Consider the following 134,545-nt stretch of genomic DNA (forward strand, 5'->3'; position numbering starts at 1 on the left):
ACAGGATAAATCATATCATCATCCCCAGTGGTTACCTTTTGTGTTATTTGTGACTAGCAGGAATACAAATGAATGTTGTCTCTTGGCTAGCACAGAGATGGGTTTTTTTCAAATAATACTTCAGCAGCTGGATGATTTTTTCCCCACAAGTATGGGCTGCCTTCTTTTTTCTTCTTCTTCTTTTTTTATTTTTTGCATATTGTGTAATTGAAACTTTGCTTCACTAACAAAAGATGTATCAATAACAAGTATCAAAGCTGCTCTTGCTCATTGTTTGAAGAAAAAACTTACCTATTCAAAAGATGAGTTAAAGTTAAGAAAACAACTTACTTATTTGTCACAGAACTACAAAAATAACCAAGGGCCAACCTTACCCATGAAAAAATAATCTTCAAGGATTCCAGCAGAATCTTCAAACTGAAACATGTTACATGTTAAAAGAATGGTTAAGACACTAAGCTTTTTCAAAGCTCTTGTTCAGTGTGAGGAAAGACAACTTGATATTTGTATACCCACACAAATTAAATACTTAAGATTCTAATTAGTACTGTTGAGATAGAGGTTAAAAAACCTAGCCTACCGTAAAAAGTTTCACATAGCTTTTGGCCACCATGTTGCAAGTTTAGCATGATCAGAGCTGATCAGAAAGTGGATGCTCTTTGTCCAAAGTCATGGCTGAAGTTTGTTTCTGAAGAAATGCTTGACATGATACCTTTTCTATTGAAAATGTGCTCAAGAAAAATAAAGTAACAGTAATAATTGCCAAGCGCAACCAACCCCTAATGATTACATATTCTTTTTACAAAATAACGAGAAACTTATTTTTTCCATAGCAAAGGCCTGGTTTTTAAGTTTTAGCCTTCTGTAGTCATCGAGTCATCTTGATTTATGAATGCCACTGAGACCTAAACCAAAGTTCGTTTAAGAAACCGCTTCAGCGGTTTTAACGGTATGAGCATTTAAGTACAGCACGTGAAACCTCTGGAGTTCAGATCAGTTTAGTGCAAGAGCACTGCGTGGACACATGTTCTTCTCACATCAAGCTCCTCTCACTCATTTAAGCGCCACACGCTTGAAGCGCCCGCTCTGAAGTGAGCTGATGGAGCATCCAGCTTGGGGAACACACACCCCCCTCTGAACCCCAGCTACAGCTACACTGCTATAGGAACGCTAAGGAGCTCTACCTTGAATTGCCAACACGGGCAAATCCTATTTCTCCAGCCCTGCAGCTCAGGGCTGACACTTCCATCAACAGAATTACAGTTTTTGTTGTTCTAAGACAAGATGGGAGTGGAAGGGTGCAATGTACGGCCCAGGCGATGACGGGAAGGAGCACGGCTGAGCTGAAGGAACAATTGTTTCATGGCCGTTTCCTCGTGTACCCTGAACTCTGTAGGGGAAAATAAGTTTTGGGATTTGACTATTGGTTATCAAGTGACTTTACTGTCACACCACAGCCCGGGGGGGGGCGGGGGGGGAAGAAAAGGAAAAAAAAAAAAAAAAAAAAGAGAAATTCCTTCCTCCTCCACAGAGTCCCAGCATAAAACAAGCCAGGAGAATATGGACGGAGGAATCTGGAAGCAGTTAGCAGCTGGCTCATTACACTGGCAAAGTTTAGGTCCTTAAGTAAGGTAGAGAGATCCAAGGGATGATAAACAAATAGCTATTGATCACATATCCTGCAGTCTGGGTAAATCCAATTGAAGAACCTCTTCAGACCTCCCCAGCAGGATTTTAACTTTTAGAGACAAAACAGAGACAAAAGATTTAGAGCTAGGTAATAAAAGATCAGCCTAATCTTACTTCCCTCATACCTGCATTAGACATATTCTTACTACTATTTTAAAACCCGATAATTGTTTTTACTCCCTCCTTCCTATCACTATGCAGGCATCAAGGTATTTATTTCAGATATATCTGTTTCACCAGTTCCTCATATTCTTGAACACTCCTGAAGACAAGACCTTTTAAAGCTACTTTAAAATTCTAAAAAGACAACTTTGCCACAGTCCCAGTCATCCTACCTGAACTCAAAAGAAAGTTAAAAGGAAAGGTTGTTTTCAAAGATAGAACCAGACACGTGTGTTAATTCCCAGCTCAGCTACAAACCAGTTTTAATGCTTTTGTGTCTCAGCTTCCATCCATAAAACAGTGGTAGCTCTGCCCTGTTTCCCTCTTCTGCACTCTGTATTTCGGCTACAAACCCTCTCAGGCAGGAGCTTCTCCACTTAAAGCATAGGTACGGTGCCGGGGTCCGTATGTCCCAACACAACGCATTAGAAACATTCTGGTGAGGGACTTAATTTTTAAATATTTTAGATACTATGAAGGCAGTGACTTGATTTAAACACTGCCTATGTGTCACTCCACAGTTATATAGCGTCGTTTTTTGAGGCACACAGCTGGGACTCTGTGGCCTAGCAAGCTCTCAAAGCTGACCTGCACTAAGCAGTAAGTGATTCTAATCCTATGGGTGTAGTAGAAAAGCCCTTCAAAAATGTAAGTAGCATAAAGACAGCCTCATCATAGCTAAGAGGTATGGGCAGTCCAATTTGATAGTTAACATTGAATTAAAGAGAGGTGAATTAAAAACAAGGGGGCAATCTAAGCAAACCAGATTCCACATCAATAAACCTTGTGACGGTTACCGTATTAAATGTACTATTCATTTATATTTAATTGATTTTTTAAACATTCATGCACACACTGTATAATCATGGCAAGAGTGAGTAAAATTCCAGCCTTATGCAAGTATTACAGTGCCTGCCTTTTTTTAAATCAAGTAGACGCAAGCATTTTAATGCAAACTACTAGAATTACATAGTCAAGCATCCAAGTTTCAAAAACATTAAAGGTAAAGTCACTCTTTATGCCTACAGCGAAAGGGGAGGAAAGAAAATACAGTGGTAAGGGGAGGAGTGGACGAGTCAGCTCTGAAGGAAGAGGGAAAGTACTGCTTCAAGAAAAGGAGAGAGAAGACTGACAGAGAAGCCATTGCAACAAATGTGTCTCATCAGCAACAAAGTTTTCTTCTAGAAGAGTCTACTGAAAGGTCAGTGTCCTTCGTAGCTGAGAAGACAAAATCGTCTGACTGAAGGTAAAATACAAATCTATTTAAAAGCCGTTTGTGATTGATGAGAACTGGAAGACAAAGATGGCATCATGATCCCTTGGCAAGAAAATTCCTCCAGATGGCATCTATTTCTCATTAATGCTCTGGGGGAGGATCCTAGACATCCCAGCAGGTCCCGTCGTGACTTTGGATTCAAAGCTGTCCACAAACTCAGCTGCTCTTTGGCTCAACTCCACTTTCACTGCACATGCATATGGCACACAGCAGCGCTACAGGACAGCGCCTGATGAATGGCTTTAACTGGTAATTTCCATCTCTTTAGATCACACCTCCTATACTACCTTTTAAAAGGCAGAAACCTCTCTGTAACCATGCCACCCAAGACATGGCTCAGAAAACCTTCTCAGGCTCTTCACGTTTTCTGCTCCTAGTATAGAAACTTTGAGGATTGCTAGAAAACACTAAGAATTGTAACACAAAAAACGAAAGGAAATCTTAACAAGTGACTATCAGCTCATTTTTGGTTTTTCATGCCTCCCAAAAAGAGCACCAAGGTGACCAAAACGTCAGCCCTGAGTTAAGACCATATAAAATATCGGCATCTTAATTTCATTTGGCAAAACCAGAGTAGAGCTTTAAGAGAGTCTCTAAACAGAAAAATCTTTACTCCCTGTCCATCACCAGCCTCTTTCACTCTACTTGTTGTGATGCCACCATACCCATCACCCCATACCTGCACACAGAGAATTTGTAGTTGGTTTTCGGTTTTTGCAGTCCGTTTTTGGATGAATTGAGGGACACATTTTCCACCCTTCCCACTGGAAGCTATTCTCTGAACCTCCTGGAGCTCACTGCCAGTTCCTTCTTTCTTCACCATGGCTTAAGTATGTGACCTCTTCCTCCTCTACCCCGTTTAGCATCAGCTATGGATTTGTCACTTTGCGACAGCTTCATTGTGGAATAGTGTGTGGCAGTCACCTCATAGTATTTCTGCCCACACCACTTGGGATAAAAGCAGCCTATTTGGGGATCCCAGCTGAGTTCTGGAGAGCCCAGGATGCCTACAGCGCTAAGCACCTACCCAAATCTCTGCCCAGCTCCGCCACTACTGCTTGCGAAAGAGACAAGTAGAGTTTAATATGGCAGTCTCGTAGTTAACTACATGAGTACCTCAGTTTCAACAGCTGAAAGGAGGTTATTTATCAAAAGAAAATTACTTTGGGTAATAAAAAGTCATTGACTTCTCACTAGGATTTGTCTGGGTGAACAGAGACGGGTGGAGAACACTACAGACCCGAAACAAGCAAAGACTCCAAAGAATAGAATTTATTTGAATTCTTGTGGATTAAGCTGCTAAATAAACCACGCTATTTTCTGTGAGCATAACAGATATGAATCTATAGGAGCAGTCAGTCCACCGCAGCATGCTGGGAACCTAAACAAATGTTATAACGCATGAAAGACCTTGCGCGTATAACATCTGCATCACAGCTGGGGTGGAGAAGCGCCACACTGGCTCCGCGCTCCTTCCGAGGCTGACCGTGCCCTGCTGGTCCCCGTGACATTGCTGGTCCCCGGGCAACGCTGGAGAGCGCACAAGCCAGTAAGCGGGCTGGCTATCTGCCGGCAGATGATAAACTGCCCATTCCCATGCAGTAACAGCACGGACTTCTATTTTAACTAGCAAAACGCTGCAGCAGAATCACTGATCTGCAATTAGGATTTTATTTAATTCAGTACATTGTTTACTTTATGTCCACATCTCACTGTTTCCAAGTCAAATTAACACATCATTTCAGGTTAAGATAAGCAATACATCCCCAATACTGTTACAGGACAGGATGTGATTATACTAAAATCAGTTTATAAATCCTCTTCATTGGACCTTTGTCAGGAAACTTCAGTATACACAAGAGGAGGTAAAGGAATAAAACAAAATCAAACATAGTATGCTTAAGGAACAATTAAAATGGGTATTTTAATTCACCTTTGTAACCTTCAAAGAGCTTTCAAATTTATATGGCTTTAAATGATAATGATTTTGACAAACAGCATTTTTTCCTCTGTGAAAGGTATTAGCAGGAAATTGAAAAGCTGAAGAAGAATGAAATTGCATTTCTCACATTTGTTATGAGCCCACTCTAACTGTGCAGCAGGAGAGGTATTTATCATGCGTAGCCTGTCCTTCTCTTTGGATGCTCTCTTCCAATTCGGACTGGCAGCGTGGTGCGTTAAAGGATCATTAACCAAAGTCACGTACATCATCTCTCCCTCACAAATGAGCACTGCAAACACTGCAACAGCCACGGAGACACTATAATCAGGGCACGGTGTAGAGCTTGTGGCTCACACGAGACAAACCAGACAGACTGAACTACCCAAAAGAAATCTTTTTGCCCTAAAACATAGCCATCCCAAAGAAAGGGCAAGGCAGCGGCCTGGCGGCTGCTGCTGCAGGGGTCCTGGGAGCTGGTCTGTCTCACCCGCGCAGTACAGAACCTCCACAGCCACCTTTGGCCCCGAGGGACTCTGCCACCGCCAGCTTTAGCACAACCAACGCTATCACCTGCCTTCTAGATGGATCGTGTTCTTATCCCTTGTATTTACTCAAAGTTTCAAGCACGTAACAGGTTCCTTGCACTGCGAGCACACTATGAAAGAAGATGGGAGACAGACACTACCTTACACTGGCTTGTACAAATCATGATGTTGGAAGTGAGTATTGTGTCCCAGAACAAAGGGCTGGGTCACAGAGTCGTATCATGTTTTCACATCAGCACACTCCAAAAAATTTTGAAAGAGAGTCGTAACCCCGGCTGCGTAGATGCGTAAAGCAATCGGATCCCATGGTGAGAGGTATACTGAGGTATAGGGAAGAACCACTTCTGTCATAGTTATATTCCTGTCTCTGGGCACTAAATGCAGTATCGCTGACTACCAAATGCAGTCAGACGCAATGCACTTCCAAAATTACAGAAAACTAGTTTTTGAAACCGAGTTCATTCCTGTCTAGTTTCTACCACATAAACCTGTTTTTTATATCGCACTCTTGGCCCCTAACACAGAGGGGCTGATATACGCCCCAGCATTTTGGAAATCATTTTAGGCTGATCTTTTTGCCATAAGAGAGGCATGCAATGCCTGGGGTAGTGAAGAAAACTGAACAAGTTTTTCATCTCCTTCCAGGAGTCTCATGATCTACTTTTAAATCTTTTTCCATTACTATTTAATGGCATCATAATTACTGTAAGTCTCTAGCGTTCAGAACAACCACAAAACAAATACAACCCTGATTATGCTCTTATTATTATTTGTATTACAGCGGCAACAAGAGACTTGGAGTTCTACCAAAAGAGCAGAGGAGTGTGCATCTCCAAGAACCCGCATCTAATCTAGAAAGAGAATTTGTAGGTTATTACAAACAGTAAAGACTGGGGGGAACAGACAAAACACAGAAGTTGCTATACCTCATTTTCATGCTCTTATTTTCTTACTTTAGAAGTCTGATATTCTTCTTTGCAAAAAATTCTGTCCTTCATGAAACTGGACACAAAGATAATCAGCAGTCCTAGTCTCTAGAATGGGCTCAAACCTTACTGCTTAGGACAAATTCTTCTCTAAAATCCTTAAATACAGCTATCTCCCCTGCTGCCAATCCAATGTTCACAACGGTCTTGATAGCTTATTCTTTGCTGCCAAACCTGCCTCCAGTCACACTTTTTGGTTGCAACTAAGAAGTCACAGATTTATTTATCCTCTAAAACTGTGGGCTGTATTTATCCTCTAAAACTGAACAGACATGTAGCAGTAGACCAAAGGCTCCTTTGTGAAGAAAGCACATCATTTCGGAAGAAACAAAGACGGGTGTCTCTGCTGCTCAATGCGGTTCACAGACACTAAAGTGAAAGAAAACAAGTCTTTGATTTACCCTCTCACATATGGCACTGTTGAATGAGTCCGTTAATCAGAAGACCTGATTTCAACATTCCCAAGTGATTTCACTTAAACCATGTCGTCCCCTTTTGCTATTTGTACTTTTTCAACAGTGGAAATTAATACAGCGGAGGGGATAGGGCTAAAAGTCAGAGATGAAAGGTGGCAACGATGGCTATGAATTTCTCCAAGTTCAAATTTCTCTTCTAATTAGAGTCTTAACTCTTTTCTCACACAGAAATAGAAGAGAGCGTCTCATATTTTCAAACAAGTTTTAATACAATCCACAGTTATCTCCCCCTGCAGAGCCAACTCCCACCGTATCCGCTAACCTGAATGAGCATTTCTGGCAGCAGGTCCTCCCTCCGCCCGAGGCTGGAGGCTGAGCTCCCAGGGCTGCCAACTCAGCCTAATGGAAACCCGTGGGAGACTTCGCAGCCCTTTGGACCAAGCTTTGCAGATAAGGCAAGACCCCGGGAGGTGCAGTTGGCTGACTCTGGTGTCGAGGGGATGTGCCAGCCTCTCACAGCAATTACAAAGTGTTAGTCTTGACTTGCTGTGAAGGATAATAGTTCAGTCACCAAAACAAAAAAATACTGGCAAACCCTAGCTGCATTTGTAGAATCAATTTACTTAAATGAGATGGGAAGGCAGAACAGATGAACTACTTATGAGGAGCTCACCAGCTTTTCCATCTGAATTTGTATTTTAACCCACACAGCTCTAAATAACAGCATCAGTAGATGCTCTTTCTATATTACACACCAATGGCCCTTATACGAATCTGTCATTTCAGAAGATTAATCCTTCCTTCCTGAAAAATTTCAGATTGGCATTTAAGGGCTCAGAATTCACACTAACAGGGACATAGATAATATCCTTTTTCCCACCCAGATTCATAGATTGCAAGTAAAAAAATAGCTGTGAAAGTTACATTGTAAATTATTAGATTTACAGTTTTTGAAAACATGGCAGGTCTTTTCCCATTAAGACTTGTGTGCTAAACAGCAGAGCAAGTGCTATAAGTATCTCGAGTCTATCACACCCTCTATTCTGTGCAGGTTCCTCCCCAGAAGAGCTTAGAAGAACATGCAGCAAATACTTCCAACAAGCCAAGCAAAATAGCTCCTAGCCCAATAAATGACCTTTGATTAATGTAAACGATTCCCCTTATTTTTCCTCCCTCCCCATTGCATTTTATTTTCTTTATTTTTGGATTGCAGAAGTTCACGTAGTACACAAACCCAGGAATCAAACAAGTTCTGTTTCTTCAGAGAATCCAATCAAGGTACCTCCCACTGGTAATCGCAGGACAAAGCCTAAAGCCCAGTCTGGAAATAGTTAAGATCTGCAAATGAACTAACAGAAATTGCTTATTTAAGTTTATAAGCCCAAGTGTGCAAAACCTGGAGCACTTCACTAAATTCTTCCCCAGGTAAAAAGACCAAGTTGGCCCACTGAAGCCAGCAGGAATCACATGCAGCAGCTGAGAAACCAAAGGTTTTCTATAGAAAAGGTTGTCAAACACCGTTTTCCATAAAACATGCTTTAGTGGAACTTCTCTTCACAGCCTTATGACATGAACCCTGGTGCAGAAAGTTTTGTGTTTCTTGTGGAGGTCTATCTTACAGCAAGATCAAACAAAAAAATACTTTCAAATTCTGATTTGCAATGGCAACCCCATAAAGCTGGCAGAACGGCTTATGGCAAACTCTAGTATTACATGCTCTTTTTGTTTTCATTTCTTTAAGTGCATAACATGTATACCAACACCACTGGCAGGCTCACTTTAATTATTTTTGCAGTTTTAGGATTTATATACTTTTCAGACTACTGGAAGTCATGGTTAATTAGGTCTTACACCTTCTCAACTTCTACACACGCAGGCATTTGGCTACCGAAGGACCGGCCTTGCCACACAACCCCAATTTAATGACAGCTATAGTGAAATTAGTGTTTTCAGATGCTCTAATTTCACATTTATCTTCTGCCAGAAATGTTGCCTGGCACTGTATTAAATAAAGAAAAAAATTTATTCTAGCCGATACGTGACAGCAATCACAGCAAACAGAAGTCATACAGTTTGAGAACATCATTATAAGATGATCATTTTTAAAAAATATTTAACAAAATGCTCCTGGGTCTCCTTTAGTAGCTGAACCTGAACTCAGCGAGGAAGTGACTGAGCAGAATCAGACATTCTCATTAAGTAAAATTAGCCAAGTGCAATTTGGCTGGCTGGTCTCATCTATGTATTAGCATTTATATTCAGCCAGTGATGAGCTTAATCAGGTTTTTCAAGCAAAAAGTAAAAAATCCCCCCGAAAAACATAAACTTATCAGGCTTATTAGTAACAGATTGCATTTCCATTGTAAAAAGGCAGCTAAGAAACCGAAGAAAATGGTTTGTTCAGAAGTGCATCCTAGTAGCTAATAGCAATCTTTCCTCGGAGCAGGAACATGACCTCCCATGCGTGCTAGCTGATTGCTGTCAGATTTAGTGAAGACAAAAGGAGACATTTTATTAAAGGGCAAATGCCAGGAGGCTGCAGAGAGCTGCTACAAGGCCTCACAGGGAGGGACAGGTTTACCCTCTGGTCGCAAAGATTATATCCCAAGGTCTTTTCCCCCACTTCCACAATGAAGGCATCTCAGAGAGCTGTCGGGCTCAAGAAACAGAAAAAGAAACGCAGTAGCATCTAAGGAGCATCAGCCGCAATGCTGATGTGACAAGGTCCTGCTGGAGGGCGCTTGCCTGAAACAGCAGCAGCAAAAGTGGCCGTGAGAGGCAGCAATGGGGCACAGGAACCCGGGCCCAGAGATGGCAGGAAGGTGGTGAGCATGCGTGGTGATATCGCTGTCAAATTGAACCCCACAGACCCTCTGAACATCAGAAAAGAAGCAGAAAACTATGTAGGTTTGTAGACAAACTACTGAAAGTAGCACTGGTAAAAAAAAGGTTCCATAGAAATAGCTTTTTTCAACTTGCTGGTGCCTCTTTCAGACAGATGGGCACCAAGTGCGTCCTAACGTGTATTGAGAACTTGGAATTTTTTTATAAATGATGCCTCAATGCATCCTGGTTTGCAAAACACTACGGCAATGAAAGCTGGCCAAAGCAACACCATGCTGCAGCCCTTCCCCTCTGCACTGCACAGACACCAGGTAATATCAAAAAGGCATCACCCCAGAATTACACTTTGTAACCCCAGTTACTCTCTTAAGGCAGACAACTGCTTTATCTGAGCAGCACAGAATGAGGCTTTGACCCTCTGTTGTTCATTCCAACATTCTTTTCTCCTTAAGTCCACGGTTAACTGCTCTCTTTACAGCATGTTTCTATAGTGACCAACTGCTAAATTGATATGCAATATATTTCCCTTTCTGCTTGCCTTACTTCAGACTTGGAAACTCAAAATGTTATTTAAACAACATTCTAAAAACTGAGCCTCAAGCCGTAGTAAGATGGTATGGTAGACTACTACATCATTCTAACTTCCCCAGCTCCTGAAACAATGCAAAACAAATAAATGCAGCATTTATAGATGAAAGCAAAATTCTTCATGGGTCACTAACAATTACTTGAAAAGCTAATACATAAAGCACTAGGAAGAAATGAATTCCCAGTACCTTAGAGAAGTACCAGACGACTCCTTTCAGGCAAGTATTTCATTTCTTCAGCAGCTTTTCGACTGTTTATTGTGCCTTGGTTACATTAGCAGCACTTTGCCCCAAGTGCAGCAGTGTTCCTGGAGAATAATAACCAAGATACGCTTTACATGCGGGCAAAGCACTGTGTTCCCAGAAGGAGACAGGGGAGCACATTTTTATAACAGCTAATACGGCAATGAATCATCCTCCCAAGATAAAGACTAAAAACATTAAGAGGGGAATATAGTAGGTTGAAATAAAAAAAAAAAAAAGAGAAAGATTTTAAAAAGGGACTCAGCTGGTTCAAGCTTTACATATGCAAATAAACAGTATGAGAGTGGAAACACAGAGTGAGAAATGTGAAGTAATGAGCAGAAAGATCAGGTGTATCTATCTTCCTGGAGGCTGAAAGAAGGAAGATATTAAACTGTACTTTCTGGTAAATTGCCACTGCCAGTTATTGACAAAGTTGTCAATTATACAGGATTATTTAGACTGATGATACCTGAAGAAATGGGGATTTAGAAACACTTGGGACTAAAAGGAGAGATAGGAATGTGCTACAGATGATAAATGGAGTGGATTGAAAGTAAAAGAGCAAAGAGGCCAGCTTCAGGGAGTATAATTAAATATCCTTAATCAGAAGACTTCAATGAAACCATAAACGTACTTTCAAAGTTGGATTTTAGAAAATAAATGTAACTGAGAGGATGAAAGACCAAGAATGTTCTATGCCATAATACAGCTTGGTATAGAATTTATTCAGATAACTTCTATTTTGCTAATGTTTAAATAAATTAATTATATAAAAAATGCCCTGACTGCTCAGGTCTGTAGGCAGTAAGATACTAAATCACCATTAGACAGATTTTGCTGAAATTGGTCAGACAATGCATTAGGAAAAGAGGACAGTGCTTGAGTCAAACGTAGGATTTCAAACAGCTGAGTAAGCATGCAGCTTAATGCACACAGATAAAGCAGGGACCAGCAAGTAGAAGAATGGAAGTAACTGGCACCACAATGTTTTAAATTGGCCTAGAAGTAAGACTTAAGTTTTATTTTGAGACAGGGGATGTGAAAAGTGTTTTGAAATTCTTGGAAGAAGCTTCCTACAATATCCAAATACTCCATTCTATTAAAACCATACTCTGCTAAAGAGTTAGGGATATTTGCTTCCACAATTTTTTCAATAGAATGAAAGATATTACACTGTGTTCATGAAGAGACAGTTGACAGGTTAGGGTTTCAATACAAGATTTGAAAGAGCTAGGCCTAAATCACAGTTTTGGCATTGACTCGTTTGGTCACACAAGCTGCTTAACTCTTCTGTACCTCGCTTTTGATATGCAACAGATCAGCAATTCCTGCCTCCCAGGCATTTCACCAGGTCACATGTATCCACAACCAAGATGTTATGGATATAATCGGAAGACTGCACGAAAAGCGTTGATATAAGAGGCTCTCAGATACTAGACATGGCAACACCCCAGTGTTATTTATACTACCCTTCTAAAACAATTTTGATTACTCGTATTTAATAAATTCCCTGTTCCCAGCACATAGAGGCTTTACTTGCCACCCTGCTAGCTAGTCCACTCTTTCAGTCTTAAGTGAGACAGGGCACTACTACCAGAACTTTTCCATCCCTCTGCTTTGATTGCTACCGTGGCTTCCATCTGCTGTGGCTTTTTTTTTTTTTTTTTTTTTTACACAATCACCGAGGCCTCAACTAAGTAATGCCTTGAGTGACAGAAGGCAGGGCTTCCATCCACGCTACCAATAGTATTTCTCTTTCCTAAGCAGCAATGCTAAAAACCAGCCAACTGTGACAAGTTTTGAAGAAGTGCTGTATGATGACCAAACTGGACAGATTAAAGCGAGTCTTAAATGTCGTATTACAATCCAGACTAAAGAAAAAATACTTGGCTTGGCCAAACACAACGTCAGTATTATATAGATGGCTCCCCCCTCCCCACACACGCACACTCACAAATGCAATAGAAAACAAAAGTGCAATAGGGAGGAGACCACAGTGGTTGTTTTCTCAAGGACTAATAAACTTCCCAGCTGAACAGTACTTGTCTTCCCATTGACAAGTGATGAATACGACAATATGCCTGGCTCACATTACATAAAACCGACAGCATCATGCACTGAAGGCGCCCTATTTTGATTTACTTTCACTGATTAGGAAGAAAAGATGCAGAATTACAGTTGAGGGTGTTTAGGAAAGGTGAAACCTCTGAAGCAGAAGCTAGCAAAGCCTAGCAGAACATGTTGACAAGACAGAGAGGGAACTGGAAGGTTAAATTGGCTCTTGTAGATAATCATCACTGAAGACTAATGTACTTCAGAGACTGTACCTGCCTACCCAGCTCCTCCCTCAGTCTGGGTCTGAAGTCATGGGAAAGCGTAATACGTTATTTCAATATAGTATATAATACATATAATGTAACACATGGTACTATTTTCCGAAGGAATCTTTATACTGGCTGTTGCAGCATCCAACTCAGAATATAACTTATAAATGCAGGATTATTCAGTCTTTGGATTGCTGTTTTCTACTAAAAAAAAAAAAAAAAGTAGCTTAGGAAATCAGAAAAAAAAAAAACAAAAAACCAAACCCATGAACACTTAGTTTTGGCTTGCTTTGCTTTTTCTGCAAGACATGGTACCCCTCTGCTGGGCAAGAAGGGATGAAACAGCAAGAAGCCATGAACTAAAACTGATCGAACAGTAAAACAAAACCAGCCTGTCCAGACTGAAAAGATAAGTAAGGAAAGGCAATGGAGGCAACATAAGGCTGACCAAAAGCCTGAGAAAATAAGGAGTCCAGATGCAAACTATTAAGCAAACAGCATTCACAATTTAGACTTAGTTCTCCAAACACTGTCCAAACAAGAAAGTAACATTTTTCATAACATCTTTAAAATGAGTCCCCTTGAAGGAGCTGTCATCTTGACAAGCACCAGTTCTCTCACTCTAAAAACAGTTGTTGCAGTATTTAAGATAACAGGAAGCAAAAAGAATTTCCCAAAGCAAAAGATTTTTAGCCATGAAAAACTAAATTATGAGCTATGAAGCCTGCACTGCATGAAGCTGGGAAATAAATTTAACTGTAATTTTAAAGAAATTTAACTGTAATTTATGCATTCATAACATTGTTTTCCAGAAGAAGGTGTGACACAACTTAAGCAAACCTTCAGAACAGTTTTTCTTTTTTACTTTAGGCATTACATTTGTGTATACATACATTTAAATACAACAACCATAGTAAAGATAGGACAATTTCAGCCATCAGCTGTGACACAGATGAAAAAGCAAACTCTTATCAGAGACACATGCGGTATCACATACATTTTTGGGAAACGCTATTTAAATCTTACTCTGACCCCTCAATCACGATAAAGAGAGAAGTTAAGCCACTTTCTCGTTAGCCCTGAGACTGGATGTAGCTGCTCATTTTGTTTCAGACTTTTTGTTCTGTTCTACACATGACTCTGCTCGGTTCTCTATGGGTTGGACTACTACTCATTTTTAAACCAAGGAAAGATTGCAAAAAAAGCCCCATTTAAAAATAACATTCTAATAAGTGACTTCTAGGAAACAGGGTTTTTTTTGTTGTTAAAAATATAAACACAAAACAAAGTTTGATAATACTTTTTGTCCCTTTTATTAAAAACAGTCATTACATGTGACATACATTTGGCAAAGATACATAATTGTATCTCTACTTTTCAGGAAACTAATTACAGACAAAGTGACACCGTATATGCAATTACTAGCTTCTGGGTCAGTTTTTTGTAAAGCAAAGTTCTGGTTTTGTTTCATTTGTTCAGGTGATTCTGCTTTTAGCTTGCCTGCGTGATCAACAACAGTATATTGGCTTCAAATACATTTATTTTAGATGTACATATATATGTGCACATAGTGCAAAACTGCACCCAGTACCTGCTGCTAGATATTGAAGAGAACATTCTTCTAGGGTGTTTACCCTCCCGATAGACTCATCCTTCTGTACAACTTTTCATGTTGAAGCCTGTCACTCCTTTCACCTTGTTAACCAAAGGTTTTTTTCACTATGAAACAAGTTTTTTAAACCATTTGTTTAGGGACCAGGAAAGAGGACATACCTTACCAACAGGAAACTCTCCAGAGGGGAAAAAAAGTCTTTAGTGACGGAAGCAGACACAGAGCCTCAGTAAAGACAGGCTTTTCTAACCAAACCTAGACAAAAACTTCAACTATACAGCAGCTCTATTACCAAAAGGGGCCGGGGGGGGGGGGTGGGGGGAAGAAGTATCTTTCCCTAGTCATTACCCACATTCTCAACAGGACTAGATTTACATAAGAAAGAATATCAGTCCATTTACCAAGATGCATTGTCCCATTTCCCGCTCTTGTTTTAGGTCAACTGGAAGCTTCTTTTTTCAGTTTTTCTAAAATCTCATCTGGTGTCATCGATACCAAAATCTTCACCACTTTTTCACGTGATTTAGCACCCTGGTTTAGACACACACACAAAAAAAACACCTTTCAGAGAATCACCACCAAATACACATTCCAAAAAAATCTCACTGTAATGCCAACATATCAGGTACTTTAAAAATAATTCTTAAAGTGAGGTTATGCAGAGTTAACAGCAGTTAGAGATAGTTCATCAACATCCTTTCTAGTTATTTGAAAGGTGGAAACCACTGTCTTATCTACCCTCCTTCTACAAATGGAAACAGCTCCTATAGCATGACCTGAATTGATGCCCTTTTTATAGGCTAGGACAAAAAGCAAGCAGCGATAAGTTTCCATAATTCACTTGTATCATCTAGAAGCAAGACTGCCAACTAATTTCCATTTGTTTTTAAAAATGGGTGGGTATCTACATGTGTGTGCATATTTGATAACTGTATTTTCAAATCTTTCTTCAGAGCTGTCTCCCAGAGTATTAGTTACTCTGAAGCTGAGTTCTTAGGTTGATAATATCGACTAAATGAAAAGAAATTACATCATACGTAACCTGTAAGACAGATCCATACAGCAGTTATTTGAAATATTACTGACCTGGTTTGTATTACTGAAAAAAAAAAAAAAAAGCTATTTTACATAGGAACTGGCAAGCCTGCAACCTCATTTCATACTGCCTGGAGACACAACTTTGCTAGTATTCAATAAATCATGAGAAACAAGTTGCTCGTTAACCTGCAGCCTGGCAGAAAGTTTAAAAAGCCCACAAGGGACATCCTGAAGGAGGAAAAAAGTCCTTAACTCTACTATACAAAAATATAGCATCAAATTTAAAATTAAAAGTAGATTTTTGAAGCAGTTTAGCCAGCTGATGATGAAAATCAAGGCCCTTGCATAGAAATCTGGTAGCCTCAGTTTTATACTGGGTCATTTCCTGATTTGGATTGGTTTTGTTAATGTTAGCCACTTATTATAAAACAAGTAGCTCATAAGAGAACAACCAGTACCAAAAATCACTTGCTGTTCACACCTAGCAGATCAGGATGGAAAAATTTAAGCCACGGGTGAAATACAGACTTTACCACAATGCTGCACTGAGAACCAACAGTGTCTTGTGAAAAACAAACACTAACATGTAATTATTCGAACACTGTAGGTCAGAACAACTGAGTCAAGAAGGTCAGACAACACTGGCCCCTTTTGCGTTCAACTCTGCTTAGCACGTAGGAGAATAATCCAGTTAAACTTGAACATCCCTTTAAGGTAGAAACACAGTTTTATCTGTAAAATGTCAATAAACAAATGAAGCAGTTTGCCCATCATTCAGGAAAAACAAGACTCAACTCTTCACATGTTGCCATTTACCACTATTCTTTAACAGACTTTTACAACTACTACATTAAACCAACAGACAAAAATAAAAAGCACAATTTTTCGTTGTGCTCTTGTGTTCATAAACTATAAATTAACATGGCTGGAAAGACTGACTTTAAGTACAATGAATTAATAAAACAGATTATTTATTCAGTGCAATGAATAAAACAAAGAGTTTCCGCTCACCAAAGTCAAGATATGTAAATTCTAATACAAAGAAACTCTTGAAGCCCAGCTATAATCCAAGGACTTATATACGCTCTTGCTTATGCGTGACAGTTAATGGTCAGAAAATTTTAACTCAAATACAGAAGTCACTTAAAAAAAAAAAGAACGGTAAGTTATTAATAAAGTGCACATTCTCCACAAAGCACAAGTTTTGTGAACTTCATTTGCCATGAAAACAAGAGAATCTTTGAAGAAACAGAAAACAAACCACATACATTTGGAAAATATACCATGATGATACTATTCTGATTAAAGATTTCAGGGTTAGCCTGTGGTTCTTCCTCTACTTTTTTCTCAACTAATCACTTCATTAACTCAACTAAACAGTTTTAAACTAAACACCTTTAAAGTTTCAAAATCTTCAACTTAGATTGCAGTAAGGCAAGACTGAAAGAAAAAAGGAAAAATGGAGTACCTTCTCTAAAATAACTTCACTCTTCTTCACTTCTAGCACCTTCGAGAGGTAGCGACACAGCTCCGCATTTGCCTCCCCGTCTGATGGAGGTGCAGCAACAGCTACACCCACTGCCTCAGCTGTCACGTCTAGAACAAACATTTTAAGGATTTTATGCTCAGAATATTCAAAACATTTAAAGATTGTCTCCTAAAAAAGAACGTTTATGCTTTCAAAAGCGTTTAATTTAAAACAAAATAGACTCACAGATTAGCAGGCAACGAAATTTTTTACACTTCACAAATTCCCTTTGGTTGAAACTGTTGGTCAGTACAAAGATAACCTCCTGAACGAGAGAGCGCAGCGCATCCCTCAGACCCGCACCGGCGCGGCGGCGGACCGGCCGTTCCCACGGCCCCGGGGCTCTGCTCCCCGCCCCCGGCCACGCCGCCCGCCCTGACGCGGGCGCGCTCCAGCCCGGCCTCACGGAGCACCGCACAAATCCGGTCACCCCGCCAAAACCCGGCAGGGCAGCTAAGCGTGCCATTACCATCAACCCCCCGTGCCGCCCCGCAGCCCCTGCCAGCCCCGTACGCGCCGCGGTGCAAGGGGCCGCTCCAACGTGCGCACAAGCAATTAGAGGTTTGTAGAGAGAGAACACGTTTCATAACGTCAAACTCTGCCCGTTCCAACGGCGCCGCAGAGCCGCTCCGGACGGCAGGAGCGCGCGCCGGGGCGGGGGGTCCCCGTCTCCCCCCCCCCCCCCCCAAACCCGGCGGGACACACGCCGGCCCGCTGCGCCGCCTGCCGCCACGTGAACGGCTTCTTTTGAGAAAAGTGTGGAATTACTACTTTCTGTAGTATTCTAACGTGTTTTTTTCCCCTACCGGGATGAGCTGTCGAGCCAGTCAGAACGGCCGGTCCCAAGGAACAGCGTTCCCGCTCCGCCCCCAGCTCCCGGCCGCTATTCCCGGAGCCGCTCATTCGGGAGAAGCGACCCGAGCACCCAAAACCCCGACAGCCCCCGCCGGAGAGTGGGAAGGGAGGGGCGGCAGACCCACCTGTAACGGCGCTGCAGCGGGAGCCGGGCTTGGCGCGAACCGCCACCCTCACGCAGCCGTCGCCCGCCGCCACCACCGGTCCCGCGGGCCCCTTCCCGGCTCCTTTTCCCTGAAACAGAGAAACGGGCGCGGTCAGAGGGGACCGCCGAGTGCCCCCGGCCCCGCCGCGGCCTCCCCGCCCGCACCTTTGGGGACATGGCCCCGCCGCCGCCCCGCACCGGCGCCGCCAGCCACCGACGGAGGCCGGCGAGGGACAGCATAACGCCGCGCCGCGCTTCCGGCAACACCGGCTAGCCCCGCCCCCGCCGCGCCAGGCCCCGCCCCGCCCCCCGCGGCTCGCGGCGGGTCCGGCCGCTCGGCCCGCGGGCACCGGCACTCCCGGGGCCGCGGTGGCCTCTCACGGCACCCCCGGGTGGCGGCAGGCTGCCGGCGCACACACAGCCGTGCGAGAGCGGCGCTGCCCGGGGGCTCACCCACACAGGGCGGGGTAAAGGCCTTCCCTGCAGCAGGCGGTTAAAGAGAAATTAGGAAAGAGAAATGAGGAGGTAGTTGTCAGTTGTGGGTTTTTTTTTTTTGGTTTTTTTTTTTTTTCTTCTCTCCCGTGTTCTCAAATTATTACTTTAGTATACAGGGTTTTGTACATGAAGACATTCTGCTACTACTCAGTACACATTGCAAGACACTGAATGCTATATACATACATCAATTGCGTCAAATTATTGTACGCAATCTGTAAAACTAGCATGAACTAAGGATTATTTGTCTGCAACTATTTTTTTTAGTATTAGAATGTCCGGTGACAAAATAACATCATTACAAGGCTTGTATTTTTACTTTCACATTATACATTTTCTTATAGGCACATATGTATATACAGTGGCTATGTTCCAAAACAGCCCTTCTCATTTAAGAGAGATTCTGGAAAGACCTGTTTATTGCTGAATTAGACTTAGTATCTTCTCAGTGCAGCTGCAGATGCTAAGTTCATTAATTCTCCACGGCTCATCGAAAAGTCAAGACGACAGCAATATGAATCCAGCTGTGCTGATGTACTTCAAAAAAATACAGTAGCAAGGGCCTGTTGGAAAGAAGAGTAAACTGGGACTACAGCAGTAGCTTTACTGTCTTTTTAGGACAGGCTGGGGAAAACATACACAAGAAGTTCATAATGAGTAAGGATTTTCCAGTTCAAAAAATGAATTTTACTACATGAGAAATGAAGGGGTGAAAATACAAAGCAATTAATCACAAGTTACAATTTAAAGCAATCTTTTCAATATACAGAGTACTTATTCCACCTGCCGTTTTGTTAAAAGGAAAAGCTATATTACATTCTGCCAATAATGACGCAGAGAAAATAGCTTTTCTGGTACCTCCTAAACAAGTTAGTTTTGTTTTCACACATTCATGTAATTTCACAGAACTTTTTAACTGCCGCCAATAGTGAGCTGAAGTCCACCGATACACCAACACATTCGAGATGATCATGTGAAATTATGTATAAAATATTATTTCTGGTATCTGTCCATCTTCTATTGATGTACCATTGTTGTTACCTGGCGAACTATAAAAGACAAAGCATGTTTTGCTAGCAGTAGGAGATTCATGAATCACTTTCTTCAAACCTTTTGTTCCATAGTGGGAATCGGGACCCTGAAAAACATCCGAAGAGATTAGCACCTGAATGGATGTGGGCAGCAAGACCCATAAAATGTTGAAGTTCACACACTACTGACCTTAGGTTTTTTTAATAGTATAAAATTTCTGTATCCACATCATATAAGTTATATACAAAATCACAGACAACAGAAGCAAGTGTCCTATGTCTAAATAACAAAAAAGAGTTTCTCTGACAGAAGACTTAAATCACTTGATTTTATCCAACTAGAAATGAATAAATATTTTCCAGTATTTCTCCTTGTCATACAGGTTGTCTATATTTGCACATAGTTCCCTGCCTCAACTTCTTTTAATGTGCAACATTTTTTTCCAACCCAATCAACTTTGATTTCTGTATAGAGAATTATATTTAAAAGAATATCAAGAGATTTTTGAGAAAACATTGAATAAATTTGTCCATAACATTGGTTCCTAGAATACTTCTTTCCTATATCTCAGCATTAGTATATAAAAAGTGATAAAAAAAGCTTTCAGTTTTCTTGACTCTAGCTCTAGCTAGTGATTTCTTTTATCAAGGATATTCTAATCAAATTTAAATTTTGACAGAGAGCTGCCAGATTGAATATTCTAGATAGTGCTTTTGCCCACACAGAACCTAACTTCCATTAGGACTCATTCTAACCCTTACATCAAGCCAGGAAGTGGGAAGGCACTAAGGGTCCGGTTATGAATTCTCTGCTGTGGCACAGAAGAGAGGTAGCAGTCTTACAAGTTACTCTGGAGTTTAGCTACGTCCTTCTTTAGCACTAAACTGAAAATAAATTCAAGATCTAGAAGACACTTTCCCATCAGAAGACATAAAAAAACAACGCTTGCATCAAAATAACATTTTTTTCTGCACCATTAGGCATTCTTACTTTCAATGTTGCACAAGCTGTGTAGCAAACCGTTGGCAAAATCTCTATAGGTTCTTTGAACATAACTCTGAATGTACTGGCTGTTCCATCACAACTAAATCCAGTATCATTTTGTCCTAGTGTTTGATTCTTCTCGTAATCAATTATCTGTACAAAAACATGAAAATAGTAGTTTCAGGTTTACAAGCTTGAGAAAGATGTTTATTGTATGCATAGTAGAAGATTACAAGCAAACACTTGCCTACTCCACCCAGTTTAATTGCAAGGATAGTGCAATCTCAGAACTAGAAAGTAGGTGTAGTTTCCCGATACCATTAGGGTTGACCCAGCAGCGTGCCAAATGATGGCTTGCAAGTTTTACACAGGCTGTCTCCAATCTGCGGGCTAGGTTCAACACTGCTCCAACCAGGTTATAGTCTTTGCTTGGCAGATAAAGAACAGCTCTTAGATCTTCAGCTTCTGACCTTCATATACTACTTACAATCCTGTACTTAGATTTGCTGATCTTTGTACACCTACACAGCCCACATGAGGGAGCACACTTGCTGGCTGTGGCTAACTTGGAAAACAAGTTTTTACAGATAATGTAATTAGTCAATGATACATTCTTAAAAAGAAAACAAGAACTTGCGCCACTGTGTTTTATATGATTTATTTCTATTCTAAATTCAGGACAAAAATTACACTCAGACTACATATTATTTCTTTTGCCTTCAATTTTAGTGGCAAATAGGGATCACTAGCTAAGATGTAGTAATAGCAGATACCTCACTTCTCATTTTGGATCGCAATCTTTATCCATGCTGCCAAACACCTCTTGCAGAAGTTGGATATCTGAGCTTTAGAGTAACATGAACACTCCTCATCATTATTGCACTAACAATCCTATACATTTTAATATTTTATTACTAAATTGCCATATAATTTTTAATATCATGCAAATGAGATGGAGCCCTATTCTAGGCAAAATGTGCTCAATTTTTTCCCCTAGTCACATCGATAGAAACATTAACAATTATAATGCTGAAGTCCTAAGCCCCCTTCACATAAAAGATGTATTTGCAATAGTATTATCACTACTTTAAGACAAGTATTAAATGTTTAACTCTCTGAAGCTCTGCTAGTAGTGATGCAGGTCCAAGAAGAAAGGTAGAGACACAGAACTTAAATACCTGTCTGAAAAGATTGTGACAAGTTTCAGATTCATCAGGAACTGGGGATACTTACAGAATAAAAAGAACCTGTCTAAGATGGATGGCCTCCATCTGAACCATAAAGGTGCATTACCCTTTCAGTTTGGATCAGGAGCATGTTTTTCAAGTGAATCTCTTGATCATTCCTGCTTAATAGGCTTTGGTTTGCCTTGCAAGAACTAAATTCTTTTCAAATGAAATAAATCCAGCAAAAATGCTGAGGGAGCACACCAAATGCTCTCATCTGCTAACGGGAATTTAGCCGAGAGGATCAAACAAGAGTTAATGAAAAGTAAAAATCCCCAAATATGTATAGTATAGCTGCTAGGTCCTCAGTACCAACTTTTTTGTTCTGAAGATCTAATCTAGTGCACTATGCTACTCATTTACATTCATGTATAGAGTTTGAGAAAACCTAAGTGATGGTACTTCAAATCAAGGAATTTGCAAGTGAGCTTTTAAACTGGGCAATGTGGAAAAGCCAACAAATTCCTTCAAAACCTCATTCCAGATACATTCTGTTTGGAACATCACAAGAGGAAAGGCACAACATTTTTATCTTAAGAGACAGACACAAAATTCCTATCCTTAAGTACAGAATGGTCAGAGTAATCCAATAATAGGAAACAGAAGACAAATAAATTGTAATTTAAATAGGATACCCACAAATGAACCGAAACAGCAGTTCCAGCACATGCTAGAAATCTACGAAATACGATAGGGACAATGGGATTTCTGTCCCTAAATGAAATCACTAATATTTTCTTTCACAAAATTTCCCACACACTTAATATATCAATGTGAAGGGATAGAACCAGGTTACGAAATACGCAGCACAGAGTAAAACTATGCCAGTCATGGAATGCTAATACCTTGTTAGAAAGCTTAGAATCTAATAAAAACTAATCTCAATAAGAAAGAGAATTCAAATTGACTGAAATTCCATACTCAAAAAGGAAAAAAGTGCTGGATCAATATTACTAGAAGGCAATCCTGACCACAACATGCTAAGAGAAATCAAACAGGCTACGAGAGCAGGAAATACAATTTTAGTGGTGTCTTCAATTACCCGCTCAGACTGGTCAAGTGTCATATCAGGACATGAAGCAGGCTTGACATTTTTAGATGCTATCACTGACCATTTCGTGAGCTTGCTAACCAATTGCTCAGTAGGAAGAAACACAACCCTTGATTTGGTACTGAGTGATGAGCAGGATCGGATTCAAAATTTCATAATGGAAACACTATGTAACAGAGTCTATAATATACTTAGAGTCAATGCTCCCACATGAACAACAAAAGCAAATCCACAGCTGTGCTAAATTTCAAAAAGAGAAAAATGAGGAAACTTGTTCAAAAAAAGCTAATAGGAGCAGTTAAGAAAATCAAATCATTATAAGAAGCATGCAGACTACTGAAGGACACCACATGCCCAAGTACAGTGTCGGTACATATCACCTATTAGGAAAGGCTTGAGAAAAGGGAAAAAAAGCTGGCATGGCAGATCAGCAAAAGGGTATTACTGGAAATAAACAAACAAAAAAGGACATCCTATAGAAACATGAACTTGTATCCAGAGTAAAACAGAAAGGTTCAAACTGACAGATTAAAATGTAAAAAATACAATTAAGCAGGCCAAAAGAAGGTTTAGGAATAGCTATCTGAAAGCATCAAAACCAATGTGAAATCATTCTTTCAACACAGCAGTAACAAAAAGCCCTACAGACTCTCTGATGGGCTAAACAGCATGAAGACATTAAACAAGTAGCAGCAGGATAAGGTCTTCACATAGGACCCCGGAGAACAGCAATACAAATAAATCATTTACCAGTAGAAGAAACCAGGGAGATTCCCATGCTGGGACAATGTTTTCAGCAAATCTAAAATTGAAGTAACTTTACAGAATAAGTTACAGGTAACAACCTTCTGCCTAAGAGTGAATCAGTAGCAAATAAGATGGCAATCTTTCCAAAAAGCTCTGGGCAAGGACAAGCCTCTAAGCCCCAACATATGCACCAGATGAGCCAAGCATGCAATAAATACCCAATCGGGTCAGGAAAATAGTCCAATATGCTCTGACAGCAGCAAGAGAAGATGTTGCTGAGGGTTAGAACAAGTCCCAGCTCTGCTGTCCATTCCCCCAGCATCCACAACTGTTTTACTAGGGGTGCTACAGTGCACACACTCCTTCTGTTCCTTCTGGAACAGTCTAATGAATCTGCTATTGATGAATGAACATGTTCAAATACCACCAAATTCAAAACAGGATATCTGCTTCTTGTGGCAGTACTTTTAGTATCATCTGCATTGAAAAAAGACTCCCATCTGCTTCGATCGTCTGCTAGTATCAGTAAGAGTCTCCTAGTTCTAATATCCCAGGGTTTGATGAGTTGTTACAGTCCAGCATTTACCTTATCCATTGCCCTCATGATTTTTGAAGCACTGTTCACCCTCCCCACAGCCTTCTCCCCTACAAACGGAAGTCCTAGCCTTTTTGGTCTCCCTTCATAAAGCAGCACCTCTATCCCCTTAATCATTTTAATTACCCTTTTCTCTACCTTCCAATACTACTGTGTGAGATCAGGAATTGCACACAATACTCAAGATGTGGGCATACCTGGCTTTCATATGGCATCACAATGTCACCTTTTATCTTGTTTTCAGTAACTTCCTGATGACACAGTGGCTTTTTTTATCAGTGACTACATGTTGTGTCACTGATTTCAGATTGCTGTTTATCTCTTTCCTGAATTACTAGAAACTTTACAAGGACATACTTTGTGCACAACTGAACAGATTACAAAGCTATGAAATTCCTCTGCAGAAAGCTTACAGGAATTCAAGGTTAGACCAGACAAGTATCCTGAAGAAAGACTCACCAGGAGCTACTAAATAAAGAAACCAAATCGGTCTTGGGAAACACATATACTGAAAATGATTGAAGGACAGGAGAACACAGGAGAAAGAGAGAAGAGTTTCATATTGTTCTTATTTTTCCCTAGTCATCTGCTTATGACTACTGTTGGGGACAAAACACAGGTTAGATACTTGCCCTATCAATTGCTTGTACCCAAATATACATCAAGTACTAGAAGCAAGTATTAGAAGCATAGTTTAGAAGCAAGTACTAGAAGCATAGTTTCTGCATAAGCCTGTTTAAACGGAATCTACTGTACCTGTATATTAACTTGATAGTCTGTGGGTCCATGAATAGATCCATATAATCCAAATCCCACTATGGAAATTCTCCTATTAACTGTGAACCTAGTAAAACACAAGCCAAGAAAGTAATTTAAACAACTGTGTCAAGTAGGAAAGACTCCCACTGAAGAGCAGGCAAGTAAAGTGAAAGTTACATTAGCTTTTTTTTTTCCCCAATAACATTTTCTGTTTAGATTTCAGTAGTAAGAAAAATGCTTTGTAAGGTATCAGCTTTATAGGTTAAAGCTTTCCTAATCCCCCAAGATATTCAGTATCACTGAACAAAAAATAACCGGATTCTTCTGAATATATCCAAAATAAAAACAGATGAAGACTTGGTATTTTAAAAAGGAATATGTAGCTAACACCCAATCACTCTAGAATGCACCCAATCCTCCTGAACTTTTATCTTTGCTACTTTATATTTTATGCGTGCAACAGCCTAAGGTATTTTAAAAAGAGGAAACGATCAAACGTGCCCAAACAGAACCAGCATGTTTGTTACTGTATCTTATGCCAAAAAGTCGAAGTTGAGTAATATGTTCCCTGTCTTCCCACACTTCTCTGTCTCTCCTACAAAGAGTTTCAAAACCCATACCTAATCCGATCACTTGTTCCACTGTAGCCCCAGCGACTCTCCACTTGCTGGAACCTGTTAATGCTGCATTCTTTTCCTCTAAGGCAACATCTTGGTCGGTCAATATAATCTACTTTAGGCTTAGGATTGACAGTAAAATGCAGAAAGAGATTTACTACTTCCCGATCTGACAAGATTCCAGACTGAGCAGGACCTGTGGAAAGAAAAAACTTCTAAGATGGTTCAAAGAATTACTCCAACTGTTATATTTAAACCACATATATTCGCAGATGGAAGATGACAATAATATTTTCCAATGGCCAGAGTGTATTCTGCAGATTGTTTTGCTTTCATTTGTGCATCTCAGCTTTTACAAGTACGATATTAATAACAGAATAGAGTGTTAAGCATCTAAACACTGCAGAGATATGGTCTAACATTAAGACAAAGAACCCTGTAACTCACCTGCTGCAAACTCTTCAATAGTCATTAATGGAAAACGGATTAAGGAAAGAGCTCTTCCAAGGACTTTTTGCTTGTTTCCAAATGTCACAGGCAGTTGTTGTCTTTGACATTCTGCTTCTGCCCAGCGAACAACAGCTCCAAAGAGTCTACTTTCTCGAATACTAAGGGTGTCTCTTTCTAGAACTGCACATAATGTGTCTAAAGAAAAAAAAGTTAACAGATTTAGATCAGTTTTCATCCAAACCAGTAACAGTACTACACATCAAGTAAGCTTAAAATGTTAAGTAAACACTAAGAACATTCATAATAAGACATAAAAGATAAGACAACTTATCTTATGTATAAGGAAATCTCACAATAGTGTATAGACTCCAAACTAAAAAATAATTTTCCTGCTCTGAAGACAGCATATGAACTTTCTTCTTGACTCCTAAGAGTGTGACTATATATAATCTATGTAGTGACAACCAATATCCTAAAGAATTTCCATGGCTAGGGCAAGACCAAAACTGGAAGTGACGAAGCAGTAAATGCACACTACTAAAAAATCAAGTTATTCATGATGACATTGTCATATTCTCATCCACCCGCCAATCTGGATCGACTATAGACACAAGCAGCAGTGGTGCATATAAAACTAGTTTAAAGATACATGAAAGCGATCTTAAACATTGATGTATTTGCCACCCATAAAGCTTGAAGGTGGAAGGTGCCTCACAGGAGGTGAGGCAATGTACTCTCATGTTTTACAAAAGCAAGTTTTCCTGTATTTCTTATTGTTTTGGCATTTTATGAATAATAGGTATGAAAGATTCTCAGTTTATCATAGAATACAAGCCTTAAAAAAAAAAAAGTGTTTTCATAATCTGAATCTTCTGTCTTCTTTGGGAATTATATGCCCTGAATTTAAACAAGGCATGTTTGCAGTCATAGAAAATATCATATTGGAAAATCAAAACAGATTGGGACTGATCAAGAGTAAAGATGAACACGCACAGTCTGCGTACAAATCCCACTGAACACGCATTAAAAATTACTACAATTTCCTTAAGCAGCTGGAACACCTTCCTTCAGTCCGAGTTTTTCACCCAGACTAGCTGAATTGGAGTAAAATCTTACACACATATAGTAACAATTAAATTAAATAAGCAAATTTACAACTGCTAGCTTTTCATAAAAGATGAAACAAACCAGCAGTTTAGATATTTTTTTAAACCTATTTCATAAATTGTACCTGATCTGTGCAACTCTGAATAAAGTAGTACCATGCAGCAAAAAAACAGCATGCTTCCTGTTACACATGAAAAGCAGGTGTGGAACCCTCAGGGATGAGGCACAACGCTCAGCAACTGAAAGCTTTGGCTTTAATGAAAGTGTAGTGTTACCACAGTGGGAGTTCTGGGACACTGACAGTAATCAAATAGGGACCCAATGCAGTGAAACCCTGCTCAGGAGTGAAGCTCAAAGGAAAGCACTACAGCAGTGGATAATAAAACTTGCACTGATTAACATATCATACATATGCAATGTCCTGTTTTGCTCATTAGCAAACTCGCTAATGTAATGCAGGTACTGTTGTCCAAGAACCACAGCTGGCTGTCCGCTGGTGCCCGTACAAAGGTGGGTGCAGATGAGGGGGAAAGTGAACAACCCCAGGTTACCATGACAAGGAGATAAGATGTACTAGGATGCAAGAGGCAAACTATCCTGGGTTACCATAACACTGTCTTCTTTTGCCCTACAATTCCCTTCAGAAGTTTAATGCTTAGGACACCCGAAGTAACTTACCTATGTCAATATCAGTAAAGCCTTCTGCACTTATTGCATCCATAGTACTTTTGTCTATTGTGTCAAGACAAAGACTAGCAAGCTGAGGCTCATCAAACAAACGAGCCTAAAAAGGTAAAGAGATACATCTTCAGCATAAAGTTGACAAACAACTAATCTTCAAAATCAGGTATTTTTACTCTAGTACAGATCTAAATTAAAATAGGTCGATTTGTCTAAGCACTCTTTGTGTTTATACCTTAAAAAGCACTTAAATTCTCAAAGGAGTTCCCTCCAAATACTGACTTTCCTAGTAAATCAAAACTAAGCTTAAATTTACCTACTTGAGTAAGCAGCATAAAGGCATTATCTGCTCGGAGGTGCTTCGTTAGAAAATCCACACAATGAGCTTCCAGGGCTGGGACTGCATATTTTTTAGCAGTGTATAAAGTAGTCATGACTGTTTCTGGACCAATTTGAACTTCATCTGAATAAAGAAACCTAGAAATCAATACACAAATACAGATCATAAAAACATATCTTGAGGGGGGCAGTCGAGCAGAACGTAACAGTCTCTTTGCATTTAGAAAACAGGTCAAAGATCCGCACTGTGAACATGCAACAGTTGGCCATGTAGCATTTTTACAAATTAATACACTAGTTAAAGGGTTGAAGAAAGAATATTACGTTAACCTAATGGCATACATTTGTTTTTAAATATGTATTACTCCCTAAGACTGCTCTGGCTGTACTAGTTATACATAGCTACCAAACTGTAAACAACAGCTGAGCCACAGAATTACTTAACATACAAATGCATGCTCCTTTGATTCACTAGGAAGAGCTGTATTTCAAAATACCAATACACAACCCTCTGTGGCTATATTACTGAACTTAATTTACTGACAGTGCACGCTACCTTCCCTGCCACGAGGAGAACAGTGTCAAGGACTTATACCATGACAACATCTTATGTCAAAGTTACTGTTCTGTACTGTTCAGAGGAGAGGAAAGGGAGCAATATTCTAGCAGATGACCTTGACTCTTCTATTCCTGCTATAGCAAAACACTCTGGCTTGTCTCCACTGTTTGAGGCTAGATGATTGGTTGAGATTTTAGCATAAGCTGCGAACCAAAAGATAGAAGCCTCCACCAAAACCAGGAAAAAAAAAACCTGCTTCCTGAGCAGCTGTTATTCGAGACGAGATCAGATAAGATTTATTTTAAGGTTCTGTGTGGAAAAGATGACTTTTTAAAATTAACTTTTCTTACAGGTGACATTGAAGATAATCTTAGCAACATTTCATCAGTTTTTCAGATAATAATCAAGAATAGCCTGTGATTTACAAAAATACATCTGTCCCCAACACATAGGTGATTAAACCTAATAAACCAGGGCACATTAGCAAATGCAGAAATTCCACAGTGAAGACCATGCCTTTTCTTTATATTTCTTACTATTTTTTGTTCAAAACCTCCTGGAAACGAATGGCAAGCAACACAAAGAGGCGGAAGGTGGGTTTAGAAGGGTTTTTAAATGTAACAATAAGCAGTTTGTATTTAACAGAAGAAACTTGTGAAAGTAATGGACTCAAACTTGTTTGCAACATGGGGAGATCTAAGTAATACAAACCCAGAATTAAAGTTTCAGCTGAAGTTCTTCACTGTTTATATTTCTTATGTTCCAAGAAAACTCTCAGTAATTGCTAACACACAACTAAATATGGTGTTCAAGATTAAATTTTCTGCCATTTACTAACAGGTACATATTTACCGTTACAATACTCCAGTCTATTCAAATGGCCAGCTTTCACATCACTCAGGAAATGGGAATGATGCTCTAGATTAATTCTTTAAACTGGATTTACATCAAACAGCTTTTAGAAAGAATGAGTCCAATTAAACACTAACTTTTTTTTTAGTAAAAGTTTCACACAGTTCATTTAGAACTCATTTAAGAAAGCTATAAACTATTATCTGTTGATGAAAATTATGGGCTGACTTGCCAGTCACCATCACTGACAAATTTACTTTTAAGAAACTAAGATCTCATAGGTACAGTTTTATATAGCAAATTGACAAGTAGTTCATTAAAGCACTAGAATAGTGCATTTAGATTTTGGGTTTAAGATTTTAAAAAATCTGTTTAAAAAAATGCCCTAACCTTCCGTGTATGACTTTATAGGACCTTGGAATCCAAATCACATAAGAGTTGCACATTAACAGGCTGTAAAAAAGCAGCATTACCACGCAAACTACACTATAAATTTTACCTAATCCTAAAGAAAAAAAAAAAAAATCACCAAGTTTTTCTTGGAACATGATTTTGACATTATTCCTTAAGTGTGTCCAATCTGAAGCCAATGAACTGACACACCAGAGGAGCTTATCTGGTTTGTGGTTCACTTTCTATTACACCTTCTGAAGAATCAGGGCGCAGTTCCAAACTGCACTTTTCTGACCCTTGCTTTCCCAGGAATTTTGCAGGCTTTTTCCTCCTATGATCAAAACCCAACTACACGACCAAACGACAGGAATTAAAACGTGGCAACAGTGCATATACATGCAGGTTTTTCATTCATGAGAGATCCATGAGCTACAGAATGCTTTTTCATCCCATGAAGGACACACTTGAGGCTTTATGCTCCAATCCCTCCCCTGCTGTATAGCTGGATATACATTAAGAGATACTCCCCAACTGAAATTGTGTCAATGACAAATTAACTGGACTTAAGTGATAAAAGTTCTGACAACTAAAATTTGCACAGCATCTCAAGTGATAACTAAAACATTAGCGTGTTATCAACACTATTTTCAGCACAAATCCAAAACATAGACCCATACAAGCTACTATGAAGAATATAACCCTATCCCAGCCAAACCCAGTACATTCTCCACCCCTTATTACATATCATTTACGTCATGCTCAGGTCCCACGCTATCACAACACATCCTCATTCACCATCCCTTTCCCCATAAAACGTCTATACAATGTATATAAACATCCAGAAAATGCTCACTGAGGTCATTTGGTCTATGACTTTGGGCTCCATCTGTTATGGTATTCACTCAATATAGGAGAAGTGGTGTGCTGCATGGAGTTACTGGGTGCTATTGATCTCCTTATCTGTTTCTAGACATCGATCACCACAGGGCATAACAACTCATAGTTACAGAATGTGTGATATAGTTACATACTTTGAAACTGAGAAAACTCACGATAAGAAGCGTCAAAATACATTAAGAAAGTCACGTTGTCAATTTTTTGTGTTTAATACTTCAAGTTTTTGAAAATGCCAATACTTTTCTGGGATTTTCAAAGCCAAACAGTAGTCTTTTGCAAATACTAAAAACTGTGAATTTGCAAGGGTAGCTGTAAAAACTATGAAAAATGGTAATAAAGTACATTGCTCTAGGATGTTGTATAATCCTATTTCCCTTAAAGTATACAGATGGATGATCATGATGCATTCATCTACTCATAAAAGAGGAACTCTAGGTGTGTCTTCTCTTGAAAAATCCCTCTGCTCATGTGCCAAGAGCTCTGTCTGTGCTAACTCTCCCATTTGTGGCACGCCTCAACTAGCACACCTTTATGTTTATACCACTGTTCCTCCTCCACTTAATTCAGTGGGGCTGAAAATCGGTTATCCTTCCCCCCCTTGCCTTCTTCCCTCCTCTCCTGCCCTTCAAGAGACTTATTGAAACAACCTGCTCTTTAGATACTAATTTTATTGTTGTCATCCAGGATGGTGGGTGTGTGCATAGTGGAAGAACACTTCTAGTGACCAGAACAAGCAATTTTTCCAAGTAACCACTCCATCATTCACTTTATGTAATACATTTTATGCCACTTTACTTTCACGTTAGCACTTCTTTCTCCCCTAATCTTAACATCTTCCCAACAGCTGAAATACTTTCACCATTATAAAAACACACAGGAATCTTTTTCCAGTTAGTCATGACTACCCCTTTATTTACTGCTTGCGAAATTCCTCTGCAGAGACATTTGGAAGATGGACTGCTAAATTTGTGCCATGTCGTCACTTTCCTTTAAACTATGATCAAAGGACAAGTTAAATTACTGTAAAATGTGAATGAAATTAAAAAAAAAATCTTATTAAAAACAACAAAATGAGGCCCTAAAGCAGAATCCTACTGGGACAACTTTAATTTTCTTGATCACTGCTATTCAATTTATACAGTTAGAAACATACAACAAAAAAAAAAAGCTGTTTAATTGGGAAGCAGATTCAAATTTTGTGACCTTGGTATTGCTTCAGCTCTTAAGGATTTATCTGTCAAACTACTGAACTAGTCAACTGCTTTTAAAAAACTCTGTCATGTTTGAAAACTCTTCAGGCAAGAGGAATACTGGATGATAAGCCAAAACACACACCAACCACAGTCATTTCTAAAACTCTGAGCACAGCCAACTGTTTTCTAAGAAAGTTCTCTCCCCTTCCCCAGCCAATTTTAAAAGGCTCCCCTTTTCCCATCTTTACAGTTAAGATTTTAACCTACAGACAAGTAGGACTACCCAACTTTCTCTTGGGGGAAAAAAGAAACCCCCAAACCTATTACTGGAATTACAGTGGTACTACCAATTAAAGTTTCAGTTCATTATTTTTAAATACTTTAACTCTACAAATTTATTATTTTAGAGTCCCCTGTCAGAAGAAGGTAGCAACTGTAGTCAATTTTAAATTGTGTACAAATATATCAAAAAAAAAAAATCAAAAGCCAGGTACCACATTAACTTGGTGACTGAGATGTTTAAATTGTTCAATGTCTAACCCCATAAACATAATTCTTGAACTACCACCTATTTTGTGACAAAACACTAGCACTGATGAAAGTTTACATCATAGGAAAGAGAATCATAGAATGGTTTGGATTGGAAAGGACCTTGAAGATCATCAAGTTCCAACCCCCCTGCCATAGGCAGGGACACCTCTCACTAGACCAGGTTGCCCAAGGCCACATCCAGCCTGGCCATGAACACCTTCAGGGATGGGGCCTCAACAACCTCTCTGGGCGACCTGTTCCAGTGCCTTACCACCCTCAAAGTCAAAAACTTCTTCCTAATGTTCAATCTGAACCTGTCCTCTTCCAGTTTAAAGCCATTCCCCCTTGTCCTATCGCTGCATGCCCTAGTAAAAAGTCCTTCCCCAGCTCTCCTGTAGACCCCCTTAAGGTACTGGAAGGCCACAATAAGATCTACCCAGAGCCTTCTTTTCTCCAGGCTGAACAGCCCCAACTCTTTCAGCCTCTCCTCATAGGAGAGATGGTCTAGCCCTCAGATTATCCTCGTGGCTCTCCTCTGGACACATTCCAGCAGGTCCATGTCCTTCTTATGTTGGGTACTCCAGAGCTGGATGCAGTACTCCAGGTGGGGTCTCACAAGAGTGGAGTAGAGGGGCAGAATCACCTCCCTTGACCTGTTGGCCACACTTCTGATGCAGCCCAGGATACGGTTGGCCTTCTGGGCTGCGATTGCATATTGCTGGCTCATGTTGAGCTTGTCGTCAATCAGCAATGACAATGACACCCAATCTCACCGGACAGATATAGACGGAATTATTTTTTTAAGAGAATCAGAAAAAAATGTAATCAAAAAATCTTTTATTTTGGATTTAATTTACAAGTAGCATTTGTCAGTACATCTTTATGAAACCCATCAACTACAGATAGGACCTAACAAACCACATGAGTAAATAAAATGGAAGTGAGCTGTGGAACATTAAATAATTAGTAAGTTATGCCTAAAAGTTTTTGCACCACTTAATCGTTTCCTTTACCTTGATGTTCATTTGCTATGTGTAAGATCCCAACCTAATTTGTAGCCAATACACCTCAAATTGGTCTTTGCAAAGATTAAAGAAAGGTCCTATAAAAGGCAACCATCATTATTTGACCAATTTACTAATGACAGATAAGAGGCCAACAGTGCAAAGTATAATTCTTTTCTCTTCTGGCCAACACCAGGAAAAAATAAAACCCAGGTTGTCTTATAGTTGGTATACCTTAAACACAGTATACATGAGCACGGAAGAAGTCCATTACTGGTCTGTATTAAAGAAGTTCTCCTTCAATGTTTTTAACAAGGTTTTGCAATGTATATTTATTCCATTATAAGCTCAAAATATAGATATAATATGGAAGAATGTCCTAAAGAGCTGACATGTATTTCATACCAAAGACGACATCAAACCTGAGATGCTTCAACTGTTCATCAGTCTGGTGATATTTAGACAAGATGCAAGTATAATCAGTTTACTTACGTAAGTCCCCTGGCCATTATGTACTAGCAGCTCTACCAACACAAGATGGCTTTTGTTTGCTTCTAACAACATCTCCTCATTCACTTCCACAGTTTTCAAATACCATCCTTCTTATCTCTACGTAGAACTCTCCTGTTTCCATGTTGATATTTTTATCCAAACTTCTCTCATTATATTAACTTTTCACTTAGTGTTTTTTCCACATATATACAGACAACCACATGTAAGTGGACAGACATTTACTTTTAACCTTTGAAACCATTTTGCTTGAAAGACACTTCCCACTATCTCCCACTCTGCTACACAAAATCCTCACCTTGCCACTACCGCTTTGCTAAGAATCCACAAAATACAGTTCATTTGCTAACAGCAACAGAGGGACATTGCTGCTGCACAGTAGTTTCTTGTGTTTTTTTAAAATCAGTTGCTGCAACTCCAGTGTCCATGATTACTAAAAGGACTAGGTGACGATTCTTCTCACTGTTCTCATCTGTTAGGCCTCAAAACAAAGGGAAAGTTGCTAAGACTTTGGAGGTTTTCCTATCACAGAAAGTTTTGAGCTATTACATATTTATTGCTAGGCAATAATATTACTTGTTTCACAAATGTTTGTTACAGAAATCTGTTTCATATATTTTATAGAGGTTTTGCCTAGCCGAGGAATTTCTTTGAGAAAAACCTTAAGGTTAAGCAGGTTAGTCATATTACCACAACACAGCCTGATGCCCAAAGAAACTCAGTAATTGTTTCTATGAACACCATAAATTTTATTTACCACTACACTGAGTAAAAAGAAATGGTAGATAAACTCAGCAGTTTTGTGAACATGAGAAGTAGCAGATTCTATTCTGCCCAAATTAGAAATCACTAACCCATTTTACGTACTTTTTGCCATCACTGCACTCATGGTCTCACTTGGGTGGTTTGTATGTAAAAATCAGTTACTGCCTTCTGCTACATGTTCACTCTCCACTCAAAAGTATCTGAAATAAGTGTGATTACAACGAGTATTACTCTGGTAAAAAGATACAACAATTTATTACCACCACTGAAAAAGAAAAGTGAACAGCAAGATGAGTGAAATTTCAAAGAAAGCATCAAATGAAATGAAAAGCTTCATGAAACAGCCTCTGCCCCTTCTTAGCCATTATTAGAAGGTGGACGGATAGTTGTAACACTCAGAGGAACCACTAATTCTCATCATCTTACTTAAAAAAAACCCACAAATTGAATCAAAAGGCCAAACCAGACACCCACCACTATCAAAGTACTTTTCTGAATGGACAATTAGCTGCTCGAAAATTAGGGCACTTCTCTTGGGGGGCGGCTTGACCTTGCGTGCCACAAGGCGGTTGGGCGTCTTTTCTGCATCTGCCCCCGCCGACACGCAGACAGGGAAAGGAAGGGCTCTTTGGGGACAGGAGCCTGGAGGGGCCGCGGAGCGAGGAAATATCACCGGCGGCCGACCGGGGCACCCCCCGGTCCGGCCCGGCCCGGCGAGAGACACCCCCCCCACCACCGCCCCGCTGCGCGGTGCCCCCAGCCCGCGACCCCCCATCCTGCCCGCGGCCGCCCGCCCCCGCCTGACCTCAGGAGCGCCAGGAAGGCGGCGGGCTCCACGTCGGGCAGCTCGATCTCGGCCGAGGTGGTGGCCATGCCGCCGTTAAACATCGCGTCAAATACGGCGCTGCCGGCCGCCAGGACGAAGCGGTGGGCGGGGATGCGCTGCTGGCCAGGCCCGGGGGGCGCCCCCCCGCCCCCGCCGCGGGGGCTGCCCTTGCCCACCACGAAGTGGACGTCGCTGAGGAGCTCGTTGGAAAAGAGGAAGGCGAAGCGCTCCCGCAGCGAGCCCTTGGTGGCCTGCCAGTTGTACAGCGGCTCCCGCTGCAGCACCGCGCCGGCCTCCGCGGCGGCGGCAGCAGCAGTGGCGGCGGGCGTCTCCACCGGCGCACCCGAGCCGCCGCCGGCGGCCGCCATCGCCGCCCTGAGGGGCCGGGCCGGGCCGCTCCGTCCGCCGGTAGCACGCGACCCGCCGCCGCGCGACCCGACGTCAGCCGTTCGCCGCCCCAGTGCCGCGCATGCGCCTCCGCCGCGCGCAGGCTCGCGGCAGAGCCGTTGCTGCCCGTGCGCCCTTGCGCCAACGGTCGCACCGGCGGCTGAGGGGAAGTGCGGGCGGCTGAGGGGAGCGCCGTGTTCCAGGCAACGTCCGGGTCCTCCAGGCCGTGTTTCGGATCGGTGTCACTTGTTAGTTTTAATAAAGGCGTCCAGTAGCCGCGTCTGCAGTGGGAATGCGCTTTCAGAGCCGCGAAGAGGGGGGAAAAACCCAGACATGCAAAGCACAGAGCACTGCGACAATCGCGGAAACTTGTATCGTTAGGTGTAGGAATGAATAAATCTTGGAGGTATTCTGTTTAGGCACGTGAAATGCAAATTCATTTTTATACCTGATTCCTTACGATAACGGGCAAAACAAGGAATGATCACCTATTTCTGAAATAATGTTGAAACATTAATGACAGTCGGCACGTATACCTTACAGTTCTTATACAAAAGAAATCCATTTACAATGTGTCTTGATATTTCTTGTTTAAAACTTCTGAGGAGAAAAAACAAAGTCTAGCAATAATGAATGTAGCAGAGAGGCAGTGTGAGTTCTGTGCCTAATGCAGTAGCCATCAAATTTAATGTCCTTGGACCGGGGATGTAGGGCGGTGAATTAATTTTGCAAATTCCGACAAGAAAATAGGATTATTTTTAGTATACTGTCCTGGTGGCTTTGGGGAAAGGAAGGGGAAAGAAAAAGAAGGTATGTTTGCTTTTTCACACCTGTCAAACCAGACACTGTCAGTTGAAAAATAAGGTGGATCATTTTGCCATCTACTGGAGTTTTGCTGTAAATACAGCAGCAATTTAAATTATGGAGCTGAAAGCTATTTATCATAGCTCCTGACTTGTCAGCATTTATGGAAGCATGTGGCTAAAAGAGGAACAGAATATGTCACCACTCTGCATTTAGGTTTATAATTAGGACAAAACTGAGACCAAGCAAATGTGGTCTGTTTCGCAGAACAAGTTTTAGAGAAACTTAAGCAAGATGGAAGCAATTTCAGCAGGGTAAACTATAGTGGGAAAGGGCACAAGAAGACATAGTATACCAACCAGAAAGCAGCAAGTAGCTTTGCACAGAGGCTATATTTAAAACTAAAATCATACTGCTGACTTAGAAAAATTAAGGTATCACCTTTGCACTCTTCTTGTCCCAAGGTGGGCAAAGAAGGGAAAGCGGGAGAAGCCCAGATTCCCTCCCGATAGCTTAGGGACAGAGATGGAAAAAAAATCATGAGGGGAAATAGGACACTGTGGACACAAATAAATAGTTTTCTGGGGGTATTTTTTTAGTCATGGGATGATCAGTGTATTAATGAGTGTTTCCTTCATTGCTGTCTTTCTGCTTTTACCCTTCCGTGTCCACTCACAGGTTAGTCTGTCAGCTGAGAGCCAACAGCCATGACTGCTCTGCTTATAGAGAACTCTAAAAAGTGAACATATTGTCAGTAACATGCTAGAAAAAGTTCAAAAGGATGGAAAAGGGTTAAGGAAAAATGGGGAAAGGTACACAAAAGAACCAAAAGGAGAGCAGCTGGGGCAAACAGGGTATGTATGGTAGCTTCAGGGATGAGAAATCAATCATAAGAAGACAAAGATACGCAATATAGAAAAAATAGGAAAGACCTGTGAGATGGACTGAGAAAGTAAGTTGTGAGAGAAAATGAAGGGAGAGAAACTGAAAAAAAAAAAATGAGCAAAATCAAAAGTCTAAAAAAAAAGAAAAACAGGAAAGGAAACATAGAAAAGAAGAAATGTGACCTGGGTGCTTATCAGATCTGGTCCACTAAAAGCCAACTGCACTAATATAAACAGTTTTGGAAGTGAGAGCTAAAAAATATTAAGTAATAGATATCTCTTTTAAACTGGGCTTTTCTGCACATAGACAATGAGCCTCAGACACTCGTTTCACCTTGTAATCTTCGTGCCAGATTCCTTCTTAAAAAAAAATCAGCTAGTTTTTCTTTGGCATTATCAGCAGGTGGATCATAGCCATTTTTAAATGTGATGTCATGGGATTGTATTCACCAGTCCAGATCAGAAATAATACACAATGCTTTTCCCAAAAGGGGCTACACATGAATGTCACTAAAATGCCATCCTGTTGTTTGCTTTCTTAGCATGGTTTGTTTTTGTCTAGGAAATATAGCAAAAATTAATACGAAGAAAAACATCTGTGTAACATAAGTTGTGCAAATTAGCCCAAGAAGAACTTTTTGTTTGATCTCATGTCACAGAATAGCTACAAATCAAGGGCTGCAGACAAAAGTTCAACGGTATTATATTATATAGCTGTGAAGGTTGTCCTGATCACTAGCCAGCAAAACAGAAGGTCAGGCAGTGTCTACGCTTTTGAGCAACTCATTTTCAAGGGTTGCTTGAACTGGCCTGAGCAAGCTTATGCTGACCTGCTGCCTTTTTTTCTGTGGAAATTCATGAAGGGAGTACTCTCCGAGTTTTGGGGTTCCTTTACTTGTCTGCAGGGAAAGCGAGGACAAAGTGGGTTTACATACTCTGAAGAAGAACCAGAGAATGTTCTGACTGAACTGCAGGGATTTCTGGGATACTTGCGGTGCCAGGGATGTCCCAGAGATGCAGGAATGCCTGCCCAGCTGCCCTGGCCTTCCCTGCCAGTGAAACAGGGCCAGTTCTGTGAGAGCCATCAAAAGGGTTTGGGTTGCAAAGCGTATTGTTTTCAATCATTTGTTCCTGAAATTATTTAAATTCTCCTCCCTTTCCTTCTTTTCCCTGCATGAACTCAGCTTTGTGTATGTTTTAAGGAGCTGTTTGTTGTTATGATCAGGGATTTTGAGCTGGCGCATATTTTTACAGTGATTAGCAATTGTTCTCAGAAGCAGTTAGCATCCTTTCTCTGCTTCAGGAGGGAAGAGAATAATTCAGAGTAAATCACAGATTTGTTTCTGATTAAACTTCCTGGTTGGGGCCATTTGTTGACATCTTTTCCTTTACATGCTCAATTAGATTCTTAAAATCCCCTACATCTCAGCCATGCCATTGCTGTGAATGGCAGACATGCATATTACCATTCCTGTGACTGAATTACCAGAAGCATTAAAGTTACTCAAATGCCTAAATTTGTAATAAAAATGCTTAATAATAATAATAATAATAATAATAATAATAATAATAATAATAATAATGTTATCTCCTTGGGCTTTTTATTGATTATTATTGTTATCTTCTCTCCGATTGGCATTAACCTGTACTGTTGTGATGTGGGGTCTGCAGCTAACATGACACTGCAGTTTTGGCAGCACTGGATCCATGCATACACAGAAAGCAAATTCAGAGTCTTAGATATGAGGAACACTGAAGGACAGCGTTTACGTTTTTTTCTTATGATTTGTAAAGTGCCTATATAATGTTAATAAAAAGCCAAAATAAGAGCAATTGGGTTTTTTTTTTCTGTAATAAATTCAACTGTAATCTAAACCTGACCGCAATAAATACGCAACTTTCTCAGAATTTTAAAATTGGTCTGGACGATTAAGGTTGTTATGTATCTTGTGCCCTCAACTATAATGATATACTTTTCTGACCTTTAGTGATAATATTCATGATTTCTACATTAATTTCTGTTAATATATTGTAGTTATTGCTTACACTACACTTTTGCCAGAAACATTCCTTCTAGTAAAAATATTTCTGTTAAAATTTTTGGAATCCTAACTTAGAGATGCATACAACTGATACAAACATCATGAGGAAATTTTTGATCACTCCAGTTGTGGAGGTAGCTTTTTCATTTTTCATTCTACACATTTATGTATTTCAAAAATATACAACAAATGGCAACAGCAACATTCTTCACATCTTTTATCTGAAAGTAATTACAAAACTAAACCAATTAAGTAAGCCTTAGAAGATTCTACTCACCACATACCTATTTTACTTATAGTTTCAAATACTGACATGGCTGTCTCGATGAAAAATCTTATACTTTGACATCTTTTTAAAATAATTAAAAATGTTCTGTTACTGCATAGCTGGAGAAGTAAAGGAGGGGAAGTTCTTTGATTAGTTACTACCAGCGTATCTTTATGACTGAGCAGTGACTGTTTTGTGAAGCTATTTACTTTTCAGTCCCTGGTAGATGCGTTGAGGCAGAACGGAGTTCCAGACAGGGCACGCATTTCCTCCATTTTTACCAGGGTCTTTAGCTAACAGTTCAATTTCCACACGATTAACAAGATTCTTACTGAGAAGCCACACTCTTGCCATTTACAGTTTAAGTCAAATAGTACAACTCTTTTTACTCTGACATGTCTCTTTCCCTCTTAAGATTATTCGTTGGTGAATAAGCAGGCTGGAGCACAAAAAGCAGCTCCATTTTTGAGGTACTGATATTCAATTTTGTAAGTGGAATGGGCACTAATCACTAATTCCTCTTTGCATGCTGTGATTGCTGCTGGAGAATCCCCCAAATCCTCAGCAGATCATTAGCACATGGCCTCCTGACCCCCAGTGCATACCATATGAACTACATTATATTGCCTCCGGTGCACTATGCAGTCTGTGGTTTACAGTGTAGCATCGTTTATTATGTCTTATGCCCTCAACTAACCAGAAATTCAGGAATAGAATAGGTTGGCTTCAAAGCTGTTGGAGGATTGCAGTTATGTGTGGTCTAAGCGGCTCCTTCAGCAAATTAACAAATTAACAAAAGTTCCAAACACGAAGCTTTTAATTCATCTTTTAATTCACCTTTTAATCCACCTTTTAATCCATCTTTAGCTGGACTATTGGCTAGTGACTTGCCACGAAAACTCACTTGCAAATAGAGGAAGTACACTCTCAAGAATGTGTCATCTTAGTTCAATAAAAGTTGAATGACACGAGCTGTTTTGTACCAGGATGGTATTTTGTAGCTGGCATCATAATGCAGGGAAAGCTTGCTGCTTGGCAGAGCCATATGTGAACACATGAGCAATGCTTCCATGAGCTATAAATAGCACCTCTTAATCCTTGCATTGATCTTCATGTGCTTGCTTAAGGTTCACCTATCTATATTTGTATAGATTAATGTCATTTTTTGATTTAAAATAAAATCAGCTATGTCTCGCTATAATGTTAACCCCTACAATTTGTCAAGATTTAACAGGCAGATATTAAAGATAAGAGCTGTTTCCCAGGCTAAAAGTGGACACAAAGACCTAATGGCCAGTTAGTCTCCTACTTTGAAGCTGACCATTAATAAATAAGCATTTTTATGTCCTCCACAGTATTCTTATTCTGGCACACTTACAAATGCCTTCTTAGCCCTGACATCAAGACTGATCTGCCACCATTTAATAAAGAGACCGAAGAGAAACATCTTCCATGTTATAAATACTGATTATTGATCCAGTAATGGTCTAATTGAGAAGCTGACAAACACCAGCCCAAGCACGCTGCGTGTGGGTTGAATCGTGCCCGCTAAAGGGCCACACAGGTGGGTCTGGTTTGTTGCTGAGGTCAGGATTCTGGTGAGGAATCTGTCACGTGGCATAAGGCTGATACGTGTGATTTGAGAAAGAGTTGGTCCACCTACTTCAAAATCACCACTTACACAGAAATGTAGTTTCTGACACAGGAATTGTGTGAAGGATCATCAGTTTTGACACCGTGCTGCTGAAGGGACATTCAGATGAAATGTAAGATCAGAACTCTAGGAATCACATGTTGTCAATAAATCTGATCCTCTGACAATTTCTGCATGGGAAGGAGTCTTAATTTTTGTGTTTTCACCACTTCATTTTGCTTTCCTAAGCTTCACTGCAGTTTATGTAGGATATACATGTTTTTCAATCTTATCCTGACATCTAATATTGTTAAATAGTCAAATAGGTGTACGATATTCTACATGTGATGGCATCCATGTGCCTCGTGATGATGTTACCATTTATAAAATTCAGGAAAAAAGAAACAACAATGATTTTGCAACATCAAGAAATGAATATAATTGAGTATGTGACAGGAAGCTGAGAGGTTACAGTTATTCTAGTTACAGCAGCTTCTCAACACCGCTTTCATGTAACACTTTGATTAGTAATTATGTTGTTAAAGACACCCTATTCCTGCCTTCATTTTTATATTGCTCTTCTGGTACCTGTGAATAGAGGGTGGTGTTACATACAGTTGAAGTCAAAGTTCTTCTTTCCTCTTCCTCCCCCACAAGAACACTTAGAGCTTTCAAGAAATGCATGTGTTAGTTTTTGAGGACTCCTGCTTTTAAACGGAGGGTGTTGTTTGATCAGTAAGATAATTTGCTCTTTGATTTAATTTCTGACTTAAAGCCAAATTTTCAACTATTTGCTGTTGGGGAAGTTGATCAATGGTTTGGGGCTGCACTAACTGAGCATTTTCCCTTTTTCTCTAGAAACGGTGTCAACTATATAAATAAAGTCAACAAGAATGCTGGGGATGTTATTTTCTTTACAAAGGCTGAAATAGAAGCCAGGATATTTTGGCACAGAGAAGGAAAGTTGGAACTAGAAGGATGCGTATCTACTAGACATAAGGATTTCTGATACCGAAGGCGTGGCATACCAGAATCCACATGTTCAACACTATCATGGGTGGACTTGGGGGCCTCCTCTGTCAGGAAAGAGAGGAACAATGTAGCTGGAAGGCTTGCTGGTGCTTCTTTCACAGGGTGAGAGATGAAATAAAAGGAGAAAAAACTGCCCTTTTGAACAAACACTTCAAACATCCCATTTCAGGGGTCTTTTCTGCTACCAGATGACCACGATTATTTTTATAATCAAAAGTTGATAGATCTTAACACAATAGACTGACACAATGCACCCCGTACAGGTGAGTTGCTATGTGCCTACCACATGATGTGCCCTGACAGTTTCTACTCAGAAGCTGAAACAGGACGTGATCAACCAGCCCAGTGGAAATCAGTGCTGGAATACACTGACAGAGCTGTAAGGAAGAAGTTTCCCGTATAGCATTTGGCTTTACGGACACAAGAGCCAAGAAGCAAAGCTTGAGACATGAATCTTGACAATGCACTGTGCCAGCTGCATACAGATAAGCAGCCTATACATTTGAAAGCTTGAGAACTGGCTGTGCATTGAAAGGTAGGCATTTGGAGATGGTAAATTTAGCCCTGACTCATCCAATGGCAATTTTGACACTTGGGTGGACTAAATTACTTTTAGGAGTTGCATCATGTTTTTACCAGATAGTTTGGTTGAGCACGGTTTAACCCATTCATATACCTATGGCCAGGATTCTAGACCTTTCTCACTGGAAATAACTATGCAACAATTTATTTGTGTATAATATATAGGACATAAATATGTCCTGTGTCACCAAGATCCTTTCTTGCAATCCTATCAATTTGTCTGTTGCTTAAACTTACCAAATAACATCTTAAAGCTGGACTGTTTTGGTTTTTTTTGGGTTTTTTTTGTTGTTGTTGTTGTTTTTTTTTTTTTTTATTATTCACTACTCTTAGTGTAAAAGAATAGAAGACCCTTTACTGCTTATAGCTAAAAATCTGTTTCCAAAAACTAGTTAAAGTTTCTTCACAGCTTTGTCCTTCAAATTAAAGAGTTCTTTCCTCTCCTTGGTGTTAACTCCTCAAGTATTTATGGAGAGCACTCTATGCCAAGCTTTTCAGCCTCCTCCTGATGGACAGTGCCCCGTTTCCTCAGCCTCCTTTGTATCGTTGCCACACCGGGGGAACCGGAATTGTGCCTGTTATTGCAGACGGGTGCTTCAACAACGGCGTTGATACTTCCTGATCTAGAGCAGAAAGCGCTTGCCTGGCACGCTAGAAACGCATTTGCTGTTTTTCCCGCAGCAGCAAAGGGTGACCGCTCTCTTGCCAATGTCCTGCATTCAGATGCTCAGTAACTTCTAGGAATAGTGGTTTTCACTTTTGTGTGCCTTGCACACAAGACTCGTTCCACCTTTTTTTGCACACTGACAGTTTGGTGTTGATACTCATGTACAAACACAGTTTGAAGCCAGAAAAAATGCTGATGGATAAATTCAAACATATACCTAATTTTTGTTAACTTTTTGACATTTAAACGGGGAAGGTGAGTTCATATTTAAAGCATTTTTTAAATGCTAATGCCCTTGTTCTTAATAACCCAACTAAATTCTGATGCAAAAAGAGATGCCTGATTTTCTCTGACGGGTTTCTTAGGGCGACTCCCGTACTAGTCACGTCAGGGGAACCCCCTTCCCACCTACCGCCACCCCCTCAAAGCGCGTCGCTTCCGAGAAGATCCCGCGGAGACGGCTGCATCCACCGGCCGTTTCGTGCCGTGCCGTTAGTTAACAATTAACCTCTGAAGCCTCTTTCACAACGCCCAGTCCAACCGCCGCGGCATCCCCTGGGCAATCCGCCGCCGCCGTTCGTTGCCGGTTAGCGGAGGAGGACCCTTCCCCGCCGCCGCGGCACCGGCGCTCGGCGCCTCCGGGCCCTTCGGCCAGTGCCCTACCCCCGGGAGCTCCGGGGCAGGCGGGTAGCCCCACTGCCCTCCTCCCCGCGCCGCCGGAGGAGCCACGGGGCGGCTCCGGTTTCTGAGGCGGCTTTAACCTCTCCCGCCACGGCCCGCCCGCCGGCGATAGGGCGGGCGGCGGGCAGGGGCCGGCGGGCGGACGCCCCTCGGCGGGGCGTGAAGGGCTGAGGCGAGGCGGCGCCTCGGGCAAGGCGCGGCGCTCGCCTGGGGGCGCAGAGGGCGGCTGCCACCTCCCGTCGCGGGGATGAGCGCCTCGGCGGCCACCGGCGTCTTCGTCCTCTCCCTCACCGCCATCCCCGTCACATACCTCTTCAACTGCCTGGCGGCCGGCGGCAGGTGAGGCGGGCGAGGCCGGGCGGCTCCCGCCCCGCGGGGAGGTGCGGAGAGCGGGCGGGCGGCGGGGCTGAGGGAGGTGCGGGCGGCCGGGGCAGCCCGACGGGTATTTTTAGCGGCGGCGCAGGGAGAGGGCCGCCGCGGCGGAGGCGCTGAGCGGGACCGGGGCAGCGGAGGGCGCGGGTCGGGTCGGGCCGGGCCTCGCTTCGCCGCGGGCGGCCGGGCTCGGGCGGGAGACGGAGACCCGCTCCGGGGTCCTGCCCGCCTCCTCCGTGCCGGCACGGAACCGGGGGGACACGAGCGAGGCTGCCGGTCCGGGAACCACAGCACCCTCAAAACTGCCGGTGCCGCATCACCTGAAGCGTGTCCCGGTCGTCGTCCCCCCCCGGAGCCCGGGCCACCGCCGCTCCCGCAGGGGAGCCGCCGGCGCTGGCTGGTGGCGCCGAAAGGACAAAGCGGCCCGGGAGGGGTCGGCCGGCGGCCCCGCACCCTGCCCCGAACCCCCGGGAGCCTCCCCGGGGCTCTGCGGCCTCCCCCCGGCTCCCCTCTCACGGCGTTTCACGGACAAAATCCGATTCTACTTAAAAACGAAGGGAAGAACTCACCAGCCTCACAGAGCTCCTCACGCTTCGGGCACCCCCTCAGACGTGCGAGTTTTAACTGAAAATGTCCATATGCTCTCTGTCAGAAAAAAATAAATTGGTAGGATCCCAGGATAAACCGCAGGTCTAGAGAAGAAAAGTCTTTCCTCATGGAAAAACCAATGTACTTAAAGGTCCGTGTGGTATTTTGTGATCTCACAGCCTGGGGTGTTTTGCAACTTTACTGCACAAATATTTGCTGCACATTTTTAAGGCTGTGCTACATCTGTTCCGTCCTCATTTTCCTCTTTCTGGCCAATAACTTGATTTTTTGTTTCGCACTGGAAGAGAAATGCCGAATAACACATGCTGACTTGCTTGATTCATTGCCAATATTTATTTCAAATTGATAGACCGCAGTGAAAAGTCACTGCAATATTAACAGCTGTAATGGCATGAATAAATTCATCACTGGGAAAACAGACGAGCAGAAGATTCAAACCATAAAATAAATCAACCAGCTAGTACTGCTCATCCTGCCTCAGAAAGTATGTGTGTATATATTCTGAAACATTTGATCTTGCAATTTTTTTCAATAATTTTAAGTCAAGTTTCACTAAGGCTGAAATTGTCATAGTCAGTACTATTTGTTTGTACACAATTTGGTTTCTCAACACACAGAGGGGTACCATGTATAAAATCACGTGCCAAATACTTTTAGCTTATGCTTCTGGACTTTACCTAACTTTGCCTTCCTTTTTTCCCTGTACACAGGCACAAAAGTGAAGACTGAGAAGGAGAGTCTGTCTTAAAGAGAACTAAATACAATTTACGCACTTGGAACTATACGCCAATTTCAAATTGATTTTCTTAACTCACGGTTTCTCGGGGAAGGAGACAAATTTGCTTTGTGCCAAAGATTTTTGTGCCTTCCTCCACCACCACTTTACATGCACTATCATTATAGCTTCCATCTTCCGAAAAAAGGTCTTTTCTGCCAAGCCCACCTGTATTGATTACTGAAGCCCCCGAGCCATCCTGCCTTATAGGGCTGGAGACACCTTTGGTAGCACTTCCAAACTGGAAATTGAACCTAGATCCATCATAGGCGTTCCACACTGCTATTCCTATTCCATGGGACTTCTGTGGGTTTTTTTGCAAATATGTGATTTCATGAGTAGATAATTTATTGCTGAGGTTAGACTAGATGACCCTAATGATTCTTTTCTTATTGGCCTTTAGGTTTTCCATCATTTTTGTTTATTTTTGCAGATACCAGTATGAAAACTGATTTTAGTCAGACAAATCTAGACTCCTGGATATGTTGTTTATCTAGCTATTTTTGTGTTTTCTTTTTTTAGATGGTCACATGTGAAAAGCCAAGCGCATAAATTCTGCAAAACTATAAAATGAATACTGTGACAGAGTATGTGATAGACTTAAAAAACAGCCTTTTAAAGTATTAAAAGTTTAAGAGTATGTGCATTTGAGGATAGTTGGTAAGAAAAGCCGAAGAAGCAAAATTCTGTCTTTCTCTGTCTTTCTTTTAAATTCTTTTTCTTTAATACTGTTGCAGTTCCTGGGTACTTGTTGCAGTTGGATTGCTGGTTCTGGTTTTTATTGCTCTGTTGGCTCGTGTTCTTGTCAAAAGAAAACCACCAAAAGACCCACTGTTTTATGGTATGTCTTGGTAACAATGAGGCTAAATTCAGAAAGTGTTAATTTATATACATGATAATATATGATGGTTATTTCAGATTGAAGATTTAAGGCATGCCTTCAGAACCCAGTCTGGTGAAGTGCTAAGGAGCCAAGAAAGAAGGACAGACTGGGAAAAAAGGAGGAGAAAGAATGCTTCTTTTTAACCTTCTTATTCTTCTCAAATAGAAGATCCAGCTTAGGGATAAGACAGACCTCCTATTTGAAAAGAACAATAATAGCTGGGTTGTGAATGTGTTTGAAATATTGTCATACCTGCTCTGTTAAGATCCTCCTTGTAGCAGGAGTTAGGGACCACAGTTGACCTCTGACACAGATCTGTCTCATCCTGAGTGGACTCATTTAGGATTTTGGGATCTTTTGGATTAACGGCCTCCATGGCTTGGTTCTTCCTGTGATTGAATTTCTTAATTCTCCTATTTTTATTAGCTTCTGTGTTAACTCACCTTTGTGATATATAAGAAAGTTCAAACCACCCCGAGTCCTGGTTCAGGCTGTCTGCAGACGCGGGCAAACATTTTGATATTGATACTTTGCCGTAAAAGAATAGATATATGGATTACCTTTTAAAAGGAAACCTTAGATCTAGATTACCTTATAGCAAAAATCTAGCTGTTTTTTGAAATTTTACAAGATGGGCCCAAAGGCAAAGCAGCGTACAAACCACCTATATTTGCCCTCTGTCTTCCTCCTCATTACAACTCGTAGGCTTCTGTCCGCACTGTTGTGTGTGAGGCCGGGAACTCTCAGTTCACACTGAAATCAAAGGAAATAAAAAACCTAAACCTACTACAAATAAATTTCCTGTCTCCAAGGAGTGACTTGCTGACTTGCCAGGTAGTTCTCCTATGGACTGCTGTGGCTAACACAGTTTGCTTTGCTCACCTCAGAAAATAGCAAGTCACATTTCCCTCTCCGCCTCCTTTTTGTTGTCCTTCCTCTTTTCCAAGAGATGACTACAGTCAAGGTTGTCTGCTTTGTGTCACCAAGAATTTTGAAAGGCTACATAGTCCTTTCTGCAGACACTGACTTTCCATTGAGGCCGTGCCTACAGCTCTGCCGAATTTCACATTCCTAAGAAAAGCTTCCTCAGAACTTTGTTGACTATCCACTAATTAAAAAATACTAAGCTATGTGGGAAAGTCATATTGTATGTTAAATATCTGTGACCTCAAAGTAGATGCATGTAGTTCAATAGCTCTCAGCCTGACTGAATTTATCAGACTGTGAAGCAACTGTGCAATTCCAAATCTTTATTAATTTTTTTTCCCCTTTATCTTATTACAGTTTATGCTGTATTTGCCTTTACCAGTGTAGTGAATCTAATAATTGGACTGGAACAGGATGGAATTATTGATGGATTTATGACTCATTACTTGAGAGAGGTAAACAATTGTTTGGCTTACAAATGTAAACAAAATATTTACTGTAAATAACTTGGTATAGTATTTGTCACAGAAAAATAGCCATTTACCCGTTCAAAACAGTCTTCTTGAATTTGCTCATTGACCCATTTCATTATTGTCATGGACAAAACCTTCACTGACTTGAAATCACTGAGTCACTTGGGAAAAAATAGCATTCCTTTCAAGCTCCAATGTTATTTCACTTAGTTTAAGTAATACTGTTCTGCATTAACTTCTGTGGAATTGAATAGACTGTACACGTTTGCAGAAAACCATAGATAGCACTCAGGAGTGGATGAGTACTGCAGTACCTAACCTAAATGTGTTACCAAGAAGGAAACAAAATTGCTCCTTTATTTTTGCCTAATCACTTTACTAAAAGGAATTAAAGTAGAGTTAAAAAATGATGATGCCAGACACCTAGTCAGCAGAATCGGCTGGCTGCTGAAAATCAACATCCACCAAAAATAGCTCAGCAAGAGCTTGATATGAAAGTCACTGAAGTCATTGAAAGGATTCCATGAACTTTAGCATGAAATGAGTTGGACCTTACAAGGCTATATGTTGTCATCAGTATATTTGATACTGTGATAGATCTCTATGGTGCTAAATATATCTTTATTTGTTCCATGTTAGATGTATCTTCATTTTGTAGCTTTTATCACTAAAATATGGAAAAGTAATATTTCCATAATGTAGCAGGACAATGCTGACAGTCATACATAGTTTTCCTTTCCATCCTGCACCCTATTTTGCAACTATAGAACTGATTTAATTATACTTTATTCTGCCTAAATCATGGTTGTACTTGGAAATGTGTATTGTCAGTCAAAAATTGTACCTCTGGATCTAAAGAACATCAGTTACTTTTCTGAAGTTGTTTCCCACTGTTCTTTATTAATTATTTGTATAATTCCTCTAATCACTGTATCTTTTTTAAAATAAATGTTCCCTAGGGTGAACCGTATCTGAACACTGCGTATGGCCACGTGATCTGTTATTGGGATGGCTCCGTTCATTATCTGATGTATCTGTTGATGGTGGCAGCTATTGCATGGGAGTAAGTAATTTTGATTTGTGTACTGTTTGCTTTGCTTGCATTTTCATATAGTCTACAATGGGCTTTCTTTTCTATGCAGTATTTAGATTTTTCTTTCAGGACTGTTTCATGTCTTAGGCCAAAGCAATGTGATTAAAATTTCCTGACTTTCAGGAACCATACCATCACCAAGTTACCCTTTCTCTCAGCTGAATGAGCCCAGCAAATGCATTGAGTTGTAGTCTGTCTTCTTCACTCTGCAGCACAGAACGTAGCCCCTGTGAATGCTTTGTGTTAGTTAAAAGGAAAGCTTAAAGATGATGCACATTACAACTATGTGTGAAAAAACATTTTTTTCAAATAACATATTTTTGATAGGATAATGTATTGCTTAGCATGATGATGATCTCTCATCCATGTTAGAGAGTATCATGCAGTTTAAGAGAAAATGGTTATTTCTAGAGATTCTTATGTTTCTTGCTACTGAATAAAGAGTTTGAGAAAATAAATACTTAAATTCCAGAGGCTAATGTACCTGCTGGTAATAGAAACATGTATAGAATCAAATTAATTATTAATTAATTATTATTTTCTAGTCTTGTACAACCTGTGATGTGCAAAACCCTGCAGTCAGCCTTCAGATGAGTGAAATATAACAGCAAATGACTGAGTATGCACACATCCTGTACTGTGCATGTGATAACCTTCTCACACATGAATGTAGGATTTCTCCAAATCCCCCTCTCAGGGGCAAGAATCCACTGTTGACTTGTGATACAGATTTTAAAACCTTTACTTGCTAAGATACAACCATGGCAATCAGTATAATATTTGAGGGTGATTTGGAGTAGTGGATTTTTAGGGATGGTGCAATAATTATGTCTTGTTTTCTTTTTTAAACAGACAAAGCTATAGAACCATTGGCCTCTACTGGCTAGGTTCCATTATCATGAGCATCATTGTCTTTATGCCTGGAAACATTGTGGGTAAGGACATAATTTATATGATTTTTTCATGTGAAATATTTTTAAATTCAGCATTAGGCTATCTGTATTTTACTGCGGTATTGGTTCCTTTCTGTAATAATATGAAACAGGAATTCTAGGAATATCAGTAAAGAGATGCAAGGTATTTCAAAATTAAATATGAGGAGGGGAAGATGGAGACCAGGAAAAGAAACTCCTTTCAATTTACCTTGTTCTCAAGGAAAAAAAAGATGTAATGGATTTTGTTACACCCATAGCTTTCATCCAAACTAGGTTTTAACAATGAGACAATAACTGTCTCTTAGTATCATAAAAAATATAAATCTTACTTCGCAGAAAATTTACAATTTACTTAATAGTCTGACTTTCAAGCAGACTACAAGAGGCATCCAAATCACCTTTAAAAGTGAAATCTGGAAGTTATTCTATTTTCAAAATAAATTTAACATTCCTATATTTCTAAGGTAAATCAGTGCATAGCTGTGCTGCTAGAGTTGAGAACTATAATAAAAAAATTACATCATTATTACGGACAGGTGGTCCTTTAAGAGTGCCACCCCCCTCGGTTAAAAATTTCCTTTTTAGCAAAGCTTAAACTGATGCAAAGTTGACAAGTGTTCAACTGAGAAAAATGTTAATGTGTCCAAATCCTGCAGACAGCTTTAGAAAAGCTTGCTATGGTCCGCTTTTAATGACAGAGGAGGAATATTCATGGTACAGTGTGGGCCCAGTCCAGTTCCACCCTTTGTAGATACACACGCACCACAGAGAAAACAGTCAGCAGATTTAATGCGACAGTATCTCTTCCTCTTTCCTTTAGGGAAGGCTGAGAAACTTGTTCTCAAGAGCATGCCTTCTGCCTTCCTTTCTGACATAGAGAGTAGCTAGTGTAAAAGACGCAGTTTTTCTTGATTTACCTGGGATGAGGATAGCTCTCTGAATTTATGTTTTGTCCTCAATATTAGTACAGGCCTGTAGGAGAAATCAGGACTTTGGAAAACAAATGTGATATCAGATCTTAAAAAATGGATACATTCCCTTTCCCCACTTTTTGAAGAATGATGTCTCTATTTGAAGCAGGTTTCATTAAGAGATTTCAAAGTTGTCCTGTCCTATAGGATTACTTAGTGCAGAGTGACAGAGGTGGTTTCCTGTCCCCTCAAAACCACCCTAATTTTGGAAATGGCTTCCTGTCTGATACACTGTGTCACCTGTGACTCTACCATTATTGAGCACGTGATTTTCAACAAGATTTGTGTGTTGCGTTAACAGCGATTTCTAATGTTATATGTTTATGTTAGCTGCTTCAGGTTTGATATTACATAGGATATTTTTTAACTCTTCTGCAACACAGCTTACAAATTCTCGTACATCTTATAATTCTTTTTTAACAGGCAAATACGGAACAAAGGTGTGTCCTGCTTTTTTCTTAAGCATACCATATATTTGCCTTCCCATATGGGCTGGGTTCCGAATCTATAACCAACCTTCGGTGACTCACGACACTCCAGTGAAGGTAATATTATTGTATTTCAGTGTCGGCTACTGTTAGGAAAACTGAAATATTCTTGCTGTTTCTACTGAGTTTTATAGGTCCCTTGGTGAGCATGGAATGTACTGTAACTGTTCACTGTTATGACAATTGCTGCTGGGCTGTGTAGACCCTGTAAAAATGTCTGTACTGCAGGACTATTTCATTATGGTCGGATAAAGAAGAAGCAAAAGAATCTCATGTTTAGAGTAAAGAACCCAGTTCTAGGTGTAATTGTGTTACTCCCTTCTATCTATTTGGTTTCTGACTGTTTCCGTTTCTTAGCTGATGAAAATATTGACATATACCAGCTTCATAAAGCACCACAAAATCCTTATAGAAGCTCTGCAGGAACTTATTCTTCTGCAGATGACTTACGGATTTAATGTAATTTAGTATTTTTTTACATGTGTGTTCTACAATATTAGATTTTATAGGGAAGACATTGTACGTTAATTGATATGACAATAATTTACACACTTGTTTATCAAAAAAATCTATAAAAATAATGTTTGCTTAAAACTCCTTAGACCTTTGCCTTTGAATTTAATAGTTGGGCTGTAATAAGACTAACTGAGCAATCAAAAAATGTGATAATAGTTTATGCACTGTCTTATAAAAAAAAAATAATCCCTGAACTACAAAGCACAGAGCAGATCTTTAACTCTTTGTTGCTATAAGCAAGCCAGTTTATTGCCACAGCACAGCATATCAGTTGTAAGTAATATAATCAATTAATATTTTTGCATCACAAGAGCTCCTGGGTCTGTCAGGTTTGTTTTGTAACTGAAAACAGGGACACAGACGGAGGAGTCAGTTCCTATTCCACAGCTAACAGGCAGGCAGTGTGCAAGTGGCATAGCCTCTGGCACAGAGTAACAGCAGATGATGCACTGACAGATTTTCCCAGAAATGTATGAAAGAGAAAATTCAGCCGTCTGTCCATGATTCTTCAGTAGGAAAGAGGGGTATAGACAGATGTTCATATCTCCTGAAGTTTGAAGAACTGCTATAGAATCACCGCTTTTATGGCAAATCCCTATCAAAGGCAAATTGGGGGAGACTTCAGTTCTGCCCTCCTGCATAGGCTTATAGGAAACCACATGCCCCACCCCAAAGCAATTTGAGCTTATTTACTAAAAGGCATCACTAATTCTAGCCAGAAACACATTCTTTAGAGTTATCAGGATAGAGAAGTTAAGTATAGTTAAAGGTAGTGATGGTGCTTTTTGCGATATATTAGTGAGAACATCCTTCACATGGAGGATGGATGAAGGTTTCAGTTTGTTTTCATGTACTGAGAACACCACAGAAATTGCTATTATAGAAGATACGTGATGGACTGCTTATTTGCTGAAATATAGCCATGTTTCCTATGCTTATCAGGAGTTAAACTGCTTACCTAGGTTTGATATCTTACTTTGATATATATTGCAGAGAAACTTTGTTTTTAAAGTCTATTTCAAGAAGACAGTGCATAAAAACCTGGTGATCTGAAAATTTAACATTGCAATTCTTAATGAATCCTTTCTTGTAAACATAAACTTCCTTGCTCAGAAGGTCATAGAAAAAGCCTTGATTCCTTTCAATGGGGCCTCCTACCCTTCCTAAGTAATTTCTTTTTTTGGAAGTCATACTTTATCTTCACAGCTAAGTTATGCTCTGTATCTGACCATAAATACTTGGGTTCAATAACTGTATACCTTAAAATACCTTTAAATCTTAACATGACTACTCATGAATTTTTCTTATTTTTATACAGCTCTCTCAGTCCTAAATTAAGTATTGTTTCCAGGAAGTAATTGTGTGTAATGCTACTAATCAGTTAGCTAATCATTGTAAGTCCTGAAAATATTTAGTTCTCTTTCAATAGATTATTTGCAATTAGCTGTAAAATTGAACTTCTTTTAGTTATCATTATTCAGAGTTGGTGTTAAAAGATGAAAAATAAGAAAATGTAATAATGCTTTTAAACATGATAGTGCAAGTATATAGAAAAATACTTACATGAAAGCAACACAAGCAAGGTATATTCTGTTGTCCAAGGTATTAATTGCTATATTATTATCATGGAATTTTCAGAGTTGGAAGGGACCTCTAGAGATCATCTAGTCCAACTCCCCTGCTAAAGCAGGATTGCCCAAAGCACATTACTCAGGACTGCATCCAGGCGGGTCTTGAAAATCTCCAGAGAAGGGGACTCCACAACCTCCCTGGGCAGCCTGTGCCAGTGCTCTGTCACCCTCACCGTAAAGAAGTGTTTCCGTGTATTTGAACGGAACTTCCTGTGTTCTAACTTGTGCCCGTTACCCCTCGTCCTGTCACTGGGAACCATTGAAAAGAGCCTGGCTCCATCCTCCTTCAACCCACCCTTTAGATACTTGTATGTCATAAGTTATATTATTATATTATATTATAGTATTAAAAAAAATTACTGTGGGGACAGAGAAAAGGTAATCAAATTTTGGGTGTTTTCTAATAGAGGTGGGTGCATTGGAGAGGAATGGCATTATGCCCTCATTTGGAACCAAACCAAGTTTGGTGTTTACAAAGCCCAGCAGATTTATCTACAAGTATATCAGCTTAGAAAAGTTTAATTTAAAATTCATTAACAGAATACACAGAAATTCAGATTTGCACATGAATTCTGAAGGGACTGACTTCTGTGGACAGCACACAAGATTATTCTGATTCCTTAAACTGGTCATGTAAGGAGCCTCTATGAAGTTATGGAAAATAGCTTTTCCCTGGAAGTAAGAGAAATTGCAAAGCGTGCCTACACACTTCCTTGCTACACAAAAGAAACAGCAGGGTTGGTGAGATCTGTGCAGAGTTCAATGTTGTTTGCAATAAATGGGAAACCTTTGGCAGGTCATCTCTACTTGGCCAGCGTACTGAACACGCAATCCATTTTAGCGTGTATTAATGTGATGTTGCTGTGTAAAAGAAGGGTAAGACAAAATTACTGTGTAGCTGGGGTCTGTCAGCAAAGCACAGACTGACTTTCAAATTCTTGCTTCTGCTTTTTTTTTTTTTTTAGCTTTGCATTTTCATTTTGTTTGTATAAATGTATGCATAGAGAAAAAAGGTGTGAGTTTTCTGTGTCCTGGCAATTTCACAAACTCATCCTGCACCAAAGGTTGTTTCCACTAATTTGTCTCCAAAACCTCTAAATACAAAGTTCTGCTATAGCTTTGTGATCACAGTAAATACACACATTCATTTAATATACTTTTTGAAAGGAGGAGTGATATATAAGCTTCATACTTAGACAAAAAGTTGAAAGAAAATGTATCAACCCTCAAACTTTCCATTATCCTTAGGTAGTCTACATCTGAAAATGACTTGCAACTCAGCAGCCATGGGAGGCCTTTGTCTTTCATAGGAATAAATATTAGAATATAGACATTCTTTGCAGGTAATATTATAAATATTCCTACACTAGTACTTTAGATACTGTGGAGTGACACCGTACTGCCAAAACAGACCTGTTATTTGTGTTTGAAAAACAAACAAAGGTATCACTTTTTTTTTTAATGAAAAAGATCCTTTAAAAGAAAAAAAGAAAAAGCTTTATGAAAGGGATGGCCTATGTGTTTAAAATAGCGTTGTTTTTGTTAAACTACATTTCGGATCTTGCAGTTCTTACTCAGGAATTGCGCTTGCGAGATCAGTTCTCCTGTTTCAATAACTTCATTGTGAATATCTTGATCCCGAGTGCTTTTAACTGTGCCTTTACATCCTAATTATTGTTTTGTGCTTTGGAGACAATTCCACAAGTGTATAACAGGAAGGAAATCAGGTTTTTCTTTTGCTGCCTGCATGCCAACACACAGCTAATAAAAAGGAAGAGGAAATGAGTAACACGCATAAATGGGGAAGTTTTCCCTCTGAACCACAGAAGGATACTCTGATGTGTTTATAATTTTGTCTGTGACTACACAGTGCTGAACGTGTACCACAAATTATTTCCATGGGTCTTGTAAGTTTTACCACATAGGCAAAGAGATGGCTTTGGTTCCTCCAAGCCATCTTCCATGTTAGATATCTAAATGGCCTTTGCTACCAGAGTGTGAACCCCTCACATGCAGTGCCGCAGGGGGATTCCTGTTCTGAAGCTGAGGAAAGAGGTACAGAACAAACCAGATCCAGATCCTGAGAAGCGCTTCAGTGCCTGTCAGAGGAATCCATAGCATACAGCAATAAAAGAATGAAAGGAGGACTTTCCGCATGCTCCATATGCACACACCCACCCATTTTATTCTCTATTTCTGCATTACATGTTAAAATGTATTATTTTCTCACTGAACTCAGCAGAGAACTCAACTGCCACAGAAAAACTTTTATTTTATGCCAGTGATATTCCATTAATTTCAATAGTGTCACAGGCTGCTGAAAACCAGCATTCAGTGTCAGTAATGAGATGGACCCTCATTTAGCTGTCCCTCCAAACAGTCCTTTTACAAAATGCATTAGATTCCACTTCAAATATTTGAGACAAACCTACACTTCCAAAGCTTTTCTACATAGGGACATTCAGGAAAGTGAATTCATTCCAATTAACAAAAGACACAACTGAAAGAGTTAGTTATGCTGCTTTAAAGCCTTATATGATTGCAAAGTTAGAGTAGTGTTCATTTGATTTAGGTTGCTCTGAAAGTAAACTAATCTGTATTGAAATGACTTTAGTTGGAATGATCCATTTCTAGAATTTATTCAGATTAGTTTTCCTCACTGCGTCCTGTAAAGTCTGAAGTCACCTTTTTAGATGTGGAAGTCTGTCTCTGAAGTCAGTGGATAAATAGGGTAATGTAACTGAGAACTAACCGCATCTATTATCATGTTTCACCGTTCTTGTAGCAACTGACCTGGAGTTAAATACATATCCTGTGGACCCAGGATGTACTTACTAACCACGTTCTGTTGCAGGTGGTTCAGGAAGTCCAGAAGAAAGGACTCTTAAGACGTCCGATAGATTTAATGTTAGCTGCATACCTCATTCTAGCAACGGGGTTTTGCATATTTAGGGGCATGGTAAGTTGAAGATATTTTACTATTCTCGCCTCTATTTTTCAGTCAAACTTTTAAATTTGAAATCATTGTCTCTGTGTGAAAAAGTATGTACATTTTGGTCAAGGGAAATCCTGTGATTCTCAGGGTTGGAATACGCCTTAGATATAAAAAGGAAAAAATGATTATTTATGACAATTAGTGGTGCTTTGCTTCTCCATTTTTCCCTGTGTAAAGTATGTTTTTCAAAAGGAGGTGCACAATCACAAGAGTAAATAGCATCCCAAGTGCAGATCAACATGACTTAAAACTGTTTTCATTACATTTATGGCCAAGAACATGGAGACAAACCAACTAAATTAAACCTGTATTTGTGGTTTTCTAAACAGAGATGCATAGTTAAAATTATATAGGAAACCAAGTTAATTTACACTGCATGAGAGAGGAGAACATTTCCACCTGAAAAAAAAAAAAAAGATTTATCCATGTTACCTGAACAACTCCTGTTGTTTCCACTTACCAAGAGCTGATTTTTCAAAATGTTTACTTTTTAAGCATGGTTGATTGAATTAAAATTTCTGAGGGAATGAATCAGTACTGAAAATGTTCGAAGCAGACAAATCCCGTAGTAGATAAATCTAGTCCTCTGTCAGCTCTAAAGCATTTTCTGTCTTAAGCAGAAGGGAAGTTGTGTATCATTCAGTGATCAGAGCTCAAGTGTTCAGGTGTCTTAGACAACTGTCTGCTTGCTTGATTTGTAGATCTGCTCTTGTCTAGAATAAGTCAAGTAAGAGGTGACAATAAGTACCCAAGGAAGAATTTATTTACCTAGCGCAGATTGTCCTTGTGTAGTTCTGCTGCTTGCATTACTCTGTCATCTTCTCCTCTTTCTCTGAAAACTTGCCTCTAAAAAAATATTTTTTTTCTAACTTGTCAGACTGCTTTATTTCTTATAGATTGTGCTACTTCAGAGCACTACTGATGCAGGTTAATCAGCTGTTTTACCTGTAATTTCACTGCAATCCCACTTCTTCATTTCTCAGAGGATTTTTTTTTTTTTTTTTATTTTTAATGTGGACATTTCCTTATATATTTTCTTTACCAAACAGGAACTGCTTACTACCCTTACTTATACATACAGAGATCAACTGAACATCTCTGTGTAAGAGGCAGTAACCATGATTTTGTGAAAAAGCTAATAAAACATAATCCATTAGAGTCCACTCAGACCTGCTTCTTGGATGCCCGTGTTGGAAAAGAACAGGGAGGAATATCCACTGTTTGTATATCTTTGCATTTCCCAAATTTCCCAAACAAATACACATGAAATTAAGTTGTATAAATCTTACTGTTCAGTCCTGAAATTTCGGCATTAATGATGCCTTGCCATAAAACACTTACAGTGACAGCCGTTGACAGAGATTGCTAACTTATTTTAGAATAGTTTACTTTTTTTGTTGTAGTAGTAGTTTTAAGGGCTACTATGAAAAGAAACTACTTTTGCAACCGGGTCTCTCCATGTTTATTGGGAACTTTGTTCTTTCTATAGGAATGTAAAATCCAATCATCTCTCCTTTGCTACTCTCTTTTTCAGATTATTATTATAAGTAACACCTGTCTGTGCATTGCTCTCCACTGCTACCTTGCCACAATGAAACTCTTTTCTTGGACTACATTCATAGCTTGCTGTCCTAAAATTGGGTGCTTAACCCGAAGTTTCCACTGTTTGAGCAATTTTCCATTGGAAAGTTCATTTGCTGGGATCAAAGTCTGTTTATCAGAGCAAATCAATAGCAATTTACTTTTACTACGGCATAGCCAGCCAACTGAATTCTCTTCCAGTCCAATCCCTCCAGCAGGCTGCCAGCATTTCCTCACAAGCCCTCTGAGCAGGAGCTGAGAGGAGGCCGCACTTCAGCTTTTTAATTGGTGACCAAATGGATCACCTCTGCAATACAGTTTCAGCAAGCCTCCAGGGTAGCAGTGCTGCAGGCTGCTAGTGGATCTTTAGGGCTGGTAACAGGGGTCAGGTTAGCTCTGTTTAGAACAAATTCTTTGTTCACAGGAAGTTTTAAAAATTCTCCTTAGATTGCTCTGGATTGCCCTGCTGAACTCTGCCGGCTATATATTCAACTTCACGAGCCTTATATAAAAGATCCTGCTGCCTACCCTAAGCTTCAGGTAAAGCATTGACTATGGAACTTAGAGTGTTAAGAAGTGATTTGTTAACTGGCGCGAAGATGAAGCCATGGGTTTCACAGATGACAAGAGCAATAAGGGAGGTATTTGTTCATAGCAAGTTAAATGGTATTTTTTGTTTTCTACTACAGCCGTTACAGGGTATCAACTCTTCATTGTGATAACTTAACTTAGATTCAAATCAGTTACCTAGAGTTACACATCCTAATTACTCAGGCTTCTTTTAATATAGTCCATGAAACAGATCTGCATGCTTTTTATCATCATTCCCCTTCCTTAGAAGGGCAAAGTAGACTTTCAACCTGGAATAATGGAGCAAAAAGGGGTGTAGTAGAACTGGATTCCTTTAGCTCATGTTACCCTTCTGTCACCAGTGACACATGACACTTTGAAAGATGACACTTTTTACAAACCCTATTTACACAAGCATTGCAGAGGAGGGAATGTTTTGCTTTAGTTTTGTAGTATTTGCAAGTCTGCAATTCTTTTGCAACCCTGGCTGCTGCATGGAGGCAGGGCCCAATATGGCAAGAGGATTCAGGAGTGAGGCAACGAGCAGAAACCATGTGCCTCTGTTGGACCTCTTCTTTCTGGGAAAGGGGTGGCTGGGGTGTATCTCATACCTCCCAACCAAAAGTGTGATGGAACTTGAGAAATGGACACCCATGTTGGGTTGGAGACTGAGTTAGGCCAAGCCATGGTTATTGGCACAGTCTCAAGATGGCGAGGGGTTGGAAAACGTGTCCTGGGATGAAGTGGATGTGGATGGGGCAAAGAGACAACAGCCATCAATATTAGTGGAGGCCTCAGGGTAGCTGGATCCAGTCAACAGCATCCAGGTGTGAAACTTTTCTCAGAGAAGTTATAGCTGCCAAGAGGCCTGGGAATCATTGGTGCCAGGAGTATAGTTTTGCATAGTCTCAACTCCTCAGTCGGCAGCTGGCTAATTTTTAAATGCATCTCCCTCACGCTGCAAAGCGACTAATGTTTCTGTTTAAAATGCAGATGCTGGCATACATGTTCTACTCTGTGCCATACTATGTGATTGCTCTGTATGGCCTACTGGTGCCTGGTTGTTCCTGGATGCCCGATTTAACCCTTATACATGCTGGAGGACTAGCTCAGGTATTTCTTTGTAAAATGTTCATTTTTGAATTAAAAGTTAACAAGTAGAGATCCATGGAATAAATAAGGGGCCCAGGGTTTGTTCTTCCCATGCACGTTTTATGCCATTTAACTCAGATCACCTTTTGTATCTGTAAAAAACTAACTTAAGGGAGTGGAGAATCAAACCTACTACATGTCTCTAATGACTGCATTCTTGCTTTAGCAGACTTCTCTCCTTCTGCAGAATCTTTTTATTAGGCTCATTTAAACCCTGTTAAGCACCATGCACTCTTTAGCTGAGACCATGAAGGAAGCCTGTCTTAAAGCTGTGACAGTCCACCATGAAAAAAAAAAAAAAAAAAAACAAAACAAAAAACCAAACATCCAAACACAACAAAACAGTAAAATACATTGTTTCCATAATACGTGCTGGCCAACTAGGTAGTTTGAAAAATATAAATGGAAAAAGTATCTACTAGTCACACAAAATGGACAATATTGGTTGATGATGTTGATATAACTCTGGGAACCTCTTGGGCCACAAACTACAGTAACAGTAAGACATGCTGGTTTTGCCAAAGGCAGACCAATGATCATACTTTAACTCATTCTATTCTGATTCTCTTAAATAACTGTAGTTAATTACTAGATGGTGCTGATGCTTATGAGAAGACTGATGGAAACAAAAATTCAACAAGAACAGTAAGAGACTTCTCATGACATATAGATGACCATTAAACAGTTGAGGCAGAGTGATGATTTGTACTGAACATCCAGACAACGCAGAAAATCTAATCCTGAAACAATAATGAGAACATAGGGACACAGCAATAAGTGTAATTCAGGTACCACTATTAAACACACACAGACCATCACTTTGTTTCTCAGGCCTGAGATCACAATCATGGATACAAACTACAGTCCAGTAAGGATTGGGGATTGACATTTTATTTTCTACTTGTGAGCGATTGTCATCAAGACTTTTGTTTCCAAAATGGTTTGTAGTGAATCTTGAATTACCAAATTGTATCAAAAGAGAATATGACAAACATATTAATGAGAAGGTTTAAATGCTCAAAAGGTATCATGAATATTATACAACTGTGTTTGGCCCAAATCTAATCTAAAAAAAGCACAAGCTAGCTAAAATAGGCAAGCCAGTGTCAGGAACCTCTCTCTACTGACAGATTACTCAGGTTTCATGAATTCCGTAGACAGTCAGGAAAGAAACTGCTCCTTCAAAGATTATTTAGCACAAGGGAAAGGAAACCAGAAGTCAAGAGTGTGCTGACTATCGTGATCTTGCAAACTTACCAAAAAGCTGAGCTTCCCAGATCAGAGGCATTTTGTTTGATTTTAGTTTTTTGGGGTTTGTTTTTTTTTTTTTTTCCCCTTTTAAATATTTCCCATAACACTTTTTTTTTTTTTTTAAATGGCACTCTGTACCTTTGAGATGTATGATTAATACATACAACATTTTGTTGCTGAAGTCTAAAACCCCTCTGTTGTCCCTTGTGGTTTGGCTTCAGGATAATGCTGATTTACACATTAGACAAGGAGAAAAAAAAAGCTACTGGTAACCCAAAGCTAACACTCAAAATTTCCCATTTTACTCTTTATAGCTTGTCCTAGGCACAAGTGAAAACTAACTGATTAATAGAACTGTATGTTGCTGCACACTCCCCACATTTTATCCTGATTCAAAAAGTGTTTCTTTACATTTGGGAGTTTTCGTGGTTGGTTTTTTTTTTTTTTTTTTGTAGTTTTGACTTTAATGCACTGCAGAATGAACTTCAGTCATCCCACAACTGAACATGATTTAATTGATTTGACTTGGTGAACTGTGAGCAACCTGGGATGAAAAAATGTGTGTGACAATGAATTGAGGACTCTCCATATTATTTTTTGTTTTGGTCATTTTGAGGCACAGAACACATTTCCAGGTTTGTCTACTGTTTTCTCAAGTTAAAACATTGTAATTTGTAATTAAAACATAAACAGTTCGTGAAACACATTTTGCTTTCTATTATGCCCAAAGGTCCAATAAAGATAATTATCTAACGATAGAAACAGTGGGCATTTCTCCCTGGGAATGAACACTGCTCCTACAGATGGGCAATGTGGAGATTTTAATTATTTTTATTTCTATCATTATGAAGCATGTTCTTTTTACAACAAGTCTCAAAATACCTTGTCATGCATCTAAACTAAGAAAGAGTGCCTAGCCCTTCACGCACAGAGAAATATTTACTGTTTTTCAGTTACATATAGCTCTCAGCTTGAATTATTCTGTTACTAACAGTCAGACTCCAAACCCAGGTTGTGACGATTATTAGACTTTCTGCAGCTTCAGGAGAGCTCTTTAAGTGTAACACAACTAAAGTACCAGGAGCTTTGATTATACAAAAGGGTTGGAATAGCCTCTGAACTTGATTAAGTTACTATTACCCAATGCAAGTGAGCCACACAAGAAGGGATGAAGAGCCGTAGCCCTGCTATCCAAAACCATTCTGTCTCACCAACTTTCCATAGCCCACTTCCCTATTCTTTCCGATGGAGAAAGTTTTTCTCTACTCCAAGTGTTTTCCTGAATCCTGCAGTTTTTGGTGACTAGTTTCTGCAGTGCCTTTTGTTTACGAGAGAACCTAAACCCAAGGAATATATTTTTTCTAGGTTATTCTCTCCCCATTCTATTTGATGGCTTTCCTTAGGCTTATAAGACCTGGTCCAAACCCCTCCAAAATAAGTTACAGTCTTTGCTTGATTATAGTCAGTTTTAGAGAGAAGGCACAGAGTGAAGAAGGATTCCAAGCCTTTTTCCAGGCCCTTCTCTGTCCCTAGCCAGACGGCTTTCTTCACCACAGGCTAAGAAGTATTCAAATATTCAAAGTATTGCCTATGAGTAGGCTACTGGCAAAAAGTATTGTAAAAAAACTCCAAACCCAAACTATTTCATACAGACAAGAAGCTTAATGAGTAGCAGGCATATGCAAATTGCTGTTGTCACATTGAGCAGTGCCATGTCCAGCAGCAGGCAGCTTCCGATTGCTGTGGGACAGCCTGATCAGCAGGCCGGCCAAGGCCAACAAAGGCTCTATGTTAAATGGATAAGGCTACCTTCAAATTTTACCTGCAGCATCTCATTTGGTTGATTTCTCAGCCAAAGTTTAGGGGTGTGATGCTCAAAATTCTGCCCTTAGGGTTCAGTAACAGAAAGCACTGAGGAATGGCTTATTCGCTGAGAGGACCCGATTGTGGCGAGGTAATAACAGACTCCTGGTCGCTTTCACTTACCGCAATGCCAGACTATTGCGCAATGGGCACAGAGATCTGAAGTAACTAACAGCTCTTGCCTACTGTGTAAAGTTACGGATTTGGTGCAAGTCTGTCCAATACTTGAAAGAAGAGCAGGACTGGACCAGTGGTGAGCGAGAGATCTGCTTTTAAGACACACTCCCTGCCCCAAGTGGGGAGAAAAAAAAAAGGGGAAAGAAAGGGGGGGGGGGGGGGAAAAAGCAGAAGTAGAGTACAGTCACGGAAAGGAAAGACACATGAGATTGAACACATAACACAGTTTCCACAGAGGCAAATCAAATAAGAAAAAAAAAAAGTGACTTTAACAGACCTAAAACCCCTCCATGGTAGTGAAAGGGAAAAGCAATGTGTTACATTGAAAAACAAGTCTAATAAACAATAATTTAATTATATAGTACATCATTAGCTAGTAAAAATCTTCATGGGCTAGAAATAGAACAAAATGTTCCTGCTTTTTCTTTGTATAATGCTCAAAGCTCGCTAATGTGCCACAACTCTTGTAACAGACAAGAGCACGCAGTGAGGCTTAGATCTTCAAAGGCATCGAGGAGGCTGTAGGAGTGCTGGGTCTCTCCGAAGCAGCCCCTCATAGCTCTTCCTGACAAGAATACTGTAAAGTTATTAGGAATCTGCTATCCACTTACTATGATGCACAGCTGGCCACTCTTGGAGACAGGCAGGCCTTGGCATCCTCCACGGAGAAGTAGCTTAGCATCTTGTTCACTCCAGAAGAGGCTCCAAAATACTACCAGGAGGCTGTTAGCATCCAGGTAAACATCAGACAGACCCAGACCTCCTACCTGAAGCCTGATGGTGTCTGGCTGCTGGGGAACCTGCTGCCTCATAGCACACAGTCTCTGCTGCCAAGCTCTAGTGCTGTGGCTGCCTGGGCGAGGAGAGGCAGCAGGGGGCTGAGCGAGGCCACCCAGGTGCTTTAAGGCAGGTCCTGCCCAGGACAGGTGAGAACAAACAGGCTGCAAGGGACGACCCAAGTTATGAGGCTGATATAAAAAGGCTGCTGATAGCGTGCCCCTGAACATCTGTTTACTGTGTCATAGCTATTTACAGAAATATGCTAAGTGGCACTCTGCTTAAGAGTGTTTGTATTTGATTTCTTTGATTACTGGGTTTCCTGACTCAGGTTTGCTCAATCAGCTCTCCCTATTCAGTGGAGGTGGTTAGAATCACCTGAAACCGATTCCCTTTTCTGTTTTGATGTATGGTCTCAGCTTAACCTTTTGCTGGAGGGGTGTGTATTCAAGCACCCGCACTGTATTTCACTTTCTGTTTTGCTAACTGCAAAGAGAACTGTGTTCTTCCCGGGTCCAAAATAACTCCTGCTGAAGCCAGAACAGAGGACGTGATTTGGCCATAGTGTACTCCTCTGCGGTACTAAAATCCTGGTGTCCCTTTCTCCTGCTCTGCTTAAGATCAAACTGATGTTTATCTTCTCAGATCTCCTCCACTGCAAACTAACTAAATAATAATAAAAGGAAAAAATTGGAGACACAATAGTTAATGTGAATGAGCTGTGGCTTGAAATAGCAGGTAACAGATGGAGACAAAAGACAGCGACTACCCTGACGCTTCTATCTTTAAATGTTTGTTTATGCTAAAAATATGCTTCAGCCCAGCAAGCTTGTCTTTGCATATAACCTTCACTGTAAACTTAACCTATACTTCAGAACCGCCCCAGCCCAAAAGCTAAGTATTGCAGGCGTTTTCTGAAATCATCAGGAGTTCTGGGATCAGAATGTGGAAGGCTGGGTTTAAGACTGAAAAAAAAAGAGAATCTAAACATAGCTTCCAAGATTTTATTTTCTAACGTTATTCAGAGCGAGTGTCTGGCTGCTTCCCCTTGATGCCAAACACAACGTTGCTGTGTGGGTGGGTGCCAGTCCTCCCCCACCCCTGGGCCGAGGCTGCGGCACGCGGGGCTCTGTGGAGATGCACGCTCCAGCGGCCATTAGCCCGGGGGAGGACCGCAGACCCCGTTGCATGAATAATCACCTATAAGCCAAGGGTGAAATCCTATACCTGATGTAAAGATGAGTGCCCCCATGTGCATCAAATAAACCTCCTACCATGGCACTGACAGTTCCTCTTATGCCTCTTATACCAACATATTAATGACCTTAGTTTAGACTGTATTTTTATACCGCTGTGCAAAAGTATGATGGATAATTCTGGAATAAAAGGGTTGGCTTGGCAAATGTCACTGGAGTTGCATACTTGCATGCAGATTATGCTGTCTTTCCAAAAGATACATCAACTTTACCCTTTTTTTTAATATATACGTTATATACACACCACAGGCTCAATTTTCCCATATTGGTGCTTCTCTTCATGCTCGAACTCCTTACATCTACAGAGTCCCTGAAGAAGCAAAACAGTTTTTTCTGATATTGAACATAATGTATGGGATTCTGCCCCAGCTGTTCGCTTACAGGTGTGTCAACAAGCCAGAGTTTTTTATGAAAACAAAACAAGAAGAAAAAACGGAATAGCACAACTGTTTTCAGCTCCTCTTTCTGGCTGTGTATATACTTGGGTTGGGATGTAATCGAACTGCTTGAATGGAACCCAAATGAAGCGTGTAAGACATGTAAAATCGCACAATTGTATAAAGTTGCACCGTCTGTTTTGTTTATCCTACTCAAAAAGGGAAAATAAAGACGACTGCTTTCAGTACCACTTCTCAACATTTTGCCTGTGCGCTGCAGTGGAGTTGCCAGTTCCCATAGCTATTTTTAAGTAAGCTGCTTTGACGGTTTTAGAAATACTGCATGAAGTGAAATAATAATAATGATGTCAGTGTTTAGCCTCCACGCACTGAAGAATATCAGTGCTAGCAATCCCTATGCAGAGCTACTGCAGAACATGAAGGTCAATATTTTGAAGTGTGAAGAATTAACATACATAACTCTGTCACATGCACATGTTTTATTTGTCAAAAAGTATGTCTTGTGGGTCAGCCTTGTTAAAAATCCCAAGAAATCTTTTAAGAAGCAATCAACTCTTACGGTAAAACTCCAGATATGATAAGCAAATCATGTAGTTTTGTTAATTCTTTTAAGGATTCAATTCTGCAAGGACTGCTCATCGGCTTGAGGTTAAGCCCGTGCTGACTAGCAGTTCTGAACGGGGCACGGAGCGCTTGTTCCCCGGCACAATCCGGCCTTACACCGCAGCATGCCTTTTCAGAGAGGAGGGGGGGGTTGGGCCCTGTTCTTCTCTGCAGCCACTTTTGCTGATGCTGTTGGGTCATAAACAAGTAGCAGCAAATGCAGCGACCTTGGTGGGTGTAATTTATGTTTCTGTTTGCAATTACAACTATTTCTATGACTTCTATGTGTATTTATACTAAAAGCAGTACATTTAGTGCCTTTCTCACAGAGGAAATTAGCCGATACGTTTTAACTGGAAACACTTTATTTTGGGATGTCTGACTTGTGGCTGTTTCGATTTGGAGAATTTTAATTTTCTTTTTAAACCTAATCGGTAACAAGAAAGCATCAGCTCATGCACATGCGTGTGGCACCCCGCACAAGGGGACTTTGAGAGCAGCAAGACGTCGATGCTGTAACACTGCTGTTGAACACCGAGGTGTGGGTCACAGCAGCACTCAGAAGAGAGAACCCACGGTTTTATCGCTCCGGGCAAAGGGGCAGGCCCAAAATAACCACAACGCATCTTGGTTGATGCTTCCTGGCAAAAAGGAGCTTAGCAGTGATTTCCTGCAGCACCCAGGCTCCCTGGTGTGGGCGGGAATTGGGGATGGCTCCGTCCCGTATGTCCTCCCAGGAAACCAAAGGCAGGGCAGTTGGGCTGTGGTAGGACATGCTGGCTCTCAAACAGGGGTCTGAGCCTCCCACGTTACTGCCAGTGTTTTTTGAGAAACTTTGAATACATTCAAGGTGAATTTAATAACCTCCTGTTATCCAGAAAAGGCAAAGTACAGAAAAAATAAAGATCCCACCTGCACTTGTATCTATTATGGTCAACTCATGTTAACAGAATGTTTTGCTTTAATACTTGACTTACATTAATACCTCACATTATTACACGTATGAAGCCAAATATGACGCTAACTTAGTTGCTTACAACCTCAAACCTTACTCCCAATACACATTCCAATAAATTTATTCTGTAAAAACAATACATTTTTTTGTTTTCTTTTTGTTTTGTTTTTTGTTTTTTTGTTGTGTTTTTTTTTTTAGTTTTTTACAGTAAACTCGTCAACTACAAACCTTGAATACGCAAAAGATGTTCCAAGGACAAGCATAACAAGGATTGATAAAACCAGACTAAATATGTTTTCACAATAAAAGCTGGCATAAAAATAAATAAAAATCTCTATTATCACAATAGCAACAATAATGTACACAGAATAATGGATTTGGAATGCTTACTTACTAGTCTAGTTCTATTTCCAAAAGGAAAAAAAAGCCAGAATGACAGCATCCTTTTTTAAGCCTTTCGTTATTCAAAATTGATGTTTTCTTTTGGTTTCCCATAGGGTTCTATATCACAGTAAGCTTAAAAATGGAAAGCATCCAAATGAATGATTTCAAATCGTGTTGGCATTGGAAAAAATCCTTGTATTAATCTAAAGAAACACAAAAAGACTTTCACTAACTCCACATATAGGAACTAAGTCAGATAGTGTACATTACATCATGATTTTGAGAAGTATTAAGAGTATAACTAGCTAGGTACTTCTAATAAGGAAAGGTATTTTATTACATTATTGAACTTGGCGGTGATCTCAACTGAAGAATTTTTCTTTCATGTTGCAAACTGATCAAAAATCAAGAAAGTATGGATATAGGGAAATTTAAAATTATGTTTCTATGTGGAAGATATTGTAGTATTGTATGGAGGGGACTCATTTCTAAGATTTACTTGTTTTTAAAAAAATGCTGATTTAGAATGACGTAATTTGGAGTTACACCTTTTCTATCTAGAAAAGGAATCTAAAACATGTTCAAGTATGCGATATCTTCATAAACCTCAGCCACTGGTAAAGGGCAACTTCATGCAACCGAATAAGATGAAAACCAAAAAGTAACCCTTAGAAAAAAGGGTAAAATGTCATTTCTGCAAACACAACAGATAGGAATGTGAGTAATGTGCATACAAACTGGGATGCTGTTGATGATACCAATGAACAGATGTGGTGACTCATATCAAATCCAAGAATATTAGACAACCAAACATGTAACCTTCTTGTGTTTTCCCTTAATATTCAGCAGTCATTACGTTGGTTAAGTCTGAAAGAGAGAGAGAGAGAGAGAGAGAGAGAAATAATCACATTTAATGTAAGAAAAAACATGCTGCATCAAACTAGATATAATTAATGCCTTAATCCCACACTTCAAAGTCACAGGTACAAGTAACCACCTGGTCTGTTCAAACAGACGTCTTTTCCTAGAGGAAGCTGCTTACGTTACATCAACTAAACATACCACTAAAAAATACCAAAGAACACAGTTTAAAAGTAAACATTCAGGGCTTTATTCAAATAAGCCGCTCCAGTCATGTATGTGGGTTTTTATTTTCCCCAATCACTTAATTATGAATCTTGTAGTATACTTCACCCACAACCACACTTTGCATTTTTCCACTACACTAAATCACTGAGACGCTTCCCGCAAGAGCTGAGGCACCACTGTATTCCTGAACTCCTCGTTGTGAGAACACCCTTTTGTTCAAACAAATAAACACTTAGCAAGCACGAAGTTTTTCATAGCTAGGGTGTCTGAATGTTGCTTCTGAAAAGGAGACAGTTTGGCTTGGAGTTCACTGCAAGGTGATGACAGAAAAGGAAGAAACTCCCACTTGGTGACTGAGTCAAGGTCAGCTCTTGCTTCCACTGACATTAGTGGGAGCAGGATCCGACTGTCCTCGTGGGATCACAGCAAATGTCTCCAAATCTCGGTTTCTTCACAGAGACAGCAAAACTCACCTACAGGCACAGGGACATGCTCCTTTTGTCCAGCAAGATGACGACATGCAATGCTACATGACTGCCTAACCCTGAGCAAGGCATCCCTTCTCCTTTGTAATGAGTTCAGAGCGTGAATGCTTGTGTACCCGCACCCTGATGGACGGAAAGAAACTCAACACACAAGCAGTACGAAGGAATCAGTACCGTATTTGGTGTGATCATTTATGAAAAAAATCAACATGAAGGAGTAAGTGGGGGGTACAGGTTAAATCCACTGGGGATGGCGGAATTTTCATTTGACACAGGATCCAGAGGAGAATATGAAAAGAAGACATTTTAACATCCCTGCACTAGCAGTTTGCTGCCTAAGCTCTCTCCCCCTCTGGCCCATCGCACCGCATACCCATCATCACACCTGTGTATGATGCCATCGCTAGAGTGGACTGTGCTTCTATATGCAAGACGGTAAGAGCACACAAGTGCCCACTTAGCAGCCTGGGATCCCAGTCTGGTTGCTGCACTGGGTTTGTTCAGTGTGGTTCTTCTCTCCTATGATGAGGGCTTTGCAAAGGGTAAGTAATGGAAACCTGTACTTTCCGTGTGGGAGGTCCTGGTACATCCTGACTAACGACACATGATAAGGGGTTATTATAAAATGCCCATGCAATGATGCTTACAGGAACTGTCGGAGCCCTGCCTCTCCCCAAAAGGTGCAACAATGTGCTGCTCATCCAGAGCACCCCACTTCCATTGACCGCTCCCCTGTTTAGCAGTCAATGAGATTATACTTAGAGATGCTTTGGAGATGTGGCTTGGAGAGCTTTGCTGCCGCTTCTTTCCCTTCAGAGGTAAGTGCAGACACCCATTAAACAACTACAAATGATCGGTCAATCAAACCATGCCTTCTGCTATAGTTCTCAATGACAGCTGCTACGCTGCACTGACAGGCAGGATGGGTGGTGAAACAGTCGGTCCCTACGGTATCACTCTCAGATGCAGCAAGGAAAGCAGTCCTTGCGGAGCATGAAACCTTTGCACTTATTAACAACAATTTCCCTCGGAACTAAGGCCAGGAAGATCGGGTAGGCACCATTCTCTCGTGGGGCGCTGGGAATATTAATACTTCCACTCCCCACTGCCTCACAGATAGCTCTGTTGGGCCACAGTGTGGCACAGGAGGGACAACAAAGAGCCAGGTATGCAAATCATCCTCTAGGATTTTGAGTTTCCAGTGCCATCTTGCAGCACGACACACACTTTGCCTCCCAGGCACGCTCCTGGCTGCTGCAGAAGTCAGCAGGTCTCTTCTCCCCAGATGCAGGCAGCCCCCGGCGCGCAGGGACCCGGGCTCCTTCCCCTCCCCAGGCAGCTCTCGCGCTGCCAGGCTCCCGCGGCAGCAGAACAAGGATGCGGCAGAGCTGAGCAGTTTCCATCGTCTCCATGGTTTCAGGTCTCTTCAGAAACAGATCAGCTCGCATCATCTTTGTTTGAACAAGTCTCTCAGCTTTACTGTAAGATACGGTGCAACGTGTGCGGTGCTGACCAACGCTACTGCACACAAAAGAAACAGCACAGAATCTGACTGATTCGAGTGAAAAATTTCAGTCATCGATAAAATTGAAGGACAGCGAACGCAGAGAGCAGGGAATAAAACTAAACCCACAAATTGCTTTGTTTTATCTGGCACTGAAAATTCCTTCCTCAACAGTGTCTGGCAACTGACTCAGCCATCCTGTACTTTGAAAGCTCTTGCTGGATGGGCAGGAGAATTATTTACTTGCTGTGTATGATCATTGTTATTCTGTGTCGGTCTGAGGTCAAAATGATTACCGGATTCAATGTGCACAGAGATGCAAAGAGTATATTTCATCTATACATGCTGCTTTAATCTCAACCTGCATTCAGACATTTATGTTTCTCCTGAGTTATGTGCCGTTGCCTTACTTAGCAGTGCTGTTACCCTGAGCACTGGGAAGGCAGCAGACAGCACACCTCTTTACACCACACAGCATGCCATTATTTGATTTTTACATAGAAATCTTTCCTATGCAAGAGTTAAACACATTTTCACAAACGTTATCTTTTATGGAGGAGTAGATTTTAACTTACCTCAAATTACAGAAAAAAATTCAGACAGAAATACATACTCTGTTTTCATTTTCTGGAAAAGTGCCCACATAAACGCTTTTACATTGAATAGAGCCCTAAATGCTATGCTTTTAACGCTGATAAAACCCCAAACCTGTCATGCAGTGTAACCAATGTTATTCTTGAGAAGTAAAGACGGAAGTGCAAAGGCATGAAACTTCTCAAAACCGTATCAGGAGGGCACAATGAACCTGTGTTCCTCTGGCCAGTTTGGCCGTAACGCTCGTCTTTCACAGCAGTAACTGGAATTGTTGCTACCCCACAAGAACATCACAACAAAAAATATGTCCTGGACACAGGCTGTTTTAAATATGTTCTCCCAATTGCAATAGTATCAGATGGCAGTAATTTTGGACCAGATTTTGATCCCCTTATTCATGCTGGCAAGCAGTCGCCTCCACAAATAGATCCACCGACTCCCATGTTAGTAACTGATTGTCAGCGTGAGTAAAAAGATCAGAGTCCTTTACCCCACTTTAATATCCGGGCCGTACCAGGAGCAAAAAAATGTATTTCATTTCCAACAAATCTATTATCTTTCAAAGACTCAGTAAAATCATTCACCTCCTGAAAGGCAGCCACATGCATCTGTACACAAAGGAATGCCTCATTTACCAACACAATGTCCGGACTGTCACTGAAATAATGAATACCAAAAGAAAAACTTGCCACACAGCCTGAGTGCTGACCTCAACATTCAAACAGTCTCTAATAGGGCAGGGACTCCAGCCAGCTCTCAAACGTCATTATGTGGGCATCCAGAGAGTAAAAGTAAAAAGCAACGGAGGTGTTCAGCTATAAAGATGCAGAGTTATGCCAGCCAAGAACCAAACACTCAAGTCACCGGAGATTTAAATGCGGAATGTAAATCTGCTGCCATGAATTCACTGATTTATGAGCTAATTTTATGCCATAGGAAGTAAACAACACAGAGCCATGAATACCTTTCTGCTGGAATACTCTGTTTATGTGGTGTTTTGAGACAGCCAAAACAATTTAGTATTTAACAGCAGAGGACTGTCATGGAGGGGTTCCGTGACTCTTGACTTGAGCAAACTGTGGGATGGACTGCATTAGCTAATATATATTATTAGTTAATTAATACTAGAGAATAAAACCCTGTGGTTCAGGCTTTGCAACTTTATGGGGAAGGAATCAGCCAAAGAACAGCACTGAGGGAAAGAGCTTGAGAAACAGGTAGTGGCAGGATGCAATTATACGCTGTGGCTGAGTCTGAGGAAGTTAACGTCTCTTCTGCTGAGAGTGCCTGTAGCCCTCAAGAACAGTTGAGAAACTAAGGGATGGAGATCAGAAAAGAAAGCGGCTTTGTCAACCCCAGGGATAAAAAAAAAATCACAAGTTGAGCCCTTGAACAGTTTGAAATTGGCTGAAAAAATATCATAGCTTTTGGAAGCACTTTTATTTGCTCTGGGTTTTGAGTCTTTAGGAAGCCATCACTTCACATTTTCAAGCTTTCCTCTACCACCTGGAGGTTAGAAATTTCATTAAAAAATATAGGTGAAGATGCTCCTGCAATCATTTGACTTCAGCCGAGAAGATCCCCGTAATGCTGAGGGTAAGAGTGTGATTAAAAGGCAAGGTTCCCTCTGATCGGAAGCGGGGAGATGTGTCTTCAGCCTGTGGCTCAGGCATTCTAAAACATAATCACTATCTCATTATTAGTAGTATTATTAAAAGAAAAGCTGCTTGTGTCCTTCGGGCAACTCTTGCATGGTCAGAGGCCTGGGAGGTGCAGAGCACGGGAGCCAGAGGCTCTGCAGGAGGCAGCCCGTGGGGAGCACTACAGGCAGAGCAGCTTTGCCCACCTGCCTCCCGCAGCCCTTCCCGGCCTCCGCTACCAGCCGGCTTTACAGCAAAGCCAGGGAAGGAGACGCGCCTGTCCTCTCCTTTCTCTCGTCTCTTTGCCTTCATGGTACCTCTGAAACAAACTCTTTTCTGGAGTGAGTCTCGCGCAGCCCCCAGCCTTTGGGGGGGAGCAGGTTTGCACCCAGTGTTCATTTTGGTGTGCTCTTGGCGCCATCTCACGGCCACACAACCGTCCTGGGCTTGGTTGGAAGGCGCAGCGGTGGGTCTGCAGCTCCTGCGCTGCACGCTGGGGAGAAGGAAGCCCATCTTCCTCACATCCCATGTTGTTGGTCCAATGCTCTTCTCACAAGTTAAATGATTTTTAAAGAGACCGTAATCTCATCTGTGATGGTGTCTTTTAGCAGACATTCTTCTGAATTCATCCCAACTCTGCAGGCACACCTTGGTCTTTTTCGACCTTCCTTTGTATAGAAGAGCAGTCCGGTTGGGTGGGCTGCGGGAGTGTGACCGGCTGGTTAACACCAACTGAAAAACCGTATCTGATTACTCTTTCCCCGAGTGCCTTGTGTCTGATGAAGGCATACCTTCTAAAACCACACCTGATCTAGCTTTGAGCACTGCAGGAGATAGAGTGTCCCCTCCTGGTCCCAAAAGAGAACTGCACTACTGACAAAATCTCAAAAGAAATGCTGAAGAGGATTTACATGTGAAATGCCGATTCTTTGGCAGAAATACCCAAGGTGAAGCATCTGGATCAGGATGTGAATTTCTCTGAACTTATCAGTGCTTTTAACTCACACTCCCCTTTAAAACCATCTCTCCATCTCTTTCTAGCACATGCTACTAGAACTCCGCCTTTCCCATAATGTTAAAATATCCAACACCTAGTTAAAGACTGGTCGTTCAAGTGTGAGGTCAAGCCTGAGCACTGGGGTTGCAGAAGTCAGAGCAGAGCCAACTCCTCACATGGGTATGACAATGACTGAGAGTATTTCTGTGGAGTTGGTGCTGCCAGGAAGGACACAGACTGGTGACAATATTTCAGCACAGAGGCTAAAATATCCGCAATCCTGACACCACCGAAGAGCACCAGGATGTTCTGGCATGCTGGACTCTACCTCCCAGCAGTTACAAGGATGTCACATACAGAAGGAAAAGCCACAAGAATGTCATCAGTCACAAAGCCAATGTCCTATGTGCCTTTTTAGCTACTTAGTCTGCGACTGACCTAGCTCAGTAAGCATTTGGTCCTTACAGGGAGAGCATGCCCAAAGTTCACAGGCATATCCCGTCCCTGCTACAAAAACGGGAAACAAAGCAGTCCCTCCTGAACCTCTTTCCACCTCAGACGGACCTTATGGCCAGTTTTCTCACTCAAATACCTATCTGAAGACATGAAAGCATCACAGGGTTCACTAGCCAGAAAGCAGGCAACACACGCACTACTCACTCGCTGCACTCATCATTCCCAGACTGTCCAGTTCTGTGGGTGAGGCGCTGGGATGCATAGCCAGGCGTAGCGTCTCCTTGCATCAGTCTCTGGCTCGAGCCAGTGGCTTGTTCAGTGTGAGTGGGAGAGGCTCAGGGCACATTATCTTCCTGACCCCACGAGACATACGTCAAAGTCTTTGTAAGGCGAAGAGCCACAGAACACATACACTGTACCACAGAGAGACCAGGAGAAAGGAAGCTCTGGGAGGAGTCTTTAAGCATGAGACGGCAGCGGCTCCCCAGAGGTTGTGTTTTGTGAGAAAGGGTTGTGGCTGAGCACGCAGCTGGGTGCTAAGGCACCTCGGCAGTGTCAGAAGAGAGCCCGTGCTGGCTGGCTTCCCCTCACACCTGGGGATTCGTGTCACTCAGCAGCTCCTGTGACAGCCCAGCCCGGCTGCTGGCCACGTGGCAGAGCCTTGGCACGGGAACCGCGCGAGAGCTGGTTGTGAGCCGGAGCTGTAAGCGCCGGAGGACGGAGGGTTGTGCTGCTCCAAAGGCACAGAAATAGTAGTGCTTGTTAAAGGCGGCTGACAATTAAGCAGTTCCCATGCCAATTCCCCTCCTCAGCAGCCTTCCTTTCTGCTGTTGTGGTCACAACAAAATAATATTGATACGAACACACCTGACACAAACATACAATGAGATCATATGATCCTCCTCTGGAGCAGACTGTATATCCCCTCCTTGGAAGGTAATATCCCAAGCAGGATCTGCCCTAAAACTCGCAGCACGCAGAGTCTGTAAAGCGCACACGAACCCTCATGAACTCCAAAGAAGTCAGTGGGACTGCACAAATTTTAAACAACTGTGAAAGGATAAGCAGGCTCACGCTGTTTAGTGAGCCAAAATGCGTTACGCAAACAGCGTGATTCTGCTCTCCCATCAATTTTGCATCATTCCAGCCCATGGTTTTCAGTAGTTCCTCTCAGCTGACATCCATGTAAGCGTTGGAACAAAAATAATGCTTATAGTATCTTTTCTCATTCAGTCATTTCTCTAGAGCAAAATTTGTACCAGTGCAGGAGCCAGTCCCGTGTTTCTGTTCTAGACACAGTCTGATCACTGAAATGCAACATAAAAAGATCGCACAAGGTACGCGCAGGTCACTGCAATGCAGTGCCTTCCCCCCACCTCCAAAGCCCCCCGGTAGCAAACTGCATGGGAAGTGAATTATATTAACAAAAGATTACCCCTTCACTGGTTTTCTGCAAATCTGAAGAAGTGTTTCTTGTGTCATTGCCTGCGTCCCCAGCATCAGAGCTGCTCTTATTTTCTTCCTCTTTGCAGTCCTTATCATCTTCATCTCCAGGAGATTTCCGTGACTGCTTGGAGGATTTCTAAAATGATGAACAACAAAGTTAAAAAATAAAAACTGAGCTTCACTATAGAAAGACACTTTCGAAATGCATGTGGAATGCTGTCTGATCATGTGGTTCCCTGTTGAAGGTGTGTATTGGGGAGGATATGTGGGGTGAAAAGCATTTTTCAGGAGAAGTAGTTGCAGTTACTGCCATCAGTGAAGCCAAAGGAGAACTTCTGTGTTCAACACAGGTTGGCAGCACAATTGACTGTAAGACAGACACAGTAATAGGAGATGGGTATTAGCGTTGGGTCACCTGTAGGTTTTGCTAGTTAATGAAACAGATGGTGCCAGCTTGACAAAAGTTTTGATTAAACACAGAGATGTAAAATGAGAATAACATTAGCAGAGCTGCTTTCCATACTTTTTTTAGTGCTGTCAGCTTTAATATATTAACATTAAAGCCATGTGGAACCAATACATCTTTTCTGCTGCCTTTATGTTATGCAATTCTACAGTACAAAAGGATAAATTGTGGCATTAAGCCACCATTTTCCTAATCCTCTGTTTGCCCAGAGTCTTCTGGAAAGAAGATGGTAGACCAGACCTGAATTTCTAATGTAAAACACACAAAGGGGTTGAAATTACTTAATACATTTTGTTCAGTGCATGAACCACAAAAACTCCTGCTCTCCCCCAAATCGAGCCTGGATCAGATTGTTTGCTTGCTTCTTTTCATTTCATTCAGTTTTCACTTTCACAGAAGAATAACATGAATGTGAATGAATGTGACTCTGCCACACTTTGCACTTTCCACATTTTAAGCCAAGTACAGACCTGGAGGCACACAGAACTGGAGGAAGTGCCTATAACATTGCTCCCTTCCACGCAGGTGACAAGTGAGAAGCGTATTTGAACCCAAAGTTCTCACTACACAGGTGATTATGTTCACCAGCCATTATGAGGCAGTCTGAGACACATTACTCTTAGCTTCCTCATTTACACTGCTACTTAGATATTAACAGGTCAAGCAGGTACTACAATGCAGGTCTTTTATCTCCAAATTGAGTGTCCTACTCCCTGCTTAATGAATTAGTTCTTCCTCCCTTCCATTCTGTATCCTGTACTGAAGCATTTTACACTCAGCTACAACGGGAGCAGCTGAGCAGATCTGACCCTACCATATCTTTTAGCATGGCATCTGGGGCGCTCACACTGGAGACAGGAGAGGCAAGCTTGAATTCTCCTGGACAGGAATCAAACCTAAACTCATGTCTCCCAGGAGGCACACTCCTAAGGCTTTTTTTTTTTTTTTTTGGCTCTTCATGGGGAAATAGCTATCTAAGATGATCAGAACTATCAATCGATCTTTGCATGGATTTTCTTTCCAGCCCTTCTGAACTCCTTCCCATACTTTAACCTCCTTTTCTAAGTGTGGGCACTAGAACAGGGCAGACTGTTTCAACTGCTGTCTCACCAAGGCTGCCTACAAAAGCAAGAGCAGTTCCCTTTGCCTGCTTGAACACCATCATTATGGTACTGGAATCAAAATGCTGAAGAAGGAAGAACAGATTGCCATGAGGTGGACAATATTCTAATTATAAATGCACATGGGTAACAATGGAAAAACTCAGAAGATAACCTTTGAAGTGTAGGATTTTTTCCGTTTTGAGCCTGCTTTTTCATTCTTTCTTTTTCCTTTTCCATCTTCTTCTACCCGATCACCTTCCTCCTCGCTGCTAGCATCTGCTGTATTTCCTCCTTCACCCTCAGTTTCTGATGAGCTCTGTTGCTGAATTGCCTTTGAAATAACAATAAGAATAACAAAAATACCATAAACAACAAAAATACCATTAAAACCTATTACTCAGTTTTTGTTCTGTATTGAAGACAGAAATACTGGTAACAGACAGCTTACACTTTAATCGTTATAGTCAGGAAGAGCTCAGGTTATTCTTGCAATTATCAAGAGAAAGGGCTGCAAAGGCAATTTTCTCAGTCACCACTTGAAAACAGTTATCAGATGCAGATTCTGGGATAGCGTGTTCTGAAGGGTTTACACAGAAACAGAGGATCCGATAACAAAAATGTGTTTGCCGAGAACTAAGGGTTGCTCAGTGGAGAGACTTGGCATGTTCTACTTTGGGCAAACTATGGAAACTTTTAGACTTTGGCTGCACTGGGAGAGACTTATTCAGGAGAGAAGATGGCTGTTACAAACCCCCCGAAGGGCAAGATCTCAGTGTTAAGAAAAAGCAAACATTGACCAGAAGGCTGAGAGCCTTCTGACAGTCCATCTCCCACAGACTATTCACTAGATTTTTTTAAATCCCCAAGTGTATGCAAAACATCTGTAGGGCTGAAAATATGAAACAGGAACTGAGAGGGGCAGCAGCTTGTCTGCAGGTGGTCCATATCTCTGGTTTGTAAGGTTTTGTGCTAATAATGTAATAGGTGTTCGCCTTCTTTTGGAGGTGATTTCTGCCTTCAAAGGACCGCATTTTTTTAACGAGAAAAGTTCTTTAGTTTTATACAGCCCACCAACTATTCTTCTCCCCCTCCAGCTTCTCTGACTTTTTGCTCCGGACATCCAACAGGGAGAGCTGTTGTACAGCTGCCACTGTCTCGTAAGAGCAGCTTAAACCTCCACCTTCTCACCCCTCACAACTTTGGCAGTGGTGTCCCACGTGTTATACATTATCAATGTAAAAATCAAAAGTGCAGTGACCTTAAAGGTCTGTGTAAAATACACTGAACCTGATATAAAAATAAACAACAGAAAGAAGAAGTCAGAAATTATTCATGTTTATACTGGAGTAAATAAAACCTTCCATTTTTAATTCAACTAAATCTGCTGCAGAATTTTCCACTTCACCACCCCAGAATATCACAGAAAGCAAAGGGCTCTGCAGTATGATTAAAGTTCAATTTGTCACAGAGTGCAAGACCACAGTTGTCTTTACATTACATGATTGCAAACGCCCAAACCAGAACTTTCCACATCACTCATACAACGTTCACATTGACAAGAAGTCTTCAAAGAAGAAAAGAAAGATAAGGAGGAATAGAAGTGAAAGTCATTTACCTGATATCCAGTAAACTTTACTCCAGGGTTGTTTTCTATTTCCCACAGGCCTTCATTAAACCCTTTTCGCTTGTTCGACTTCCCAAACTTATCTTTATATTCTTTATATGGGAAAAGGTCTTTGGGCCCCAGGAACGCACTGCATTTTAACACAGGTAACATTCAAAAAATGACTTAAATTCCTCCTCTTCAAAAAAACCCCAACATTAACACTGCAAATGTTTTCCCTATTCTTCTGCTCATTCTATCACTTCTTTTTCAGTTTTATTTGTTTGTTTGTTTATTTAACACACTGGCTTTGAGTTACTGCTGTGAGTCTGAATTAATGGATTGGCTCACCATCCTGATGTTTGATGTTGCAAAATCATGCTGGGTCTCTCTAGAAACAACTAAAACAAGTCTCATTTATTATATTAACTACTGCTGGGAACTGGCACTTGAACAGTTTATGAAAGGGATCATATGACGTAATTGCCCGCCATAGCAAGGGACCAAACTTCCAATCCTATGTGTTACAAATCCACAAAGGCCTAAAAATACCCTATGAAAAGTTAAAGCATGTAAGCAGTGCCTAGAATCCCAGAGCCAAAACTTACCCCTTGTACTACTGGACTGAAAAAGCAGTGGCATTTATTATTACCTATACTGCCAGTAAGCCTGGGAGCTTCTTTCTTGGAATAAGCCTGCCACGTGCTAGATTCTCTGCAAACACAGTAACAATGTTCTCTTTCCCAAAAATCTTATAATTTCATATAAGACAAGAAACAATGGGTGAATATAGGGAGATGAGTAATACAAGGAAACAATGAGACACACAGGGTACTTGTGGCCAAATTGGTTTTTAGACAGCACAGCGAAGGAGGGATTTTGTGCCGTGCTGCAGCCTAAGTCAGCTATGCACTGGGCCAACTAATTTCAGGCACAGGCAGCACAATAATAAAAAAAGAAGAGTGGCGATTTATCCTGCTTTTTCTACATACTTTACAGTAAAATCCTAACTTCTCATATAAAACTGAAGAAAGCATAATTTCCTTTTCATTGGGTATCTATATCCAGTGTGCTCTGTATCGTGGCACTGGAATGGCCAATTCTAAGTTAAATTAAAAACAGCGAAGGCAAAAAAATACTTCATTCCCACATGGAAGATTCTATGTCACCAATGACCGGAGCTGAGCAAGTCACAGTGTCCTTCACTATAATCACTGTCCTACTTTCCTGATGATCTTTGCAATTAATGTTAACTCTATTGTCTCCATTACCATGGGATTTCGGAGCTCCACCATTTACAACGCATTTATTCTTGTAACATCACCATGAGGTTGGGAAGTTGCCCTTTTTTGCATAAGGGCTTCTGAGGCACAGAGATTTGCCTAAGGTCAAACTCAAACTGATAGCAGAGTACAGAGGAAAACCCAACTCTCTTCAGTCTCAGTCTGACACCTTAATCACAAGAACATGCTTCTTCCTCGCTGTAAACATTATTTCAGATTAATGCCTGATTCATGCCCTGATTCTTCCCAGCATTTATGAATGTGCAAAGTTTCATTCACTTAAATGATCCCACTGGCCAAGAACTTTGCCAGTACAGAGCCAACTGGTGGCTAAAGGCATCAGATGACAAGTGTCCAGGGAGAGAGCTTCCTTTTAACCACCCAGGAGACAGAATGGCATCTGCACTCAGTTGTCTCATTGAGAAATAACTCCATTATATAATTACAAAGCCAAGAATGCGTTTCTACCTGAAAGCCAAACAGTGATTTCCAAACTAACAGATGTCTCATTAATATTAAAGGCTGCAATAGAATAAGGGATCTGAATAAATTATTTTATCTATGCTTTTGCTAATACTAGGAGATGTCTCCTTGTTGCCAAAAATACATACAAACAGTTCTAACATAAATAACAAAGGTAAGCTGCATGAAACTTACCACGAGCTACCTTAATTTAGCTCAACAGTAATGTATGGAAATGTTTCCACAGCCTTTTATGTACAGTAAACACTGAAAAATTGTCTATGTCTTTGTTTGAAAAACGTTCATTGCCATTGGGAGAGTATAACAGTTTCCACTGCTCTGCTATAAAACTAAAGAGCTGAATCTACAATTCATTTTTAACACATGCTTTTTAAATTGTTAAGGTAGTAACTATGAACTGTTTTACTGTTTCAGATGTTACAGTCAGATCATGGGCTAACAAAACCCAAACCAAAAGAGATTGGCAGTTTGAGATTCATTCATTTCAGAATAAAAGTGGTCAGAGTTTTTCCTCAAAATGTTTCTCAAGAAAAATGTTTCCATTAAAAAAAAAATAGATCTTGGTTTCTGATTTTAAAGCATCATAAGTTTACTTGAATTGTATTCTTTTTAGATTATTTTGTGACAGTAGTAGATCACAATATATCAAAATATCAGGTTGTTTCATTACAGCGATAGGAAGAAATATTGTAACTAAAGATAATGAAAAACGTTTCTTTTACTTTTACATTTCAATTACTACGAGACCTCACTTACCCTTTCTGTTGATTCCTCTCTTTCCTTGTTAGCTCAGCCAGCTCAGTTCTTCTATCACTTCTGAGAGCTCCGTCCTACAATATCCCCAGCAGCTATCTCACAGGAATGCATACATTTTAAAGCTATGTGAGGACTGTGTGAGACACTGGGGTCTGTCTCCTTTCATTTTACAAACTACCAAGCAAGTTCTCACACAGGACATGAACCCAAATGTGTCCGAATACAGCAGCCTGATCTTTGCTATCACATACATCCAAATAGAAAATTTTTGCCCCTGCATCTGAGTTCAGATGATCCTTTATAAACTTATGCTAACACTTTTCTTTATGCGAAACACAGGCACTGGTTATTATTTATGCTTAGACCATGGGATACCATTCACGCAGCAGTGTTCCTACCTACTTTCAGGTTTCACTTCCGTGTGTTAATACAAATGAGTTTGGCTCATAGGACCTATCTCTAGGCTTCCAATGGCTTCAGTCAGGATTTGTTCCAATAAAATCAGTGGAGATGACGTTAGCTGCCAGGGAAGAAGACACTTTCAAAGGAAAAGATCAAGTTCATTCACTTACGTTTCATGAGTCCCGAAAAAGAAGATGGGGTATTTATTTGCCGGAGGCTTCACAGCTCCTTCAGGGAGTTCATCAATCTGTGAGGCAGAAATGGAAAAAAAGGTTATTCCCAAAAGTGGTGTCCCTCGTCCAAGAATCTCTACCAAGTCACAGAAGTGCTAGTGGAGGTATCCCGCAGCCCTGGGAGGTCCCACTGTGTGCTGGGGTGGGGAAGGGAAGACAGCTGCTGATTTTCCAGGCAGACAGGTCATACAAAGTCAGCATATGACAGAAACACTACAGGGAGATGACAGAAGACCAAGGAGCAGACAAAAAGTTTTAATGATTTCATGGGCATTATAATAGACAATGGCAATAAAATCAAGTCTGCTTAATTTAAGTGTTAACTTCAGATGCTGCATCATCAAAGGCACCAAAGCCCAGAGGGTAATCCTGTCTGTCCCACACAGCCACCTAAATAACTTCGGCAACAAATGGGGAACAGATGGTATGTCTGCGACTCTGCAACCGGAAAGCCAGACAATCTCCCATCGGTGCTTCCTGGTGGTGATGGTGGTACCCAACAAAAAACGCATAACGTGGGCCAGGGAGGAGGGCCTGCGACTCTTCTTCCCCTGCAGCACCCTAATAGCTGGTTTTGGTTACCGCTCCCCTCTGTACTCCACCTCTTCCTTCACATTTTATCCCTGGCCTCATACTTCTCAAGATAGAGTTGCTAAGGGAGGGATGGTGAGGGTGCTCTCCTGAGATACAGCTGGGACTGGGACAAACCCCTCAGGCTGAGCAGTGCCTAGAGCCTATCTTCTGATGCCCGAAGGAGAGCGTTGGTCGCAGGCAGGAGGTTAGGCCCATGACTTAGTCTCGTCCGTATCTAATTTTTCAGTCCTTTGCAACAGAAATAACAGAGTCCAGGTGCCTACCCACATAAACCAGAAACACAGTTTTAAATAAGATCTAAGTGCCTGCCTTCCCAGAAATGGCACTTCGAAGCATATGTGGGCGTCTAAAATTAAGTGTCCAGAGAACTGTCCGGCTAAGAGGGAGCTTAACAAATCTAGATATCTATAGGGCAACACCAGTGAGCAGGTGAATGGCTTGCTGCCTGGGTCTTCGGCAACTCAATTTCAACATAAGCGTATTGAATCCTGCCAAATGTCACTGGAACTGAGAACAAAGTGCTGACATACCAATGCTATACAAAATCTGCTCCTCAGCAGAGCACGGGGATGGAACCTGCATGTTTTCACTCAGGAGGCCAGGCCCACATGTGCTTTCCTTCTCTTTTCCTGCCGAAGGACCCCAAACACTGAATTCTTGTTGATTAATAAACACCAGATTGTTTTCAAAGGATGTTCTCTTTCACTGTAAAGCATCTGCTGGCTATGTAGTTCTCAAAGGAGTACGGGCTTTTATAAGAACTCAAGTCCTTTTGGTCTTTCTGCAAGGACACCTGTTGGGGACAGAGAAACCAGAGCTACATGTAGAGCTGTAACATCACAAGACTCCTTTCTGCAGAAGAAATGGATGCCTATCTTTTAGGTCTAAGTGGAACATTCTCTGAAGCTACGCCAAAATCAGGGGATATAAGAGCACTTCCAAACCATTCCCTGTTTCTTTGCTGGGACACGACCCAGGGGTGTGGATGGTGGGGCTCTGGCACACTGGGCACGTGTCACCATGCACTCACTGCCCAGCACGGCCTGCAGGAGACCATCCGTGATGGTCAGAGGTGTCACATGCCTTGTGGGCACAGCAATTACCCAACTTCTTTTACTTAACAAAGCCAATGAATTGATAAATAAAAGCAGAATTTATTATTTAAATGAACATAGGAGGAAGATACACACTGGTGGAAGATGGAAGGGTGCATTCACTTTTAGCTCAGCTGTGTGTAAGAAGGAACTGAAACGACCTGACAGGCTGTTTGGTGTACTCTTCATCACCGGGAATACACAGACGAAAGACTGCCAAAGATTCTTTTTTTTTAGAACTCATTATTTTCTAACATTAAGTAGTTGTTTTTAAGTAAGTGCCCATAAGGTGGTTATTTGCTCACTAATTAATGATTTAAATATAGGTATTAGACTAGAACAGTGATAAAAAGACTGCAGGGGAAGAACAACGCAACTCACTTTACAAACTGACAGCAAGTCAGGGAGACAGTATGTCCCACTCTGCAAGACATTTTATGCCTCCTTAAAGATGGAAATGTCTTCGCATCAGACCAAAAAAGGCTGTACTGGCAGTTTACCAAGTACGGGCGTAATACACCTCAACTGTCTGGATGCCATAGCCATCTTCCTCTTTATTACAACAAGGAAGATGTCCAGAGAGATACTAGACCCCAGAAAAATGTGGACTCCCGTGACAAAGACGAACAATGTCTGCTGGGACTTGAGTGCGAATCTCATTTGGCTGCTTGAAACACGGCGCCAGCTCTGGGCTGCATTACAGAACAGCGCAGTCCAGTTACTGTCTCAGCCCTTTAAGAATTTCTCATGAAATAAAGCGAACAGCTGTAAATGATCAGTAAAGCGGAGGAATGAAGACATGCTTAGTAGGGAATGCTGATCAGAAGGGAATGGGGATCTTACATCACACGACGTGCTATGCTCCAAAGCAGCGAGGATCTTCTCCTAAGCAACATCCCAAGTGGCATTAAGCCTCGTGTCGTATTCCCAGCACTTTATACTGTTAGCTAAGAGGCAGCACCAAATCAACAAAGGACAGCACACACATCTGTCATGCAGCTCACCTGCTCCCCATTTCGTGGCATATTTCTTTATTCATCCGAGTATCCCCCCTGACTATGTATCATCACAGGAAACCGTAAAAAAGCTTTTCATAGCTTTTGAAAGTTGGCATACAGATACAAACACATGCAGTATAAATCTGCACTAAACAGCTCAAGGACAGACGGTTAACGCTCCCACCCTAACATTTCACTGTGCAGCTGAGGTCAAGACTTTTCCTGCCTTCACTGATTTTGCTGTGAGCTCCCCAGCTCTCAGGCTTGTGTTGCTAGTACTGTAATAAGGTTGACTATGAAGTGACACTGCTATCTTACGGCCATTTAACTCCACAGCAAAAACTCCAGGGAATTTAGTGAAGGATGAGAGCCTCTGCCATTAGGAAACATCTCATCTCTTTTTACCTGTTTCATGTGAATCCTGCATTAGAGACACAAGAGGAGAGCTTTGCGCAACCTACCCATTCCCAGCAAAACCAGCATAGCCCTCTGTGAATGCTGAGCCCCTAAGTGCTTATTTAGCTGCAGAACAACCTCAGCACTCCTTGACGATTGCTGCAGTTTTGTGGTAAAAGCAAGCTGTACAAGCAACCACACTGCAGCCCCCAGCTGCTGCACTCAGTCGCAATTTATTCCCATCCTACAAGATGTTTTCATTAAATATGATGAAGATTTGGATCTGATATTTTTCCCCATATCAGCAAGATCAAAGACAGAGAGAGAGAGAGGGGGAGAGAAAGAGAGCGAGTGTGTGAGCACAAGAGCAAGAAAAGCATCACTGCTTCGAATCAGGAACAAAAGAGATAAGTGCACCCATGCTAGGACACGGTGTTGTAGTCACAGAAACCTCACTAATGACTAAAGCATCCGTCTATCAGAGAGCCAGACTGCGATCGCATTTTGGTCCTGGAAGGAAACAAACAGATTCTAAAGTGCCCGTTATAACCTGCAATCAAACAGGAGCTCCATCCCCTCCTGAACCAGAGCAGACAGCAGGCTGCAGCTTGCTGCCACAGAAATCAGTGAGAGCAGCGCATGGCGTGCAAATCTGATACGTGCATCAGCAACATCATGGGCAGCCGCTTCAATTATGGCTAAAATTAAAGCAGGTGGTTTCAGATTTCGAATTTTATCCTCTTTGCTCCCATTGCTGTCATCTGCTTAATGAATAACAATTGCTTTCTTTTTGCACAACCTCAGCAGAGCCGCACTTCCCAGCATTTATTTGCCAACCAAGCAGCAGAGCTTTAAAGACGTAACTGTGCTTTTTTCGGTAAACAAATACCAGGCTTCTAGGGGCAGGAACACCGAACAGAAAATTCAGCCTGGACCTCTCTAACCAGAGCAGGGCTTTATCAGATGGTGTTGCTAGGGACTACTGATGTGCAAGCAAGAAATGTCTCCTTACATTGCCGTTTACAAGCTAGGATGTATGTGCAGCCCCAATATTTTGCTCTCAGTGGTGCTGCGTAACTGCTGACTTCTCAGGTAATATTTCCACCTGGTTCTCACAGGCTGGGGTTGGCACTACTCACACTGCAACATCTTCTTAGCAGTTGCTGTGAGGTTGGGGACTCTGGGGAGAGAGACACTGGCTGGATGGGTTGGACTGGAGCTGCAGAGCGGCAGCCCTGCGAGGACAGCACGGAGCTGCCCTCCGAGAACAACAGTGGCTTCCAGAAGCACAAATCATCCCCGTGCCTGCCTGTGGGATAACGTGGCATATTCCAGCCAGGCGGAGGAGCTCCCTGGGAGGGCTGGTGCAGAACCAGAGGAAGCTGCACCCCCTCCTGGGTGTTCTGCTCCGCAGAGCTCTACATTCCCTGCAAAATGGGAAACATGTCTCTCCGACACACAGAGAAAACAGCAAGCTTTGTCTCTCTGCTGGTTTATGTAAAGCAGCTTTCTGGGAGGTTTACATGATCGCAGCAGTCAAGAAAGGGGCAGCTCTGCCCGTCAAGGTGGAAGGGCATCCCAGATGCATCTTCTTCCACACGGAGGGACAGCAGGTGTCACGTTGTATGGCTATCACAAAATCTCTGTGCTGTGGATAAGCTGCTGTTCAGAAGCAGGAACTCCGGGGCGTCAGGGTGGCTTTCGGACCAGACCCTGTTCCATTATTTTCCAACAGAATTTTACGCTGCAAAAAAGGGTATTATGCAAAAACACCTCTCAGGTCCACATGTATAGACAAGAAAGATTTACTTCAGCATGCAGAGATGCTTGTGTGGCCACTGAAACCCTGAGAACAAGTCCTTTTATTTTGCAAAATGAGGGAATGAAAACTGCAGAGCAGTAATCACTGATTGTTTTGACATACTGTAAATGCCTTTGATTGGCAAAAGCACACAGAAGCATTGCAGAGATCAGTATCTCCCACTGAAATCCCTGGAGTCACTGCACAGCAGTCGAGCAAAGGCCTATAGTATTTTTGCTGGAAAGTGGTTCAAGTTGGTTATTATTGCCCAACACATGCAAGCAGCTTGATCTTTTGCAGTTAGCTTATTAGCAAAACTCTAGATGGATAAAAGCAATACTCTTCAAAATCCATTATTAAAATAGGATATTTTGCTTTTCTACAACAGTTTATTCAGATGGATTTAATACACTTTTTAATAGCTAATGCTACTGGGAGTCAGCAGTATGGCAGTATCTTTTCTAAACCATTATTTAAAATACTGTTCTGTAAAATGCAAAATATCTTTTTTTTTTTTTCCCCAGAGGATCCTAAAATGTTAAAAAAAAAAAGAGAAGAGAAGAGAAAATATCCAACCTCCTCCAAGCTAAAAACTGTGACTCAAATTCTCTAGTACTTAAATTGAGCAGCAATCCAACTAAAGCTGATTGGAGGCTGCAGAGTTTTTCTCTTATTTGTCAGGACTATATGATATTTGAAGCAGAGCACAACTCCTTCCCCGATGTACATCACATACTAGAACTCCTAGCGTGGAATGCTGGCATATGCACTTTTTTACCCATTAAAAAAGATAACCCTGTGAAGGGTGCGACAAGAAGCAGAATCCAACTTAATAAGGTAGAATTGCACAGCTACAAAAGTAAAAATTAAAAAAGTCTCTGGGCATGGAAGAGTGCCACCAGCAAAAACAAAAAGCAAAACAAGATTAAAAACAGCAGAGCATACTTTTGAGCACTGCTGAAAATGGCTGAAGGGTATCCTGCAGACAGCCAGAAATGACAATATAAAGACATCAATCCTCCTTTTTTTCTGTGCACGCTCAGGACCTCAACGAGAGAGAAGACAATGAAGGGTTAGTTGGAGTCCAAACAATGCTGGCAGGCAATGTCTCACTAGGACAGATCAGCAGTCTTGCAGCTGAGTTCAGCCCCTTTACATCCCTAATTAGCAGCATATTTTTAAGACAGAAAGTTGAAATACACTTTCTGCAGAGCTGCTTTAATCTCCAATATGAAAATGGGGCCAAAGCTTAGTTCTGCGTGACTGGTATCTATATGCATGACTTTGTAGATAACAGATCTATTCATGTGATTCAAGTCCTCTGTGAGCTTTTGTGGCTGGTGGACAGAAGACTGTCAGAGGAGGAGACTCGGGGAATACAAAGACTGGTCCTATCTCTGCCACTGGCCTCTGGGATGACCTTGGCCACATCTTTGCATCTCCTTCAGGCTCACTTTTACAAATGGGGACTATGGTACTGTTCTCCTTATAAAGCACTGCTATTACTAATAACAAATACTTCCAGCTCTGTCAGAGGTGGATTTCAGGTTACCAAACTGTAATACTCCCAGTGAGTACATCCCAAAGTTAGCCTGCTGCAAAAATGCTCCATTTTCTCCAAATGAAGTGTTTCCCTGCCACTGTCAGTGAAGCAATGGTGCTCTACCACTAGGATGTTTTTCCCCCAGTCTGTTCCCTAAGGAAAGCAAAGGATGTGATCACACTATTTTCGATCTGACTCTTACCTGCAATAACTCAGGGACACATCAAACAATTTTGCCAAACCAGACAAAAGGAGAAAGGCCAAAGAGATATTAATTTTCCCCATGTTTTGCAATTAATAGTCCGTCCATCAGAAGATGGACAGACAAGTAGCCCATATGCTGAGGACAGCTTGCAATGCAGGCTCAACCAAAACATCAGACAACAGGGAATCCACATAAAGGCAATCCAGAGAAAAATAAACTTCTTAAGTTTCATGGCTCACAAAAGTACTTTTTATTTGTGGATGGTTGAGGAGAGGTTGTTCATTTTCAACAAATATTGCCAGCTCTGAGGCATTTTGTGTTTACTTTCCTTCCCTTTAGGCACAGTGAAGCTTAATTGTCCTTTGTCTGAATTATTCCTCAGATATCAAAATACTGTTTGCAATGTACATCCACCTGAGCAAACCATAGTGAGTCCACTAACACCAAATGAAAGCAGTTTCTCATGACAAAATCTGGATATCCTACTTTAGCATCTTACTACAAATATTGTTGTCTTGAAACATACAAGTTGCAAGAAATGCACATACAAAAATGTGTTTGGAAGATGTACAGTAAATAAAAATAATTATCCAGTCAAGATATTAACAAATGAGAAATTTTAGGGACCGCACATTCATGAATACCATATTTCTCTCCTGCCACTCTCTTCTCATAAGCCAAAGGCACATGAAAAGTCACATCATCTTCCTCCCCAAAGTGCTCGACACACCCTGCCACCTTCCATATCACATCTGCTAGGAAGAGTGGATGAATGGTTTAAGAACTCATTAGATTGAGGAATATTTTTCGGCCTCCCAATATTTACACTAGAATTTTACTATTTCATTGATTTTGTTTGTTTTTAAGGAATCATAGAATGGTTTAGTTGGAAAGGACCTTGAAGATCAACGAGTTCCAACCCCCCTGCCATAGGCAGGGACACCTCTCACTAGACCAGGTTGCCCAAGGCCATGTCCAGCCTGGCCTTGAACACCTCCAGGGATGGGGCCTCAACAACCTTTCTGGGCAACCCGTGCCAGTGCCTTACCACCCTCAAAGTGAAAAACTTCTTCCTAATGTTCCATCTGAACCTGCCCTCTTCCAGTTTAAAGCCATTCCCCCTCGTCCTATCGCTGCACGCCCTAGTAGCATGCCCTAGTCCTTCCCCAGCTCTCCTGTAGGCCTCCTTTAGGTACTGAAAGGCTGCAATAAGATCTCCCTGAAGCCTTCTCTTCTCCAGGCTGAACAGCCCCAACTCTTTCAACCTCTCCTCATAGGAGAGGTGCTCCAGCCCTCGGATCATCCTCGTAGCTCTCCTCTGGACATGCTCCAGCAGGTCCATGTCCTTCTTATGTTGGGTACTCCAGAGCTGAATGCAGTACTCCCAGTACTCCAGGTGGGGTCTCACGAGAGTGGAGTAGAGGGGCAGAATCACCTCCTTTGACCTGCTGGCCACACTTCTTTTGATGCAGCCCAGGATATGGTTGGCCTTCTGGGCTGCGATCGCCCATTGCTGGCTCATGTTGAGCTTCTCATCAGTCAGCACCCCCAGGTCCTTCTCCTCAGGGCTGCTCTCCAGCCATTCCCCGCCAAGCCTGTATTTGTGCTTGGGCTTGCCTTGACCCAGATGTAAGACCTTGCGCTTGGCCTTGTTGAACTGCATGAGGTTGGCTTGGGCCCACCTCTCCAGCCTGTCCAGGTCCCTCTGGATGCCATCCCTCCCCTCCAGCGTGTCTACCTCGCCAAACAGCTTGGTATCATCAGCAAACTTGCAGAGGGTGCACTCGACCCCACTGTCCATGTCACCGACAAAGATGTTGAACAGTACAGGCCCCAGTACCGACCCCTGGAAAAATGTTGTGTTCACGAGATAGGATATTTTGGCCAGTCAACTTGATCAAAACCTTTTCAATCAGATGCAGCCTGCCTACAGCGTTGACATTTGGTCAAATACACACCACCAAATTTTATACTCGAGGGTCATCTGTTCTACATATCCAAAGCTCCATATTCCACTGTTCAAGCTTTTATTAAAAGAAGTGTTGCTAGTCCTTATACTCATATTGGCACACTTAAAGCCAAAAGGTAAGCAAATTTCTGGAACAGTGCAGTCTCCTAGACTTGGCTGGCTTAATTTACTATTTCTTTTCCAACGTGATTTACTTCCCCAAAAAGTCAGTTAATATAATTGGATTGGCAGAATATATCCAGGCTGAAGAATACTGAGGGTCCCTGTGCAATATTTGGTCCAGCTTCCCACGAAGTACACAAAACCCTGTTGACACCACAGCTTGCGGCTAAAATTGTTTTGAGTAAGGAAATGAGATCAATGGAGACTGCAGGTCCCAGAATACAAGCCTCCAGTTTGCATCAGGGTGAACACAAACATACTAGAGACAAAGAAGGGAACAATCTGCTTCACTTGCTGCAGCCCGCAGGCTCCTGCTAGGGAGGATTCAAGCTTGACACTCTGGAGGTTGCAACTATCATCTGGGCCTTTGGGTACAGAAAACCTTCCCGCTTGTCTTCCCTGTGACCTGTTTTGTTACTGTCAGCCGCAGCCAGGGAGTATAACATCAGGGGACCGAAACACACCTTCTCACTGAACAAGTGCCTGAATCAAAAAAGAACACAAAATCTTTGTCCCTTAAAAGCACAGAACGTTTTTAGTGTCCTGCAACCCTCTGAGGTTTGGGTGCAGCAGTAGAGATGAGACTACACACACGAGTGTCCTGACCAGTCCTCCAGAGGGAACAGAGACACAGCTAAGCATGTATTCGGCTTCATTATGTTGCTCTCTGCGGACCCACAGACCATAAAGACTCATGGTCTTAAATACCTGAGTGTATGCGTTCACACCAGAATATCTATTTGCAGGATTTAAGCAACTGCTTCAAAACATAAACTTCTGTTTCACAGTATCATAAACTAATTTACTTATTACCTACCCACCTTTTTGCAGGGACGGGCAGTCTGCACCAGCTGAGCTGTGTACGCAGCGCAGAAGCCACATGAACGGGGATCTTCTGCAGGTACCAAGTATGGTGGTGGTCCCTGAACTGACACTCCATCCTGGCACCGAGGACTGCAGAAGGCCAGGCGTGCTCAGAGCACCAAACCATGGCACTTAGGGGGCTCATGTGAAGATGGTGGACTGGGACTCTTCAGCAGGGGAGAGGCCTCAGTCCGGATTTTGGGGCTATGGGATAAGTATAATCATCAAGCATCACCAGCACAGAAGCCAATTAGTTTGTTGTGATGCCAATAACACGCACAACAACAACATGTACACAGTCTGGGGGGAATGAGAAGCAATGAAATCTAATTGCAAAGCCAATGAAATGGAGTGATTTGCAATAATTTTTCAATGGCAGGTTTGCCTGTTTCCTCTGCTGACAAACTGCAAACTGGTACCTGCAGAAGAGCCCAGCATCTGTAGAAAGCCTTGGGTTGCTATAAACCTAACAACCGTCTGTAAATAATTGTTTCCACTACTCCCACAGCCTTAGCCACCATCTATGGTAGAAAACAACCAATTAAACTGGCAGACTATTTTGCTAAGATGGAACTACTGCCCATGTCACCTGGGTCACTAAAGCCATGGAAGGAAAAGACATTCGTGGAGTCACAGTGGTCTCTGTGCAGCACTTGGACCCAACTTTGGTATTTTTACCAGGTTTGCTTTCAATCTCTGCTCAGATTTCCAGAAGCTGTCATTACGGTGTCAAATACCTTCTTTGCAAAGTCCCTCAGTCTAGGTTAAACTCTTAGGAATTTTAATCTGTCTGCCTAAAGAGAGTCAGGAACGGGTTTTTCCAAGCCAAGTCATATTCCTCCCCACCTGCGTGTTTTTCTGCTTCCAAAACCTCAGCATGAGAGTTTGCATTTAGTTTTGACCAAAAATGTAATGTTGCTTAAATTTACTTAGATAGTTCCTAAAAGATTAACAACCTTATTTATCAAAATGAACCTTTTCCTAAAAAAAAAAAAAAAAAAAAAAAAAAATCTTAAGCAGCAACTTACAGGAATGAAATTCTTTACATATAAATATTCAAAGCACTCCATTATGTACACGCAGACCTACGAACTTAAATACTAATTACTAAACCACCTTAGAAAAAATTACTTGAACAAAATAATAAAAACATGATAAACAAAACCATGTATTTTTAGAGCTGTAAGCGGCATTAATGTCAGAGACAAATCAAATACATCAAATACAGTGACCAGACTTGCTAGGATGGCATGCCCATTATTTGAAAAAATACATTCTACATCACATATGCTAAATAGGAGTTTTGAGCATGTGAGTACTCTCTTTTAATTTACATGGATTAATCATGGGCTAGAAGTTGCCTACGTGTTTATACACTGGTAGGATTAAGAGTTACTTTATAACATTCTCTCTTTCTACCCATTAACTTGAATTTGTGTATGAGGGATGTGTAAGTGCTACTTTTAAATAACCTCTCAGAACATGGTGTTTCCATGAACACAAGTTATCCACAAAACCCAGTGACTCAGCTGCAGTTACATTACAGAAGTCACAAAGTTTACTCCAGAATCTGCTTTCTTCCAAAAGTCTCTGATTTTGTGTAACTTTCCTTCTCCAAACAACACCAAGCATTTCTGGCCATCGCTCTCTCTCATTTCTATACCAGACTTGGAGGGGTAATCAGAAGATTAATTTTAAAGGAATGATGATTTTAAAAGGATACAGGCTGTCAGGGGACAAATTACATGTGTAGAACTGTAATAGCTGTTTTCCCGCATACATTAATATTAAATTTTTAAAACACTCTGAATCAGGAATGGCATCCATACTAAGCATGGGAGCTTAGCATGCTCCCTTGGCAGCGCAGTAAAAACCCATGTTTTAAATCAAGTTACCATTTTGTTTTAAAAAGCAGCTGTAAAGAAACAGTGTATTATTCTGACTCATAATGCGTGAATAACTGGAAAAAGGCAATTACACATACAAGAGAACTTGGTTGGAGAGACACATATCTGGAACTAGGAAGGACACTAGGGAACATTGCACATATATCCAGATACAGTGTTTACATACACCTCATACACATCACCAAAATCCAACCAAAAAGCCTTTCAGTCAGTATTCAAAATTTTAATTCTAAGTGTCACTTGCCTTTACTTTTTAAGACACTGGTGATGACACATGACATGTCCAAACCAGGCTCCACAACCAGCGAGTTTTAGCCCACACTGCTTTTAATTGTCAAGATCCCCAATTCGGTCTCACATGTAGCATTCATGGTGGCAGTCCTTTCCAATAAATCTGCTTTGGAGACAACCCTGTTATTATACCAGGTCAACCGTATTGCTGACATTTGACAAACAAGTAAACACCTTCATCTAGCAGCAAATGTTTCAGAAAAAGTATAAGCATCTCATTAAAAAAATTGTTCCCCTTGCTCCCACATCTGCTAAAGAAGCTGGTGTTTCTTCTTAACATATTGCCACTAAAATCTTTATTATTATGGGCTTCTAGAAACTTAACAGCTAGAGGCTTGATCCTGCAAGCACAGCTGGGCATACAGTTTAGCAGCATAAACAAAGCCGTTGTGTTTGTATGATCAGATCCCATCCAACACAATAACGTGGCAATTATAAACGCAGGTGAATCCGTGCATCTGTAAGGCAGGAGATGGCATAAAACATCTTCCAAAAGATAAGGAGAGAACATTCACAGCATTTTTAATGCTGAAGAGCCCTGCCTAACAAATGCGTCTTGTCTAATCTGTTTTCATCTTTTAACAAGGAATTCTTGTCATTTTACCTAAGCACCAATTCAAAAAACCTGCTCAGAAAACTGACCCACTCCCTTAACAACCAAAATCTCCAAAGCAGTGTCTCAAATAAATGCAGAGAAAACAAAATATTAACAGGTAGAACAAGCTTATTACTGGTGACATATCATTGCAGACACTAAAATTCTAACCACAAGGCTTAATAACTTTACGCTACCTTCTTCTAAAAGCTGTGATAGAAATACTGACTATGATAAAGAAAAATAAAGTTTGCACAAGAGGAAGATTTTGAAAAGGAATGCCTGACAAAAAGCAGCAAAAAGGGGTACCTGAAAATGTGAACATATGCGAGTCACCTGATACAGACACCATATGAAAAGAATTATCTATTGAGTTTGCTGCACCACTGATATCTTTCAAAAGCCCTGGTATTTGGAGAGGCACTGCAGTAAGGAATGTCATCCTTTATTTTTTTCTTTCTTAAGATGAACGTCTGGCTTCTCCCTTAGGCTGTGGTCCTACTTCACGTTTCTACAGGCACGGCAGCACACATGTAAGCAGTTTTATTGAAATAAAGAATCTTTACACAGTTGAACTCATTCGCTGCCTTTGGGACATGGTCTTTAGAGAGTAAACTAATGGGATAGGTATCATCTTCCTTCTGCTATTCCCAAACAACCAGGACAGCAACCCTCCAGTCCTGCAGTGGAGCTGCGCAGGGCTACTCCTCGAACACATGTGATGCCCAAGCCCATGCCTGCTGGAGGGTAATGAAACACAGTGGTAATAGTACGCTGCTAAGAACACAGGAACCTCAATTGTGCAAACACTTCCACATGTGATTAATCCTGAATGAACGCTACCTAATTGGATTCCTGACAATAGTGTCTGAAGAAATCCTTACAGAAATACAAATTTACAGTAGCTCAGATGGAAACAGTGACATCTGGGCTGAAAACCAACTAGCAACTAATTAGTTTAAGAAAAAGATGACAAAAGATGCCACTACAGTAGGGCACGGTGCCTGGCATGAGATGCCTTGCTTAGGCGTATTCCTTGCCAGGATGTGCCTCACTTAACACTTTCTTCCATGTTCTGGAAGAGGCATCTGGAACAGCAAGCTGGGAACCTTTGCAAATATTAAGACAAAGATCGTCTCTTATCCTCATACGTATTTATGTATAAACACACACTCACATCACCCAGTGATGGTAAAACCAATATGACAACTGACTCACAGAGTCCTGGGTCTGTGAGAAATACGAGCTGTAAGTAAACCGAAATTTAGTTTGCAAAAGGAAAAAGCTAACACATCTGGGAAAAGGGATTGGCAACATAAGAGAGAGAAAGCTGGAAGCAGCAGTACTACAGGAAGCCAACAGTGGACCACAAGCTACATTTGAACAACCAATGTGCTGCAAAGGTCAAGACAATATGCAGAAATCCCCATATGCAAACACACATCCTGCCAGAGAGCCGGCAGACAACCCTCCTGTGCTGTGACCGCACCCAGGAAAATTATTTTGGCCCTGTGCAGAACATCACCGTATGGGCTGGTAACAAGTTGAGGGAAGTTAAAGAAAAATACACAGATATTTATGTCAATGCACACACCAAAAAGCAATCAATGGGGCCGGAGGGATTGATTTACAAACAGTGATGAATAATAAATTATATCCCAAGGAAGGAAGGCCATGCATGGATGGCCTCACTTTTGCTATGGGGTGCAAATCAGGCCCCTCCATGCCTGCTGGCGCTGGAGTACCCTCAGCCCTTGTGCTTGGGTGGTCTCCGCACAAGCAGCAGGAAAGAGAAAGGCAAAACTCCTCGAGAGAAGGAAGGACACAAACCTCCTTTTGAGGCACAGTCCTCTGCTTTCTGGCATCATCTCATGTTGCTCTATCAGGACAGCCACCCTCCGGCACACGCTAGTCTAAACGCCACTCCATCAGGGCTTTCCTCCCTCCCATCCCACAGCTGCTGTAATGGGAAGATACTGATATGTGCCATAGAAAAGGTGAACCGTAAATGCCCTACATCCGGAGTTTTCCCAAAGGACACGTGGAGGAGGAGCTGGAAGAACTGCCTCCTAGTTACCAAACACTAGGTTAGGGACTAGGGTAATGGCCAGGAACAGAAACCTGGATTCTTGTTTTCTTCAGGTGGAGGAGATTCCAGTTGAGGAAGATACCCTGTCCTCCAGGAATTAAAAGAAGGGGTTCACAGTATCCCCTTCATGGAGGCTTGAACACTGTAAAATGCAAGATTTGTGGAGCTGAAGAAAATCTAGCAAAAATGCTAGAGCTGCTTGTATCCAATGACTTTTTGTGCAAAATGCATAAACATATCAAGGGAAAGACAGTAACTCCTGAATTGTTCTTTGCAACTATAGCATTTGCTCCTCTGTCTGTACTTTCCTGCTTTTCCCACCTGGATTGCATCTCAAGACCGATGCTACATATCTCTGTAAGGTCGCTCCCTATGTTATTATTAAGTTTCAATGTGTCCTTATATTCAGTACATTTAGTAATCCATTCTGCTATGGGATTGATTCCCAGAAATGGTTTGCATTATTGTGCAATTGTGTCTCGAGCTCTCACAGACTTTAAGCTTCTACTCATTGCCTCAGTGTGGTTTTACTTTCTGTGCTGTAAGTAGCTCCACAGGTAGGTGCTTTCCGAGCCCAAGGAGTACAAAGTTACTGACTTTAAAGGCTGACACACTGTTTCCTAGTTGACATCGGTGACACCACAGTGATACAAGTTCCCTACAGTTTGGAACTTTTTCCGTCCTCCCTGGTCCTACTTACTCTGCTGTATGTAGGATGCTTTGTTAACTGATGGTCTCAAAGCAATTCTTTGGTGTATGATATTCCTTGCCCTGTTTTTCCTCTTTTGTCACATGGTGTCTTCTATTCAAGCAGCCAAACTAGAGCTGGCAAAAAGCCTCTCTCTAGGTTTTTTACACATTGCTGCAAGGCAAAATAAACAGTTTTTTCCAGTTTGCATTTTTGGGGCTACAGATGTATGCTAATTATCCTTTCAGTCTGCTAACGGAAAACTGAAAGAGATTTAAATGTACTTTTCTAAGGCGGAGACCAAAGTCTATGGGCACCTGTCCCTTCTGACGTTGGGCTTTGTGCTACCCGGAGCACAGTACAATGCCGTCTCCTCCCTTTATGTTGACTCTGAAGGCATTTTTGGATTTCAGCAGGGCTTTACAAAAGGCCAGGAGACAGAGATTAAATCCTTCTGAAATTCAAGAACATTATGTGTCTTTGTGGAGCAGCAATGATGCCAAGGATAATATTTGGGTTGACCTGAGACCATCTGAAGGATGGGGAGCTTCAGAACGGGGTGACAGGAACTACATCATACACAGGAAGTTCATTGTTTTGTTAAGATGCTGTAGTATTTACCCAAATTTCTTACCTCTTGTTTTTTAGAACAAAAAATTAATATAAACAAACAAAACCCAATCCCAAAGCCAAGTCTTATATACCCTTTAGGTTAAAGTAGGTATTATCAAGACTGTTATGTCAAATAGTTTGAGTAGAAGAAAGGAAAAGTGGAAATGAATCTGCAGTTTATTTCCAATTTCTGTATCAGGTTTAGAACTGGCTGTTACAAAAATAAATGAAACACTCTCAGATGTGCAGTCAGTAATGCAGAGACCTTCCCAAGCGGAGGAAGCAAGGATCTGTTTCCTTCTTTAAGTTTTAGAAGCTTTACCTCACAATACTCATTTGCCTGCCAAATATTTCTTGGAATCTTTCAAATAACTGTTGATTCTAGTTACTCCTACTGTGCTTCAGCCAAACTACTGGGCCCTTCTCTGTTGACGCTGCCTCTATCGGAGTCCAGAGTCAAGTGACGTGCTACCACAGCAATGTGCTACATCTATGTTTAACCATCTCTCTTTTCTATGGGGGTGTGTACATCAGCGCACAGAATAGGTACATGTCCATGGTATGAAGAGATCAGATACAGATGACACAAGGGGAAGACTTGAAAAGTACCAAGGTGCCTAAAGATACAGAGAAGTACTGGTGTTCAGCTAATTCCTAACACCTTTAAAAAGCTGGCTCCACAACCTCTTCCTGCCTGCTCCACACAGGCTACTTTCCAGTGTTTGTTGCTATATTTATCACTTGAATTACAGTATTACTGAGAGGCCTCAGGCAGACTCGTTCTCCCTTACGCCTCTCAAGCATACAGTGGAAAGGTCTTTACTGCTCAGACAACACCATTTCAAACAATTACAATGTCCAAGCTCTCTACATTGTCGTCGCTTTTCCACTGTTATCAGGAAATCCTTTCATCTACCCTCAAATGACAATTGTATATACTTACTGTCAGCAATCACTTGCTTTCAAGATTTTTATTACCCTAAATGCAGGAAGACCCATTAATGTATTATTATGATGGGTAATCCAGGAAATGAAGAGTTAAGACTGAAAACTCAGCCTTCCTTTTGCTGTCTACAAAAAGTTCGTTCCAGTTGGGGGTCCTAAAAGGTTCTTTGCACGATAATAAATAGAAGACATCTGTCAATTAATGTAATGGAAACTAACATTTCTCCTATCTTTTTGCAGTAAGAAGATACAGATTGATTTGACAGGCTACAGATTTCACTGAAAGGGGCGCCATTCCTTCAGAAAAAATATATATCCAATAATTTCCATGAGATTAATTGATGAAAATTATTCAGTGGCTTCAAAATGACAAGGAAAAATATCTAACAAAAAGCCTGTACAGTATGGATATAAAAAACTTTAACTGTTTATTGCCTCAAAACTGCTGAGACAACTGTCTTCATTCTGGTTTAGCTTCATTTGGACTGAAAGGCATGACACTGCAGGAGAAAATGTATTCATCTATTGTCATTTACACAAAAAGATCGGACTTGCACATTTGGGAGTAGTTATTTAAACTAATTAAAAAACAGAGAGATTAAAAAAACTGCATTTTAAAGAAGTTTTCCCAAATACCCCTGTCTGTGCTAACAACAAACATATAGAACATCTTGGCCCCAAAATGATTTGTTTGCCAACAAGAGCAACTGGAAAGGTTTTACTGTAAGCTATGGTTCAACTCTATGCCTTAAAATTACTCCATTTTATGCTACAGTCCTCAGATGAAATCTGTTTTTAAGTCATACTTAAAGCAGAATGCAGGAACACGGAGAAAGACTATCAGCTGCTGAGGTTCCCCACCTTCTGAACACTAGGAGACTTCACACTTCACTCCTTGTTATTTTGTTTTAGGAAATTAAGGAAACAGTACTCAATGAACTGATGATGTCACTGAAAAGGCACTCACACCTCCTCTAAATATCCCCAGACATCTGCAAATAAAATTTTAAATGCTATCTAAGCAACATGTGTCAACCTGGTGCAGAAGGTTTAGAAAGTAAAAAACAATTCCATAAAGGACTCAGTGACTTAAATGTGCTCTTTTCAGATGCACCAGAGCAGAAGTCATGGGAGCACTATCTGAAGAAGGCAACGACTTCACTGTTAGTTCCTTGGTTAAGACAGACCTTTGCAGTGATCAGCAAATCATGTCTCATCTTGGAAAGGAACAGAGAGCTACCATGAAAAATTTCTTGCAGATCTCTGAGGAGCGATGTATGAGTGAGGTACATAATTAAAGAGTGAAAGAGACAGAAGAAGCTCTGAGTTGGTAAAGAAGTCACAGGAGACTCGTATTTAGTAACACGGCAAAAGTGAGGTTATAAAACAGAGCAACCAAAGGGGAAAAGGAAGAAAAGCACATGGTGAAGGACTGGACAGGTCCCAAATGGCCAAGGAGGAAAGCTCAAAAGACTGTAGACTGGGTTTTGGCAGAAAAACACAGAGAAAGATCTGTTGTCTATTTCTGATGGACTCTTTGAAGTTTTCTGGATCTAATCTGATTTTTGTCTGTCATTCTTTGCCAAAAAAGATAAACCCTGCCAGGGAAAACCTACCTTCCCTTATCCTTATACTAATAAGAAAACAAATGGTCTGTTTTAAATATCAAACACTTAAAATGTAGAATCCTTCTTCTATGATGTGTTTGAGAGTTTGATCTTTCCAAGCTGCCATACTTGCAATTATAACTGACCTCAGTTGTTCCTGGTTAAGTATCTTGTATTTTACCAAACTATGTCAGAACATGGATGTTGGTCAGGCACTGAGAGCTTCACCACAGTCCAGTCAACCCACTAGCTCCATCCATACTTTACTGAACTGGAAGAGAGAGGTCTACTTACTAAAATCCCTAAGTAGGAGTGTCCAAACTATAGATTTTTAAATTTTTTTACTGATACCGAAATCTTCTGGAATCCTGTCACTCTGTAGTACTAACTTCTTTTAATAGCCTCTAATATTATATTACACTACAATACTATAGTGTTATTAGCCTTATCTTTTTAGGCTCTAGTCTAACAAAGTCTTTAAGCATAAGCTTACCTTTAAGCCCTCCCCTTGGATTACTTTAGTTCATATTTTAAGGTGGCTTACTTTCATGACTTGCTGAATGGGGGACATAGTCAACAATACTGAAAAAAAGCACTCAGCTAAAAATTATCAGGTGATCCTTACTTTTATGATCCTCAGCCTGACACAGACACCAGTTCCCATTAAAATGACAGCATTTACTATGTGTTACTCTAAGCAATATACTGAAAATTTCATACACATTTGCAACTCTAATACACTTAAGTGCCCCAAATACCATTTTGCCATTGCTACTTGCAGACACTTATTAATAGCGATATTCGCATATAAGGATAGTGACCTAACTAGCAAATCTGGAGTTCAAGTAGGTGTTAATTCAGAGTAGCAATAAAGGAACTGGACAAGACAAACAGGAGCCCAGAAAATAGGAAATTCACCTTCACAAGACAGTAGATACACCTTCATAATAGTGTGACACTGTCACTTTAAAGCCTGTGTTCGCCCAAAACAAAGTGTTCCAAATAACTCTAAACATCCATGTGTTTTACACTAAAACACATTGTCTTACCAGCTTGGATCTCTTTTCTATTGTCCCAAATCAACTTTACCATCCCCACACAAACTGTTTACCCAAATCTGGTTCTTGCTTCCCCAGCTGTATGATCCTAGACTTCTGTTCAATAATGGCATTAGCCATTTACTTGGGCACGCTCTTATTTTATTGAGGTCATTCCAGACTTTTTCCTTTGCTCTCTACAGTTGCATTAACAGCTTCCTTCCTATTTTTAAATCAGCAGCTAATTTCAGCAACTAAGTGCTTATTGTTTCTTCAGGGTCACTCATAAAACAAACATCTTTATTGATCTTTCTGAATCTACCACTAGTTTTTCCCTTTTATCTCATCTGTGACTATTCAAGGGGCAATTTCTCAATAAACCAGGACACCTATCCTAGATAAACTAGGTATCTATCTGAAGATACCCTGAGAAATGCTCCTATCACGGCAGTAGCCAAGCAACTCATAAATGTTAGTGACTTTGTCTCCACAACAACTTTTTAAAGGGAAAAGTGTTGTTAGCTGTCTTTTACAAATATGGAACTAAGACACAGTGCTTCAAAGGCAAAAACTCACTCATGAAACGTAGAATGAACTGAATCCTTACTTACCATATTTTAACCACAGGAGCACCTTCCCTCTATTTTTGCATGGACCCTGGATACACAATTGCTCATTTGTTGGATGACACTGACCAATGACCTGGCCAGTTGATATTCTGCATTTTTGATGTGCATCTGAAGATAACTGACAACACAGGCTAACAGAAGAACTGTGTTAAACCAAACTGCTGCCAGTATTTTATCTACTGTTATTATTTCAGCTTCAAAACAATTCTTGGGGCCTAAACCCTAAACCAGTCCTCCAGTTGAGCTAAAAGAAATTTTGGCATTGCCCAAGAGAATGTGATACCAAAATGCAAAGCAGCCCTTCCAGGTAATAAGACCTAAGTGACGCCTTTCAGACAACAAGCATCTAAAAGCATCTTTTGAAGAGAGTGTTTTTATTCACCAATTCTATTTTAACAGGATATGTAAAGATCAGATTTACTAGCCATTACCATTTTGGCTAAGTGTGGCAAGTTTTGTCCTTTCCAAATTAATTCTAGTCCAATCCACAAAGAAACTTTAAATGCAGTTTGACTGCTACAATGCACCATCAATTATTAGGCAAAATTTTTCAATGGTCCCTGGGTGTATCATCACTATCTGGCCACTTTCTTCACTGTTTCTCTCTCTTTACTCACAGCGATGCAAGTCAGACTTGCCGGCCTTCTGGCTGATCGCAAGATCAACGTACCTCCAAAGAGAGGGGATAGAAAGCTAATGGTTTGGGACCAGAGATCACTGCCTACGCTGGATATGTCTGCAGTGTTGTGCCACATGGAGCTGGCTGAGCCCACAAGCATCATACTTAATGAGAGCCAAGGGTAAATGAGCTAGCTGCAGATCGTCACTACCACAGCTGGACTGCCTCTGGGATCTGAGTAACATTTTCTGTATGACACTACCCATGCACACAAAAATATATGGTTGATTCTGAGCCAGGTGAGTTATGTCTGTGCGTTTCATTAAAAGGTAGGCAGAGTCCTTCTGTCCTGCTTTACACTTCTCGGGTTTATTAAACACAGTTTAAGAAGTTTGTCCCTAGGCAGGAAATTCATGCCAAAGGTCTCAGAGATGCAAAACACTATTTGGTAGGGGCAGTAACACTACCATTTAAATGTACTGTTACTCGTATTATTAAGCTAGTATATTAGCGTGAAATATGTAAGTTTTTACATGAGAATACCAAGATCAAATGCGCTAATTGGATAAAGAAGTAGGTAACAAACACTCAAGGACCTGGAAACAAGGGATTCCCCTGGATAAAAGGCATTCAGTTAATCAGAGTATTTGAGTTGCATTCTCAACTTAAATACTTCTTTTCTTATTATTTGTATACAATAATGTTTTCTGGAAAACAAAACAAAGACTAATGTCCTCACTTGGTTTTTCCTTCACTTAAGGAAGTGTGCATCAGGCAAAACTTGGCAACCAAGACGAAGAAAAGTCCTAGTAAAGATGGTATGAACTATATTTTTCATGAGCAGTACATTAGGTTCAGGCAGACATCAGCCTTATCGAACATGAAGTTGTATGTTAGTGCATGGCATGTTACCTTCCGTGCCTCTTGACACCCGAGTGAACTAAAACCCAGCCCTATTGCTCCCCTAGCCCGACTGTGCTCTTCCTACCTGATGGCAGACTCCGAGCTCTCTGCAGTTTCTACCTCTGCTTGCTAAATCATGTTAAAACCAGAGACTGCTTTGTCTTCACTCAAACTTTACATCCTGTTAATTTGCACAAAGGAAGTAAGTTATGTTAATAGCACACCTAGTTTTTCTTAGTGAAGATGTACTCTCTTGGATATTATTGCCATCCAGATAGCTATTTAGACACCCAGTCAAAGCCTATGACCGGCTGTATAGCATATAATGATTTTTTTAAAGGAAAGAAAACGCCATTAAAACAAAAGGCCCTGTTCTGCTTCTGGGTAAACAAATGGGAGTTTTACAAAGGCTCAAAAAGGAAAGGGATTAACATGCTTCAACGTGGTAATGGTCTCAACTGTTCACATTAAAATTTTCACAGTAAATTAAACCATGACAGAGGTAGGAAAGAAGTAAATTTTCAGTGGCTCATGCTGTTCTGCTGACATAAATTGCCATTTTTTAGGTAGTATATCCACCAACCTGTATAATGATAGAATAACAAAACCGCAACCTAGTGTTGATTAAGTTCGGCCTTTTGCATGCTAATTTTAGCCTGCTCTGCCAAAATAATTGAATGCACCACCTTATTGACATGCTTCTACATATTTAGCACTCTCTCACTATTCCTTCTTGACCAACCTTTCCTTAAGCCTGTGGTGTTTGCCTTCCCTCCTTGTACAGCATCTGCTGTTCAACTCCACTCCTCCTGCTTCCTCAGTTAACACTCAGGACACCTTTCCACCACTTACTCCCATCCTTTTCCAGGGCTCTCTTGTCAAAAGCAATACTAAATGTCAGTCCATCTTTACCCTGCCCATCTATGTTTTCCCACGAGTTGCATATGACACTTCATGATCTTCACGCTCTTTATAAAGACCAGCAACTTTCCTTGACTAGTAGACGATGGCATGAAGCACTACCCAATTGTCCCAGTGAGGTTGGAGAAGACAAGTAAACATAGACTTTCGCTGGTTGGTGCCTGCCAATGAGTTCACACAACACCCGTTATACAGTGAGTTTACACAACGGTGACCAAAAAGGAGGGAAGGGCAGGCCATGCAAGTGTGCCATGGCACCAGACCCCCTGGAGAAACCTCTGCTCTGCGTTATTGTGGCGGCACCAAAGATGGATGTTCAAATACAATGAGGCGCTCATCTGACTGCCAAGTGCCCACGATGCCTTTCCACCTCAGTTATATCACGGCGGTGTAAAACAAAAAACGACAAAGGACTATGAAAGAAAGTCAACGCAGTAAAAGACAACATAAAGCCAGTGGCCGAGCGGAAGGCCCAACACCCAAACAGCCGGTGTGCGGTGGGGCAGCCACCGAGCCGAAGGGATGCCAGCCCCTCGTACGGAGCCCCCTGCACCCCGCTCGGCGCCAGGCCCCGCTTCACCTCACCCCACCTCTCCACACCCCGCCGTGCCTCCCGCTCCCACCGGCGCCCCAGCCGCCGGGCCCGCCGTCCCGGGGACAACCGCAGCCTGGCTCCGGGCCTCGCGCCCTCCCCACATGCCCCCGCTAGACCTGTCCGCCCCGCTTCTCCACGCCGGTCCCCAGGCCCGGCCCGAGGCCTTGTTCCCCGCCCGGGCCCTGGGCCGCGCTGGGCTCGCGGGAGGCGGCCGCCCTGCCCTGCGCCCTGCCCGGCCCCGGGCGCCGGCCGCGGGGGGAGGTGGGGGCCCCTCTGCCCCACGGGGGGGCTGGGGCGAGGGAGGGCGTATAATAAACGGCATGGTTGTCGTGCAGGCAGGGCTGCCGGCTCCCCGAGCCGCCTCCCCGCGATAACAACCCAGGTACAGCCCGCGCTCGCCCCCCTCCCTTCCTCCTCCTCCTCCTCCTCCTCCTCCTCCTCCCCCTCCCGGGGGGCCGGGGGAGAAATCTGCAGATCAAAGAAAAGATGCACAATAATAACGGGGTGGGCGCGCACCGCGGCCCCCCGTCCGCCGGGGCCGAGGCCGGGGCCTCCGGCGGAGGCTCGCCGCGGCCCGGCCGCTGCCCGCCCGGCGGGAGGGCGAGGGGAGCGGCGGCGCGGGGCCGGGGCCGGGCGCCCCCGCCGCGGTACTCACCCGGGCCGGCCAGTGCGGGTACCCCTTCATTTTGGCGAACACCAGGTCTCCAGCCTTGTATTCTCGGGGCCGCGGACGAGCCATCGGGAGCCTCCGCGGGAGCTGCCGTGTGTTTCCCCCCCCCCCGCCCTCCCACACCCCCCACCGCCCCGCACACGCCGCCCCGGGGGCAGCCGGGCGAGCCCCCGCGGGGTGCGATGCGCCCGGGCACGGGGCGCAGCCGGGAGCGGGGCCGGGCCGCGGGCAATCCCCGATCTCTCCGGCGGCGGCGGCGGCGGCGGCGGCGGCGGCAGGAGAAGATGGGGTGTGTGTGTGAGTGTGTGTGTGTGGTGTGTGGTGTGTGTGGTGTGTGAGTGTGTACGCGGGGGAGGGGGAGGCCTTGGACACAACCCCAGCAGCCCCCGGTAGCAGGGAGCCGGCTGGCGGCGGGGCGCCTGGCCGGGCGGGGGCGGCCGGGGAGCCCTCACCCCGCGGCGGCGGGCGGGCGCGGCGCTGCCCGCGGCCCCCCCGTGCGAGCTGGCTACGCCGCCCGCGCCGCCCGCTCCATCCCCGCCGCAGCCGCCGCGGCCCCGGGAATATGGAGCCGTCTCCTCCGAATTACTCCTCGGGCAGCGACCGAAAACAGGATCTTCTTATCGCCCCCCCCCCCCCCCCCCCCCACCTCGCCCGCCCGCGCCTCCCCCCCGCGCTTTCCCTTCCTGTTATTTTCTAGGTACACAGATCGGTTTCTATGAAAATAGGAGCGCAGAGCGCGGCTCCCGGCCCTGCCGGCCCTGCCTTCCCGGCTGAAGCATGACATGGTTCTTTATGCGCGCCCGACATGGAGGCTGGGCGGCGAGAAGCCGGCGGAGCCCGGCTGATTTTTGCAGAAGGGCCCCCCCCCCCCCCCCCCCCAGTTCCCCTGGCCGGAGGCTGCCAGCCCTCGGGCCTGGGGGGTGCCCTGCCCCCCCTTGTCACGGAGGCCCAGGCCCCACCACGGAGCGGCCCCTCGGGGTGCCCTGGTCCCGCACCCCGACCTCCCGTGCACCGCGGGGCGCCTGCAGACCCCTGGCTCTACCCGCGCCCTCCCCATGCAGCCAGACACCCTCCCCCGGGCAAAGGCCTGGCTCCAAATCGCAGGGTTTTCCCAGTTTCTGTTTTCCCAGTTTCTGTTTTCCCAGCCTCTTCCCTACCGCCGACCCCTCCACTTTCCTTCTCAGCCCCAAACTCAAAGAAACCCCACAGCCACAACGGCCTGGACCCGGGATGTGCTTGAATTCACACCAGGGACGTCCCCTCAGGGGCTGTTTGGGACCTGGCTCTCGCCAGATGAGGCCAGTTTGTAAAAACATGCACCTCTGTGGAAGGACAGCATGGGGAACTCACAAATCCAAACCCCAGATATTGCTAGTTTTACCATAATGCTACCAGTTAAGTTGTAATGTTCAGAAATCAATTATTATTGACATTTATTATACCGAAGTATTGTCTAGAGGAGCAAAACTAGGAAGGTACCTGAAAGCTGGGCTACAAGTGGAAAAGGTTAGCAAAGGTTTTTCTGCAGGTTTGGCTGAGACTGTAGCAGTGGGTCCCCCAGCCATTCCCACATGCGAGACAGCAGCTGTCCCTTTTGGTTTTGGGAGACAGCTCTGGCCAGGAGCTTCTCTGAGTCCCAAGGGAAGCACCTGGCCACAGGTGGTTCCTGCTGATGAAGGAGGAAATAGGTGGCTGAAGGGCTGTAGGGTCACATTTCCGGGACTGTAGAGAGCACTACCAGTCTGTAAAGGCTGGTAATGGCAGAGAAAGAAGAGAAAGAAACACTTCTTCTAGCACCTGTTTCTGGGCTGGAACAGGACCAAGACGTCTCGTACTGTTTATGGTGTCCCCAGATTTGGCTCTGGTACGCAAATGCTGCTGTTGGTAGTACATGGGTCAATAAAGCTTGTCACTCTGGGTCATAAAATAGGATAAGGACTTCTCTGCTGGGGGAGGCACTGCTGTAAAATCATTAGCTCAAGTGTCAGTAGCAGACTAACAATGGAAAAAAAAATAATCCAAGAAGCTGGATAAACATTTAGATGATTAGCCTGCACTGTGCTTAATGCTGTTATCTGTTCCTGGAGTACCGAGATCAGTGACAGGGTTGCCAACACAGCCACCTTCAGTATAGACATGTGGCCAAACAGCTCACTTTCACTTTCACATCAGATAGGACTTTGCATCCTTTTAAATTCATACCTCATTTCAGTTTAAATTTCCTTCAGAAAAATGTCATATAAAATCTCTGAGTATAGGAACTGTGGACTCTCATCCCAGTCTGTCCAGAATGTGTTGTGTTTTACCTCACGTACCTCTATTATCTCCCCAAACCAGCCTTATCTTTATCTCCAGAATACTTACTAGAGAGGTGGAGTGGCCTTTTTTTATTATTTTTAAATACATTATTTGCTTTTAATCTCAGATGTGAATAGCTTTCTAGTAACTTTTTTAGTGACCTTAAATGAGACAGGAGCAGGATGTATGCCAATTTCTTCCAAAAGGAAACCGTATGCATTACATACACATCCATGTAACAAAGTATTGCTAATGTCAGAATAGCAAAATTCAAAGTGACTAGATACTGAACTGAAACGTTTCATTGAAATGTCCGCTTTTTTACTGCCCTTTGTCCCAGCCTTGATGTCTGCAGAGAATGCAGTGAATGAATAATGTTTCTAGTCTGCAGTGGAGACAATCACATAATAGAGCTCCAAAGAAAACTCAACTCATGGACATGCAAGGATGCAACTTTCTTTTTCTTTTGTGTATAGGCTGCAAAGGATAAATGAGTTGCCAAGGTAAGAATTCCGCTCAGGTTTGGCCAGCTGAAAACTTTTAAACACACTTTACAGACAGTTCCTCTATCAAGCCATGGTTAAGATGCTGAGAAAGGATGGGAAGAAAAAGCAAATTTCCATGCTGACAAATGAAAAACCAAATGTTCCACACATTAACAGAAAATTACCTCAGCACAAACAGCAAAGGAATTTCTTAGTGTGCATAACCCTGTCAGCCACTCAGCACAGCATACAAAGCATGAGATCTTCTGCTATGTCACCTGTATTCTGTTCCTTTCTCTGCTATTACAAAGGGGAGTTCATCTACCCCTTCTACACAGAAGTGGGAAAGAGGAGTGACGGGAGTTTCTTCCAAACACTTCAAGAGCATTTTCAGATCATAACCTTGAACGGAGAGGTTCAGAGGCTTGCTAATATCTATGCTGCATGTATATCGGCCAGGTCCTAAGTCCACAGAAGTCAACAGCTGAGTCTGCTTTGGATACAGACAAAGATCAGCAGGTCACAGAGGCAGCAACACCATGTCCTCACTGAGAGAGGGAGACCTGCAGCAGGGATGGCTCTCTCCTTCCCCCCTAGGCTCCCCAGAACGATAAGACCAAGTTCCCTCTCAGTTCTCATCCTGCCAGACAGGTGTTGTATTTCCAGGGCAGGGCAGTATATACAAGTGCAAGCAGGGGAGGGGACGAAAGGCAGAGGCCCAGCAGGCCATGCAGAGAGGTGGCAGGACCAGGAGTGTGGTCAGTAGTGAAACCGTGAGTCACCCAGGACAGATGGTGTCTGAGGTAACTGTTTTGAAGCCACTACCGCACTAATGAATTTGCTTTCCCAATAATTCCCAGGAAACAGTGTCCTTAAGCTATTGAGAAGCTTTTAGCCAGCCCTGATAATTTCCCCCCTATTCATATGAGGAGGAAAATAGCTCTATTCCTGGTTGAAAATTTTCACAGAGAAATAATTCCATTGATTCAAAAGTGTGGATCAATCTTTAAGAAAAGAGCATGTGGACTTAAAAGGCCTTATTTCAAAAGCACCCTCCAAAGTCATGAATAAATTTTTAAACATACGTAAGTTTTGCATGAAATACTCCATGATCGTAGTTTTGCACGCATATATTGGATATTTGTATGCGAACCGTCTTGTATATGGACCCTATTCATGTTGCTATCTTGCACTTGCCATTTTGTGAGATGCTGCCTATATTGTGTCTGTAGAATCCACACAGATTATTATATTTGCCTCTGAAATTCTGTCCCTGGCCACCTTACTATTTTTGCTTTCCCTGCTCAAATCCCTCCTGAGATCAGACCATAAATGCTCTGCAGCATGGACACTTGTATAATCAACTTTACTGTAAGATACTGAAATAAAATTATTTCTTTTTACTTATCAATCTATAGCTGATATAATTTTCTTTCTTTCTGCATTTCCATTTCTTGTATGTAAAAATGTGTCAGCGATGATTACGATGATTAGTATTTTGCTTATGTCCACAGTAAGCTAGTGCTTGTCTGTTAAATATTTTAATAGGAAATTGTTCTGAGTCACAACTAAGCCATTCCCCTGTCCAAGACATGTGTGAGAGCACTGTCTGCAATCACAGAGCTACTTCATGTCAGGCAGAAAGAGGCCGTGATGTTATATGTCCATCCCAACATGCACAGAAAGGCACTTACCGTGCCCATTAGGATATTCTTAATTACTGGAGATAAGAAGCTCACCAGGGGATCTCAAGCCTTCTCTGTAATAAGCTTAGAAGGGAGAAGGGTATGTATCATAGCTGGAGCAAGTTATCTATACTCAGTTTCCTGAATCTTCTTATGTTATACACTGGAGCAAGCTCCTAATCATATTAAATTAGACAATCTTTAAGGTGACTGCTTTACATGTTGCAGAGGTGTGAACGTGTATCCTAGAGGCAGAAAAGATTGGAGCACTTCAGTTAAAATTAACTTCCTCTCTGGTTGGGAGCCTTCCACTATTAACTGGAAAGGTTTGTATGGGATGGAAATGTTATTAGCAAGTATGCATTGCTGCCACTCCTTGTTCTCTACAGGCGTTTCAGCTGAAGCTACAGCAGACAAAAGATCTACAGTTAACGCTGCTTAACAATTTCCAATTCAAACCTTTGTTTTCAGTTGCTTGTCTATTTTTCATAATTTAACCATTAAAATTTAAACTTTCCATGATGATTGTGTTGCTAAAAATAAAAAATCTGACAATGACAGTAGAAGAAATAACTGTAAAACTATCAAATTGCCAGGTACCTTTTGTTATCCTAAGAATATCAATAAAAATGTAGCCAAGTTGCAAGACTCTGAAAAGCATTCATACGTGCTCAATAGGGGTTGATAAACAAGTCTCAGATGTTCTGTCTGGACTAAACATGCTCTAGGCTAAAGTGAATGGGATTCAGCTCATGACTGGAGATGACTGTGGAAGCAAAGCTCATGAGAGGAAAACATGGCTATCTCCGTACGCGTACCTAGATAGTGTACCAGAATGGAGTGACCAGACGTGCATGCAGAGTGAATGGGGAAAAGCTGGAAGGGGAGCAGGAGCTAAAGCCTGGGAAGGACGTGAGAAAAGCAGAAAGGGATTAGGATACAGAGGTGAAAGCAGCCATGAGTGTAAGAATACAAAAATTTCAGAATATCTTAGAATACATCAAGAAAACCCACACATTATCTAACAAAATTTTGTGGCCCAGTACATCTCGTTCTCTGATGGTAACTTCTCCATGCAATGACTAATGACTTGTTTCTATGCCGCCCGTTAAGTCATCAGCTTATGTAGAAATCTTGACACTGCATTCAAAGGTATTGGACTCTATGACCTACCAGAGTCTCTAAGTGGTAACCAGCCTGAGATTTTCTACGGGGAGAAGAAACCAAACAAACCAACTCAGAAAGAGATTATTAAAGATTGTATCACAAACCTCCCAAGAAGACAGCAGAATTAAAGTTGCACCAGCAACGTGAGCCCTACCATTCGACTACCTGACTTTGCAACTCCTATTCTTTGAATTTTCTCTTGTGGCAGGTGAGATGCTTTAGCAGCTATTTGTAGAGAAACACTCATCAAAATTAATATGCAGTAAACATTATCCGTGATATGAAGATTATCTTGTCAGACAGAAGTTGCACAGACTACTTTGCTGTTCCCATAATTTTAAGTGTTTGGTGGAGATGTCATTCATTACAATGAAACTAATAACTTCTCATCTCCATTTGATATACTAATCTATAAAATGCCTCTTCAAATGGCCAGGTGGGAAACTCCATCTCTAAAGCTATAAAGCCAAAGGAAAGAAAACCTGCAACAGACATTTATCCACTGAAGAAATATTTAAAATGTGTCATCTAAAGCCTCAGAAATTTATTGGGTGAGAAATATGTTGAGGGTTGACAGGAACAATAAATTTAGTGCCAGATTCATGACACTTACCCCATCATAGTTTCCCCTCATAAATAGTGGAGGAAAAGCTTTCTCTCACACGCCCTCTGGTACATTCATCAAAGTGCCTTTTGGAATGTGACTTAATGAATAATTACATCCCGACATGGACAACAGAACATATTTATTTAAGTAGCTTTGTAACTTCACTTTTGCGTCACCTGAATGACAGTGTCAGAAGCTGGAGAACAGAAAGAAATAATGTGGCCAATATGCAACCTCTTGAAATTGTGACTGTTTTGTACCATAAATCCCCTCTCGGGGCAGCGGTTGGATGTTGGGATGCACCTATTGCTCTAGAGCCCAAGCTCTGAATCTCGTCTGTTGTAATGCAGTGTGATACACAGTTGTTATTACAGGAAAAACAAGGAATTAATTAATAATTTGGTCAGGAGTTTCCTGGATAGCTTGGCATCAACAAGAGTTTAACAGAATCCAAAATGAACGACTGGAATGTCATCCCAACTCTGTTGAAATCAGTAGAAAAACTCAGCATTTTTCCCATGATGTCACCTCTCAAGCTTTCTTCAGATCATCCTCCTCTGTTCCCATGGTCAACATGACCAAACTCTCAGTGACTCAAATCTGTAAAACGGGTCTTATCTCTCTCCACCTCTTTTATCTAGGCCACATCCAAATCTTACTTTCTTTTTCCATAATCATTTTTCTTCTCTGTGAAGGCACTTTTCTCTAGATATCACTACTGCATATTTTTTCCTGCCCTCTCCTGTCCATGTACCTTCTTTCTCCAGTCCACGTGAAGCAGTGCCTTTGAGGATATGGCAGTTCTTTATAATCAGTATGTTTTGCCCAAGGGTCACTTGAAAAGACATTCTTCCTGCCATACCTGCGTTTTAAACATTGGCTTCACTGGACTTCATCTTTCTGCCTCTTTGCTGTGGGTTAACCACAGTAAGACACTAAATCCCCCCTACTCCTCCTCCCCACCCCAGTGGGATGTGGAAGAGAATCATAAAGGTAAAAGTGAAAACTTTTGGGTTGAGATAAAGACAGTTTAATGGGGAAAGCAAAAGCTGTGTGCACAAGCAAAGCAAAATAAGGAACTCATTCACTACTTCCCATTGGCAGGCAGATGTTTAGCCATCTCCAGGAAAGCAAGGCTTCATCGCCATAGTGGTTACTTGGGAAAACAAATGCCATAACTCTAAATGTCTCCTCTTCCTCCTTCTTCCACCAGCTTTTATTGCTGAGCATGACATCATATGGTATGGGATATCCCTTTGGTCAGTTGAGGTCAGCTGTCCCAGCTGTGTCCCCTCACAGGATGAAAATAGGTATGAGCAAAGGCTTGGGGACGTGGATATGGATGACACTGCGCTTGATGGGTTGCAGGGGAAGTAAGTTACCACCAGCCAGGCAGAAAATGTGGCAAGTTATTTTCTCTCCCTCCCTTATTCCCGACAAAGAAGGACTAAGATCCCTGGGCAGCCGCTCTTTTCCTCTCCAGGGAGTGAAGGGAAGCTGGAAGGGAGGGACTGAAGCTGCTGAATCCACCACCACCACACTTAGTCTGAAATGCTATCACTGAAGCCTTCTGGTATACTCTCAAAGATCAGCACACCACCCTGCGCAATGCAAGAACTGGCTCCAGCTGGCTCCCATGAGAACTTCTTAAAAGCACATTTCTTCACACATTCCACATACCCACTACCTCCAGATCATGTTTCTTGTGATGGCCCGCAAGACTGCCCCTTCCTACTTACATCTTGTCATGTGGCAGCCACATGTTGATTGTTTCCCCATTAACCATGCCAAACCTAATATCCTGCTCACCTATTTGTCTCTCAGAGATCTCCAGCCTGTACTCCCTGCTCGTGACATGTCCATATTCGACTTCTCAAGAATCACAACCTCATTTCTTTTGAATTCCTTCCCCCAAACTCCATCCCTCCCAGACACCCAGGACAGCTGATTAGGTGTACAACATCTCTAATGAGCGAGGGTTAGCATAGGAATGTAAAGAGCCTGGAATTAGAGTGGTATATAGGATGAGAAGAAAAGGTCACAAGTAGGATGTGGAGGAGGAAAGGAAGTTAGCATGCTTAAAAACAATTAAGATTGTAACTTGTAATTAATATTACTTTGGCTGGCATTTCAGTGATCTCTTTGTTGTATAATGTATCCCTTTCCCCATAGTCTGACTTTGTTTTTCTCAACACTGCCCTCTTCAAAGAAAGCATAGTTTTTTTCTTCTGAGTTTGGAAAGTTATATGTTTATAAATAATAAATAGAATAATAATAAATCAGGGCTACTGCACTTGCTAGCAAACAGCCAATATGCACTAGGTCTCTTAGAAGTCAAAGGGTCTGTTTCTGCTACTGTTTATGCCACTTTATCTTCTTTGGATACAGTGAAGTTGCTCCTGATTCATACCACTGAGAAACTGAGTTGCTAAAATGTAAAATCTTAATAAGATACAAAACAATAGAAATATTAAACAGTAACCCACATCCTAATGGATTTGCAGAGCAATTATTATAAGCAAGGAAATGTACATATTTCTAGAGAAGTGACAAAATCATTACTATTTAATTAGAACATAGTGACTTGGTAAGTAAATGGCTTGCTTCTGACCACTTGTTTATTTTCCTCTTTCTCTGTCACTTGTGTTTAAGTGGATGCTATCTTATCAAACATAAATACTAGTTCAAACCTTCCCACTGTAGTTCAGAGAACTACAATGTTTCAGAATAAACAGAAAAATGATACCTGTCTTCACTGAGTAGAAGCTAGGGGCTTAGTATATTGCTGGAAGACAAGCATAAAATATTTAGGCTGGTTAGTATTAAGAAAGTCAAAGAGAATATTATGAGATGAAGCAGCCAAACAGAATTGGCAATGATAGTCTTATAATGGTCAGGTATTTATAGACTGTTACTCCCACTGGACGTGATGCTCCTGCCTAAATTAGGCAAACTTCCCACTGAAACTTTCAAAGGGCATATTCTTGTCTAGAAATGAGTTGGGACTTTTGGACTGAAAGTGATATCCAAATCTTCTGTTCATTCATGTAACATCTGTATTAATTGCTTGTATTGCATCCTCCCTCTGCAACTTCATGGATGGGGTCTGTGAGCTTGCTATGCTGGGCAGATGCTGGCCCTATGCAGACAAAAGTCAGTCTTTGTTGCCATGTGGCCCATGGTGCCCAAAGAGGAGAAATAGTGTGAACACACAGCTGCTTTTTGTCATCTGGTGATCAACAGTGAATTTCTGGAGCATGGCTAGCAGAGGAGCAGTAGAAAGGCAAGAATTGGTACATCTGGTTAGGTGCCACAGACCTTTAGTGATATTGTGCTGCTCTGCACACCTCAGTTGAAGCAGAGAGCTTAAACTGAGGTCTAGCTCTGGACCTATGTGTCATTTTGGACCCTGCCAACAGGAAAAGATCCACTTTTCCATACAGCTGTGTGAAGGACAAGTCTCAGACAGCCATGGCATGAAATTGGAATGAGCTGCAGTTTGCTTTCCCATGCAGTGTCCTCCTCTGCCCACTACCAGCCTTCCAGGATAGTTTTTATGGTACAATGGTAGCTTCGGGAACTCACAGCATGTAGACCTCAGCAACCAATATAGAAAGATTCAAACCAATATAAACTGTTTACCTGGGTAGCAGTAATATATCCACATAACATAAAATTAACATTGTTAGCAAGGGATATGAACGATCAAGATTCAGGACAGTAAAATAAACCAGTAACAGCAGGCTATTCTATAACGGAAAACCATAAGCTGTTTTACATCTAATACTGGCTATTATATAGACTTTGTTTCTCTGTTTGTTTCAGCAATGGGACTTCAAATAAACAGGCAAAAGATGGTTCTATTTTGTGTTCATTTCCCACAGTTAATAAAGTGACAACAGGTATACAAATTAAAGTGAGGAATTAATTTCTCAGCAAATATGTAGTTTACAATAACTGTAATTGTAACAAAGGTCAATAGGCCAATAATGGTTCAGCTTTGCCGACACCAATACAAGGAATAATTTGGCCAGTGTGTAGTACCTGGTGTACCCAGTCCTCTGCTGCACAAGGCAATGAAAGGAAGCACGCTCAGGCAAGCTCGCTGAGTGTAAAACTCCCGTTAATTCTGACCGCCTGACCAGCAAGATCCCACATTTGAGTTATCCAGACAGAATTTCAGTCTTGTAAATACTATGTAGTTCTGCACACTTACAGACTACTAATGAAAAACTGGAAGATTAAATTTACACCACACATTACTTAAACTATAGGTATATAATGTAAAATTGTATTCAGTGAAGTATACACACATACAAAGCTGATGTAAACCCTCAGACATCACGAATGTTACATACACATTCCTTCATTTCATTGATTAAGAAGTTGTTCTCTCTCTCACACACACATTCTCATACACTTACACACTATAACAAACCTACTGGTTCTTACTGATCCTGAGAATCCCTGAAGGGCTGGGCAGAGATCCAAATAGCCATCTCATAGTAGATCACTCTGCCACATGCTTGCCTTTCTACACAAACATTTGCCAGGAAATCTATCACCGTCAATGCAGCACCATCATGTGACATGATAATAAAAATGCTTATGTGCAGTCTCTCTCAGCGTTTTGCAGAGGCGGAAGTATCAAGTAGGAACCAGGATGCTGCTGCACCCTGTCTTTTAACTACCACATTTTTTTGGCGACAGCTTTGATCCTCTCAGTGTCCTTCTGTCAGTAACCACTCTGGTTTGGATTAAGGACAAATGCTCCATTTCTCTCATTTTTCTTAGTGAAGTGCCCCTGCGAGCTCCTTTATTTGAAGCTTGTGCTTCAAACACTTAAAAACTAGGGTGTTGAGCACCTAAATGCTCACCTCCAGATTCATGGGATGTAGTTCATTGCCAGACACGTCAAAGGCTGCTGCCCTGCCACGCAGCAGGCTCAGCTCCAGTCTTCCACTGAATGGGCAGTAGCATTCGGAGATACTGCTACAGTAATGAGCAGAAGCCAAGTCAGAACATGCACAGTTGTTATTACTACAGTCGAGGGGAACCTGGGATATGTTGTGATGCTCCTAAGGCCTGGAGCTTTATTCTTACTGTCTAGCCATATGCTGACTGAATCACTCAAGTGCCCTACAAAAGACTCCAAGAAAAAATGACTGGATAGAATGAATGTTGTAGTAGAGACACCTCCATACGAAAAATCCTACAGAGGCAAACTTGAGATTCTTATTTGAAAAGACTGAAGATGTTATCTCTTGATGTTGTGTCACCATGCATCTGAATATGCCCGAGCAATGTCAACAGCTGAATCTCTACTGGATTCAGTGGAGCCTTCCCTTTCTTGGCTAACAACTCTGGTGGGGATGGATTAGCTTTTAAAATGTTCATTTATTCCATCTTTTAAGGCTGATTAGTCCCAAGGCTGGGCTTTTGTTTTCTGGTTGGTCTGAATTCATCATCTAGAAGGTGTCAATATGGTGACAAAACTGGTTTCACTTCTAATCTGTAAAATCTATGCAAATCACACCACTCAGTTCTATATTACAGCATACACACATGCACTCTTGACACATGGTGCTTGCTATTTAGAGGGAAAGCTTTTTTTCCTACATTTTGGTGGGTTTTGCACTAGAGGTCAGGGAGGCCCAGCTGGGGGCTCCTGCACTATTTAAAAGGATACCGCAGGGCTGTTTTAGTGTAAAAGTAAAAACAGATGACACTATGAGAAAAGGGCTTTTCACTTGCTTGCCAAACCCTCTACAATTTCAAAATTCATCTATGCATTTTTTCGTATTCATTTCTGTGATCATTTATATCGTACAAATGCTTTTAAAGTGGCCTCCAAAACAGACTTTCTAAACACTCTTGCTTTCTGTTGTACTTCTAATCATCTTATTTGTAGCGTAAAAGGAAGTTAACTTGGCTTTCTCTAAAATTAGCTTGCTTTCAGAAATACATGTACTACGACTCCTGCTTTCCTGACAATGCTAATGATGTGTGTAACAGGTAAAAATACTAATAAAAATAACGTGCATCTTAAAGGATTCGATGGGCTACATGTTCCTTCCAGCTGCAATCTCAGTTATCTCATCAGGGTTGAGAACAATGATGTAAGTAAACTTTTGCCCAATGTTTGATCGTCTGTGAAATAATGGAGTCAATTTGCAGCTTTGTAGTGACTATCCTAAGATAGCCATGTGTTTCTTTATGAACATTGCTTGTACTGCCAATTTCTATCAAAAACTTTTCAAATTATTTTCAGTTTGGATCACTAGAACTTTTAGAATATTTTTGAGGATGACACGGAAGGCAAGCACTCAGAATGCCTTATTTGTATTTATTTTTCTCCTTTGACACAAAGGTGGCCACCAGACTGCTTAGGTAACCTAGAATGTCAATGCAGATTGGCATGCTCACGGGGGTTAGCAATACAAAACTAAGTTCAGACACGGGTTAGGAAATGTTATGGTGGAGTGCACAGAAAAATCATTAACTCTGCTCTGCACATGTCTAGCACCTTAGTCCACTGGAGCCTCTGTCTGTGACAAATGTTAGATACATACAGGTTATGAAAACCGCTTACATCTGGAGAAACGAACAACATGCAGGCCCAATATCAGAGCAAGGTTTATCTCACTGTGAATTTTATTTATGATCAGTAGTAAATAATGTAAAATATATTTGAGTGATTTGTTCTGGCATGTCAGGGAAGCTAATCTGTGTGAATACAGCTCTGTATTTAAGGTAATATATCCTGTATATTTTAAATATTCCAAGGTTGCGTATTCTATTTACCATGGAAAAATGATGTTGTTAGCATAGATCAAAGAAGAGTCAAACCATGTGTTAGGAAGGAGGTATCAGAGGATCCTCTGCTTCTTAAACATCACTGAAATGGGTAGGTCAATGGACTCTTTGTGTAAGGCAAAGGTTATAAGAAACATGGTTTCTTCTAAAAATCTTATTCTAAAAAGCCAAGGAGCCCAAGAATTCCTAAGATGTATCTAGGACTGGTGTGAGAAATGGTTTGTCAAAGGAAAAGAGACAGGGCCAAATAAGAAGACGCAGAACACGAAAACTCACTGAGAAGGAATTTTGAACAAGCAGTTACGTATAGAGGCTGGACTTTGGGGTGGGGTGCTGGATGAAAGACCTTTAAGCTAAGATGACCTGCTTTCTTCTTTAATTAGAAAATCTGTGACTCTGGATAGTCTTTCAAATAAAGAGGTGTGTGCGAACTGAACTAGTCTGCAAGTATTCAGTATTGGCTATTTGGGTCAATAGGAGCAGGAATGTGTTTGTATGAGAATTAACTGAAGGAAACATTAGCAGACAGAACCATAAAATAATCCTAAGCTAGGATTTCTAAACTAGGCTTCGGTCTGAGGATAAACCAAGAAAGTTTTTGGCAAATTTTTCTAAGAAAGATGGGAAGTCCCCCGAGAAGCTTTAGTTTAAAAGTTAATATCCCGACCCCTCCAAGAAGTCTGTCAGGCTGTCACTCACACTGAAAACTTTACTACCATTCCTTGTACACATGGCCAGCAGTTACACTCTGCTTAGATTAAAGCAGAGAAAGCTGCAGTTGTAAATGGCTACGGAAACTCTTAAAACGCGATCTACTATACAGGCATATTATGTAGCTGGTGGAGATGTTCTTTTTGAGCACAATCAAAAACTTGAAGTCAGTAGGAATCTTTCCTTTAACTAATAAAATTTGCATGAGGGCCATTTTATAGCCTAATTTACTCCAAATCGCATTGATTGTACTGTTTATAACTCTGTACCATGCTCTACCAGGGGACTGACCGATTAACTCCAAAGAATCCAGATGCTACTAGACATTTTATTGTGACATATTATGGATTTGAGGAGAAAATAACAGCACATGCTTATGAGTTGCAATTTCCATGAGAAGTGTCCTTTCATTTTTGAGCTTGAATCCTATTGTCAGGAGACAAACTTGGAACTCTTCAGAATTATGCCTGGTGGACGCCTGTTGAATTTCAGGAGCTTTGATGGTTTGCTGTTTCTGGTGCTGTCCCAGAGCAAAACCAGTTTCCTTTTCAGAAATGATAAGCCATCACTCCTGACAGCTACCAAATTTTGAAACCTACTGGGAAAAACTATTGGCTCAAGTCCTGCTTTAGCTTTATACAACCTGCCCTGAGCTGAGAAACTGGCAGCATACTGCCAGCTGTACCATCGCATCCAAAAGCACTGCAACTATTAATAAAAGAAAATATCGATAAGGAAGCTTCTGCAGGATAGACTAGCACAGGGATTGTGCTTCAACGTTTTGCTGATCATTTGTTGATGCAGTTAATGGCTCTCTCTGAAGCTACTTAGCACATGCTGGTGCTGTGCTTGCCAGAAGGACCTGTCCAGTTGTGCTTTCTCTTCTCCCTGGGGTCCCCTGCATTAGCCAAAGGTGCATCTCCTGCACGGCTGTTGCCAATGCCATGAACATACCGCTGTCTGCAAAGACACTGCTGAGTCAAATGGACTGCTTTTTCCCAGATATGCAGTCGGAAAGTGTTGTCATTGCTGTACTTGTGTACAGATCCAAGTTAGATAATTTATTTTCTTTAAAGAGAGCCATTCAGCTCTCACAGAAAGGACAGAGAGAAAAGCCACATAAAGAATATCTATGCTGCCATTAATGTAGTCCTTCCCAGGCTTCTGATCTTTCTCACCAGGAGACTTTTCCAACCAGTGCATAACCTTAATAGAAATCTGTATTTCCCTGAAGTACTGAACGATTTCCAGCAGAGGTCTCTGCCTACTAATAATTAAAGTTTGGCTACACTGCTTACACACTGCAGTGGTGCAAAATCATTGTTAGGTTTTGTCTGTTCACAGGATTAAGAAACAAAATGAAGGCTTCATGAATCTGAGTGTCTGAGAAATCGTCATCTACTTCACAGGGCAGTAATGCCCACCTATTGTGTACACAGAGATTCTCAAGAAAGGTTTCATTATGTAAGATATTTTAAATAACTGCTGAGGTTGGCACAGCACATGTAGCCTATCTACCAAAACCAACGTGTTTCAAAGAATTTAAGAATTAAGAGCACCTATTGTTAAATACAGCAGAGAATTATTAAACTGTAACTATCACAGTTCTTCTGGATGCAAACCACACAAGTTCATTTCAAGTGAAGAAAAGAAACTTCTCCTTTCTTCTCGGAGTGTACTGTGATCTAAAAGTTGAGGTCTAACTATGGTCAAGGGAAACTGCTCCAAGAGACATTTAGCTTTCAGGCTACAATCTCTTGCTTCTCATCTGGCTCTAATACAAATGTACTGTCTGCTTATGGGAAAATGATTTCTTTTTATGCCTACATTTCCCTGTCTTTAATTTTATTTACTAATCTACTTCACTGAGTGGGATGCACTCATAAAATGCAAGGTGCTAAACATAAGGATTAAACATTTCTACCTTTAGGTCTGGTCTCTAATTGCTCTGTGCAGCTTCTCAATTTAGCAAGAAACTTTAAGAAGTCTCAAACAGAAGCTCTTTTGAAGCTCAAACAATATCATCGGGGTGGGGCAAGTTCCCTTCCCTCACTTCAGGAAGGAACTTGACCCACCTCTGTGTCAAGCCGTTTGCTGATGTGTACATTCTACTATGGCAGAGAACAGTGTGATGTGAGAGTCTTGCAGCAGAATTGCTGTGATTTCCCCAGCTCATAGTACAATTGCAACACCTTCTTGTGCGCGAACATTACAATAACTGTGGTACAACAACAAAGTACTGCTAATGGCTGTTCACCTTGAAAGCTTCTCGATAAACATATCCTTGCGTTGTCTTTCAACTGTGATGTGAAAGATGCACATTCCCTTCATCTCCAGCTTTCCAAAAATCACAGTTCCGTATTTCAAACTGGAACAAGGCCAGTGACCAGTCCAGCACATCTGTCACGACGACCAGCTTCTGTGAAGAGACAACCACTGGACAAATACCACTGGAGTGTATGCAAGATCCTACCAATCTCCATGGGGTGACTCACAGCAGTAGGTTTTGTGGGGAATGCCTGAAGAATCACAAGCCAATTTCTTAATAGCTCTTACTCATGTCATAAAATCTAGCATTATTAGATGGTAATGCTACATACATACACGCTCTCAGTCACTCACTTCATTTCCACAAAATACTACAAGTTGGGGCATTGAGAAGATACTGGAAGCTGCATGTATAGCACTGAGAACAATACTGGAAAAAAATTCAGTCTTAAAACACAACAAACAACAACTGCAAAATGAGAAAAGGTATTATGCTCTTTGCAGGATATAGCATAAGACCTACAACTTAGCACAGGAGCACAATTTACTCCAGCCTACACCAACGTAATCATACTGGAGTTAAGGTGGCATTATATGGGTGTGATTGCAGGCCAAATTCTAACAGCACTATAATTCTTCGTTCGGCTTTGACACAATCCCTCCTATTCATGCACAGCTAGCAGAAGGTGTATGTGTTGAAGGAATAGACTGATAACGTGCTCACTTGTTCAGTGTCCCCCGCTATTGCAAGCCCTTTGGGACAAAGTGAGAGAGGAACTGCTTATGGTTTAGCAGAAGGAATTTTAATCAAACAGCAAAAAGTTCAACTGTGTCTCAAACTGAATGTTTTAGTCAAATCAATGCCTGCACCTGTCTTCTGCTTATAATTCACCATGAGACAGAAGTCCCTTGGTACTCGAGTAGATATTCTTGCAGTCCTTTGAAAAAACTCACTTGCGACTCAGTAGTTCTTTGATTTGCAAACTCTGGGCAGAATGTGATTCATGTTTCACTCCCTCTTTCCCAGCAAATACCTGCATTCCAGCTAAAGCTGATCCTTGTTTTGTTAGTATTGTCTCTGATTTAAGGTGGCATGTTGACTTTTTGGGGAACTCACCATAATGTAATCTGTCCTGCTCCCTTGCATTTAGCAGAAAAAATGTATTGTGATTATGATAATGAGGAGATGAGAGGCAGACCTGCTTAACCTCTGGATATCAGGGTTCAATTCCAGTTCCGATACTTTGCAGTTAGATGCTTTCCTCCCACATAGCTGCCACAAGTCTGGATGACACTGTAGATAAAACTCTCTCTTTCTAACCTGCTGGATAATCTTATAACTGAAAGACCCTGAAAGGAGCTACAGTGGGAGGCAGGATTGTCTGAGAACAACACAAAGATTTTATTTGGACTTATGGATGTTCAGAACCTCTGAAAATTATCTAAAATTCATAACAATATCAGAGACTACGTCTGAGGAGATTGTCCTTCCCTTTCTAAGGACAGCAATTTTCTCCTTTATCCCAAGAATGACAAAGACTGTTTCATTAGCACCTCTGAAGGTCTGCAGCTACCACACAAGTATCACTGTGGTCTGGAACAGTAAGTACGATTGACCATATCCCTCCTTCTTACTGCTTTTTTTTCTTAGTTTTCCACAAACATTCTCCATCATTGTCCCAAAATGTTTCCATGAGCTAAGATCTTCAGACCAAGACCATTCAAAAAGCTTACTTTAGGAAGAAATCAACTGGATGGCAGGGAAAATGAACTTAGGCTACAAGTTCAAAGGCACATTTATCATGTTTTGCACCTGAAGAAGCTCAAAGTGAGTCTATTTGATTTAAAGCTCACCAGAATATTGCAGATGAAAGGTCTGCCTTGAGTTCAGCTATTAACTGGATTTTGATCCGTGAGGGACTACGATGCAGAAGAAAAGTATCAAGTAAAGAAAAGATGAGTGATATAGAAATAAGAGAGAAGACACACCGACCCTGTTTTGTGTCCAAAAGTTGCTCTTGTGTTCACTTCAAGTGAAAGAAGCAGAGAGACTAAGGAAATTTCTGTCCTTGTTTAGGTCCCTAAACAAGAGTTAGGTCCCTCCTTTCTTGCTGCTCCAAAACTTAAGGTCTTTCAGTAGGCTATAGATACCTTCAAGAAATGAAAATAGGGCAAGAATGGACCATGAAACCAGCAGAAGGTTATGAATAATCCAACCAGAAAAGAGGGCTTGTGGGTCTTTTTTGTTGGCATGTGTTCTTTGTTGCAAAATTCTAACGGAGAGGTTCAGAGCCATCTTAGCACAGATCTTCCCCCTACATGTATCCTTCTGCTTTACACCTGCTATAGCAAAACCTTTAAAGGTGTCCTTCTTTTGAGAAAGCTCACCATTGGCCTGGAAAAACATAATTTCCCCCCCTATGTATTGACTTCAGCAGAGATATAAATTTATTATATGAGAGCAGAATCTGGGAAAAACAGAAGGCAGAAGCAGAAGTACACAAATTCCACAAGATTCTTACTTTTAAAGTTGGAATGTGGTCCAGCTTTTAACACAGCACAAGAAAACAACAGAAAAAGTGCTCAACAACAGAAAATGCACTGCTGAGCAATGTGGAGAAAGGAGCCAGTCATGAGGTTACAATTCTTTACTTTCAGTTTTTGGAGCCATGAACTTTAAGATCTCAGCAATATTTCAATACTTGCAGAAAAAGAGAACTCATATGTGTTCCACCTGTCAGATATTTGGCATAATACTGCCATTATTTAGCTGTTTTACAAAACTGAGTGCTATTAATTCAGTTACCTGCAGGTGGGAATACAAGACTTTCAACAGATTAGATAGTATAATTTTAACAGCCACTGTCAATTTCATGCATGGTAAAGTTGTACAGACAGTATTCATTTTTAAAAATTAAAAAATAATATACTTCTTCTGTCTAATGCTACTCAAAGTTAGCACTCTAAAAATGAGAGTCACCTTTTCAGGGCAAAAGGCCTGAGGAAATATGTAGGAATGCCATGATTTGATCATGTGAATAATTTTTCCTTATACCACAGCCCACATAAGAAAGATCTCGTAACATAGTCCTTGAGTAAGGATGCAATATTGGATTTGGTTTTCACACTGTAAACAACAGATAAAACCAGAATATTAACAACACTTGGAATTATAATGTATTAGGTTTTGGGCTCGCTGGCTGGAGGAATACAATGCTGAATATCTGAGCATTCCCAAGCCACGTTTACTGTAAAATGCTAAAGGCACCAACTTCTCTATGCTTGGGTCCTTCTTCTCACATTTCTAATTCCTGCTTAGCTTTAGATTCTGTAAGAATTCTCAGGACTGAGAATAAAAATACATTTGTTTTTTCCCTTCATTTAATCAAATTATATTTCTGAAGTTTTGCATTGGTGCAAAGAAGCCACATAGCTGCTAAATAAAGTGTAGCACTTCGTGCCAGCACCCTAGGTTGGAAAAATGGGATGAAAAAGTCAATCATTCTGTTACGCAGAAAAACCCTCAAAGCACCCTGAACCCAACTATACTAATCTGACGCATTTTATGCCATGCGTTTTGCAATGAAAATAGCCCTAGGTACATGCCCTTATATGCCTCAGGGCTCCAGTCCTTAAGACACAAGAAGGCTGTAAGTTGACTCTTGCAAGAGGATGGACACAGGGTCGTGCACCCGGATCCGGAAACTTGGACTATCCTCCAGCTTAGACATAGCTTCTATAAAGTGTACAACTGTCTTGAACATCCAACTGGCCCTAGCTATTTCTTCCATAGAGTAACCTTCTTCCACTAACATAGCAGCACATAATTATTTTAGACAAGAAGAAGAAGAACAAATAAAGCATTCAAATTCTACTTGTGACTCAGTCTTAAGGAGGCTGCAAGGCCAAAACACTGGGGAGGGACCTTTCTCTTTCCAATGTGTGTTTCACTTGAAAGTATTTTCTGTACACAGAATTAAACATTTTTATCTTCATTTGAAATGTCCTGAGACTCTCCTTTGATGTTGAGTTAGGAAAGGGGTGCACTCTTTGCTGTTCACAGAATTTGTGCAATTTTGGGATTTTCAAAGGCACTGTATTAGTTTTCCACTTACATCCATGTTAAAGCACAGGAAAAATACACCTAAGAAAGAACTGTGTTTTAACATAAAGATAGGAACTATAAATACAAAAGGAGAAATTGGAAATAGGAAAGATATCCTCTCCCTTTCTAGAAAAGCACCACTGCTTCACGAGGTATGCTAAATTTCAGAAGCAGGGTGCCAAGTAGGGTGATATTTCTGGTCTGCTCTCCCTAAACCATGTTCTGCAGAGATTTCTGGGATAGAGTGTGCTCGCTGTAGCTTGCAGGATTCTTTGTGGTATTTATATTAGTGCAAAAGTTGTTGATGTCATGTCATGATGGTGGTCTTCTACCCAAATCCAACATGTAATTAATGTGATGAAAAACACAACTTTTCAAAGAAACTTTGGCATGCTTTTATAGAAGAGTATGCAGACTTCTTGAGTACGTATCTGAATGCAAATAGGCATGCTTGATTTCCCCTGAGTGTTGTGTGAACAGTAATTATTACTGACCTGGAAATTATTCTACTTTCCCTGTTTGACTATTGTTTTTGTCTGGGTTATATGCATCCCTGAAACCAGATGTGCAACACTTTATATATTTCCATTACTTAACATGATCGTGTGTATTTATTATCTCAAAGTTTAAAGCAGTAACAGTTGGTTTGTGCTGCACTTAATGATCGTGGTCTGTTACAATGACCAGGAGGCCTCATAAGACAAAAGACAGTGTGTTGTAAGGAATCCATGTCAAGTTAGGCATTCTGGGACATTACTGCTATGAACCTCTTGAAACAAGAGGGAAGAAAATTTAGATTTTATTTTTCTAAAGCATGTGTAGATTTCACACAGGCATCTTTCATGCGGCGGAGCCAGAATCACCTCCTGCTGTTAGCAATGAACAGGCTGGTCTGGCCAGTTCTAATACCATCCAGAAGAGTGCAGCAGTATATACCCGTGCTGAACATGTCTTCACAGAACAGACTCAGAAAATGACCAAAAAAAATCACCCACTCCCTGCAATAATAGCCTGACACGTAAAACAAAATAAATGCCAGGTTAACAACAAATTGATTTCTTTCAGTCACACAGTAGGGTAATAGAAAGGGGATGGGAGTTGACATCAAACAGTGGATACCGCTCTTTAGCTCTGAAATCAGAGTAATTTACTTTTTATTGTCATTTTGCTGTAAACAAAAAGACTGGTGATGGAGAAAGTGACTGCTTATGAATACCGAGGATTTTTTTTTTAAATGGGGAATTAAAGGGTGGAGAAGTATAATGTCATCCCAAAACTACCTTTGCAATAACCTTCTATAGGGACACAAAAAGGGTTTTGTAGAACCGGATTCTTACATGATCTGCAATATCACAGTATACATCCAAGCCTTTATTAGCTCAAGTTAATCTCTCAATTTTCTTCTGAGGTCAGAAATTACCATTCTGACTGAGGCATAAAATGCCTTTACAGATCTGGGCTGAATTGCTTAAAGTCAAACAGAAAGTTAGAGTTGTGACTGGAGTTTTCATGCAGGTCTCCTGAGCTCCAGACCAGCTCAGTTACCTGTAGATAGCCCTTCCCCTCCCCGGCATGAAGATCACATCCTCAGAGCATGTACCAGGCTCACATTACATCTGCTCAAGGGCTGAGCAAGGAGTCTGTAATGCAGTGCTGGCAGCCTGGTGTGAGAGGAGGCACTGTTTTTGTTTTTTTTTTTCTTACAGCTGAACTGCATGGTCCAAGAGAGGGGGAAAACCCCCATCCCTTTACCATAAAGAAAGTTGCAAAGATATGGGTGAGAAATTAAGCAGTGTTTTCCAACTGCTCCAAGAGTTTTTTCTTCTGTCATGACTGGATACAGGAAAAAGAAGGGAGGATAGCCTCAAATGTGACAGGGAAAAGAGTAGGAAGAGAGAAGGTGAATCAGAGAATACAGACATTTTCCCTTTCATCTTCAACATGCAGATCTTTCTCCCTTCTGCTTCATCTCCCACAATATCATCGTCCGCTCACTGGCACTGGCTGTTGATGTCCGCATAGCCTCCAAAATGGGTTCTCCCCATTCAGTTCCTAACTGTTTTCTTCAACAAAGATCTCCCTTTCTGCCACAAATAATACTTGAGAAGGAACCCCTCATAAAAGATTCTTTCTCTGTGAATGGTGGTAACACTCAAAAGTACACAAATATCACCTGCATTAGTAACTGTGTGCTCCTTGCGCTCCTTCACCCTTTGGAACCAGCGCTGCGGTTGCTTTCCAAATTACAGTCCCCCAGTTTCATTCCCAGCTGCTGCTCTTCATTCTTGTTTATGCAAAATAAGCTTTAGAAAAAGCAAAAGGAGCCCAGAGATTTTTGTCAAATTACAGCAGTGAGAGAAACCCAGGTGCCCCCCCTGCCCTGTAAAGCAAGGAGATGAAGAAATAGCTGAAGGGTAAGGATTGGCACAACAGAGGCTCTAGCTACTCCATCCTTTGTATGCAGAGGGTAAAGACGGGTTTTCTTGCTAAAGCAGGGGGAGGCAGAGTGCTGGGAAAGCAAGCTAAGTAGATGATTTCACTCAAATAAGTTTTTTCTGCATATGCCTAGGAAGGCAGAGAGGCTTAGAGTCTACAGGACATCAGTGAAGGCTGGAAGTTCTGCACACTGACTTTCTGAAGAGAAATAGCCCCCATTTTTGTAGATATTATTAACAAGCCCTGCGTTACTGTGCATATGATAGTATTAGGCAAGTTGTTAGTTTGGAGCATGCTCTGTTCAAGCTGTTCGCAGGCAGAGGAGCCTGCGTATACCTCTCACTTGCACGTGGCCTCTCTGTGCTCAGGAATCCAACGTAAGGTTTATATCATCCCACACAGAGGTGCAGATGTCAGCTTCCCAGAGCAGCAATAACATGTCTCCTCTCTAGTAAGTTATGTTGTTTTCCTAGCGTCTCCTCTGAAGTCACTCTGGCTGCTCCTGGTTCTTCCACGTCTCTATACACCATACACTCACACATTTTGTTCTCTTTGAGAATGTTTGGTTGGAGACGATCTGAATGTCATACAGTATACCGGTCCAGATTTTGAACTTGCTTAAACTGGTAGAGCTCTCTCAGAGTTAGTGTTTTACATCTACACAGGATCTGTTTCATGCTATCTTACCAGCAATGATAACACTTTTCACAGTACAGTTGTCACATTGGTCATGTAGAAATATGGCTGCAAACTAATCCTTTATAGTGGAGATGTGGATGTAGAAATTAGCAATATTTATTCCTTTCAAAGTGTTGTATTTTGACCTGCTTCAGTAAGCTAGCAATTACAAAGCAGTATGAGCAGCCAACATGAGCCTATGCACTCACACATGTAAGTTACGATCCTTGTTAAGACATGACTCCAGTATTATATGCCCTGTTCTACTGAATTAATTGAAATTACTCCCAGCTTATATTACCATAACGGAGAGTGGAACTAGGTTTAACATGAATATGCAGTCCTATGCGTATGCAATTATATTATGTATTGATATATGCGTGCCTAAATTACCTACCCATGGAGTGCATATATATATATATACACACTGTCATTCTTACACATCAGCAGATTCAGAAAAGATAAACATTTTTCTAGAAGAGGGTTTGTATAATGACTATAATTAAAAATAAAAATTTCGGAATGAAAATGAGAACTCAGATTGAAATCTTTTTATCTGCTCAGTTTTACTGTAGTGTAAGTTGCTCAGTACAGGCCTTAACAATAATGCGTTACTTGCAACCTGAGAATCTTCTTTTTTTAAAAAAACAGCAAGTCATTGCAGTTTATTATTGTGACTGATAAATGTTAGGACTAGCTGTTTCTGAATTTGAACGGATACAAAGAGGAGGTAAAAAAATCCAAGATGGTTCATTTCATCCTTGACAGTCACTTCAGTGGTAGCTGAGTTTATGGCTTTAGGCTTCAATGAGAAGGGCAGGCTGGGCTTCTGGACTTGAGAAATGCTAGTCTGTGGTAGGAGATGTGCAGACAGGGAACGAGTAGGAAATGTGTTACACATCTTAAGAAACTTACAGTCCGACTCAAAACCTCGAAAAGTCAACAGGGAAGCTTCAAAAGTGCTGAATTTTCTCACTCGTAGCATCATATGACAGGGAAGGCTTGGGCTTTTTCTAGTACATGGTGCTTCTAGGACCTCTTTTCAAGCAGCACATCAACATGCTTTCCCAGAAAGCAGTAACTAATTTCCACAGCCTGACCCTGACAGTTCCTTGGACTTGCAACTACCTGCTAAGTGTACTGTCTTCAATGATTGCCTCTACTTAAATTCGTAAGCTTCAAAACAGTGGTAGAGGGGGGAACCGATGATAACACGTTATGGAAATGCCTACACTGAATGAGCAGAAAATGTAGAACAAGATTAGTGACCAAAGATTTAAAAGACTGAAGCAAAGAATCAGCTCACACTTAAGACATGATTGGATTGGCCTTAATTTATTGAAAAGAAAAAAAAAAGTTTCAAAAAATTGTGTAAGGATACTGATATATGGTACTACTTACAATTCACACTGATGAGAGTTTTGCTAGTGACTTTGGTAAGCACAAGTTTAACAAACTCTGTACTGCACTCAGAAGTTAAAATCAACTTCTCTGCTTATTAAACACATGCATCTGCAGGCAATTCACAGTCAGTTTTACCAGTTCAGGATAGAAGCTAAAGAGACACACTACAAAGGCTACAAGTGCTTCTGTGAAGCCCTAAACCAGCGCAGAATTAGATGAAGTGCTCACCAGAGAGGGACTGTCACTTCACGGCATTACCTCTCCTTTACCCGTTTATAGAACATACATGAAAGCTGAAGGGTGCTCACAGGGAGCGGAGCTGACAGGGCTGGAGCTTAACAGGGTGACGTTTCAACAGTACATTTGCAAGTTAGCAACTTTGCGTAATCCAAGGAGTGCCAAAAGGCATGGGGAGCCAGGGGCTGGGGGTGAAGGCAAGGGGAAATTAAAAGCCAGTCTCCCTTCAGAAACATGCTTGCTGAGGCTATGTGGAAATCTCACCAGCCAGCAAACTGTTCAAAAGTGTTCCAAAAGCTTTCCGAGTAATTCAAAGCTGACTTGATCACACTATGCATACTTAATCCAACTTCAGACCTTACCTTTTATATATTGTCTTGCCCTCCTTACCTTTATATATTGTCTGCCAGTAAATGCTGCTCTGAACAAAACCTGTAGCCTGGCTTTCTCTATGAAACCTCTTTGATCCAGCCTTCCTTCTCTTATTGCATTGTTGTCTCCTGCCCAATTCAGAGTAAAACTCTCATTTCAGTTTGGAAATGAACATTCACTTGCAAGCTGAATGGAATCCTTATGGGCTGTATCTCAAACTCTAAAGGTGTTTTTAGTTTAGCTGCATTTCTTAAACCTATGCTTGCTGATTAATCAGAAGCTGCTTGTGAACCCTTTTCAAGGAGGACCAGCACCCTATTTAAAAATCCCTGGACTAGGTCCAAGTAGTTTAGCTGCTTTTTAGGCTTCCCTATTCAATGTACGGCATCAGACAGGTATTTTCAGAACTCGTTCCTCCACTCTGCCGGGTTTCACTGTGTATAACTTCACTAAAGATTCATCAGAAACAATCGCCTCTGGTTTTGCTGCGGTTCTTTTCAAAGTACTTAGAAAACTGGAGCTATAAAACCAGATTCCTTACACTCCCTTTAAAATGGATTTCTGCAAATATTCCTGTAAGCGCTAGGACACTCATTGTTGCAGAGCAATATAGGCTTGCTACCAAGAACTATTCAAAATACCTGTATTCTGAGAAATCGGATGCTCAAACGTACAGAGTGGCTACCCCGCAGTGTGCATCTGTGCCTTCTCCTTTGGAGTCACAGAAAGATGACAGGATCTAGTTTTTGAGGCTCTTGTTTTCTAAGGAAAAAACAAAAAGATACAAATAAAAAATGGAGCAACATACTTGGGTAGCAAGGGTGGGCACATCCAGGTGCAGTTCAAATCTCACGTCAAGATTTGAGCCTCCAACTCGCAGCATCACAGATGCAAACATCTCTGAAACTGAGCCTCAGTCAGTGGAAGCTGCTTCAGCTTTCCAGATCGACTCTGAAAAGCTCAAAAAATAACGGTACTACTATTCTGAAGTGAGGTTACTTCCTTCAACATCTGTGGTGAATATGTGATACAGGCTGCTATAAGAATCACACATATTTAAAACTAACAGGAGATGTTAAGGCTTGGTCCAGCCACATTGTGGTCATTAGGAGGAGGGAGCTACACAAATGCTTCATGAGATACATATGCTGTACTGGGGGTACTAAAGGCTTAGCCTGTTATGATAAATCTCCTATCCTGTCCAGATTTTGGAGAAATAACAGAAAAACCTTTCCAAAATATAAAGTATAAATAGGGCCCAAAATGTCTATCTTTTAACACAGTTCTCAATGATGAGATATTTACCTTCTGTTTAGCTGATCACATTTCAACTAATCTCTACCCTTGCCTACTGCACAAAGAAAAGAAAAAAAAAATCAATAAAATATCTGGCAACATTTATTACATTATTTCTAATGGCTCGTTAAAATAATGACACTTCCTTATTATGGAATAAGTTAGCACCACTGTCAAAACAGTGCACTCTACAGATGGAATGTGTTTTCAGATTATTTTTTTTTTAAATAAAGATTAAGAATAGTAGTTTTTTCAATCACAAAAGCCTATTTTTCTGAATCAACCAGAGGCATTATTATTTGTTTTTATTAACACATACAAAATTATTAGGGTATACAAATGTGTTTCCTTTTTGGACACAGTGAAAGCTAAATTAATGGGCATTACAGCATTAGTTTACATCACACTGTTTCATAAAAACACCATTTATGATTAAACAAATAGGTTTATATATACATATATAAAAAAAAAGAAGAGCTTGAAATAGCTGGATAACAAATCATTGGCTTATACTATCAAAAGGCTGGGAGCAAGGAGCAATTGTGACTCCTATGATTGTGCCCTTAGCTTTCAAACCATCATCTCCACCAATATGAGTTCCCATTTAAAAAAAAAAAAAATAAACAAACAACACCCAACTCCCCCCAAAACCCCCAGAACACCAACCTCCCCCAAAACACAAAAACTCAAAGCAATGGCACAACTTTCCGCAGGCTAATATTTTTTTTCCTGACAGCTTCAAGCACGAATGGATTATTTTAAATATCACATAAACCTACTGTAAATTAAAAAAATAGAAGATTACTTTACACAATGCATGGAAACCATTTCTAGTGAGCACAAACATTTACAACTGTGTCATGTTTTTCTCTTGCATAACCCATACTCACACACAAACCAGTTTTCAAAAGAATTAGTGAAATATTCAGTCCACTTTTGTTTCTTTTATACAATATGAAATGGTTACAATACCATAGTATTTTTTAGAATAAGTTAAACATCAAGACATATGGCAATAGCATTGTACTATTCTTTCTACATACATATGAAATCCAGAAATTCAGTCTATTTTTATTCAGTCACAAAAAATGAATAAAGACTAATATCCAGTTATACTGGAAAACTAGACTAATTCTAGAAATCACAAATACTGTAAGCGCTTTGGTATAATATGTACAGATTGTGCTGTCAATATCATGCTTGCATACTAGAATTGATCAACAGATTTCAACTGGTGAATTAAAGTAAAGAAAAAAAGGTACTGTAAGACTTGCTTTCTTATT

General features: G+C 41.4%; 4 protein-coding genes across 4 annotated transcripts; 1 reads left to right on the forward strand and 3 right to left on the reverse strand.

Moving 5' to 3' along the window:
* Nucleotides 1-14,312: 14,312 nt before the first annotated feature.
* Nucleotides 14,313-18,443, reverse strand: LOC309676084 (UPF0235 protein C15orf40 homolog). Its single transcript, XM_082488548.1, has 5 exons — nt 18,361-18,443; nt 18,176-18,284; nt 17,136-17,263; nt 15,031-15,160; nt 14,313-14,517 (listed from the first exon to the last, which is right to left on the reverse strand). Exons 1-4 carry the CDS (start codon nt 18,433-18,435, stop codon nt 15,068-15,070), a joined length of 405 nt encoding a protein of 134 aa, XP_082344674.1. The 5' UTR covers nt 18,436-18,443; the 3' UTR covers nt 14,313-14,517; nt 15,031-15,067.
* Nucleotides 18,444-19,354: 911 nt separating this feature from the next.
* On the reverse strand, nt 19,355-36,209 carry BTBD1 (BTB domain containing 1). The gene is made up of 8 exons (XM_082488610.1): nt 35,788-36,209; nt 28,260-28,416; nt 27,937-28,042; nt 26,149-26,346; nt 25,705-25,897; nt 25,082-25,169; nt 20,713-20,859; nt 19,355-19,828 (listed from the first exon to the last, which is right to left on the reverse strand). The coding sequence occupies exons 1-8, from the start codon at nt 36,174-36,176 to the stop codon at nt 19,670-19,672; spliced, it is 1,437 nt and encodes a 478-aa protein (XP_082344736.1). The 5' UTR covers nt 36,177-36,209; the 3' UTR covers nt 19,355-19,669.
* Nucleotides 36,210-45,014: 8,805 nt separating this feature from the next.
* On the forward strand, nt 45,015-67,805 carry TM6SF1 (transmembrane 6 superfamily member 1). Its single transcript, XM_082488611.1, has 10 exons — nt 45,015-45,127; nt 47,282-47,385; nt 48,712-48,809; nt 49,787-49,890; nt 50,773-50,855; nt 52,250-52,371; nt 57,316-57,420; nt 59,485-59,577; nt 60,601-60,720; nt 66,333-67,805. The coding sequence occupies exons 1-10, from the start codon at nt 45,036-45,038 to the stop codon at nt 66,522-66,524; spliced, it is 1,113 nt and encodes a 370-aa protein (XP_082344737.1). The 5' UTR covers nt 45,015-45,035; the 3' UTR covers nt 66,525-67,805.
* A 119-nt stretch (nt 67,806-67,924) lies between these two features.
* On the reverse strand, nt 67,925-106,811 carry HDGFL3 (HDGF like 3). Its single transcript, XM_082488612.1, has 6 exons — nt 106,683-106,811; nt 82,901-82,977; nt 79,819-79,957; nt 78,376-78,534; nt 76,624-76,770; nt 67,925-69,290 (listed from the first exon to the last, which is right to left on the reverse strand). Exons 1-6 carry the CDS (start codon nt 106,764-106,766, stop codon nt 69,285-69,287), a joined length of 612 nt encoding a protein of 203 aa, XP_082344738.1. The 5' UTR covers nt 106,767-106,811; the 3' UTR covers nt 67,925-69,284.
* Nucleotides 106,812-134,545: the final 27,734 nt, after the last annotated feature.

This window comes from Vanellus vanellus, assembly GCF_965231255.1.
Source record: "Vanellus vanellus genome assembly, chromosome: 11".
Lineage (NCBI taxonomy): Eukaryota > Metazoa > Chordata > Aves > Charadriiformes > Charadriidae > Vanellus > Vanellus vanellus.

Coding starts and splice junctions, on each gene's coding strand:
- BTBD1 (XM_082488610.1), bottom strand. CDS start 36,176: ATGGCGGCCGCCGGCGGCGGCTCGGGTGCGCCGGTGGAGACGCCCGCC. Junction 28,417..35,787: donor GCCTTCCTGGCGCTCCTGAG/GTCAGGCGGGGG, acceptor ATTGATTTCTAG/GTTTCTTTATTCAGATGAAG. Junction 28,043..28,259: donor CCTTTATGCTGCTTACTCAA/GTAGGTAAATTT, acceptor TTACCTTTTTAG/GCTCGTTTGTTTGATGAGCC.
- LOC309676084 (XM_082488548.1), bottom strand. CDS start 18,435: ATGCTGTCCCTCGCCGGCCTCCGTCGGTGGCTGGCGGCGCCGGTGCGG. Junction 18,285..18,360: donor GCGGGGCCATGTCCCCAAAG/GTGCGGGCGGGG, acceptor TCTCTGTTTCAG/GGAAAAGGAGCCGGGAAGGG. Junction 15,161..17,135: donor GTGAAGTTATTTTAGAGAAG/GTACTCCATTTT, acceptor TGTCTAAACCAG/GGTGCTAAATCACGTGAAAA.
- HDGFL3 (XM_082488612.1), bottom strand. CDS start 106,766: ATGGCTCGTCCGCGGCCCCGAGAATACAAGGCTGGAGACCTGGTGTTC. Junction 78,535..79,818: donor TAAAGTTTACTGGATATCAG/GTAAATGACTTT, acceptor GTTATTTCAAAG/GCAATTCAGCAACAGAGCTC. Junction 76,771..78,375: donor AAAAATCCTACACTTCAAAG/GTTATCTTCTGA, acceptor TCATCATTTTAG/AAATCCTCCAAGCAGTCACG.
- TM6SF1 (XM_082488611.1), top strand. CDS start 45,036: ATGAGCGCCTCGGCGGCCACCGGCGTCTTCGTCCTCTCCCTCACCGCC. Junction 48,810..49,786: donor TGACTCATTACTTGAGAGAG/GTAAACAATTGT, acceptor AATGTTCCCTAG/GGTGAACCGTATCTGAACAC. Junction 49,891..50,772: donor GTGGCAGCTATTGCATGGGA/GTAAGTAATTTT, acceptor TTTTTTAAACAG/ACAAAGCTATAGAACCATTG.